Raw genomic sequence first — 144,179 nt, 5'->3', positions numbered from 1 at the left:
TTACGATAATTTGAATTTAAGTTACTTAAAATAACTTGAGTTGCTAATACCAGTACAATATTACAGTACTCAAATTTGTACTTAAGTGACAGTACTCAAAATTATAGTACCTCAATATATAGTACTTTTTTTACTCATTTAGTACTTTTTCACTGTACAGGTACTCAAAAATAGTACTTTTCAACAGTACTCAAAGCGTAAGTATTTTTCAGTGCTCAAAAATAAAGTACATAACGCAGAAATAAAAAACTTACTACTTTTTTTCAGGACTCAAACATTTAGCACTTTTTAACAGTACTCAAAAATTCTGTACATAAATTAACTCAAAAAACAATTACAGTACTCAAAATTTTGTACATGGCAAAGTTATGGTAATTACTGTACTCAAAATACTTAGAATTACAGTACTCAGCTGCTACACAAGCAAATATAACTTAGCACATCTGAAATAGCATATAAGTAATTAAGTTTGCAGTAGATGGGATATATATAAATAGTACTTTTCAAAATATTGGTATACTGAAGTGAAAAATAGTATACTGTAGTGAAAAATAGTAGTATACTGAAGTGAAAAATATAACTAGTATACTGTAGTGAAAATATCAGTACTTGAGTGAAAATATCAGTACTTGAGTGAAAATATCAGTACTTAAGTGACAAGTATCCTGTAGTAAAAAGAGCATACTGTAATAAAAATACTTAATATGGTGTAATAAAAAAATGATAGAACCAGTACACATAAGGGAAATATACTGTAGTGGCAAAAGCATACTCATACCTTAATAGATACACCATTTACCAACATGAGTATACCAGTAGATGAAGCTGTAGATGTAGACTGTAGACCGAAGGCTTGAGACCTAAGACCAAAGCAACCAAGACCACAAACCAGAACTCCAACAGACCAGTATATCTATCTAAAATTTATCTATCTATCTGAGCCAGTCCTATCCCATTTCCCCATAAGCCTATTAACTATACCCACACCCCCCTCCCCCCACCCGACCCCTATCTAAAACCACACACAATGGAGAGAACGGGTTAATTCAGGTAGACGTAGTAGGAAAAGCGATAGATAGACTGACAGAGCGACAGGGTGATGAGATGGAGAGAAAATTTGTATATATAACAGAACACGAAAAGACTTAGGAAAAAAAAAGGAAGGTGGTTGAAGAAAGAAATTAAACACTCCGGCCATAGATTGTCACGCAACCCAATCTCCACACGCCCCTGTTGATTTTATTGCATGATGTGTACACGTGAAGGTGCACACATCCATACAGCGCGTACACATGCACCTACGCGCGTATGTGTGGCTATGACGACATCTTGGATTGAATAAGGTGGAGGCAGGCTCTCACACCTCGCTAATTCAAGCACTTCATAGCATAAAATCAGACTTGAGGGATGGAGAAATGGCCGTTTGACAGGCAGAGGAGGCTTAAGTGGGGCAAGAGGGAACGAGTATACGTACCAGGGGACGAGTCGGACGTTGTGTGTCCTCGGGGCCTCTCTGCGGGAACCAGGGACCCCAACCACCGCGTCAACTACGCCCCGTACTAGCCACCGCTGCATTGGACTGACCCCCTCCTTCTCCTCCTCCGATCAAGTCCGCAGGTCATGCAACTTTCGGGAAGCCAGTCGAGGTCGGCCTTGTCGGGGGGATGCCCAGCCCCGCCCCGAGGATAGACGCAAGGGTGAGAGGCCCCGCACCCACACCCGCCTTGGTGTGCCCGGGGACTACACTGAAAGGCAGAAAAAAAATCATCATCATCATCATCAACATCAAAATATCATCTCCAGTAAAAAATCAAAATCAAAAAATAAATAAAAGAAACTATACTATGCTGAAAAAAAAAATCTCTTTAAAATCAAAATCAAAAATAATTTAAAAAAATATATATACAGTACTACACTGAAAGGAGAAAAAAAAACACCAAAATATCATCTCCAGTTAAAAACACACACACACACACACACACACACCAAAATATCATCTCTAGTATAAAAATAATTAAAAATAAATATCAAATAAAAAAATAATCAACAAAATATCATCTAATAAAAAATGTGAAAAATAAATATATAAAAATAATCAAAATATCATCTCTAGTAAAAAATAAAAAAAAATAAATTAAAAAAATATATATATATATATACATATATATATATATATATATATATATATATATATATATATATTATATATATATATATATATATATATATATATATATATATATAAAAATCATGTCTAGTAAGAAAAAATAATTTTAAAAAATCACGAACCATCATCTCTAGCAAAAAATATATGGTGTATCCGATGCCTAACTTCATGGTATGAACTGTAATAATAACAATCCAGTAAAACCTCGATATAACGGACTTCAATAGACCGGAATTCGCTTTTATTGGATTCGAGGAGCTATCGGACTAAATTCTTATATATCGGAAAAAGTCTGATAAAGCCAAAAGCAGTCTGGACTGCCTGACCACTTCAGCTATGCTCACAAAAGGTAAATAAAAGGCACGTTTATCATTGCACAGTACAGTATTATTTTATATATACCATGTGATTAATGTAATGAATTTATAACAGTATAGTACCACAAAGGTAGTCAAAACAGTTTAAAAACTCTTCATGCAATCCGGACTAATGTCTGATATATCTAAAAAAAGTCCGGATTAGCAGGGTGAAGTCCGGATGTCGCTTTTATCGGAATTTCGCATTTTTCGGAATGGTTTGGGCCCCAATTAGTCCGTTCTAGTGAGGTCTTACTGTAATTATAAAAATAATGTTTCTCCCACACACACCTCCAACTTCATAATACATGTTTTAGTGGGCTGATAAATGAGATACGATTATTGTAACTACAGTATATTATGCTTACGATTATTCACTATATTATGCGTACGATTATTGTCACTATAAATGAGTACAAATATTGTAACTATATTATGTGTATGATTATTGTACTATATTATGCGTACGATTATTGTAACTATAACATGCGTACAATAAATATAACATGCGTACGATTATTTTAATATGCGTGATTATTTTAACTATAAAAATGTGTATGATTATTGTAACTAACATGCATACAATTATTGTAACTATAACATGCATACAATTATTGTAACTATATAATGCGTACGATTATTGTAATTATAACATGCGTACGATTATTGTCAATTTGAGATATGATTATTGTACTCTATAATATACGATACTTTTTTCCACAGCACTTCTTTGTGACTAGCATCATTCTAGTGTTAATTGTTGCAACCACCTCCATCCGTATCTATTGCCAGGCACTTTAATCTTATAAGGGGTGGCCACAAACAAATCGCCTCCATGTCCCCCTGTCCTCTGCCATTTCATTGCCCTGCTCCTAGCTCACACCCCCCTCCGCATATACCCCTCCACTCCATCTCTACATCTCATCCTCGGCCTCCACCTTCCTCACCCCTCGACCTCACTCATACTCTGTCTCATATACCTCTCCACCCCATCCCTACATCTCATCCTCAGTCTCCCCCTCCACGTATAATTCCACTTTCTACCTACCAAAAAAAAAAGCACAGGTTACCTTTGGGAATAGAGTGACAAGTGATTTATGCTCATACAATTGAATTTAGGAGAATTTTGTGATAGATTAAGAGGGTATATGTGAATCTAATTTGCTTTGCCTGTGAGGAAATAAATCTCTCATAGCAGCTTTTAAAAATATGATTATTTTGACCAACAAATATTTAAGTAATTTATTGTTTTCATACAACTGATTTTGTGAGAATTTTGGGTTAGATTATGAGGATATATGTGATTCTAATTTGCTCTGGCTGTGAGGAAATGAATTTGTTTCATATAGCAGCTCTTAAAACAATAGGATTATTTTGACCAACAAATATATAAATTTAAGTGACTTACTGCTCATACAATTGATTTTGGGGGAATTTTGGGTTAGATTACGAGGATATATGTGATTCTAATTTGCTTTGGTTGTAAGGATAATCTCTTTCATACAGCCACTTTTATAAACCATACGATTATTTTGACCAACATTTTTGGTTTAATTTAAGTATTTACTGCTCTCATAATTGATTTTAGGAGAATTTTGGGTTAGATTAAGAGGTGCTATGTGAATCTAATTTGCTTTGGTAGAGGAAAAAATCTTAGACGCTTTAAGATACGATTATTTTGACCAACATTTTTAGGTTTAAGTGATTTATTCCTCTCATACAATTGATTTTAGCGGAATTTTGGGTTAGATTAAGAGTAGCTAGGTGAATCAAACTTGCTTTGGTTGTGAGGAAATCTTTCGTATAGCCGCTTTAAGATACGATTATTTTGACCAGCAAATTTTAAGGTTTAAGTGATTTACTGCTCTCATACAACTGATTTTAGGGGAATTTTAGGTTAGAGGAGCTGATAAGAAATTAATTAGCTTGTGAGGAAATAAATGTCTTTCATAGCTTAAAAAAAAACAAAAAAATCAGACTCATTTTACGACACTTCAACTTACGACAGTCCTCTGGCACTTTCGTCGTAAATTATTCTTGAGTCAAAAGTTAGGTTGTGGTAGGTGGTGGCAACCGTCATCCACTCGATGTAGTGCTGCGTATTTCCTTAGCTTTTATCATTCTTTTTCTGTGCCTGCCCTCTTCCTATTTCTCCTATCTTTCCTATCACTTCTTATTCCTTTTCTTTCCTTTACAGGTGGCTTTACATTGAGTGACAAGCCAAATGGTCTCCCGTAAGCCAAGAAACCATTTACAACACTGGGTGGTAACCATATAACCATACCATACATGCTCCCTACGTGTCAAGTGGTTGGTGGAGGGTTGGTGCCCCTCCCTGTAAAACAACTCAGAGTCAAATGGCCACCCTTTACGGGATTATGGTGTCTGGTAATAGATAGAAAAGTTAGGTTACGTTATCTTCAAGTAAAAGTAAATCACTCATTATATTTCAACTTACAACAGTTCTGGCACTTTCTTCGTAAATTATTCTTAAGTCAAAGGTTAAGTTAGGTTATAGAGTTAGAAAAATTCAACGAATATGCCATACACCTAGTCTAAAAAAAAGTCACCCATTTTATGTTCCTACCCACTGTTCTTTCCGACACTTCTATGGTACTTTCATCATAAATTTTTAAGTCAAAGGTTGGGAGTTAAAAAAAAAAAAAAAAAAGCCTCTCATAATTGTCAAAAAATATACATGAAAAGTGCAGATCTCAAAATCCATCAGAAAAAAATGAAATAAGTGCTAATCTCAAATAAATCTGAAAATTGCATATCAAAATATCCACAAAAATTAAAACATACAACTCTCTAAATATCCAAAAAATAACGAAAAAAATTGTAATAAAAAAACCCAGACATGAAAGTTGCACATCTCAGAATATATATATATATATATATATATATATATATATATATATATAAATTCATGAAAATGGCAAATCTTGAAATCCATTCTAAAAAGGCCTCTCCAGGAAAATGCAATCTCAAAATATCCATAATAAAAATGAAAATACAAATTCTACACATACTATTATCTATGAAAAATCTTTACTTCAAAAAACAATAGGTACAACTGTCAAAAAACTGATTCAAAAAGTTCAAATCCAAAAAAAAACCATGCTGAAAAGGCCTCAAGAAAAATGCAACTTCAAAATATCCAAAAAAAATTGAAAACACAAATTCAAAACATATACTACAGTCTATGAAAAATCCTGACAAAAGTCAGCAGATGGCCAGAAAAAAGAAAAAAAACATGGGCCTTAAGGGTGAATGGCATCCTATCAACTTTTCTTTAGCGACTTACACTGCATTAGGCACCCTCTTTGCGGCATATGCTTTAAACTATGCAAAAATTACTTGTGAAAATGATACAAAATGTCAAAATATGGGTAAAATAAAATGACTACCGACAAGGCGCTACGGACCCTAAGCAAGCAGTCTTTCACAACGCTCGTTTTACATCTTATTCTTAAAAATTATTTATTCACACTAGAGGCGTGAAATATATCCTAAATTAATCTCTAGACTACCATGGTGCTCAATATTCAAAAATAACTGCCGAAGGGGAAGAACATGGGAGAATCTAAGCGAGAATTCGGAGGCACATTTACGCCATATTGGAAATCAAGAAATAAACACTGCATAATTCGCCAAAAATACCTCAAAATAACCCTCCACTTCTTTAATTCTAACCTCATTATCATTAAAAAGTTATATATTAACTTTTTTCATCTGGGTATATAATGAAGCAAGGAAAAACTTGGAAAAACTTACCTTACAAAGCGAGTCACGACGCTTCGCCCCTCCTCGCCTAGAGTAGAGGAGGGACTGAGGTAGCCGGCCCGGCCGGCAGCGTTCCGGCACCAACGATCTGCCAGACGTACGATTAAAATTTGAGAAAAAACGCCATATTCTTTTTATAGACCTTTATTTCTGCTTTCTAATTATCAGTTTAATAATTACTCGTTATTTAACCCCACCAACATCACATATTATCTAAGAATAACGATGATAAACACGAGATTCTAACTGCGAGGCGTAGATTCAAATTTGAGAACGCTATATTCTTCTTTTATGCTACTTTTTCTGCTTTCAAATAATAAGTTATATAATTCTAATAATCAGTTAAATAATTAGTGGTCATTTAATCCCACCACCATGACATATAGCTAACTATAACGATGATAAATGCGAGATTCTAACCGCCAGACGTACGATCAAATTTGAAATACCATCGATATTTTTTCATTTATGCTTTTTCAGCTTCCTTTTCTGCTCTCTAATTATCAGTTATATAATTACTGGTCATTTAATAGCACCAGGATGACGTATAAATAACAATAAACAACAAATGATAACAAATTCCGATCATAAACTAGCTCTTCTCAACCACATTCCACACCGATTCACCATCATTTCCTTAAAAACCCTTTATTTTTTAATAAATACTGCTTTCTCTGCCTTCTGATTATAAAATAAATCGCTATAAATCATTTCCTTGCACCACAGGACACCATAGCTAAGAAATAACGACGATGAATGACTAAAAACGAATTTCTTCCCTGCATCAGCAAACACTCGTAAGCATAATCAGTACCGTAACTGTTTGAAAAAAAAAAATTCTTACGCTTATTTTACGCTAATTATTCTGTCATTTACAGTATTTAAGCGATAAAATTTAATCCTACCAACATTACATAGAGCTAAGAATAACGATGATAAATAATAAAATATGAGAGTATAACTGCCAGACGCACGATCCAAATTTGAAACCATCCATATTTTTTCATTTATGCTTTTTCAGCTTCTCAATCTGTTCTCTAATTATCAGTTACATAATTACTGGTCATTTAAGCACCAGGATGACGAATAAATGACAATAACCAACAAATGATAACAAATTCCGATCATTAACAAGCTCTTCTCAACCACATTCCATACCACTTGACCATCATTTCCTTAAAAACCCTTTATTTTCATTCCATACTACTTTTCCTGCCTTCTATTTATAAAATAAATCGCTATAAATCTTTTACTTGCACCACAGGACACCATAACTAAGAAATAACTACGATAAATGACGATACACGAATTTCTTCCCTTCATTTTCAAACAATCGTAAGCATAGAGTACGGTAATTGTTTGAAAAAATATCTTACGCTTATTTTACGCTCATTATTCTGTCATGTATTTAAGAGATAAATTATTTACTAACACCAAGATAATATAGAAAGAGTAATTGATAAAATGAGGTTTCTATGTAGTAATATCTAACGTTATTTTCTATCTACTTAAATTTAATAATATCTATCTACCTACCTTTCTATCTACCTACCTACCTACCTACTTACTTATCTACCAACCTATCTACCTACCTATCAACCAACCAACCTACCAACCTCTATCCACCTTAATCTACCTACCTACTACCAACCTACCTACCTCTATACATGTCTATCTATCTACCAACATGTATACCTACGTACCCATTTATCAACCAACCTACTTACCAACCTACCTACATACCTATCTACCAACCTACATATATCTACCTCTGATCTATTTATCTACCTACCTACCTACTTACTAACCTACCTACCTACCTACCTACCCACCAAAAAATCCATTACCCTTTTTTAGATATTTTGGAGGGTTGATTTGACTAGTAACCAAGGAGACTCATAGCCACGTGTAGTCAAAATGGAGAGTTGATTTGACTAGTAACCAAGGAGACTCATTCCTTGTAGCTATTATATTTCTCCATAGCACTTCGTGACTAGCATCATCATGGGCACGTGATCAGATTGGAGGAATGATTTGACTAGTAACCAAGGAGACTCATGGCCGTGTATTCAAAATGGAGGGATATTTTGACTAGTAACCAAGGAGACTCATACCACATAATTATATTTTTCCACAGCACTCCCTCGTGACTAGCATCATATCTGGAACACTAGGTGGTTTGGAAGCTTCGTAAAACCTGTTCTGTAGCGATTTATTCTGTGTATTAAAGTGAAATCCTAATAGAAACCAAGGAGACTCATTCCTATCTCAAAACTGATGCTGGTGAGTTATATGAGGCTCCGTAACAAACGTTCTGTAGCGATTTATTCGGCATATTAAAGTAAAAATTGACTAGAAACCAAGGAGATTCATTCCTATCTCAAAACTGATGCTGGTGAGTTGTATGGGGATTCGTAAAACCTTCTCTGTAGCGATTTATTCTGCATATTAAACTGAAAATCGACTAGAAACCAGAGATTCATTCCTATCTCAAAATTGATGCTGGTAAGTTGTATGAGGCTTCGTAACAAATGTTCTGTAGCGATTTATTCAGTATATTAAAGTGAAAAACGACTAGAAACCAAGGAGATTCATTCCTATCTCAAGATTGATGCTGGCGAGTTGTATGGGGAGTCGTAACAATGTTCTGTAGCGACTTATTGTGTATTAAAGTGAAATTCGAATAGAAACCAAGGAGATCCATTCCTATCTCAAGATTGATGCTGGCGAGTTGTATGGGGAGTCGTAAAACCTGTTCTGTAGCGATTTATTCTGCATATTAAACAGAAAATCGACTAGAAACCAAGGAGATTCATTCCTATCTCCAAATTAATGCTGGCGAGTTGTATGAGGGTTCGTAACAAACGTTCTGTAGCGATTCATTCCGCATATTAAAGTGAAAATTGACTAGAAACCAAGGAGATTCATTCCTATCTCAAAACTGATGCTGGCGAGTTGTATGAGGCTTCGTAACAAATGTTCTGTAGCGACTCATCCTATATATTAGTGAAAATTGACTAGAAACCAAGGAGATTCAACATTTAAACACTATATTTAAGAGGCATTATAAAAGACGATACGCAACGCCTCTGCTGTACTGATTAATTCTCGATTTAACTCATTATTCTCTCCCTCTTCCTCCCTCCCTTTCTCTCTAAACCATACAATTAAGTATTTTTTGCACTACACTCACATTCTCTCTCTCTCTCTCTCTACATAAAATAAATGAAAAACTTTTGTCTATAAAAACTGACATTAACACTTTGATAATTGAGTAATGTAAATAAAACGAGTAATTGCAAATTGCTAAGTATAATCATTTTACACGTATAGGTACAAATCTGTTATTAAAGTTTGAGGTTGGCTGTATAGGTATACTCTTCCAAAAAAGTATCTGCTCTTTTGGGTACGATGGTTGTGAAAATGAGCAACTTCCGCAGACACACATGAGTCGGTGTGGTGCCTCAAAACATATACCACCTGTAAGTGAATAATTTTGTCAGTTGTTTTAATAATTAACAAATAATTTCACTTATAATTACAGAATGCCCCATATATCACAATGGTTCATCAAAGTTTCAGAATGATACATGCTGTAAGAATGCAGATACTTTTTTGGGAGTGTACATCAAGTATTTTGTCTGACCTCGAGTATACCTAGTTTTCGTATAGCTGGTGATTGTCATCCATCATAATGTTTTAAAGTTGTTTTATGACCTTTAGTTTGCACAACTCACCCAATGGTCACATTCATAGAATGTAGATAACCAGAATCCTCCTTGTGTGTAGTCTCTTGCATAGTCTATTATGCATACAATACAACCCAGTATACTCTTGTATATCATGATGCATACCTCATTAAGCATGAATAAACTCCGTGTGCATTTATGCATAGTTTTACATATTACCTAAACTATTAATTTGTAATATCCGTTTGTATGTCCTCCTATGCATACTCCATTATGGCTAGCATCTAACTTTGTATACTATTTTGTAACGGTTTGCACTGAGCGTATGATATTTTGTGTCAAGGAAACTGGTTGGCTTGTCACTGAATGTAGTCACTTGTAGTCGGAAAGAAGAGGGAAGAGTGAATGAAAGAATGATCGAGGTTGTGTAAAGTCACCTGTAGGGAGAAGGTAGAGGAAAGAATGAAGGAAAGGAAGGAAAAAGGTAGGAAGGAAGACATGAAAGGGGAGAAACCCGAATGAGTAGCAAACTGATTGAGTAGATGGTGAGCACTGCTATGCAGGAGAACTTTTACTAGATATGTAACAATTATTGTCGAATGTTAGTGAGTTTCATCGGTTATTTATTGGTTTGTAAAGTGTCCTACTTAGTCCAAGGTATATAAGTTACTCCATTAGTGGTTCGATAAGCAGCGTGACATCAGTAACTTGTGTTGATGCCGACACTATTAGCTTGTGAATGTAACATCGCTTACCAACTACCAGTCATTGTGATCCGGAAGTAAATAATCTGTATAGTGTTATCATGTCTCCGTGTCCCGTGGTACTTCGGTGCTCTGTTGTTACTCTCCGGTTCCCCATCTCTTACGTACATGTCCACTCCATCATGCTTAAATACTGTTGTGGGTTTTCTTCCTGTGCTTCACTTGAATAACGTATTAATATGAATCCGCAGACGGTCTATACCTCCAAGTTGCATGGCTATTACGTATGTTTTTATTGTATCCCTTTGTCTATGCTTCCACGTAATTTGCATACACTGGTTTGTTTGGTTACTCTGTAGGCTTCGAATTTACATCCCCCTCTCTTCTATATCTCTAGTCAATCGTTCCATCTCCTGGTGTGGACTAAAGTAAGTTTTTCAGTTAGTCCGTGACTTATCATGTCTCCCCCCCCCCCTGTCCCCGCCACCATACAATGTTAGTGTCTCATTCTTTATCGACCCTCGCCTTGATGTGTGTACTTCAGCTTGTGAGTTTTCTTATCGTCTTTCACTTGATTAACATTCAGTTGAAGTGTCAGACGGTCTATACCTGCAAGTTGCATGCCTGTGTGTGTGGTTCCACGTAACTTGCATACAATGGTTTTTGTTTGTTTACTCTGTGGCCTTGCAATTGACCTCCCCCTATCTTCTATAACTCTAGTGAATCCTTCCATATCCTGGTGCGGAATAAAGTCACACAGTTTTTCAGTTGGTCCGTGACTCTCCATGTGTCCCCCTCCCTGGGCTCGCCTCCATATAATCTTAGTGTCTCATTCTTCATCGATCCTTCCGTTCATGTCTGAACTTTACCTTTTGTTGTTGGTTTTTCTTCCCGTCCTTGACTTGATTAACATAATCATATGAAGTCACACGGTCTATACCTGCAAGTTACATGCCTCTTATGTATGTGTTTACTGTATCCCTCCGTCTGTGCATCCACGTAACTTGCATACACTGGTTTTGTTTGTTAACCCTGTAGAGTTGCAATTTACATCCTCCTCTTGTATACCTGTAGTGAATCCTCTATTGTCCTGCTGTGGAGTAAACTCACTTAGTTTAAAAGTTAGTCCGTGATTCTCCATGTGTTTGTCTTCCCCCTAGGCTCTGCCCCCATACAATGTTAGTTTGTCATTCTTCATCCACCCTCCTCTTTATGTCAACTTCACCATGTGTTGTAGTGGGTTTTCTTCTCGTCCGTCACTTGATTAACCTATTCATATGAAGTGAGACGGTCTATACTTGCAAGTTGCATGCCTGTACTGTGTTTACTGTATCCCTCTGTGTGTCTGCTTCCACGTAACTTGCATACACTTGTTTTTGTTTGGTGAGTCTGTAGCCTTGCAATTTACATAGCTCTCTCTTCTATACCTCTAGTCAATCCTTGCAACTGCTGCTGTGGACAAAATTCAGTTTAAAAGTTAGTCCGTATGTCTCCATGTTTTTGTTCCCTCCTCGCTCTGCCTGCATACATTGTTAGTGTGTCATTCTTCATCCACCCTCCCCTTCATGTCTGTACTTCATCTTGTGTTGTGGTTTTTCGTCCTTCACTTGATTAACATTCATATGAAGTCTAACACGGTCTATACCTTCAAGTTGCATGCCTCTTGTGTAGCTCTGGTTCCACGTAACTTGTACACACAGGTATTTGATTACTCTGTAGTCTTCAAAGTTAAATCCGTTTCTTCTATATCTCTAGTCAATCCTTCCACCTTCTGGTGCGGACTAGTCACATCGTTTTTCAGTTAATCCTTGAGTCCTGTATTTGTGTCCCCTCCTCGCTCCGCCTCCATACAATGTTTGTCTCGTTGTTCATCCACCGTCTCCCTCCTGTCAGTAGGTAACAGTGTGTTGTTGTTGGTTTTATTTTCGTACTTCACTTGATTAACATTCATATGAATTGTCAGACTGTCTATACCTGCAAGTTGCATGGCTGTAATGTATGTCGTTACTGTATCCCTTAGTGTCTCTGCTTCCATAATGTTCCATGTACTTGTTTTTGTTCTGTTACTCTGTAGCCTTCCAATTGACATCGCTCTCTTCTATACCTGCAGTCAATCCTTGCATCTCGTGCTGAAGACATAAGTAAGTTTTCAAGTTAGTCCGTGTGTCTCTATGTTGTGTCCCCTCGTCCTCCCTCCTACATACAATGTTAGTGTCTCATTGTTCATCGATCCTCCCATGCATGGCTGTACTTCACGATGTGTTGTGTTTAGTTTCCGTCCTTCACTTGATTAACATATCCATGTGAAGTGTCAGACGGTGTGTCTCTGCAAGTTGCATGGCTCTTATGTGTTTCCTGTTTTACTGTCTCTGCTTTCTCGTAACTTGCATACACTGGTTTTTGTTAGGTTATTGTGTGGCCTTCCAATTTACATAGCTCTCTCTTCTATACCTCTAGTCATTCGTTGCATCTCCTGCTGTGGACAAGTCATTTTTTAAGTTAGTCGGTATGTCTCCCTGTTTTTCTCTCCTCCATACAATGTTAGTGTCTCATTGTTCATCCATCGTCCCTTTCATGGCTGTAGTTCACCATGTGTTGTTGCGTGTTTAGTTTGCGTCCTTCATTTGATTAGCATATTCGTAAGAAATGTCAGACGGTCTATACCTCGAGGCTGCATGGCTCTTATGTTTTTACTGTATTCCTGTGTGTGTCTGCTTCCTCGTAACTTGCATACACTTGTTTTTGTTTGGTTACTGGTAGGCTTCCAATGTACATTCCCCTCTCTCCTATACGTCTAGTGAATGATTCCATCTCCTGTTGTGGACTAAACTCGCATAGTTTAAAAGTTAGTCCGTGACTCTCCATGTTTTTGTTTCTCCCCCTGGCTCCGCCTCGAGACAATGTTATAGTCTGATTCCCGCCCGTTTGCGGCTTAGGTGTGGCCCACACCTGTGGACAATGGTGCCACGTTTCCCCAACTTGCGATGTGAAACGGAAGCTATCTATGTACAAGGCATCACAAATTCGATAAATTCAGATGAATAAAACTTACACTTGTGTATTTTGATGGATGAATCAACAGTAATCTTATTATGCATAAAATATTTATACAGTAACACAGAAACATGGCATACATATTGTACAGTGTTGCTAAAAGAAATAGCAGTCACTTTTAATGTTTTTTAGCGTAGTTTTAGGGTGGTTAATAATATTACAGTTATGGATATAATAGAATGAGCCTGAAAAAAGAAGAAATATGCCAATATCCAAAGTAAAAGAAATAATTAATATAATTCTTGTGAGTGGCAGCACTGACAGATAGCTTTCCTACAGAGAGAGAGAGAGAGAGAGAGAGAGGCAGGAGAGGGGCATGCATTGAATGCATTGTCGGCATCACTAAATATAACAAAACCAAATTAACAAATGAAAGCACAATTATAAATAACTTATAAAAGAATCAAAAGTACTCAGGGTAGCTCACATTTCCCGCCAGGAGAGAGAGAGAGAGAGAGAGAGAGAGAGAGAGAGAGAGGTCTGTCACTGCCTTCTTTGTATTCATTTGTTCCTTTGTACAGTCACGCGTACTAATTTCTGCTCAGGGTTTACCCCTTCCTTCCCCCCTCTACCCTGGACAGAGGGAAGGGGGGAATCGCGAACAAGTCTACCCCGCCTTCTGCCCCCAGCTCCCCCACCCTCCACCTCCAGCTGCCAGTTACTGATTAGACGCAAATTTTCTCATGTCCTGTAAACATGACTAAACTGTCGTCGCACACGCTTTCAACGGCCAAGATTTGGACTATATTTTTAGAATAAATTATTACCGTATTGAATAAGGAGTTGTAGGGAAGGTTTGGAGCCAGCAGATCCAGTTGTTAGAATGACTATATTTGTAGTCGCCACGCTGTCAGTGCAAAATTTAAGTCGTGTGTGTGTGTGTGTGTGTGTGTGTGTGTGTGTGTGTGTGTGTGTGCAGTTTATAAGCCTAGCTACCCAGCTATGTGAAGTGGAACGGTCACTCTAATAAAAATTACGAATATTGGTCTGGTGTTCTCTATTTGAACTTGGCACATAATGAGAAATACAATCATATATATATAAAAAAAAAAATTAGCTTTCCATACATCTGACCTAAGTGTATGTGATAAATGTTGCCTGCACACGATATACGAAGGAGCGGTGACGGTATAACTGACTGCTGCTCAGGCCTAAGGTGGGGGGAGGGGAGGGGTGAGAGGCGGGGAAGACTTAAGACAAAGAACGAGAGAGAAGGGGGAGAGGGGGAGTGAAGCAAAGAGAAAGTTATATAAATTTAAAAAGAGTGAGTGGGAAATCAAATTCAGAGAGAGAGAAGCACTGGAACCCAGAATTGTGCAGCGGACGACCCTGGATTACAATGATGGTGAACATTTTCAGTTTGAGAATGCAGTTCAATGCGGTAATAATTTATTCTAAAAATATAGTCCAAATCTTGGCCGTTGAAAGCGTGTGCGACGACAGTTTAGTCATGTTTACAGGACATGAGAAAATTTGCGTCTAATCAGTAACTGGCAGCTGGAGGTGGAGGGTGGGGGAGTTGGGGGCAGAAGGCGGGGTAGACTTGTTCGCGATTCCCCCCTTCCCTCTGTCCAGGGTAGAGGGGGGAAGGAAGGGGTAACCCCTGAGCAGAAATTAGTACGCGTGACTGTACATACTGCACACACTGATATACATTGTTCCTATTGATGCACATATATCTATACACGTAATTTCTCTCTCTCTCTCTCTCTCTCTCTCTCTCTTCTAATACTGACCACGTGGTAGGTGAATCCAGCCCCCCCTTCCCCTTCCCTCCCTTCTTAATCCCTCCTGGGTGTCTCAGGTCAAATCCCCCTTCACACTTCCCCTCCCCCCTGGACCACCACCCCAACAAACCCACATCCACACTCCCACCCACACCTACACCCACACCCCACTACGTCGGGGTGTATGAATCAGTAACGTAACAAACCTCTCAGCAGACAGTAACTTTGACACTCCATCTACTATAGTCGGAATCCCGGCCGTTTGCGGGTGAGGTGTGGCCCGCACCTGTGTACAATGGTGCCACGTTTCCCCAACTTGCGATGTGAAACGGAAGCTATTTATGTACAAGGCATCACAAATTCGATAAATTCAGATGAATAAAACTTACACTTGTGTATTTTGATGGATGAATCAACAGTAATCTTATTATGCATAAAATATTTATACAGTAACACAGAAACATGGCATACATATTGTACAGTGTTGCTAAAAGATATTGTAGTCACTTTTAATGGTTTTTAGCGTAGTTTTAGGGTGGGTAATAATATCACAGTTATGGATATAAGATAATGAGCCTGAAAAAAGAAGAAATATGCCAATATCCAAAGTAAAAGAAATAATTCATATAATTCTTGTGAGTGGCAATACTTACACACCCAGGAGAGAGAGAGAGAGAGAGAGAGAGAGAGAGAGAGGTCTGTCATTGCCTTCTTTGTATTCATTTGTTCCTTTGTACATACTGCACACACTGATATACATTGTTCCTATTGATGCACATATATCTATACACGTAAATTCTCTCTCTCTCTCACTCTCTCTCTCTCTCTCTCTCTCTCTCTCTCTCTCTCTCTCTCTTCTAATACTGACCACGTGGTAGGTGAATCCAGCCCCCCCTTCCCCTTCCCTCCCTTCTTAATCCCTCCTGGGTGTCTCAGGTCAAATCCCCCTTCACACTTCCCCTCCCCCCTGGACCACCACCCCAACAAACCCACATCCACACTCCCACCCACACCTACACCCACACCCCACTACGTCGGGGTGTATGAATCAGTAACGTAACAAACCTCTCAGCAGACAGTAACTTTGACACTCCATCTACTACTAAATATAACAAAACCAAATTAACAAATGAAAGCACAATTATAAATAACATATAAAAGAATCAAAAGTACTCAGGGTGGCTCATTTCCCGCCAGGAGAGAGAGAGAGAGAGAGAAAGAGAGAGAGAGATAACGGTATAGAAAACGTGGCAACACTGTACACAGGTGCGGGCCACACCTCACCCGCAAGCGGCCGGGATTCCGACTATACTAAATATAACAAAACCAAATTAACAGATGAAAGCACAATTATAAATAACTTATAAAAGAATCAAAAGTACTCAGGGTGGCTCACATTTCCCGCCAGGAGAGAGAGAGAGAGAGAGAGAGAGAGAGAGAGAGAGAGAGAGAGAGATAACGGTATAGAAAACGTGGCAACACTGTACACAGGTGAGGGCCACACCACAGCCGCAAACGTGCGCGAGTCCTACTATAGTCAGTCTTGATCCACCCTCCCTTTCATGTCTGTACTTCACCGTGTGGTGTTGGTTTTCTTATCGTGCTTCACTTGATTAATATTCATAGGAAGTCTCAGACGGTCTATACCTGGAAGTTGTATGTCTATTATGTGTGTCTCTGGTTCCATGTAACTTGCATCCACTGTTATTTGTTTGGTTACTGTGTAGCGTTTCAAGTTACATTGCCCTCTCTTCTATACCGCTATTGAATCCTTCCATTTTCTGTGTTTACTGTATCCCTCTGTGTGTCTGCTTCCACGTAACTTGCATCCACTGTTATTTGTTTGGTTACTCTTTAGCGTTCCAAGTTATATTGGGCTCTGTTCTATACCTCTATTGAATCCTTCCATTTTCTGGTTTGGACTAAAGTCAGTTTTTCAGTGAGTCCGTGACTCATGTCTGTCCCCTCCTGGGCCTGCTCCATACAATGTTAGTGTCTCATTGTGCATCTACCGTCCTCTTTTTGTCTGTATTTCACCGTAGGTTGTTGTGGGTTTTCTTTTGTCCTTCAATTGATTAACCTATTCATATGAAGTCAGACGGTTTATGCCTGCAAGTTTCATGGCTCTACTGTATGTCTTTACTGTATTCCTGTGTCTCTCTGCTTCCACGTAACTTTCATACACTTGTTTGTTTGGTTACTCTGTAGTCGTGCAATTTACATAGATCTCTCTTGTGTACCTCTAGTAAGTCGCTGCATCTCGTGCTGTGGACTAAAGTCGCATAGCTTAAAAGTAAGCCGGTGACTCATGTTCGTTTATCGCCCTGGCCCCGCTAGCATACAATGTTAGTGTCTGAATCTTCGTCGATCCTCACGTTCATGTGTGTACTTAACCGTGGTAGAGGGTGTGGGGGGGTAGGGGGTTGGGGGTAGGGGGGCAGGGGAAGGGTGGGGGGGTAGGGGGTAGGGGGGTAGGGGGGGGTGGGGGGGAGGGGGTGGGGGGAGGGGGAGGGGGGGGCAGGACAGGTGTGGGGGGTAGAGGGTAGGGGGGTGGGGTGGGAGTAGGGGGGTGGGGGTAGGGGGAACGGGGGGTTTGGGGGTTGGGGGGTTTGGGGGTGGGGGGTAGGGGGTGGGGGGTTTGGGGGTGGGGGGAGTAGGGGGTGGGGGGTTGGGGGTGGGGGTGTAGGGGGGTTGGGGGGTAGGGGGGTTGGGGGTAGGGGGGTGGGGGTGGTGGTAGGAGGGTGGGGGGTTGGAGGGAAGGGGGGTATAGGGTTGGGGGGGTTGGGAGATAGGGAGGGTTGGGGGGTGTGATTGGAAGGGGGTAAGGGGGGTTGGGTTTTTGGGTAGGGGGGGTTTGGGGGTAGGGAGTATGGGGGGTAGGGGGGTAGGGGGGAAAGGGTGGGAAGGGGAGGTTGGGGGGGTTTAGGGGGAGGGTAGCGGGGGTAGGGGGGAAGACGGGTAGGGGAGGTTTTTGGGTTATGGGGGTAGGGGGAGGGGGGAGGAGGGGAGGGGGGAGGGGGGGAGGAGGGGGAGGAGGGGAGGGGGGGAGGGGTAAGGCGGTAGGGGGGGAGGGGGTAAGGCAGTAGGGGGGTAGGGGGTAAGGCGGTAGGGGGGTTGGTGGGTTGTGGGGGTATGGGGGTTGGAGGGCTTGGGGATAGGGGGGGAAGGGGAGGTTGGGGGGGTTTAGGGGGAGGGTAGTGGGGGTAGGGGGAAGACGGGTAGGGGGGGTTTTGGGGTTATAGGGGGTAGGGGGGAGGGGGGAGGGAGTAAGGCGGTAGTAGGGGGGTTTGGGGGTAGGGGGGTAGGGGGAAGAGGTAGGGGGAAAGGGGGGGAAGGGGAGGTTGGGGGGGTTTAGGGGGAGGGTAGCAGGGCTAGGGGGGAAGACGGGTAGGGGGGGTTTTTGGCCATACAGAGTGGTGGAGGCAACTGTAACAATGATTGTCCGGTCCACAACTGCGACAATTTGCTGGTTCAAAAACTGTGTATTGACAGTCCAGTACACAATAGTAAGTCCATATGCACTTTAACCATCACACTGGGGCACAAGGCAGGAAGAAAGGCACAGGATAGAGGTTAACCTGAAGTGGTCATAGAGGCGGAGTCCAAAGTAGATAAAGACTGCATCCCCTGGAAGATATTGGTAAGGATCTTCACCTCCTTGATGGCTTGAAGGGACCCCTGGCATAGCTCGGTGAAGGAGAGTGTCGCCCACCGGATGTACCCCTTGGCGAAATCCTTCTCATCAGGAGTCAAAGGGGCAATGTCCTCGTACTCACACAGATGGCGTAAAACAGAGGAGCTCTGAGTGGCGAAGTCGGCCAAGGTGAGGGGACGAACCGAACTGGAGGGCTCTTGACCCGCCAGGTCCATCCCCACAGATGGAGCAGATGCCACCATATCAGGCACCACTGGAGAAACAAGAGAAATAGGGGTGGCAGAAACAACAGCCACAGGCAACGAAGAGGGAACTGCATCCCCAACTTCCATAAGTACCACATGAAGTGACGATGGGGCAGACCAGCGAGAGATGGAATGTCACGCCAACTAGAGCCTCATGGCCTCACAGGAGTGAAGGCCTGTAGCTTCAGTACCCAAGGGACCAAGGTGGTGGTGGTCGCAGGATGCCCCATAGGAAAAAGAGGGCCTTCCTCCCAGGCCCCTTCCGGATCACAGGCGAGGAGGAAAATGACCAGGGGATGAGTATGACAGGGAACCCATTTGCCTAAAAGATGGCAGGCAGGCGTTGGGCAAGGGCTGCCATACCCCCCCCCACCCCCGAGAAGGCCTTGGCCACCTCCATGCACATGGTAATGATGGTGGAGGCAGAAAAGGAGGCAGGAGAGGTAGACAGAGGCTGACAACAGCGCCGATGATGAGGGAGGGCGTAGGAAGAGCCCCACACCACCTGGTCAGTGGGGCCAGTGACAGAGCCAGCTGCAGGACCCTTGGCTCCTTCCATCAACATAAACTCCACCACCTCGCCAGCCCCAACCGAAGGCACAGGGTGGAAAGGGTTGGGGGCCACGATAGAGGAAAGATGGATAAAAACATCGCTGCCCATGTCCCGGCGAGTCAGAAGGCCAAACCCCTTCTGTATGTTGAACCATCACACCTGGTCCACAACCTGAGCCATACTGCCAGAAGAGGCCACAACAGAGTACAAGCCTGACGTACGAGAGAGACTCAAAAGTCTGGAGTAGATGTCAGGTTAAGGCATGGCTCTAATGCATTGCCTTCCTCCTGTTTCCCAGGTCCCTCACCCCCACCCTGCCGCCTCCTATGGTGCTACCTCCTGAATGTAGTGAACTTGTTTCGATTTCAGAGGTCTATCAATGTCAGGTTCGCAATAGGGAGGATAAGCATCACAATAATTCTCTGTTCACTGATAGTTGTGGGGAAGCTGATAACTATGACTTATATGATGAATTGTTGACTGTTGCATGGTTCATGACTCGAAACTAAACCACTCATGAAATTCGTGTCATTCATAATAACTGCCACTACGTGGAGGGTGCACTGTGTGACAGAAAAAAAAAAACAATCATGACATGCTATTATCAGTATATTTTCTGCTGGAACATTGCTTATATATTATATTGTTATGCTAGGTGTTTAAAAAGGTGAAGAAGGATATTTACCAAAATACTCATCACACATACGGAAAAGACTTGGTTTAGCTCATGATGGCACACACTACCATACAACCCACAGACACATCACATACTGCAAGGTAACTACACTGTACTACCATACAACCAGGGAGCTACACAGACACAGTATACTACAAGATAACTACAGTGCACTACCGTACAACCAGCAGCTACACAGGTATATACAGAATACTACAAGGGAACTACAGTGCAAAAGATCACAGTATTAAAACATAGGTGTAAATGAATTAACCATAAACCCCTTCAACCAGATGGCTGTCTTCTTCATTTTATTTTGGTTAGTGTCATGCTATTTCACTCAACTTGAGAGCCCCCTAGTAACGAAAATTAATGAAGACTGCATCTATTCCTTTAAATTTCAGAAGTATATCCTGAAGCAAATAATACCACCTACATGCAACTACAAATGAATGAAATGTGTCATTGAAAAGAAGGATTTACTACCATGTATATTTATTACATGGTTTTGATACTCTGATAATCATATAAAATTATTGTTTATGTGACAATTAAGGTACCAAATTATGGCATTCCACCCCTTTGAATTATATTCTTTATTATTATTAAAAAAAAAAGGACCCTTTTACCTGTTAATACTTTAATTAACAGTTAACACTTCTGAAACAATGTGTATCTTAGCTTCTTTCTTAATCTAGTACTGTACATATACACAATTTTCTATATCTTGTGCAGAGAGCTAAACAAACTCTTATGAAAATATACAGCAATTATACTGATCTTTATACAAATAGAAAGTGCACAATGAATAAAAGTTTTCACATCAATATTTAATCACTTCAGCCACACTGACACTGATATCTCTCAGGGCTCGTGCAGTGACTATATTTTAGCTAAGCATATCCATCTTGGCCACAAACAAATCGCCTCCAAGTCGCCCTGTCCCCCGCCATTTCACTGCCCTGCTCCCAACTCACACCCCCCCTCTCTCATACACCTCTCCACCCCATCCCTCCATCTCATCCTCGGCCTCCCCCTCCCTCTTCCCCCCTCCACCTCACTCACATACACTCTCTTCGTCAGTCTTTCACCCTCCATCCTCTCCACATGGCCAAACCACCTCAGTGTGTTCCTCATAACGCTTCCTATCACATCCACATCCACACCACAACGCTCCTTTATATCCTCATTCGTCAGCCTGTCTCTCCACGTGACTCCACAGGCTCCTCTTAAATAACTCATTTCCAATGCTCTCACTCTTGACTTGTGTCCTTCCAACAATGTCCAAGCTTCACTTCCGTACGTTAGAGTTGGTATCACAATACTGTCATGTAGTAACTTTTTCACTTCCATGCTCACTTCCCTGTTTCTTATCACTGCTTTCAAAGAACCAGCAACCTTTCTTCCCTGCTGTACCCTTTCAAGCACTTCACCCTCCAAACCTCCATCCTTACTCATCACACTACCCAAGTACTTAAACATACTCACATTTTCCAATTCCTCACCATCCAACCTCGCTGTACATTCACTAACTTCACCTCTCTCAAAGACCATCATTTTACTCTTCCCTACATTCACCTTTAGATTCCGTTTCTTACACACTCTCTCAAACTCATCCACCAAGCCTTGCAGCTCCCCTTCGTCTTCACTCAACAACACAGTATCATCTGCAAACAACAGTACAGGGAGTTTCCAAACACTATCCTCTCTCACCAGGGCCACTCCAACATCTACTACCCTACCTTGTACCTCTTTTATTACCCCATCCATGTACAGATTGAACAACCATGGAGACATGACACATCCCTGTTTCAAACCAACTTTCAAAGAGAAAAATTCACTTAGTTCACCATCCACACGCACTGCAGCCTTCGCACCATCGTACATACTCTTCACAGCATTCAACAACTTCCCATCTACTCCATATATTCTTAACACTTTCCACAATCCTTGTCTATCCACCCTGTCATATGCTTTCTCCAAATCCATGAAAGCCGCATACAACTTCTTTCCCTTCTCTAGAAACTTTTCCACTAAAGATCTAAGAATGAATATCTGATCTACACAACCTCTTCCCTTCCTAAAGCCTCCCTGTTCTTCTCCAAGTAATTTCTCTGTTCTTTCTCTAACTCTGTCTATAAGTATCCTACCATACACTTTTCCTATTATACTAAGAAGACAAATGCCCCTATGATTACCACACACTTCTTTTTCCCCTTTTCCTTTGTACAAGGGAATAATTATACCTGACTTCCAATCCTCCGGGACTCTACCTTCCTCCCAAGCCAATCTGCACATATTCCACATCCATTCTACTATTATCTCTCCCCCATGCTTCAGCATTTCACCACACACTCCATCAATTCCTGGGGCTTTCCCCGATTTAACTTTCTTCATTGCTTCCACAACTTCTATCCTACTGATTTCTTCCTGTCTTCTCACCTCCCTCCTTCTCCCAGCCATTCCCCAGCCACTTATACTCGCATTACTTCCATCCTCTACGTTCAACAAGTTCTTAAAGTGTTCTCTCCATCTGGTCACTTTTTCTCCCTTCTCCACTAGTAATCTACCATTTTTATCTTTCACTCCCCTGCTAACTTCACTTCCACCCTGTCTTACTCTTTTCACTTCTCTCCAGAACATTTTCTTACAGTCCCTCCACTTTACACTCAAATTCCTTCCAAATTCCTCATCCACTGTCTTCTTACTCTCTCTTACTAATCTTTTCACCTCTCTCTTTCTTTCCACATATAACTCTCTCTTCCGCCACCCCAAACGGGATTGAGGCATCTGGCAATAGATAGATAGATAGATAGATATCCATCTTGGCCTCAAGTGGATAAGGAAGTATTCACAGTACTTCAACAGCATCTTAGTACAATCTGGAACATCATAATACTGCCTGGCAGTGATGAGGAAAAACTTAGAAATGTTATCTTAAGAAAGGGGTGTTCAGCAGATAAGTGCACAGCACAATCAAGGATGTTTTTTTATCTTTTAATGCTAAATCATGTAATTCTGTACTTGTACTTGCACATGTTAGTCTGAGTTCCATGTCCTGTGCATTGAAACACAGGCATGATGAGTGGCGAGCAGAGAAGAGGTAAATTACTATACCGGTATTGTGTTTAACAGCATAAAACAAAAGTGAAAAAAGGGCTTACCAAAGGAGAAGCATGAGAGGAGGAAGGTCTGGCAAAATCAGTTAGTGAGTATGTTAGAAAATACCATACTAGAAAAGGAAGCACCAGGCCAGATGAGCATGTATGAAGAAATAATGCCTACTGATGTTCCACTGCTACTTATACAAAAAATCTAATAGTTACTTTCACTTTACAGAGCTACTTATAAAGAAAAAGTCTGTGATATTTTGGAATACACCCCTAAGACAACTACTGTTCTTACAATGACTAGAACTACAATACACACACAACTACAACTATGGACTGCTTCTCAAGAGGACCACACTAGGTTATAAAATACACCTCTAATCAACTTTACGCTTGGCTGCTGATGAAAAGATGCATCTCAAGAGAGCTTGCAGGAGGCGGTAGAACAGCCAGAAGAGCAGCAGCATCACACCCACCACAGTGGCCCATACATCAACATTGTATAATTTGTACCTGGGAATGAATGCATCACACAAGATTATATGCTTAAGATAGAAATAGCATGAAGTATGAGCAATATAAAACTACAATTAGCACAATTATTTGTGGGATATTGCACAGTACTGTACACGTAATAAGCTTGAAGACTGACATAGCCTGTTGCTGTATTTTTTATTGTACAGTACAGAAAGTTCTTGTTATATGTTGCTTTCTTGTTTATAAAGTCATCAGTAACTGACAAAAAAAAAAAAAAAAAAATTAAGGTTCCAGTGATACAAATCTGAAACTGACTATAGAAGTACTGCATTATAACAATAATACATACCACGGCATGTCTAAGGAAGGGCAACGGAGGTGTGTGGCTCCATTATGCCTTAAGACATACTCCACCCAGTATGCTGCCACCTCAGTAGGATGCTGTGGTTGGTCCTTCATCACTGCAGATCGGTGTGCTACCCGTGCTTTTAGCCTGATGATGTTACAAATATCAATCGGTAATATCGTGAGCTTCACATCTTTCTAGTACCTCTTCCTAGGTGATTTACTGTACTTTGCACTCTTCACTTTATTTTTTTCATTTATGTTCTGTTAATACTAGGATATTAATAACATCCAGGGATTATTAAATAACATAACTGCATAAATAACATCCAGGGAATATTAAAGCACTAAAAGCAGAAATAAACTAATAAGGAGGAGACACTATGGAGCTTCTTGAACCAATGAGAATATGGGTCATTTACAACGATAATACTTCAAGGACTAGCTTTTACAATTTCACTCAACAGACACTCACATCAGGTAGTGTGTTAATGGGAGCACAGCATTATCCAGTGCTGTTATACATCAATGAAGTTCCCTTGTTAACATAATCTTTGCAATTAACACCAACCCTAAAAATTATTAAAAACTGTAACTTAAAAAAAATATATATATATATATTACTAAAGACTCAGTCTCTGATGCTGAGAATGGAAGAACACTACTGTACCTACATAGTCTATCTATCTATCTGTCTATTGCCAGATGCCTCAATCCCGTATAGGGTGGCCAAAAACAACTCGCCTCCACGTCACCCTGTCCCTCGTCATTTCACTGCCCTGCTCCCAACTCACACCCCCCTCTCTCATACACCTCTCCACCCCATCCCTCCATCTCATCCTCAGCCTCCCCCTCCCTCTCCCCCTCTCCACCTCACTCACATACACTCTCCTCATCAGTCTCTCATCCCACACAGTCTCAATCCTGTAAATGCTGACACACACACACACACACACACATGCAGGTCGCCGACAGAGACAGAGCTCTCGTGGATCGTGGGGAAATAATCGCCGAATTAACAGTGAAAAGGAGCCCAACCTATTGTGATTATGTGAATGAATACGTTGAGTGGTGGTCCTGTCTGATATTAGTGAAAAAAAGCAGATTTCGGTCAAACAAGAGTACAAAACACAGTGGAAGTGGAAAGTTTAAGTAGGCTGCATTGGCAAAAGGAAGTAGTTCAGTGTTTACATCTGATGGTGGTGAATTTACAGGCTTCTCAGATGAGGATAAGGGTAAATGAGGTACTAAACTGAATCAAACAAGAGTAGCAGGAGTGGTGAAAATGGAGGAAAGGAATGTCCGGGAGTTGAAAAAAGATGTGGACAACAAGTAGAGAGCTGCATTAAAGGACATTAGAACAGGAGAGAGAGATTAAGATACCTCACACCAAGTTGGATAACATCTGCACACGCAGTTCTGAACAAGAAAGGCAAGTTACAGAATTGAAATTGAGTAATGAATCTGCCTCAAATAAAATAAAACAGCTCAAGAGGGAAAATAAGAGGTTGGAAAAGGAAAAGGACAGGATGAAAAGTAAACTAGATAAGCACAAATCAAAATCAAGGATGCATGATGAACATATTAAGGAAATCAAGGAACAACACAAGGGGTGGAAGAAAATTCAAGAGGAAGGAAATATAAATTTGAAAGAGATTACAAAACAACAAAGCAAGGAAAAGGTGGAAAAGGAAGTAGTAGAGAATCTTTAGTCAGGGATGTAGCTGACAAGAAAAAATGTGTGATAATTTCAGGAATAAAAGAAAAATGTATGACAGTAAGATCAGAAAGGGAAAGAGAAGAACTGAGTAAGGCTAAAGAGACAGTATCAATAATTACGGAGGGTAACAACAAAACTCAAGAAAAGACTGAAGAAGTGTTTAGGCTAGGAAAGTACGATGAAGGCGGGGAGAGGCCACTTAAAGTCTCAGGTAATGGTAAATGAAATCATCTACAAAACATGGAAAATTATCAGAAAAGGAGGAGTTCAAGAATGTTTGGATAAGGAGAGATGCAAATGAGGAAGAAGAGCTAAGATAAAGGAGCTAGTAAATGAAGCAAAGGAAAAAAATTAACAGAGAATGGAGGAAGAGAAGACAGTGTTCTACTGGAGAGTTACGGATCAGAAATTAAGGAAGTGGTACCAGAGGAGAGAGGGAGAGAAGAGATAAAGAACAACGAAAAAAGCTGGAAAGTGGCATGTACCACTGTAGATGGTTTAATATTGGCAAGGTTAGAAAACAATGATTTCGTGAGGGTACATGAACCAGATATTATGTGCTTTGTTGAGACCAAGTTAAGAGAGGATATTGATATCCATATGGGAGATGGTAAATACAAACTGTGGAGAAGAGACAGAAAAGAAAAAATGGGAGGAGTGATGACAGTAGTGAAGAACATCATCAATGTGGAAAACATACAACTGGGAGAGGGTAAGGCTGAAGTGATAAATATGAAACTAGAAAATGGAGAGAATGGCCAGAGACATCGCAGTGGTATATGAGGCGTCTAGCAGCAGAGTGACATATGCACCAGGGGGTTACTTTCGAGTAATTAACGCTTAAATTTAAAGAATGTGTACATAAAAGGTATAAAGAAAAAACTAATGTTGTTTTATATCAATGTAATGCTCTCAAAAAATGCAATTTAATGATTCTATTATTTAGAAAAAATAACAAACAAAAACCAAACACACAAATGCACACACCCCCACTGGGGGTCATACACAAAATATTAACATCATCATCATCCAATCCTATGTCGCCCCACAGAGGAGCGTAGGAACCCGGGGCTAGGCAAGTTGGTCCTGACATTTAAGATAAGAGTGACCAGCCTCACTCATCCCTGAGTGGCATTACATGAGCAATCAACCCCAACCACCCCTTGGATATATGGTAAACCTTCCCCGGCTCAATCCGATTGGAGCGCAATAATTACCCACTACACCACCAGGTGCCAAAATTTGGTTATATGGTTACCACCCAGTGTAGTAAATGGTTTCCTGGTGTACAGGAAACAATTTGACTTGTCACTCAATGTAGAGTCACCCACAGGCAGAAGGAAGAGGAAAGAATGTAGGAAAGAAAGACAGACATGGGTTATAATTATGTGATCCAAATAAACATAAAATTTAATAAATTTTGAAAGTTTTATATTAATAATGCAATTTCTTGATTTTTGATTAATTTTTATAGTGTAAACTTTTAATTAAAAGCACTAAAAGCACTCAAAATGGGCAGAGGACAGTGCAGACCATCAACCTTGTGCAAGGTTTAGGGGGACATTGGTGGGGGACTGGCTAAGGCTGGGGGCCAGTACTGAGATGCGGCCTCCCAATGACTAGCCACTCGTGGCCCGTACGTCCTTCTACCATGTGGGAACAGAACTCCTCTATGGGTTTTCAAGGCCTGAAACACGCGACGCTTACCCATCCGCCAGCCAGCCATAAGGGTCCTTTTTGTATGTAGCTTTATACAGAGAGGATCTAGAAGGCTCCACCTACATATTGGCAGGAATAACTCACCATCGGCCATTTTTGGCTCATATGTCACTCTGCCGCTAGACGCCTCATATGTTCCCCCTAAGACAAGGGCATGGAATGACGATGAATACCAGGAGATGTTGTCAGACATGGTTAGTTATCTACAGAAAGTGACTGAGGAAAGCCATAACATAATTCTGACGGGTGATTTTAATTGTAAAGAGGTGAACTGGGAGGAATGGGACTCAGGAGGCAGTGAATATTCATGGGGCACTACAGTATGACCTCTACAACTAGTCATAATACATGTGCAAGCCTTGCCGAGTTAGCCTATTTGCTGAGTGGTAGGGATGAACTTTCAGTTCCCCCCCAGCACACACACACAAAAAAAGGAAAAAATTGAAAAAAAATGGAAAAAATTAAAATTTTTACAATAACCAGTAAAAGCTGCCTTATTATGATTCCTGCAGTTGTAGGATGTATTCCAGGCATGAAGGGGGACTTTTGGTAGTTTTTGGAGGTGTTAGGGGGGCTCATGATCACTTTTGGGAACACCTTTTCTGTACTGTACTTGACATTGTACACTATGTAAAGCACAATTAACACTATAAAGGCCATTAATGTAATGTATTTATCACTTGTACTATACTGGGGAACTAAACACTAAACACTTAAACATTACTGTACAGCACTTATTCACTAAACACTTAACCACTACTGTACATAACTTATTCACTACTGAACTTATCACTTAACCCCTTAATCGCGGGGCGTCACTTTCGTGACGCTTGGGAGCAAGGGATCATACCGCAGGGCGTCGCTTTTGTGATTCTGTGTTATTTTGAATTCACCCGGGCTTCCAAGTGGGGGCTTGTATCATCTATCAGTACTGCCAATGTCCAACACTAGTCAGCACTCCTAATCTCATCTGTACTCCCATCCACTGTTGACAATTTAGCCATTTCTCCCCGTTCTTGACTCCCCTCCCTACCCCCCCTCCATTACCCTATCCTCTCGCCTGCCCGGCCGTGCTAAGCTAAGTAAATCTTCCCTGGAATTTTTCACTGATTTCATCCATTGAAATAAGCCCTATGCCCTATTCTTATACCAAATAATATATACAAGAAAGAAATAAGGTAAGTGAGAGTGCCATACACCTGGAATTGGCTAATTATCACCTGACAACACCTCACGTGCACTCGTTCACTAATTATCGCTGTTTTTTTCCCCTTGAAATATGCCGTATAATCTATTTTCATAATAAATATACATATAAGGAGGGAAGAGAGAAGCCTAAGTGATATTTACATTCACCTGGAACTACCTAATTTATAATGTCAACAAGTGGGTTGGTGGAGGGTTAGTGCCCCTCCCCATAAAACAAATAACTCAAGAGTCAAATGGCCACCCCTTATGGGATTATGGTGTCTGGCAACGGACAGATGGACGGACGGATTGTCTAGATTTCCTGCCAATCATTTCAGTGCTATACATAGCTGTTTCAAGAGCTAACGTTAGTAGTACTGAATATCCCCTAAGTAGGCCTCCACCCGGCCCTCCCTTATCAGTTCACTCTCATCTTCCGAAGTGGAGGTACGTCTATTTCCTCTTACTGACTTCAGGGACTTTTTCACCCCCATGCAAAGGGCCCTGTGACCTTCACCCCCTACTAAACCTCGTGTGGAAAGAGGTAAAGGGCTGACAATTGATAAAAGAGTGACTACGATCTTTCTATTGAGTAAAACAGTGCAAGTGGAATTGTAAATAATGTGTAAACAGCAAGTGAAAGTAATGAATGTAAATATACGTGAACAATGGAAAATAGTTTTATAAGTTACTTCAAGTGACAGTGCATAACACAGTGTAAATAAAATAGAAATGTAAATAACGTAAATAAAATAGAGAACGAAAATAGAAATGTAAATGAGTAGTATTATAAGAATACGAGTATATACCCTAGGAGTAATGAAAGTGAAAGTTTCACTCTAGCATGTCTGAATACTATGAGTTATGAGAGTGAAGATGAAAGTGACATTCACTCTCAATGCTAGTATACAGGACGAGAAAGTGAATGCTACGTATTTTACTGAAAGAAATTGAATCCCTACAGTGACAATAAACTAATACTACTGAAGGAAACTTATGGATAAAGACTGTAGATATATATAAGTGTTATATAGTAATAGAAATATAAAGTGTGAGAAGTTTTATGAACAATAAATGACAGAGTACCAAGAGCGAACTAGCGCAAGTGCGACGGTCAGACGCGCTCATAATTTTCATTGCTTTCACAGTGGTTTTTTTTTTGGAGTATGGATCCCAAACTACTTGAAAATCATAGAGTAGTGTTTATAGTGTCAATATCTGGCTGTGGTAATCATATTACGGGTTGTCAGGAAGTGTAAAGTGGAGACTTCGTTACCCAACTTCAGAGGTCTCCACAAGTCCTACGGTAACTGACGAAGGCTCAACAAACATTCCAGGAGAAAGCTGAAGGTATGTGCCATAAGCATATGTAATTTTAATATTCTAGGACTAATAACTGATTTTTGGCAAATATTTTTTGAGGGTCTGTCGGAGCCCGAATAACCCCACAGCACACGCAAAACATCGGTAAACATGCCCGCGGTGTAGGGGTTAATGACTGTCACTGTCAATCTGAAAAATGTGTTCAGGTAAGTCTGAGGACACAGTGCTGATTAAGCTGCAGGAGGACTCTCTGCTCGTGGATGGCTGAGGCTCCCTGGGTGGAACCCTTAGCTTAAAAAAGTCAGAGATCTTTTTCTGCTTCAATTCAGCATGTTGCCTCCTCATAACAACTACTCTGGCATTTGTGAGGGCTTGATAAAACATATCAAACCCATTGTACTGCACCATTCCCTCCAGACACTTGTCCAGGTGGAAGCAGATCTCAGAGAGTTTCTTTAAAATATTTTGGAGCTTTCCCGAGTTGTAGAGGTTTCCGACTTGAAAGATGACGAATTGTGGAGGTTTTACTGTATACCGTTAAATATAGCAATGAATAATGTAATGGCCCAATGGGTCAACGAAGAGACAAGATTCAGAGGTGATGACAAACCAGCAAGGCTAGATTTACTGCAAACCAAAGAACCTGATGTAATTGAATCCTTGAAATATCTGTGTCCTATAGGAAAAAGTGATCACGTGGTCATTGAGTTCTAGACAATAAAAGGGAATGTGGTGCAAAGAGATGAGCTTTATAGGCAGGGAAGATACAACTTTGGGAATTTTTTGAAAATGCGGATTGGAGAAAATTATGAGAAATGAGAGATACAGAGGAAGTGGGATATCTTTCTAGACCTCTATAACTCAGGAGTGGAAAAACATGTCCCAAGAGTAAGTGGGAAAGAAAACAGGAAGAAGGATTGGTTTAAGCGAAGGTGTATGATAGCAAAAAAAGAGAGGGACATGGGATGGAACAACTGGAGAAAGAGAGGTAATAACAGAACAAAGGAGGAACATAGAAGAACTAGAAATGAATATACAAGAATATGTAGAGAGGAAGAAAGGAACTTTGAAAAAGGTATAATTGACAAATGTAAGGAAGAACCCAAATTGTTTTACAGATTTGTTAATGGCAAATTGAAACAAAAGGAAGGAATCACCAAACTGAAAGTAGAAGGAGAGGTCTATAAAGACGCAGCAATGCAAGATGAAATAAAGAACAAATGTTTCCAATCGGTTTTCACTAAAGAAAGGGATTTTGTGGAGGGGGAGGGAGTGACCAGAAATATAGTGATAAAAGACATAAAAGTGGAAGTGTAGGAAGTGCATAAATTACTGGAAACTCAAGATGTAAGGAAAGCCCCAGGACCGGATGGAATCTCTACTTGGATACCGTACTGAAGGAATGTAGAGAACAACTGGCGGATAAGATTCACAGTTTAACTGTGTGTTCTCTGGAAGAAGGGAAAGTGCCTTGGGAATGGAAGAGGGCCAATGTGGTATGAACTTACAAGGGAGAAAACAAGGAAGAACCCCTTATAGAGCAGTGTCCCTGACCAGTGTAGTTGCAAAATTGTGTGAGGGAATTCTGGAGGGGATGGAGATGAACATTTTGGCTGAAAGTCAGTTTGGATTCAGAAGTGGAAGGTCATGTGTTTCCAACTTGTTGAGCTTTGACTCAAGAGTGATTGAAGTGCTACAGAACAGAGACAGCTGGGGGGACTGTGTGTACTTAGATTTGGAGAAAGCCTTTGACAAGGTACCCCACAAGTGACTAATATGGAAATTGGAGCACATAGGAGGATTGAAGGGAAACCTCCTGGCGTGGATGAGAGACTTCTTGAAAGACAGACAAATGAGGACAGTAATAAAGGACAAGATGTCTGGATGGAGGGAGGTAACAAGTGGAGTCCCACAGGGCTCGGTGTTAGCGTCAGTAATGTTCCTGATTTACGTAAACGATATGGCAGATGGAATGAACATTTATGCAAGTCTGTTTGCTGATGATGCACAGATCTTGAGGAGAGTAGAAGTCAAGGAAGACTGCAAAATGCTACGATTTGAACTGGATAGGATTCATGATTGGAGCCAGATGTGGGAAATGAAATTCAACGCAAAAAAATGTAAAATATTGGAAATGGGAAACAGTACCAAGAGGCCATCAATGAATTATATGATGGGTAATGAACCAATCGCAAAAGCGGGAGAAGGGAAAGATTTGGAAGTGCTGGTCTAGCATACTTTGTCATTGGAAAAACACATTAACAAGATAGTTAGAGAGACATACAATCTCTTGACTAACATAAGAGTGGCATTCCATTACATGGATGAGATGATGAAAAAATTGATAGTGGCCATGATCTGGCCCAGGTTGGAATATGCAGCAGTGTTGTGGTCCCTACACAAAAAGAAAGATATAAACAAGATCGAGAGAATACAAAGAACAGCAACCAAGATGGTCCCTAGCCTGGCAGATCTGTTGTACGGAGAGAGGCTCAAAAAGATGAATCTGCCTTCCCAAGAGAAAAGGAGAGAGAGGGACGACATGATTGCGGTCTTCAGGGCCATGATGGGAGTAGATAAAGTTGACAGAAAAGATCTGTTTGTATGGGATGGGAGAGTAACAAGAGGACATGGAATAAAACTGAAAAAAGCCATGTTGCTTGATGGATATAAAGAAATATAGCTTTCCATACAGATGCATAGACCTGTGGCATAGCCTGGACAAAGAGATCGTCCAGTCTAAAAAATTAAACAAGTTCAAAGCAAAATCTGACTTATTGAGAAAAAGAAACGGGACCCCATGAGCATAGCTCATTTCCTGTATATCGCAACTTGGTAAATACACGCACACACACACACACACACAGGGAGTCATCAGAGGTAGACGTGCGACATCGGCGCTCCGTACCGAAACAACACGGTCAGTGGCATTACCTAAATTAGTATCTTTGAATGAGTCAAGCTCTGTACCAGGTTAGACTAAATGATTTTTCATTATTAAAAGGAAAAAAAAATAATAAGTTTAAACAAGACTGGTTCAAACAGAACAAAGAACCACGAGGAAAAAAAAATGCGCTGAGTCAGCTGGGTTTGTTTAGACTACAGCAACAAGGGGAAAGTGTACATACTCTGTAAGTACATACTCTGTTCATTTAGTATTACAAAATGGATACATACTTCAGTAAAACAAATTTGGAAAAGAAAAGGGATAAAAGTAAAAAGCAAAATGATGATTTCTACCAAGAACTGGTTGAAGTGGAGACTCACAATAGACTGGTTGAACGTGTACACAAACTAGAAATGGCTTTCAAAAATGAAATTGATGAAAGAAAGAAGCAAATGCACTTGCAAAAGGAAGAGATAGAAAAACTAGGAAGGGAGGCCAATAAGAAAGACACAACCATCAGTGAACTAACAGTGCAACTGAGTACGCTTAGGAAGAAAGTGAGTGAAATGGCAAGTACAGTAGTCAATCACGAGAGTGTTATGGAAGAGTTCAAAAATGACACAGAGACAATTAGGCAAGCAAGCAGTCTTATGGACCAGAACAGTGATATTGAGGAGAAGATAACACGGGTGAATGAAGCTGTGCAAAGCTACAAAAATGATATAGAAACCACGTATGCTGAAATGGTGGAAGTAAAGAAAGACTTAGAAACAAGGGTGGAGGAAAAAAGCATTAAAAAGGAAGTGAAAAGAATAATCCAAAACAATCCAAAGTTAGTCAGAGATTCAGTAGAGATAAACAAATCAATAGTAATCACTGGTATTGAAGAGGAAGAAGTTAAAAACAAGATCACAAGAGACAAAAAGGAGATGGCAAATGTAATGAGCTTACTGAAAGAAGTATCAGAGGAAATCTGTAGTAAAGACATAGAGGAACACAAAAGGTTAGGGAAATACGAGAAAAGCAAGACAAGACCTCTAAAGGTGACTTTCCAGAGTGTAAACACTGTGGAAGAGATACTAAAAAATGCAAAGAATCTTATGGAAACAGAGGAGTTCAAAAATGTATGGATAAAAAGATGCCTAACACAAGAGGAACTGGAATTACTGAAAGAGAAAAGGGAGGAAGCAAAAATAAAAAATGAGGGAAGATCAGAAGAGAAGAAGAAGAAATTTTTTTACAAAGTAATAGGATTGCAGGTACGAAAGTGGTACACAAACAGGATGGAAGAAAACGGAGGAAGTTAGTAGAACCATGTCATGACAAGTATATAAACAAGATGATAAAGTTGATGTACTCAAATGTGGATGGAATGGTATCTAAATTACTAGAGATGAATGATTATGTCAGAGAAAATGAACCACAAATAATATGCCTTACTGAAACAAAATTAACAACAAGGATATCCAATGACATACTAAACTTAGAGGAATACAATGTATGGAGAAGAGACAGAAATTTAAAAAAAGGAGGAGGAATTATAATATTAACTAAGAAAAATCTAAAAGTCAAGGAAATAAAACTAGATATACCATCACAAGTAGAACTGATTGCAGTAGAGACTGACACATCTGAAGGTAAAGTAATTGTAGATAATTTGTACATACCACCCAGATCAAACACATGGGAAAGAGACGAATATGAGGACCTGGCAGAGAGTACAATTCAGAGTATAAGATCATTGCTACATAAAATGGAAGAGAAATCGGAAAAAAATTATACTAACTGGGGACTTCAATGCAAATATAAATTGGAATACTCTAGATATAAATAGCCAAGAAAGCTGTTGGAACCAAAAGCTCCTGGATCTCGTACAAGAGTTTTTCTTAACGCAACATGTGAGGGAAACCACCAGAAAAAGAGGACTTGATGTACCTTCAGTGCTAGATCTAATATTTACTAGGCAAGAAAATGATACTGACAGTTTAATATATCACCCTCCACTCGGCAAAAGCGATCATGCAGTACTAAATTATAACTTCAGGATAGCATATGACATAGTAAACAGCAATGACAGTTACAAAAAGAGCCTAAACTATAAAAAGGGAAATTATCAAGACCTAAAGAAGAATTTCTTAGAAGTTGATTGGGAAAATGAGCTTAGAGGACAAGATTTAAATGCTGTATATAAAAAATTTTGTGAATTTTATGAAATAGGAGTCCAGAAGTACATCCCACAGCACAAAGAAGCAGATAAGAAAATACAGAAATGGTTCAATACAGAATGTAAAAAATTAAAAGAAAGAAGAGATTTGTTGTGGAATAGATACAGAAGACAAAATAGTGAAAGGGCGTATAATAATTACAAACAGGCAAGAAACGACTATACAAGAATAAGGAGGGAAGCTCAAAAACAGTTTGAGGAGGATATAATAAATAAAAAGTAGTGATCAACCAAAGCTGTTTTACAGCTATATCAGAAGCAAAACCAAAGTAAAAGATATAATACAATCCATTACGGACGAGGGAATCACTTATACACAAGAGAAAGATATTTGTGAAGCACTAAATAAAAATTTCCAATTAGTTTTTACAGAAGAAAAAAATTTTGAGAGGGACTATGTGGAACACGCATCTCCACACATACTACCAGATATACAAATAGCAGAAAAAGTAATACAGGAGGAGTTAAGTAGATTAGACAGAGGAAAAGCAAGTGGTCCTGATGAAATTTCATGTTGGGTATTACGAGAATGTGCAAAGGAGTTAAGTAAACCATTATTTTTAATTTTCAAGAAATCCTTGAGTCAAGGTAAACTACCTGATATTTGGAAAAAAGCAAATATTGTCCCCTTATTCAAGAAAGGAAATAGACAAAATCCACTCAACTACCGACCAGTATCACTGACCAGTGTTGTAAGCAAGGTATTAGAAAAACTTATAAGAAAAGCTTGGGTAAATCATCTAAAAGAACACAGTATGATATCAGAAAGACAGTTTGGTTTCAGAAAAGGAAAATCATGCGTTACTAATCTGTTGAGCTGCTATGACAGAGTAACAAACACAATACAGGAAAGGGAAGGATGGGTGGACAGTATCTATTTAGATTTCAAGAAAGCTTTTGACACAGTACCACACCAAAGACTTTTATGGAAACTGTACCATCAAGGAGGAATTCGAGGCAAACTGTTTTGTTGGATGCAAGACTTTCTCATAAAAAGAGAAATGAGGACAGTACTAAGAGGAAACTACTGATCATGGAAAGAAGTGACTAGTGGAGTACCACAGGGTTCAGTGCTGGCACCAATCATGTTTTTAGTGTATATAAATGATATAAACAGGAACACTGGAAATGAGAGCTATCTGAATATGTTTGCAGATGATGCAAAAATACAAAGGAGAATTACTAACACAGACTCTTGTAAAGAGCTACAAGAAGAATTAAATAAACTTCATGAATGGAGTAGTACATGGCAAATGGAATTCAATGTGGACAAGTGTCATGTAATCAAGTTTGGTAAAAGTGGAAAAAGACCTGATTGGGATTATAAGTTAGGAAATAAAACCCTATACACATCAGAAAGAGAGAAAGACCTAGGTGTGATTATCAATAACAGACTATCTCCGGCTGACCACATCAGCGAGAAGGTACGGAACATGTATACACTGCTTGCAAATATGAGAATAGCATTCACATACATAAATGAAGACATGCTAAGAAGGATAATAACATCATTTATTAGACCAACCCTGGAATATGCATCAGTAGTCTGGAGTCCTCATCTCAAAAAGCATATAGACAAGATCGAAAAAGTTCAAAGGGCCGCTACAAGATGGATACCAAGCTTAAGGGACCTAAGCTACGAAGAAAGACTAAATAAACTGAATCTACCAACACTACAGGAGAGAAGGAAAAGAGTTGACATGATAATGCTATATAAGTGCATATCAGGAAAGGAGAAAATAGACATAAATGATTACTTAACCTATGGGGAAGCATCAGCAAGAGGACACTGCAAAAAACTGCATAAGAAGAGAGGTGATAAAGACGTAAGGAAATTCAGTTTCCCAAACAGAGCAATTGATCAATGGAATGCGCTACCGAATGAAATAGTGTGTGCCAAAACAATTCACAAATTTAAGGATATGTACGATAAATATGGTTTAAGTCACGGGACAGTACGAGCTTGACTCATTCCTGTAAAGATACAATTAGGTAAGAACAATTAGGTAAGGTAAGAACACAATGACAAGGATGGGATATTTATCCTCTCTGTAATGGCTTAAAGATAAACCTAAGGCCTGTGTTTCAAACACCTTCACTGTTCATACCACCATAAAGAAAAGGGAATGAAACTACTGCCACTTTCTCCTTAGACTTATGTCTTGAAAGATACAATGGAATGCTGCTCTAAATCTCACTGCACCACATGGCATGGGAAAAAGGATGATGATGATGATGATGATGATGATGACAGTGTTAACTCATTACAGTACTGTACTGAAAAACTTACTCTTGGTTTGTCATTAAATAATGGATTTTCTCTTTTAGTGTGTCTGGAGTGAGGTCATCCCAAAGCAGCACACTACCCCAGCCGTCAGCCTCCACCTCCACCATGTTGCTCTCCTGGTCTGTACAGACAGGCATTCCCAGGACAGGCACCCCATGATACATGGACTCAAGGGTGCTGAGCAGTCCCCCGTGGGTGATGAACAGTCGCAATCGTGGGTCACCTGAGGGAATGGTCACTAAGCCTAGCTTGTAAACTGGAATATAATTCAAAAATTTCCACACATAATACAAATACTTTTCCAGGAAAGATATGGCAACAGCTATAGACCAGCTCACTACAGAAGCATTAATTAGAACAAAAAACCTAAAGTTCCCACCAAGAATATCCTGCTGAGGGAGCCACTTGCCCAGGCGGACATTGGGGGGAAGGTCGTCCATGGTGTCCTTGTCCCACTTCCACAGTACTCTCTGCTTCAGTGATCCAAACACCTTCACCAAAGTCTTGCGATGCCTATGCAAAGTTCAATACAAAAATGGTCATTTCTTTGCCCAACAAACAGCTTCCAAATATATCAATTGTGCTGCAAGTATGTGGAGCTGCAGTTTTCTGGCATTCACTTTCCATGAGTATTGAAATAAGAATGTACTATTACATCACCTTCAGTACAATAATGTTTTGGGTATTTTACTCTACATTCTGTCAGACGATTTTGCTCAGCTCAGAAGAATCCTCTTTAACCAGGGGAACTAGAAAGGATCTATATGTAGTTTGTACTGCCACTCCTTGTTTTTAAGACCCTCTACACAAGATGCCTGTACAGTTTATATCATATATCTCACTCACTCCTCTGGCATGCTAGATGGTGTCACTGCTGAGCCAATACTGAAGAAAATAAAGCCATCACTGCCAGCACCCTTCACCCAATCATCAAGATCCTGAAAAGAAAGGATAGCCTGTTGTTCTATCAATAGGTTAGGAAACCGTACTGTTGTCTACAAATATGTGGTACAGAGATGACTGCATGCTTTTAGAACATTTAATGCCATTAACTCTTTAACTGCTAACCTCACTGATCAATGATCTTGGTTTATCAGCTGGCAACTACTATCCCCATCAATCAATGACTGATATCTTGCATTTCACAGGGGACATGGAGGTAATTTTTTGCTTAACTTAAGGGTTCGGTACAATGGTAGTCACTTAGCTTTTTCAACCAAGTGATGTTCATTTTTTTCCATCTTTGCTACCCTCAGATGATAACACTGTGCAGTACTCAGATTACAGATAAATATCTTGTTGTTAATGAATTAATGAAGGAAATATCTAACCCCTGCAACATAAGAAGTCTCCTCCAAGCCGAACAAAATTATCTCTGCTGAATGAAAAGTTTTTCCATGCTGAATAAGACTGTCTGGGTGTTGAAAGAATATAATACAAAGTACAAAAATTTTCCACACAACTATAATCCGTTCATTTTTACTAGGCAGAGATTTTTGTCATGTTGTGTACATCATTGCTGTGAAGTGATTTAAAAGTTCCAAGCTATGATAGCCCAGCCCAGGGATATTATGCCTGCCACATATACTGCTACCATAATATACCTATGAATTTAATTTCCACTTATCCCCAAATTTACAGTACAGTAGAAACTGTATGTAAACATCCATTACTTACATAAGAACACCCTCTATCAGCATAAAAATTTTCTTTCCATCTTTAATTGGCCCAGACCTTCATTTTTTTGCAGCTTCTTTCATAAAGCTCAATGGCAGAAAAGACAATATCATGGTTCTACATCATTCCCAAAGCACTTCTTCATGACCAGCATTGTACAATTACTCTTAATATTAACCACTTATTGTAACTAAGCACTCAAGATAAAGAGATGTCAATTTCAGGCCAAGCTTATAAGAAAAAAAAGTGTATAAATTAATGTTCCTAACCTTGGGGAGAGGCTGTGCAGGACCACAATGGATGCCCCCTAAATGGATTACAGATGGGACATGTGGCCGTGGCGGAAAATCAACAGTTTTCACACTGCAAAGAATAATGAATGGTTAAGGCTAGGCTATATGGTCATAGCAGGAAATCAACAGTTTCTACACTGCATGGAAAAGTGAACGGCTAAGCCTTACCCAGGAAGTTATGAATGATATAAGCAGTGACAAAGGAAGGGACAGCGAAAGAGCTTGGGTGTTTAATTTCTAACATCTCACTGAAGACAGTTTGGGATACGTTATTGTCATAGTGTCCCTGCATAAACTCTGTGGCTATAATTCATCCACCTTAACTTCGTGGTGACATTTGTCTTCTTGCACAATAGTTTATTTCATGTAGTTTAAGGGCAGAATAAGATGCCTCAACATCCTTTCCATAACCCTTTCTTGTGACTTGCAACATACTTTCACCTCTTGTTACAGGTCAGAATTCTAGATGAAGAGAAGGTAATTTTAGGCAAATGTAAAGTTAACCAACTGTACAACCAGAAATACAGAAGGAACAGTGCCCCAGTGAACGTACTGCACCATACCTGTTGATCAATTCGAGACTGGTATTGTAGCGGAGTACGGACAGACTGGGCATGTCTTCAGGGCACAAACCTCGACGGCGACACTCATTTTCCATACTGCAACACCAAGATGACTACAATAATGGTTTCCTTCCTTGTACTATACCCATACAGTATCAACAATTTTTTATTCTTACATAGCTTACAACAGTGACTCGCCTTATTTGCAGTTTGTACTAATAGGTGCTGGAGAGAGAGACTTTTATGGGGTGGCACCAATATACAGTGGCTGGTTGGCTATGCCACCTGGCTCTCACCTACTTCTCTATCCCTTGAGGAGGATGGTGGAGTGTCACAGAAGGGCAACTTCAGCCTGCAGACCACCAGGTTCATGTTACAGAAGCTGGGGCTGCATTTTTTTTTTTTTTTAATGCAAGAAAGAAGGTACCAAAGGCCAGGGGCATGCACACCGTTCCTTCCAAGGAAAAAAACAAAAATAATACAAAAAAGAGCCCAATTCAAGATCCGTTCATTTCGACATGCCTGGGCACACTGCAATTGAAAGACTGGAGATCATAGGAAGTAGGAAATACAGACAGAGGGAGACAGTTCCAGAGTTGACCTGTTGCATGAATGAAGGACTGGGAGTAACAGTTAACTCTTGCATTTGAGAGTTGGAGGGATGCAAGCAGACAGTTCAGAGGAGCAGTGACCATTGAAGTAGCGACAGAAAAGAGATGAAGATGCAACAGTGCGGCGAAGAGACGGAGGTTGGAGGGAGCCAGTAAGAGAAGGAGAGCTGATGGGACGAAAGGCCTTTGACTTCACCCTACAAAGAGCTCTATGTGGGGAGCCTCCCCACCCATGAGAGTTGTTCTCTAAATGGGGGTGAATAAAACCTGTGTATAAAGGCAACAATTGTGCAGGGGTAAAGAAGGTACGGAGTCGGTTTAGCACACCTAATCTCTTGGAAACAGATTTTACAAGAGATGCAATATGATCTTTCCAAGATAAGTCCCAAGTGAATGAAACCCCAAGCATGTTCAAAGATGATGCAGGATTGAGCTGGATATTATTAAACATTAGTGGGTACTCCTGTGGAAGACTGTGTCGGGTTGATGCATTAAAAACAAGATTATTTTTACCCCAGTCAGAGATACAAGCCAAGTCAGACATTAGGTTACCCATAGCCTCATCCCTTGTCTGTTCAAGCAACTGCTTAGATGGACGTTGAGGGAACCGAATGGAAAGGTGAAAGGTGGAATCATCAGTGTACGAGTGGATAGGGTTATATGTACAGCTTAGAAGGTATAGAAGGAAGAGCATCGGTGATAGGACAGAGCCCTGGGGAACACCACTGCTGATAGATCTAGGAGAAGAACAATGACCATCTACAACAGCGGGTATAGAACTACCAGAAAGGAAGCTAGAGATGAAGGCACAGATAGAAGGATAGAAACCATAAGAGGGCAGTTTGGAAATTAAAGATTTATGCCAGACTCAATCAAAAGCCTTTGAGATGTCAAGGCGATGGTAAAGCTTTCGCCAAAGTCCCGAAAGTAGGATGACCAGGAGTCTGAATGGTAGGTGAGAAGATCGCCAGTGAAGCATCCCTGATGGAACCCATACTGACGATCAGAAAGAAGGTTGTGATAGGAGAGATGCTTTAAATTTTTCTGTTAAGAATTTACTTAAAAACTTTTGAGACAGGATGTTAAAGCAATTGGACGATAGTTAGAGGGTTGGGAATGGTCACCCTTCTTTGGGACTGGCTGAATGAGAGCAAACTTCCAGCAAGAAGGAAAGGTACAAGTTGAAAGATAAGGGCGAAAGAGTTTACCTAGGCAGGGTGTAAGCACAGATGCACAGTTCTTGAGGACAACAGGAGGGACTCCATCAGGCCCATATGCCTTGTTAGTATTAAGGCCTGTGATTGCAGAAAATACATCAGCTGAAGAAATTTTAATGTCGATGGAGGAGCAGCACCGGAATCGTCTAAGGTGGAATTGGAGGAGAAAGTCTGAGTGAAGAGATCTGCTTTATCAGTGGAAGAAATAGCTACAGAGCCATCAGAATAGAAAAGAGGAGGGAAGGACGATGAGGTAAAGTTGTTAGAAAGGTTTTTGGCAAGGTGCCAGAAGGAGCGGGAAGAATTCGAGTTGGAGAGCTAGGAGCATTTAGTACGACTGAAATTATTTTTAGCAAAGCGAAGAACAGACTTAGCACGATTCTGGGCAGAAACATAAGCAAGATGTGATTCAGGGGTGGGTTGGTTCTGGTACCTTGTATACAGTAGGCCCTCCCCTTGTTGCGGACAGCATTAGAACAAGCGTGATTAAACCAAGGCTTTCTTGCATTAGTCAAAGGATATGAGAAGGGAATGCATGCTTCCATGCCCAAGAGAATAACCTCCATAATGTGCAATGCACACTACTTTTGTCCCACCAATATTTCATCCTTACACAAAACCAACTCCCTTAACTCTTCAGTCTGAAGATGCAATTATAACTTTATTATTGTTACCAATTGATCATTTTATTTAGCTTTCGTGAGGACCTTACATGGAGGACTGGGATTATTGGAATATTTTTACAATGTAGATGATGATGATGTTTCACTTGAAGAGATATCCCATAAACTACATACCTGTAAGGTGAGAGCAAAAATACAACAAAAAGTCACTATCAGCTGAAATGGTTATATGCTTTAGATATGATATTCAACTACGGTCAGATTTTTTTTTTTTTTTTTCCCAGATATTTTTGACAAAAAACAGTACTTTACAGCACAAAATATTGGTCTTGTCAAATGTTTTTCATAGATACAAATGCGCCCTGATCCACTTGCACAGAAAATGTAATTAGCAATTTCATTTGAACAATTTCCTTTTTTTTTTTTTTTTTTTTTTTTTTTTGCTACATTTAGAGTGTCTACCTAGGTCTGCCATCCCCATGGACCAGTGTATCTATAGGGTTAAGCATTATTAATTTTCTTTGGTTGCACATCACCAACTTGATAACACTTTCTTCTTCAATTCCTACAAGAATTTCATCATATTTCAGGACTACATTCTAATTGCAAACAACATACATTTCACTAAAACAATAAGACAACAACATGCAGCACTGTATTGTAAATTTTCTTATATGAGGCTAAGGTACGAAACATGTTGAGTATCATTAAATACTTAACATCCAAAGTTCAACACAATACATGACAGCAGATTAACCTTAATAATGACAAATAAAATTATTACCTACCTCAAGCTAACATAGTACAGTGCTCAGTAACAATTCCAAACAAGACGTCTCAGAATTTTAATTTGGCTCTCTGTTATTTTAATTTTATTTTTCTTGGAGGGAACAACTTTGCAGGTCTATGGATTGTGGTTCCTTCTTCCTTGCATAAAAAAAAAAAAAAAAAAAAAAAAGACTGACAGTCTATTGTGTAATGGTCACTGGGCCCATTACACTAAAATAACCTTAATAAATGGAACAAAACTATTACATACCTTGGGACGACATGGTACTCAAATACAATCTCGGACAAGACATCTGCAAGGGTACTGACGGCCCTTTGTGTATAGGTCATCGGATGCATGAAATTAAAGAATCGGGAAACAACATAGGAAGGGAAGTTTATATTTCCTATGAGAGCAGAAAAGGGAGCCATCCGTACAACTGGGTTAACATATATGAAGGGCAGCTGTGGAAGAAACAAACATATGTATAAGAAAGCATTAAAACAAAGTAAGGTACACAAATCATATAAAACAAACAAGCATAAGTATCAGCAGTACATGTAGAAGAATCAAAAGATGAAACCTAGTAAAATTTGTTCATTCAAAAAGATAGTCAAACATACACACCAAAATCTGACTCTGTTGGTGGATTACATGGAAACATTGCATTTGAGATGACTGAAATTCAAAGGCATGTAAACGAAACAGACTAAGAAAACCTGTTCCAGAGTTATATAGATAAGAGCATGAACACTAGGGTGGGATTCTCAAACATATTTATGATCAATTCATTGTCATAACTGTCGTTTGACTTTTGCAGGTAGGATAAGAAGTATGCACAATATAACCACGTGCTTTGTTCTTTCTGTGAGAGATTAAATCAATTACCAAAGAAAAAAAAAATGTCACCTTGGCTTTCTATGAAGAGCATGGAAAGGAAAGTCTGTACTTATTAAAAAAAAAAAAAAAAAAAAATCACTTACAGTGCTGGAGGGAAATATGTAACCTTGACTCTGTACAGAGACCAAGGAAAGGAAAGTGCATAATCTTTTTGTGTGCCTAGTACTTCCTGTAAAAATACGTCTTAAATTACATCAGGGAATGATCATAATTACGTTTGAAACTCCCACCACCTGTTCGCTTCATTTCATTTATCAAGGCTTCAGCATACATGCATGTGTTGGCCTTTGTCACCTAATGGCAACTTTCCACAGTTCTTGATCTCTAGGATGCTCTCTATTTAGTCCCCTTAACCTTGAGGACATATTGTATGGCCTCATGTTAGGTTTTTTGGACTGCCTCTTGCAACCCTAACTTCAATATTCACACCCCACACCTCCCACATCCAGTTTATACCCTCCATTCTCTCCACATGCCCAAACCAACCAAAAAGAATATACAGTAAAACCTCTACAACTTGGCAAATACATGTACAAGCCTTGCCGAGTTAGCCTATTTGCCAATTTGTAGGGTGAACTTTCAGTTTCCCCCCAGAAAAAAAAAAAAAAAAAGTTTTACAATAAACAGTAAAAGCTGCCTTACCATGATTCCATGCACTTGTAGGGTGTATTCCAGGCATGGAGGAGGACTTTTGGTAGTTTTTGGAGGTGTTAGTGGGGCTCAAGATCAGTTTTGGGCAAACCTTTACTGTACTGTACTTGTCACTGTACACTATGTAAAGCACAATTAACACTATAAAGGCCATTACTGTAATGTATTTATCATTTGTACTATACTAGAGAACTAAACACTAAACACTTAACATTACTGTACAACTCGGCATCTTACCAAGTTGGGGGGATTTTTGCTGACTCTCTTCCTCTCACGTGCGCATTTTGGGGAATTTTTGAATTTTGATTTTTTAAATGAATATTTTGGAGCCTTCCCGAATTGTAGAGGTTTCCGACTTGAAGGCTGCCAAATTGTAGAGGTTTTACTGTACTGTACACAGTGGTTCATTCACTCCACATGGCCACTTTTTGTGTATTTACCTACTTGTGATATACAGGAAATGAGCTACGCTCGTGGGGTACTGTCTCTGTTTCTCAGTAAGTCAATTTAGCTTTAAACTCATTTAAGTTTTTAGACTGGACGATCTCTTTGTCCAGGCTATTCCACAGGTCTATACATCTATAAGGAAAACTATATTTCTTGATATCCTTCAAGCAGCTTGGCTTCTTCAGTTTCATCCCGTGTCCTCTTGTTACTCTCTTATCCCATAAAAACAGATCTTCTTTGTCAATTTTATCTACTCCCATCATGGTCCTGAACACTGCAATCATGTCGCCTCTCTTTCTCCTTTCTTCTAAGGAAGGCAAATCTAGCTTTTCCAGCCTCTCTCTGTACGACAGATCTGACAGACTGGGGACCATCTTGGTTGCTGTTCTTTGTATTCTCTCAATCTTGTTTATATCTTTCTTTCTGTGTGGGGACCACACTACTGCTGCATATTCTAACCTGGGGCAAATCATGGCCACTAACAATTTTTTCATCATCTCCTTATCCATATAATGAAAAGCCACTCTCATATTAGTCAGGAGTTTATACATCTCTCCAACTGTCTTGTTAATGTGTTTTTCAGGTGACAAACTGTCCTGGACCAGCACACCCAAATTTTTCTCTTCTCTCGCTTTTGTGATTAGTTCATTACCCATCAAATAATTCAATGATGGCCTCTTGATACTTTTACCCATTTCCAATATTTTACACTTCTTTGCATTGAATTTCATTTCCCACATCCGGCTCCATTCGTGATCTTATCCAGATCCTCCTGCAGCATTTTGCAATCCTCCTCAACCTCTACCTTCCTCATGATCTTTGCATCATCAGCAAACAGACTTTCATAACTGTTCACTCCATCTACCATATCATTTACGTAAATCAGGAACATTACTGGCACCAACACTGAGCCCTGTGGGACTCCACTTGTTTCTTCCCTCCATCCAGACATCTCCTTTATTACTGTCCTCATTTGTCTGTCTCTCAAAAAGTCTCTCATCCATTCCAGGATGTTCCCCTTCAGTCCTCCTATATGCTCTGGTTTCCACATTAGTCTCTAATGGGGTACCTTGTCAATGGCCTTCTCCAAATCTAAATACTCACAATCCACCCAACCTTCTCTTTCCTGTAGCACGTCAATCACTCTTGAGTAAAAACTCAACAAGTTGGAATCACATGACCTTCAACTTCTAAATCCAAACTGACAATCAGCCAAAATATTCATCTCTTCCAGATATTTTATCCATCTGTCTTTCAGAATTCTCTCGGACAATTTTGCGACCACGCTGGTTAGGGACACTGGTCTATAATTCAGGGGTTCTTCCCTGTTTCCTCCCTTATAAACTGGTACCACATTTGCCATCTTCCATTCTTGAGGCACTTTCCCCTCTTCCAGAGAACACACAATTAAACTGTGAATCTTATCTGCCAGTTGTTCTCTACATTCCTTCAGTACCCAATTAGAGATTCCATCTGGTCCTGGGTCTTTCCTTATATCATGAGTTTCCAGTAATTCATACATTTCCTGTACTTCCACTTTTATATCTTTCATCACTACATTTCTAATCACTCCCGCCCCTTCCACAAACTCCTTTTCATTAGTGAAAACTGACTGGAAACGTTTGTTCATTATTTTTGCTTGCATTGCCGCATCCTTATAGACCTCTCCTTCTACTTTCAGTTTGGTGATTCCTTCCTTTTGTTTCAGTTTGCCATTAACAAATCTATAAAACAGTTTGAGTTCATCCTTACAGTAGTCTATTATACCTTTTTCAAAATTCCTTTCTTCTTCTCTGCGTATTCTTGTGTATTCATTTCTAGTTCTTTTATATACTTCCTTTGTTCTGTTGTTACCTCTCTTTCTCCAATTGTTCCACGCCGTGTCTCTCTCTTTTTTTGCTATCATACACCTTCTATTAAACCACTAATTTTTCCAGTTTCCTTTCCCCTTTACTCTTGGCACAAATTTTTCCACTCCCGAATTATAGAGGTCTAGAAAAATATCCCACTTCCTCTGTATCTCTCTTGTTTCTCTGAATTTTCTCCAATCGGCATTTTCAATTTTTTTTTTCAATCCTGTAAAGTTTGTTTTCCCAAAGTTGTACCTTCCCTGCCTATAAAGCTCGTCTCTTGGCTCCATGTTCCATGTTATCATCTGGAACTCAGTGACCACATGATCACTTTTTCCAACAGGACACAGATATTTTAAGGATTCTATTACATTGGGTTCTTTGGTAAACAGTAAGTCTAGTCTTGCTGGTGTGTCCTCACCTCGGAACCGTGTCTCTTCTTTGACCCATTGCGTCATCACATTGTTCATTGCTATATTTAATAATATAATGCCCCACGAATCCTCGCTGCCTCCTGAGTCCCATTCCTCCCAGTTCACCTCTTTACAATTGACGTCACCCATTAAAATTATATTGTTGCTTTTCTCAATCATTTTCTGTAAATAATTTGCCATGTCTGACAGCATTTCCTGGTATTCATCATCACTCCATGCTCTTGTCTTAGGGGGAACATACACTACTGCCATGTCTCCCTTGTTATTCTCTCCAGTTTCTAATTTCATATTTATCACTTTGGCCCTGCCTTCTCCCATTTCCACGGTATCTACATTTATGTTGTTCTTCACTGCTATCATCACTCCTCCTCCTGTTTTTTCTTTTCTGGCTCTTCTCCACAGTTTGTATTTACCATCTCCCATATGAACATCAATATCTTCTCTTAACTTGGTCTCTACAAAGCACATAACGACAGGTTCATGTATCCTCAAAAAATCGTTGATTTCTAGCCTTGCCAATATTAAACCATCAACATTAGTATATGCCATCTTCCAATTATTGACGTTTTCTATAACCTCTTTTCTCCTTCTCTCCGCCGGTACCACTTCCTTAACTTCTGATCCATGACTCTCCAATAAAACACTGTCTTCTCTTCCTCCGTTCTCTGTTCGTTTTTTACCTTTGCTTCCTTTACTAACTCGTTTATTTTAGCTCTTTCTTCCTCATTTGCATCTGTCCTTATCCAAACATTTTTAAACCCTTCCTTGTCCGATAATTTCCATGTTCTACTGACAATTTCGTTAACTGTTGCTTGGGACTTAAACTTTACCTTCAATGGCCTTGCCCCTCCTTCCTCGTACTTTCCTAACCTAAACACCTCTTCAATCTCTTCTTGAGCTTCGTTGTTTTCCTCCATGACTATTGATATTATTTCTTTAACTTTACTTAGTTCTTCTCTTCCTCTTTCTGATCTTATTGTCATACGTTTTTCTTTAAGTCCTGAAATTATTATACATTTTTTCTTATCTGCTACATCTCTAACTAAAGATCCTCTACTTCTCAACACCCTAACCACTTCCCTCTCCACTTTTTCCTTGCTTTGTTGTTCTATAATCTCTCTCAAATTTACATTTCCCTCTTCCTGAACTTTCTTTCACCCCTTATGTTGCTCCTTGATTTCTTTAATATGCTCGTCCTGTATTCTTGATTTGGATTGGTGCAACACAACAGTAAAAAAATTGGTCGCAACATTCAATCCTATATCCTATCAGTGGGTCTCTCACAGTGCGTGGAAGGAATACATTATTTTATATGCAGTAATTCCTCATATGTATCATACTTTCACTTACCACATTTTTTCATTATACACCTGTTAATCAACACAGAAAAACTTTTGAATGAAAATATTATTGTTCATTATTAAGAGATCATGATGTGCAATGAAGGGTCCAGGTTGATACAACACACTGGCTTCATCCCAATATGTCATTCATCTCTTTGTTTAATATATTATCCAGAAACATCTAATCACAACATCAAGTACATTCTGAAACTTATTGGCAATCATGGATATGGCTTTTTAGTAAATGAGAACATAAAGATTTGTGCTGGAGCATAACCCAATCTTTAATCATTTTTCACTTAAAATATCTAAGCAGACTATGGTGTTATCGCACTGGTGCCCATGGTTCTTTACAAGTGATGGAATCATGTACTCTAATAAAGTAGGGAACCCCAGGATATAGAACTATGACCTCAGCAACTCTTAGGAGACAGGTGGAAGATGTTACACTTAATACCTTTCAGCAAAATCACCCACACAGAAACCCCGGGGACTGATATGTTAAGCGAGGAATTACTGTAGAGTAAGGAACAAAGTCCCAACAATAAATTAAAAAAAACAACAACAAAAACAGAGAAATTACCTTCTTTTGGTGAACAACTGACAGAAAACAGCTGGAGAGAAATCCAGACATCATTATGAGATCAAACTCTTCTTTTAGAAGATTTTGCACTTCTTGCTTTTCTAAGGCATCAGAACATATTTTTGGCGCCTGCTGCATGAGAGAGAGTGGGCCCATCAATTTTCCCTCAAAGAAGTTAGGGACAATCTTGGATATACCCGTGTCCGGGAGCACAACCTCTCGCACATTCTGATGCACTTTTGATGGTTTGTAAGGAGAAACCATTGTGACCTGCAAAATAATACTTATTAACAATATTATTCATTGTACACTATGTGTACAGTATTTAATAATTTTTTTAAAATGTCTGAATGTCTATACAGATTTGTATACCCTCTTCACAACAATAATCCACCCTATATTATCTATCTATGGGCAGATGTCTTCATCCCATTGAGGATGGCCACAAACTGCCTCCATGTTACCCTGACCTCTGCAACTAGGCCACCCTCCTCCCAACTCACACCCCCCTTTCTTATATACTGTATATATTTCCCCTCCATCTCTCCACCTCATCCCTGATATTGTACAATACATACTGTGTATATATTTTAGTTCTTGATCTTCTCATATTTATCATCCACCCTAGGATGGACCACTTGATGAAGAGCTTTGAAACTCATTCCATTAACCCCTTCACCATAAGAGGTCTTTCTAGAGCTGAATACAGCTGTCTGGAAGTTACAAAAATTGAAATACAGTATCATAAACAACATCAGAGGTTTGAAGAATACCACATTAACCAATAAAGTAACTACAATATAGTAAGTGTATGAAATATGTATTAAACTAAAGTATACAGGCATTAATCAGGCCATGTTTTGTGAACAATGTTACAGTTACTGTCATTACTGTTTAGGTAAGGGAAAATGTACTGAGGGCAGGATATGGGGCAGTCTGCAAAGAGTGGTAGTATGAGGAACCAGTGAGTATGTATGTATAGTACTTGTATGTATGTATGTATGTATGTATGTATATACAGTACAGTATGTATGTATGTACTGTGTGTAAGTATGTACTGCGTGTATGTATGAATTAGACAGGGGACGGTGATTTAAGGGGCAAATATAAGAAAAGTTGTGTATGATGTGGTAGTATATTAAGGGACACAGTTTGGGGGCAGTGTAAAGAAGGTCAGCATGTAATGGGGTCTATAAAAGCCTGCATTGCTTAGAGGCAAAGTGGGGATCCTCTCTTTGGCTCAGTGGTAATGTGTGCACGTTTAGAGCATGAGGGCATGAGATTGAATCTCAGTCAGACCAGTGATTAATTTGTCATGTTTCATTTCGGTTACTACAAGTATAAGAGTGGTGGGGTCAGTGTGACATGGCAGTCCAATCCAAGTCACCTGATGGCCACGGTCTGCCAGCGGGTTAATAATGCCCATGTAGAAATTCTTGTGGCTCTTTGATGATATGGGACTGAGGAAGAGGATGCGACCCGCCTGGACAGATGACACACACGCCACCACAGCTGCCACCAGCAACCACACCCGCATCTGTACACGAGAAAGTGCAGTTCAGGGGTGTAATGGCATACTGTTGTTCTTTAATAAATGCACTTAAATTCACCATCCTACTTTCAGCTTGAGATGAACGTATTTTGCATGTGCACGGCATAGGTATATGATTAGTCTTATCATACCAAATAAAAAGGAATTGTGAGTGACTGCCAATTAATTATCAGGGTATATCACTAAACGATAAACTTTCTAATTGGAGTGCTACTGAAACAGTACATATATACTGTATAAAAATAATCTATAGGCTCCAAGAAAAAAGTTTGGTGGTGATTTTATAAGGAAAAGGCTACAATAGGCATTTCCAAGTAACCACGAGATTCACAGCAGAGGAAGAGAAGAGGAAAGGGAAGATTTAACACATTAGTGGTATGACCTACTTGAGGAGGAAATGTGTCCCACTCTCATTTTTCTAGGCTGGAGAATTTTGTTCTATAAAACACAGCAAGTCTTCGCTATGGCTCGTGTTTTCTATGTTCTTTTTTGTTATTCAGCTCACAGCAAACTAATGAAAAAAATTGCCTGCCTAAGTTCCATTTCTAACTCCTAAGCTGATCTGCAAATTCCCCTAAATACATTAAAAAAAAAAAGGAGACTGAAAAATATACCCTGCTTCTAATGAAAACTGGCTATTATTCATAAAGACATTCAGGTGACTACTACATTTCTCACACAATGTTACTTTTAACTCCCAACAAAAAACTACAGTATTTGCAACTTACATACGAAACTGACATTTCTTAATATAAACTGCTTGTAATTAACTACAGTAATTACTCATACTTCCAGCAATAATATGTTCCCATTGTCTTTCTAACTTGGCTTCAATTAGAGATGCCCTGGGGTAGAAAAATCCCTCCTAAATGAGTGAATGTGTTTGGTAACATTAAGAATAAAGTAAAAATGCCTATATGCTGATGAAGATAAGAAAGGCATCATCTAACCGAAGCAGTTCAAAAGATCCCTCCTAAACTTTGTAATATTGAGAGAGAGAGAGAGGCAGCGAGAGAGAGACTTTACTCACATTGGCAACTACAGAGATGTGCCACTAAGATGGAGGTAAGTTGCTAAGTAAACAGGAGGGTAATAAGTTCAAGCAGGCTGAAAGTACAAAGATTATGCCCTTATCACATATTCCTACGACTTCTCTCCTCCCCGCCCCCCATCTTCTCTCTCTGTTGGGATGGGGAATACACACCCACCCACATACAATGGAGAGAGAGAAAGAGAGAGAGAGAGATACTTTACTCACGATGCCAAGCAGAGGTGAGCCAGTAAGATGGAGGCAAGTGTAAAGTGAAGGGGAGGGTAATCAGTTGAAGCAGGCTGTAAGTACAAAGATTATGCCCTTATCACATATTGCTGTGACTTCTCTCCCCATCCCCCTTATCTTTCTCTCTGTTGGGATGGGGAATACACACCCACCCAACACACTCATCCACATACAACAGAGAGAGAGAGAGAGAGAAAGAGACCTATTCAGTAATCCTGGGATGGAGTCTATGATGATAAAATGTAGTGTTGGAGTAATTGTCATAAGCACTCTATTATGGTAATCCTCAATCGATGGAGGGTACTGTGATTCTCTTTCTCTCGCCCACCCCTCTCTCTCTCTCTCTTCCTCTCTCTGCTGAATGGCTATGGGTCCACTGCAATGTATCACAGCTTCAATTTCTAAGTAACCTGGTCACTTTTGGATCTGCTACTTCACATCTATGGAATATGTCAAGTCAATTCTAAGTCTGCTACTTCTGCCCACTAGCTTGGTGATAATGTTTCCCATACAGTACTGTACTTTGTGCCAGCTAAACTGTTTACTGGTTCACACCTTCTCCGACCTAGATAATTTTCTGCTTGCCAATAAAATGCTGATCTGTATAACAATATGATAAGAATCATTCACACATTTCACAATTACCTTCCCCCCCAACACAGATACAGCCTGAGGATGTCACAACTCGGTAACTAACCCATCTTTGGCTTGGTATGGGCTTAGTACAGTACTGGGTCATTCTATTAACTTTGAAAGTTCTCGGTCCCCTTTCCCACACATAAGGGCTTTTGGACACTAAGTCACCTTTGCTTTGAAGCTCCACACTCCTTTCTACCCAAAGAAACATGCACACACACACACACACACACACACACACACACACACACACACACACACACACTCATGTACAACCAAGAGCCTATTTATTCCAAGGTACGAAAATTACTATCTTGCTGTCTCCAATGCTGAGTTGTAACAATTAATGGATAAAATACAATGCAAGACTATAAAAATGCTATGGGAAGGATGCTGAACTTTGGTAGTGTGCTGTCTTTCTCTGCCACTGAACTACATGAAGTAAGTTGCAAAAGGATGAAAATCTGGGACATGTTAAGACAAAAAAAGAGCTACAGTCCCCCCCCCCTCCCATCACCATTCATCACACTCTGAGGATATTGTTTTTTATTAACCACACCACCTTTGGGTATGTAACTTTACATATGTATGTCCACATTAGAGCCTAGTCTGTTTGTTTTGAGGATCTAGGTCCACCTCCCCTCCCCTTACGTCACTCGTCACAGCTTGTAGATGATCCCCCCCCCCCCCCGTCTATACCCTCTAGACTCCTGTGGTTTGCCTGATTGATTTTCATTCATTCCGTTTATAATGCCTCCAACATGTTTGCATGCGTCAGCCTCAATCACCTAATGGTGGCTCTCCATGCTGCTCAATCTCTGGCAGCCTCCCTATTCAGTCCCTAATCCGTGAGATCACACTCAATGACCTTGTACCAGGTCCTTTTCGGTCTACCTCTTACAGTCCTACCCCTAACGTTAACACTTCTCAGTCTCTTTACCCAACTGTCATCCCCATCCCCTCCACATGCCCAAACCATCTGAATCTACCCATCCTCATTACAACACAATTATGCTCCAATCCCAATGATCTGCATTTGTTAACCCCTTCAATCCAAGGACATTAATCTACTTAATTTTTAATGCTACCATTTACTTCACACCTCTGGTGAGAAATAAGGTTCTAAGTGTGAGGATGACAACAAAAATAATAATGATGTTTGAAGATGCAACAGTGCTGTGTCTGCATGATGAATGAGCGAAGCAGTTTATCAGTAATGTAGCATGAGAGGTATTGTAATAATCACCATATCATGGAAAGTATTCAAGCATAAGTAGTATGGAATGTACTCAAGTACAAGTATTATGAAAAGTACTATGTACAGATACTTTCGAATACTGTATACTCATGTACTTAAGACAAAAATTCATGGACACAAGTATCTTTGGTATTTTCTGGCTCTACATGTCAGCTTCACTTTATTCCCCTGCCTTTCTAGGGGTCATATTCTTGTCAATATAGGAGAATATCTAATATCACATCTATACTTTTTTTTTCATCAAGGTACATCAATCTCTTGTTTGTTACAGAATCTGTGGACATCAGAAAGGCATAAATAACATGCAAGAGAACAGTAAAATGTAGTATGTCAAATAAACTGCTAAGGAGATAGAGTCAATGAATCTAATCATCTGATGTGAAATGAGCTCTATATCTGAGATGTGTGTCTCAGTCTGCTTTATTCCGTAAGAATAATACTTGCAAATGAGAGAAATTCATGATAAAATGAATAACAAAAATAAATAAACAAATAAAAGCTAAATACTATTACTTATACTTCTATCTATCTATCTATCTATAGCCAGATGCCATAATCCCTTAAGGGATGTACATTGACATTCAGTTAGCTGTTATCCGGGGAGAGAGACTCTCCCTCTGCTAGCCGCTTGTTGACACGTTGGGAACATGTATGGGCTGACTACTGTATATGGTTACCTCTCAGCATTGTAAATGGTTTCCTGGCTTTTATGAAACCATTAGGCTTGTCAGTCAATGTAAAGCTACCTGAAAGGGAAAAAAGTTATAAAAAGTGAGAGGAAAGATGGGAGAAATAGAACAAGAAAGGGCAGACACAAAGAAGGAATGATAAAGGTGAAGACAGAAACAGGGAGGACTACATCAAGTAAGTGGATAATGGTCACTACCACCTACCATCATCTACTACTACTATTACTACAGTACTAATACAGTAATAATAATTCCATCCATCCATCATCCAATCCTATGTTGCCCCATAAGGAGCGTAGCAACCCGGGGCTAGGCAAGATGGTCATGACATTTAAGATGAGAGTGACCAGCCTCACTCATTCCTGAGTGGGCATGAACAATAAACTCCAACCACCCCTTGGATATAAACCTACACAGGCTCAATCCAACTGGAGCACCTTAATTACCCACTAACCCACCAGGTGCCATAATCTGGTTATATGGTCACCACCCAGCATAATAAATGGTTTCCTGGTGTACAGGAAATTTGGCTTGTCACTCAGTGCACAGTCACCCATAGGCTGAAGGAAGAGGAAAGAATGCAGGACTGAAAGACAGAAGAGAGAGTGTAAAGTCACCTGTAGGCAGAAGAAAAAGGAATGAATGAAGGAAAGAAAGACAGAAGTGGATAATATTAGTAATAAATTTTTTAAAATACATTCTTTAAATATGTACCTCTACATTAAAAAGGATGCAGTATTTGTCACATATATTACAGTACAGTAATTTCTCAAATAACGCGAGGGTTAGGTTCCTGGAGAGGTCGTGTTAGTTAAAAACGCGTTATTTAAACATAATTTTCCCATTAGAAACAATGGTAATATTGGGGGTTACGTTCCTGGACTCTGGGAAAGTATACCAATTTGAGGAGTTATGCTACTCTAAACTTAAAAGCGACAATATTAATTTGAAAGAAAATCCACGTAAAAAACAAAAAAACAGTATTTTGGGGGAAAAATAAACAACATTTGGGCCCTAGTTGGGCCGAAGCTTTGTTTAGGCCCTATTCACACTATAGGGATGGTCACGCTCCAGTCAAGCTCCACTCTCGCTTCACTGACGGTCCTGGTGCATTCACACGTCCACTCCGCTCCCCCTTCGCTCACAGTCCCGTCATCCCCTCTCCCTCAACAGTAGAAGTGCCACCACCATTCATCATAATCATCATTATCCTCATCCTCATCCCATCCCACTCTTCTCTCCCTTTCATTCCCCTCTCTTCCGCTTCTCCTTTTACCTCATCCTATCACCCCTTTTCCCCACCCTCTCTTCCCTTCCCTCCATTTCTTCCCTCCTTTGTTTCCTCTTAGTTTAAAATTATATATCTTCCCTCCCCTCCCCTCCCCTTCTTCCCTTCCCCTCCCCTCCCCTCACCGTCCCTTCTTCCCTTCCCCCTCCCCTCTCCTTCTTCCCTTGCCCCTCCCCTTCCATCCCCTCCTCTTATGTATAGCTTCTCCTCTTATGTATGCTTTTCTAATGTATAGCTGTATTCATTTTCCTTTAATTTGTAATAAATGATAAAAATAATATTTTCTAAATCAGTTAACTACCTTTTTCATAATGCCAATGCAGTGCTTTCTTTTGGTGATCCATCTTTTCAAGAGACTCAGAGCAGCGGTACCCAACCATACGAGGGCTGAATCAAGACTGATGTGGAGCGAGACCGTGGGAGCTGGGAGGTGTTCACACTGTCGGTTCGCTCCGCTCATGGTCCACTCTCGCTCCGGTCAAAATATCTTTTGAATGGATCGTGAGCGGAGCGTTCCTTGACCGTTACTGCCAGTGTGAATGCTTCCGAGGCCGAGGATGAGATGGAGGGATGGGGTGGAGAGGTATATGAGAGAGGGGGGTGTGAGCTGGGAGCAGGGGAGTGAAATGGCGGGGGACAGGGCGACTTGGAGGCGATTTGTTTGTGGCCATCCCAAACGGGATTGAAGCGTCTGGCAATAGATAGATAGATAGAATAGATATTTGACCGGACCATGAGTGGAGCGAGAGCGGAGCGCGACCATCCCTATAGCGTGAATTGGACTACTTCTCCCCAAATACAGTTTTCAGTTTTTACGTGGATTTTCTTTCAATTCTGCTTCATTCACGGCATTGTGAAAGTTCCTCAACATTATTAATGCATTAGTAGGTCATAAAAACACTACAGTAAAAGCAACATTTTCATTACAGTAAGTAGGTCACAAACAATAACAACAAAGCATCACTTCATCTATGCATCACTCGTCATCCGCTGCTGTCCCTCCCCACCCCGCTCTCCCATCACCCGCCGCTTCCCACCCTAAATTCGTTGTCCCTCCTTGCTCTGCTGTCCTTCCTCTTCCTCTTCCTCTGACTCCCTTGCTACTGGTGATGAAGATAACTCCCTTAAGTTTTTTGTCTTCTTCATAAAGAACTGCTCTATCTTGGTCTGAGTGGTTTTCTTCTTTCTGTTCTGCAGCATCAAGTTGTAATAACTTAGATCTGCCATCACTTTCCTGGTCAAATTTTGTCCGAAAATGAGCCAAATTGCTCAGAACAGGGCCAAACTTCATTTTCAAATATTATAGTTCGAATAAAACAAGTTTAAGCAACAGGCAAATAAAAAATTGTATTTATGCATAAACTTCCACACACGGTCTATCAGCTCGGGACTGCCCAAGGCGTGCACGGCTAATTTGAAACCATCACAGATGTGTAAAGTCATGTTAAATCAAGAAACCCTTGTTAATTAAACACATCTCCTTAAATATTTGCTTGTGTTAAAACGAAAAAGCGTTTTTTAAACTACCGTTAGTTGAGAGGTTACTGTATTTATACGTCCATTCAATATCACATAAAAGAAATCAACCTTGCTTGGTTCCAGTTACTGTATTTCAGATTTTTTGTAACAATATTATGCTGTACTGTAGTTATGTGGTAAACTTTGAAGGGGAAATTAAAAATGATTATAGGATTATGAGCAACTGAAGTATAGTACTATATGCTAAAATGATGTAGATGAAAATTTATAAAATACTCATCACATCTAATGAAAAGACTTGGTTTCTCTCTTAATGGCACATGCTACCATACAACCAGTACACATATCATACATATACAGCAAGGTAACTACACGGTACTACCATACAACCAGGGACAGGGGATACTACAAGATAAGTACAGTGCACTACCGTACAACCAGCAGCTACACAGGTATATATAGAATACTACAATGTAACTACAGTGCAAAAGATCACAGTATTAAAACACAGTTGTAAATGAATTAACCATAAACCCCTTCAACCAGATGGCTGTCTTCTTCATTTTATTTTGGCTAGTGTCATGCTATTTCATTCAACCTGAAAGCCCCCCAGTAATGAAAATTAATGAAGACTGCATCTATTCCTTTAAATTTCAGAAGTATATCCTGGGGTGAATAAAACCACATGCATGCAACTACAAATGAATGAAAAATATCACTGAAATGAAGGGTGTACTACCAAGCACATTTATTACATGGTTTTGATACTCTAATAATCATATAAAATTATTGTTTGTGACAATTATGGTACTAAATTATGGCATTCCACTCCTTTGGATTGTATTCTTTATTGTTAAAAAAAAAAAGGACCTTTGTATTTGTTAATACCTTAATCAAGTTAACGTTTCTGAAACAATGTGTATCTTAGCTTCTTTCTTAATCTAGTACTGTATATATAAACAATTTTGTACATCTTGTGCAGAGAGCTAAACAAAATCTTATGAAAATATACAGCAATTATACTGATCTTTATACAAATAGAAAGTGCACAATGAATAAAAGTTTTCACACCAATATTTAATCACATCAGCCACACTGACACTGATATCTCTCAGGGCTCGTGCAGTGACTATATTTTAGCTAAGCATATCCATCTTGGCCTCAAGTGGATAAGGAAGTATTTACAGTACTTCAACAGCATCTTAGTACAATCTGGAACATCATAATACTGCCTGGCAGTGATGAGGAAAAACTTAGAAATGTTATCTTAAGAAAGGGGTGTTCAGCAGATAAGTGTACAGCACAATCAAGGATGTTTTTTTATCTCTTAATGCTAAATCATGTAATTCTGTACTTGTACTTGCACATGTTAGTCTGAGTTCCATGTCCTGTGCATTGAAACACAGGCATGATGAGTGGCGAGCAGAGAAGAGGTAAATTACTATACCGGTATTGTTTAACAGAATAAAACAAAAGTGAAAAAAGGGCTTACCAAAGGAGAAGCATGAGAGGAGGAAAGTCTGGCAAAATCAGTTAGTGGGTAGGTTAGAAAATACTGTCCTAGAAAAGGGAGCATCAGACAAGATGAGTATATGTGATTTGGAGAGCTATAAGGTCCCTGTTGCATTCTCCCCTTTCTGTCATTCATTTTTACCAAAGCTTGAAGTCCAACATAAAATAAAGAAATAATGCCTACTGATGTTCCACTGCTACATTTACCATAAAGCTAATAGTTACTCTCACTTTACAGAGCTATTTACAGTATGAAGAAAAAGTCTGTGATATTTTGGAATACACCCCTATGACAACAACTGTTCTTAGAATGACTACAGCTATAATACACACACAACTACAAATATTGACTGCTTCTCAAGAGGACCACACTAGGTTATAATATACACCTCTAATCAACTTTACGCTTGGCTGCTGATGAAAAGATGCATCTCAAGAGAGCTTGCAGGAGGCGGTAGAACAGCCAGAAGAGCAGCAGCATCACACCCACCACAGTAGCCCATACATCAACATTGTATAATTTGTACCTGGGAATGAATGCATCACACAAGATTATATGCTTAAGATAGAAATAGCATGAAGTATGAGCAATATAAAACTACAATTAGCACAATTATTTGTGGGATATTGCACAGTACTGTACACGTAATAAGCTTGAAGACTGACATAGCCTGTTGCTGTATTTTTTATTGTACAGCACAGAAAGTTCTTGTTATATGTTGCTTTCTTGTTTATAAAGTCATCAGTAACTGACAAAAAAAAAAAAAATTAAGGTTCCAGTGATACAAATCTGAAACTGACTATAGAAGTACTGCATTATAACAATAATACATACCACGGCATGTCTAAGGAAGGGCAACGGAGGTGTGTGGCTCCATTATGCCTTAAGACATACTCCACCCAGTATGCAGCCACCTCAGTAGGATGCTGTGGTTGGTCCTTCATCACTGCAGATCGGTGTGCTACCTGCGCTTTTAGCCTGATGACATCACAAATATCAATCGGTAATACAGTATTGTAAGCTTCACATCTTTCCAGTACCTCTTCCTAGGCGATTTATTTTGCATACTACACTTTATTTTTTTTCAATTATAATCTGTTACTACTAGGACATAAATAACATCCAGGGATTATTAAATAACATACCTGCATAAATAATATTCATGGATTATTAAAGAACTATGTGCAGAAACAGACTGATAAGGAAGAGACACTAAGGAGCCTCTTGAACCAATGAGAATATGGGTTATTTACAAAGATAATACATCAAGGACTAGCTTTAACAATTTCACTCAGCAGACACTCATATCAGGTAGTGTGTTAATGGGAGCACAGCATTATCCAGTGCTGTTATACATCAATGAAGTTCCCATGTTGACATAATCTTTGCAATTAACACCAACTCTAACAATTATTAAAAACTGTAACTTAAAAAAAAAAAAAGTATTACTAAAGACTCAGTCTCTGATGCTAAGAATGGAAGAACACTACCATTCCTACATAGTCTTCCTACATAGTCTCTATATGCTGTAATGCTGAAACACACACACACACACACACACACACAATGAGATGTTGTCAGATATGGCTGGCTACTTGCAAAAAATAATTGAGAAAAGCAATAATATAATTTTGGTGGGTGACTTTAATTGTAAAGAGGTGAACTGGGAGGAATGGTACTCGGGAGGCGGTGAGGATTCGTGGGGTACTATGTTATTAAATATAATAATGAATAATGTGATGACGCAGTGGGTCAAAGAAGAGACACGGTTTCGAGGTGAGGACACACCAGCAAGGTTAGATTTACTGTTCACCAAAGAATCCGATGTAATAGAATCATTGGAATATCTTTGTCCTTGGGGAAAAAGTGATCACGTGGTCATTGAGTTCCAGATGTTAATAGGAAACGTCGAGCCAAGAGACGAGCTTCATAGACAGGGAAGATACAACTTTGGCAAAGCAAATTTTACAGGATTGAGAAACTTTTTTGAAAATGCGGATTGGAGAAAATTCAGAGAAACAAGAGAGATACAGAGGAAGTGGGATATCTTTCTAGACCTCTATAATTTGGGAGTGGAAAAATTTGTACCAAGAGTAAGAGGGAAAGAAAACAGGAAAAAGGAGTGGTTTAATAGAAGGTGTATGATAGCCAAAAAAGAGAGAGATAAGGCGTGGAACAATTGGAGAAAGAGAGGTAACGACAGAACAAAGGAAGAATATAAAAGAACAAGAAATGAATACACAAGAATACGTAGGGAAGAAGAAAGGAATTTTGAAAAAGGTATAATTGACAAATGCAAGGATGAACCCAAACTGTTTTATAGATTTGTTAATGGCAAACTGAAACAAAAGGAAGGAATCACCAAGCTGAAAGTAGATGGAGAGGTCTTTAAGGATGCGGCAATGCAAGCAAAAATAATGAACAAACGTTTCCAGTCAGTTTTCACTAAAGAAAAGGAGCTTGTGGAAGGGGAGGGAGTGATTAGAAATGTTCCGGTGATGAAAGATATAAAAGTGGAGGTGCAGGAAGTGTATAAATTATTGGAAACTCAAGATGTAAGGAAAGCCCCAGGACCTGATGGAATTTCTAATTGGGTACTGAAGGAATGCAGAGAACAACTGGTGGATAAAATTCACAGCTTAATTGTATGCTCACTGGAAGAGGGGAAAGTGCCAAAAGAATGGAAGAGGGCAAATGTGGTACCAATTTACAAGGGAGGAAACAGGGAAGAACCCCTGAATTATAGACCAGTGTCTCTAACCAGCATGGTCGCAAAATTGTGTGAGAGAATCCTGAAAGACAGATGGATAAAATATCTGGAAGAGATGAATATTTTGGCTGAATGTCAGTTTGGATTCAGAAGTGGAAGGTCATGTGTTTCAAACTTGTTGAGCTTTTACTCAAGAGCGATTGATGTGGTACAGGAGAGAGATGGTTGGGTGGATTGTGTGTACTTATTAGAGAAGGCCTTTGACAAGGTACCTCATAAGAGACTAATGTGGAAACTAGAATATATAGGAGGACTAAAGGGGAAACTTCTGGAATGGATGAGAGACTTTTTGAGAGACAGACAAATGAGGACAGTAATAAAGGAAAAGATGTCTGGATGGAGGGAAGTAACAAGTGGAGTCCCTCAAGGCTCAGTGTTGGCGCCAGTAATGTTCCTGATTTACGTAAATGATATGGTAGATGGAGTGAACAGTTATGCGAGTCTGTTTGCTGATGATGTAAAGATCTTGAGGAAGATAGAGGTTGAGGAGGATTGTAAAATACTGCAGGAGGATTTGGATAGGCTACACAATTGGAGCCGGACGTGGGAAATGAAATTTAATGTAAAGAAATGTAAAATATTGGAAATGGGTAAAAGTACCAGGAGACCATCACTGAATTATTTTTTGGGTAATGAATTAATCACAAAAAGGAGAGAAGAGAAAGATTTGGGAGTGCTGGTCCAAGATAGTTTGTCACCAGAAAAGCACATTAACAAGATAGTTGGAGAGACTTATAAGCTCTTGACTAACATAAGAGTAGCATTTCATTATATGGATGAGGAAATGATGAAAAAATTGATAGTGGCCATGATCCGCCCCAGGTTAGAATATGCAGCGGTAGTGTGGTCCCCACACAAAAAGAAAGATATAAACAAGATTGAGAGAATACAAAGAACAGCAACCAAGATGGTCCCCAGTCTGACAGACCTGTCATACAGAGAGAGGCTGGAAAAACTGGATTTGCCTTTGTTAGAGGAAAGGAGAAAGAGGGAGACATGATTGCGGTGTTCAGGACCATGGTGGGAGTAGATAAAATTGACAAAGAAGATCTGTTTGTATGGGATAAGAGAGCAGCAAGAGGACATGGAATGAAATTGAAAAAGTCAAGCTGCTTGAAGGATATCAAGAAATATAGCTTTCCTTACAGAAATATAGACTTATGGAATAGCCTGGACAAAGAGATCGTCCAGTCTAAAAACTTAAACGAGTTTAAAGTTAAATTTGACTTATTGAGAAACAGCGACGGAAACCCACGAGCATAGTACATTCCGTGTATATCACAATTAGGTATATTCTTAAATATTTGGAACGACTTAGACAAAGAGGTGGTGCATGAGAAAAACATTCATGTGTGTAAAGGTAGACTTGATAAATGTGGATATGGAGACAGGACAACATGAGCATTGCTCAATTCCTGTATACTACAAATAGGTAAATACACACACACACACACACACACACACACACACACACACACACACACACACACCACTTGCTGGCTCAGTGGTAACGTTCTCGCCTGCAATTTGGTAGACAGAAGTTCACGCCTCACTCGGGTTTCACTGCTGAAGCGGGTGATTACTGTCCCCTTCGAGCAAGGGGATGGGTGTGTGCATGTGTGAAAGGTCATAGCCTTGCCCTTAGATCAGACTATATGGGCTCTCAGCTCTCTTCTGGGAGGGTAAAAGCTGACAATCACGCCATCATGTGATACTCTTGACAGACCCTGTGACTGACCTGGTCGAATTATACACACACACACACACACACACACACACAGATAAGAAATTTGAAGCGTGAAAATATTGAATTGAGGAGAAAACTAGAAGAGAGTACTAATAAAACGGAGGTGAGCAGTGTATTGGAAGTGCATAAGGCAAAGTGGGCACACGTAGAAGAAGAACAGAAAGAAGTGGTCAGCTTAAGAGAAATCATCCAGGAAGAAAGAGAAATGAACAAGGTAAAATTGGAAGAAAATGTAGTGAAAATACTGAAGAAAAAAGAGAAAATAGTGAGAGAAATTGTAGAAAGGAACAGATGCATGGTAATCTTTGAAAACAGGGAGGAGGAAAAAAAGGATAGATCCGTGAGACTCGAGAAAGACACGAACCTGGTAAGAGTAGAAGATATACTCAAAGTGACCTGGAAATTAAGCAAAGAGGCAGGGATGGAAAATGTTATAATAAGAAAAGATCTGAATGAAGAAAAAAGAGAAGTTTTAAAATCACTGAAGGAAGAAGTAAAGGAAAAAAATGATAAGAGGACAGAGGAAGAATGTAATACTTTTTTTTGGAGAGTAATGGACATGAAGGTAAGGAAGTGGTATTTAAGGATATAGAAGTGAAGGAAACTAAGGGAGATGGCTGTGAAAGATCAGAAGCTGAGGAAGTGGTACCGACAGAGAGTAGGAGAGAAGAGGGTATAAAAAACATCAAAAATAATTTGAAGGTGATATATACTAATGCTGATGGTTTAATATCGGCAAGGCTCGAAATTAACGATTTCTTGAGAGAACATGAACCTGATGTCATGTGCTTTGTAGAGACTAAATTAAGAGAAGATATTGATGTTCATTTGGGAGATGGTAAATACAAACTGTGGAGGAAAGACAGAAAAGAAAAAACGGGAGGAGGAGTGATGATAGCAGTGAAGAACAACATAAATGAAGATACCGTGGAAATGGGAGAAGGCAGGGCTGAAGTGATATATATGAAATTAGAAACTGGAGAGAATATTAAGAGAGATATGGAGGTAGTGTATGTTCCCCCTAAGACGAGAGCATGGAAGGATGACGAATACCAGGAGATATTGTCAGATACGGTTAGCTATTTACAAAAAATAACTGAGAAAAGTAATAATATAATTTTGGTGGGTGACTTTAACTGCAAAGAGGTGAACTGGGAGGAATGGTACTTGGGAGGCAGCGAGGATTCGTGGGGCATTTTATTATTCAATACAGTATAGCAATGAACAATGTGATGACTCAATGGGTCAAAGAAGAGACACGGTTTCGAGGCGAGGACACACCAGCAAGATTAGATTTACTGTTTATCAAAGAACCCGATGTAATAGAATCCTTAAAATATCTGTGTCCTGTTGGAAAAAGTGATCATGTGGTCACTGAGTTCCAGATGATAACATGGAACATCGAGCCAAGAGACGAGCTTCATAGACAGGGAAGATACAACTTTGGGAAAGCAAATTTTACAGGACTGAGAAACTTTTTTGAAAATGCGGATTGGAGAAAATTCAGAGAAACAAGAGAGATACAGAGGAAGTGGGATATCTTTCTAGACCTCTATAATTTGGGGGTGGAAAAATTTGTACCAAGAGTAAGAGGAAAAGTCTATCTATCTATCTATCTATAGCCCGACGCCCTAATCCCGCAAAGGGTGGCCGCAGACAAAACGCCTCAAGTCACTCTGTCACCCACCATTTGACTCCCCTCCCCCCAACTCACCCCCCCCTCCCTCATATACCTCTCAACTCCATCCCTCCACCTCATCCTCGGTCTACCCCTCCCTCTCCCTCCCTCCACCTCACCCACATACACCCTCTTAGTCAGTCTTTCACTCTCCATCCTCTCCACATGTCCAAACCACCTCAGTGTATTTCTCCTAATCTTTTCAACCACATCCACATCTACCCCACAACGTTCCTTCACTTCTTCATTCGTCAACCTGTCCCTCCATGTCACTCCACATGCTCCTCTCAAGTAACTCATTTCCACTGCTCTCACTCTTGACTTGTTCCCCTCTTGCAAGGTCCACGCCTCGCTTCCATACGTCAGGGTAGGGATCACAATACCATCATGCAGAGACTTCTTAACTTCCATACTCACTTCCCTATTTCTCATTACTGCTTTCAGCATGCCTACAACCTTCCTTCCCTGCTGTACCCTTTCACGCACTTCATCCCCCAAAGTTCCATCCTTACTCATCACACTACCCAAGTACTTGAATGCACTCACATTCTCCATATCCTCACCATCCAACCTCACTGCACACTCTGTGACTTCATTCCTCTCAAACACCATAACTTTACTTTTGTTTACATTAACTTTCAGCTTCCTCCTCCTACACACTGTCCCAAATTCATTCACCAAACCTTGCAACTCCCATTCATCTTCACTCAACAATACTGTATCATCAGCAAACAGCAACACCGGAAGCTTCCAAATCTCACCCTCATTCGTTAGGGCCACCCCCACATCCACTGCCCTACCTTGTACCTCCTTTACGACCCCATCCATATATATATTAAACAGCCATGGAGACATTACACACCCCTGTTTCAGTCCCACATTGAGATCAAAGAACTCACTCAGCTCACCAACCACTCGCACCGTAGCCCTAGCTCCCTCGTACATACTCTTCACAGCACTCAACAATTTCCCCTCCACTCCATATATTCTTAATACCTTCCACATACCTTTCCTATCTATTCTGTCATAAGCTTTCTCCAAGTCCATGAAGGCAGCGTACACTTTCCTTCCCTTCTCTAGATACTTCTCCACTAAACATCTTAGAACAAATATCTGATCTACACACCCTTTTCCCTTCCTAAATCCCCCTTGTTCTTCTCCAACTAGCTCCTCTGTCATATGCCTAACCCTATCAATGAGTATTCTACCATATATTTTACCAGTCACACTAAGAAGGCAAATACCCCTATGGTTACCACATACTTCTCTCTCCCCTTTTCCTTTGTACAGAGGAACAATTATACCTGATTTCCAGTCCTCTGGAACCCTTCCCTCTTCCCAAGCCAATCTACACAACTTCCATATCCACTCCACAACAATCTCACCCCCATACCTAAGCATTTCACCACATACTCCATCAATTCCTGGGGCCTTTCCCAGCTTAATCTTCTTCATCGCTTCCACTACTTCCGACCTACTGATCTCTTCCTCCCTCCTCTCATCTCTTCTTCTCCCAGCCATTCCCCAACCACTTATACTCACACTGCTCTCACTCTCTACATTCAACAAATCCTCAAAGTGCTCCTTCCATCTCCTCAATTTCTCTCTCTTCTCTACCAACAATCTATTATTCCTATCTTTCACTCCCCCTACTATTTCCCCTTTCACACATCCTTACTTTCTTTACCTCCTTCCAAAACAATTTCTTACTCTCCTCCATTTCACACTCAGATTCCTCCCAAACTCTTCATCCACTTTCTTCTTACTCTCCTTCACCAGTCTCTTAACCTCCCTTCTCCTGCTCACATATACCTCTCTCTTCTCTCTCTCATCTTCTCCCCTACCTCTACTCGCCAACCATTCACCATATGCCTTATTCTTTTGTTCCACAGCTCGTTTCACCTCATCATTCCACCATGCTGTCCCTTGCACACCCTTGCATCTCCTCCTCACTCCACAAACCACCTCACACGCTGCGCTTATCTCTTCCGTGAATATCTTACATACGTCTTCCACCCCTTCCATCTGCTCTAGCTCATACCTTCCCAATCTTTCTTCCACTATGCTCTTATACTCTGTCCCTCTTCTCACTATCTTGCAATTTCTCCACTCTTCTCACAGGAGCTGTTTCCTCCTGTCTTCCCCTTCGCCTCCTCAACCACTTTCTTTGCAGCTCTACCTTGGCCATCACTAAGTGATGGTCCGAGACTCCATTCCCCCACCCTCTCCACACCCTTGCATCCAACACTTGTCTTCTCATTCGCTCATCCACACACACGTAGTCTATCATTGCCTTTCGTTCAACAAGTTCACCATCCATCCTCCTCATTACTCTCCATGTATACCGGTGGATCATCTTATGACGAAAGTAGGTGTTGGCTATTGCCAACCCCTTACCAGCACAGATGTCCACCAAAGCACTACCATTCCCATCTACTTCTGCTGGCACACCCCACTGACCAACCACTCCATCCACTCGTACATTCCCGACTTTGCCATTCATGTCTCCAATCAACAGCACTCTCTCGCTCCTCTCAAACTTGTCCATACATGCTTCTACTCTCGCCCAAAACTCATCTTTCACTCTTGCCACTCGATCCTCTGTTGGAGCATACACACATACAATCGCCCATGCTTGTATACCTACTTTCATCCTCACCCATACAATCCTTGCACCCACTGTTCCATACTCTCTTATATTCTCCTTCCACTTCTTGCTTATCATCAGAAAAAGGAGTGGTTTAATAGAAGGTGTATGATAGCAAAAAAAGAGCGAGATAAGGTGTGGAACAATTGAAGAGAGGTAACAACAGAACAAAGGAAGAATATAAAAGAATTAGAAATGAATACACAAGAATATGCAGAGAAAAAGAAAGGAATTTTGAAAAAGGTATAATAGACTATTGTAAGGATGAACCCAAACTGTTTTATAGATTTGTTAATGGCAAACTGAAACAAAAGGAAGGAATCACCAAACTGAAAGTAAAAGGATAGGTCTATAAAGATGCAGCAATGCAAGCAAAAATAATGAACAAACGTTTCCAGTCAGTTTTCACTAATGAAAAAGAGTTTGTGGAAGAGGAGGGAGTGATTAGAAATGTACCGGTGCTAAAAGATATAAAAGTGGAGGTACAGGAAGTGTATAAATTACTGGAAACTCAAGATGTAAGGAAAGCCCCAGGACCAGATGGAATCTCTAATTGGGTACTGAAGGAATGCAGAAAACTGGCAGATAAGATTCACGGTTTAACTGTGTGTTCTCTGGAAGAGGGGAAAGTGCCACAAGAATGGAAAAGGGCAAATGTGGTACCAATTTATAAGGGAGGAAACAGGGAAGAACCCCTGAATTATAGACCAGTGTCTCTAACCAGCATGGTTGCAAAATTGTGCGAGAGAATCCTGAAAGACAGATGGATAAAATATCTAGAAGAGATGAATATTTTGGCTGAATGTCAGTTTGGATTCAGAAGTGGAAGGTCATGTGTTTCTAACTTGTTGAGCTTTTACTCTAGAGCAATTGACGTGGTACAGGAGAGAGATGGTTGGGTGGATTGTGTGTACTTAGACTTAGAGCAGGCCTTTGACAAGGTACCTCATAAGAGACTAATGTGGAAACTTGAATATATAGGAGGACTGAAGGGGAAACTTCTGGAATGGATGAGAGACTTTTTGAGAAAGACAAATGAGGACAGTAATAAAGGATAGGATATCTGGATGGAGGGAAGTAACAAATGGAGTCCCTCAAGGCTCGGTGTTGGCGCCAGTAATGTTCCTGATTTAAGTAAATAATATGGTAGATGGAGTGAACAGTTATGCAAGTCTGTTTGCTGATGATGTAAAGATCTTGAGGAAGGTAGAGGTTGAGGAGGATTGTAAAATGCTGCAGGAGGATCTGGATAGGATACACGATTGGAGCCGGACGTGGGAAATAAAATTTAATGTAAAGAAATGTAAAACATTGGAAATGGGTAAAAGTACCAGGAGGACATCACTGAATTATTTGTTGGGTAATGAATTAATCACAAAAAGGAGAGAAGAGAAAGATTTGGGAGTGCTGGTCCAAGATAGTTTGTCACCAGAAAAGCACATTAACAAGATAGTTGGAGAGACTTCTAAACTCTTGACTAACATAAGAGTAGCATTCCATTATATGGATGAGGAGATGATGAAAAAATTGATAGTGGTCATGATCCGCCCCAGGTTAGAATATGCAGCGGTAGTGTGGTCCCCACACAAAAAGAAAGATATTAACAAGATTGAGAGAATACAAAGAACAGCAACCAAGATGGTCCCCAGTCTGGCAGACCTGTCATACAGAGAGAGGCTGGAAAAGCTGGATTTGCCTTTCTTTGAGGAAAGGAGAAAGAGGGGAGACATGATTGCAGTGTTCAGGACCATGGTGGGAGTAGATAAAATTGACAAAGAAGATCTGTTTGTATGGGATAAGAAAGCAACAAGAGGGCACAGAATGAAATTGAAAAAGTCAAGCTGCTTGAAGGATATCAAGAAATATAGCTTTCCTTACAGAAGTACAGTACAGACTTATGGAATAGCCTGGACAAAGAGATCGTCCAGTCTAGAAACTTAAACGAGTTTAAAGCTAAATTTGACTTATTAAGAAACAGCAACGGAAACCCACGAGCATAGTACATCCTGTGTATATCACAATTAGGTATATTAGGTAAATACATAAATATTTGTAACGACTTAAACGAAGAGGTGGTGCATGAGAAAAACATTCATGTGTGTAAAGGCAGACGTGATAAATGTGGATTTGGAGACAGGACAACACGAGCATTGCTCAATTTCTGTATACTACAAATAGGTGAATGTACAGCGAGGTTGGATGGTGAGGAATTGGAAAATGTGAGTACGTTTAAGTACTTGGGTAGTGTGATGAGTAAGGATGGAGGTTTGGAGGGTGAAGTGCTTGAAAGGGTACAGCAGGGAAGAAAGGTTGCTGGTTCTTTGAAAGCAGTGATAAGAAACAGGGAAGTGAGCATGGAAGTGAAAAAGTTACTACATGACAGTATTGTGATACCAACTCTAACGTACGGAAGTGAAGCTTGGACGTTGTTGGAAGGACACAAGTCAAGAGTGAGAGCAGTGGAAATGAGTTATTTAAGAGAAGCCTGTGGAGTTACATGGAGAGATAGGCTGACGAATGAGGATATAAAGGAACGTTGTGGTGTTGATGTGGATGTGATAAGGAGCGTTATGAGGAACACACGGAGGTGGTTTTGCCATGTGGAGAGGATGGAGGGTGAAAGACTGACGAAGAGAGTGTATGTGAGTGAGGTGGAGGGGGGAAGAGGGAGGAGGAGGCCGAGGATGAGATGGAGGGATGGGGTGGAGAGGTATATGAGAGAGGGGGGTGTGAGTTGGGAGCAGGGCAGTGAAATGGCGGGGGACAGGGTGACTTGGAGGCGATTTGTTTGTGGCCACCCCAAACGGGATTGAGGCGTCTGGCAATAGATAGATAGATAGAAATACACACACACACAGAGGTCGCCAACAGAGACGGAGCTCTTCCTGGATCATGCAGAAATAATCGCTAAATCAGTGGCGAAAAAGAGACCAGCCTATTGTGATTATGTAAATGAGTGCATGAGTGGTGGTCCCATTGGTCAACAGTAAAAAAAAAAAAAAGAAAAAAAAACAAAAAAACAAAAAAAAAGGGGGGGGGGGCAGGTTTTGGTCAAAGAGTACAAGATATAGTAGAAACTGAAAGATTCCATATGGTTGCACAATGGCGGAGGACAACAGAGCTTTGTTTACATATGGTGAAAAAGAATTTGAGGGCTTCTCCGAAGATGATGATGGAAATGGAAGTACTATATTGAACCAAACAAGAGTAGCTGGAGGAGAGAAAACACTGGAGAGGAATGTCCAGGAATTAAAAAAGGTATGGATAGTAATTAGAGAGTTACAGGAACGAACCCAAGAGCAGGAGACAGAGATCAAAGTTCCACAAAGTAAACTGGAAAAAGTTTGCAAAAACAGTGTAGAGCAAGAAAGAGAAGTCACAGAACTGAAAGTGAGTAATGAATTTGCATCAAATGAAATAAAACAGCTCAAGAGGGAGAATAGGAGGTTGGAAGAAGAAAGAGACAGGATGAAAAGTAAACTAGATGAGTATGACTCTAAGTCAAGGATGCAAGATGAGCACATTAAGGAAATCAAGGAACAACATAAGGGATGGAAGAAAATTCAGGAGGAAGGAAATGTAAATTTGAAAGAGATTATAAAACAACAAAGTAAGGAAAAGGTGGAGAAGGAAGTGGTTAGGGTACTAAGAAGTAGAGAAGCATTAGTCAGGGATGTAGCAGATAAGAAAAAATGTGTAATAATTTCAGGAGTAAAAGAAAAACGTATGATAGTAAGATCAGAAAGAGAAAATGAAGAACTGAGTAAGGTTAAAGAAATAATATACGTAGTTATGGAGGGTAACAATGAAGCTTAAGAAGAGATTGAAGAAGTGTTTTGGTTAGGAATGTATGAGGAAGGAGGGGCGAGGACATTGAAGGTACAGTTTAAGTCCCAGGTAATGGTAAATGAAATCATCAGTAGAACTTGGAAATTATCAGACAAAGAGGGGTTCAAAAATGTTTGGATAAGGAGAGATGCAAATGAGGAAGAAAGAGCTAAAATAAACGAGTTAGTAAAGGAAGCAAAGGCAAAAAATGAACAGAGAATGGAGTAAGAGAAGACAGTGTTTTATTGGAGAGTTATGGATCACAAATTGGGGAAGTGGTACCAACGGTGAGAAGGAGAGAAGAGGGTATAAAAAACAACAAACAAAATTTGAAAGTGCCATATACTAATGCTGATGGTTTAATATCGGCTAGGTTGGAAATCAATGACTTCTTGAGGGTTCATGAACCTGATGTTATGTGCTTTGTAGAGACTAAGTTAAGAGAGGATGTTGATGTCCATATGGGAGATGGTAAATACAATCTGTGGAGAAGAGACAGAAAAGAAAAAATGGGAGGAGGAGTAATGACAGCAGTGAAGAACAACATAAATGTAGATACTGTGGAAATGGGAGAGGGTAGGGCTGAAGTGATAAATATGAAACTAGAAATTGGAGAGAATGGTGGGAGAGATATGGCAGTAGTATATGCTCCCCCAAAGACAAAAGCATGGAATGATGATGAATACCAAGAAATTTTGTCAGACATGGCTAATTATTTACAGAAAGTGATTGACAAATGCAACAGTATAATTTTAATGGGGGACTTTAATTGTAAAGAGGTGAACTGGGAGGAATGGGGCTCGGGAGGCGGTGAAGATTCGTGGGGAACTATAATGTAAAATATAACAATAAACAATGTGAGGACGCAGTGGATCAAAGAAGAGACAAGATTCTGAGATAAGGATACACCAGCAAGATTAGATTTACTGCCAACTAAACAACCCGATGTAATAGAATCTTTGAAATATCTTTGTCTGATAGGAAAAAGTGATCATGTGGTCACTGAGTTCCAGATGATAACAGGGAATGCGGTACCAAGAGACGGGTTTTATAGGCAGGGAAGATACAACTTTGGGAAAGCAAACTTTACAGGATTGAGAAAATTCTTTGAAAATAAGGATTGGGGAAAATTCAGAGAAACATGAGAGATACAGAGGACGTGGGAAATCTTTCTAGACCTTTATAATTCGGGAGTGGAAAAATATGTGCCAAGAGTAAGGAAAAAGGAGTGGTTTAATAGAAGGTGGCTGTGTGTGACAGAAATAAATGGAGAGAAATTGTGAATGAATAAGTGATGACGCAGCCCTGAGGGGATATTCTCCCGCATTTGGTCTGATCAGCTAGTCAGGTCAGGTGCGGGTAAGGGGATGGGTCTGTTATGATGTGGCAGGGGTAAACCAGTTCTGCTGTCGGGCCCTGCTGCGGATGTCACTGATTGCATTGCGCAGTTGACCCTTGTGCGGTGTGATGCGGTGAGGATCTGTCCGTTCTCCCCTTTGGGGCTAAGATGCGAATGAATGTGTTTGAATGGATGGGTAAATGGAGAGTGAGTCGTCCTGTCTCGGCTACCTCCCTTTCCTTGGGGGAAGCAGCCTAGGTATATAGATAGATAGATAGATAGATAGATGTATGATAGCAAAAAATAAAAAATAAAAAATAAAAAAGGGAGATGGCGTGGAACAACTGGAGGAAGAGGAGTAATAACAGAACAAAAGAAGAATATAAAAGAACTAGAAATGAATATACAAGAATACACAGAGAGGAAGAAAGGAACTTTGAAAAAGGAATAATAGACAAATGTAAGGATGAACCCAAACTGTTTTATAAATTTGTCAATGGCAAATTGAAACAAAAGGAAGGAATAACCAAACTGAAAGTAGATGGAGAGGTCTATAAAGATGCGGCAATGGAAGCTGAAATAATGAACAAATGTTTCCAGCCAGTTTTTACTAATGAAAGTGAGTTTGTGGAAGGGGAGGGAGTGATTAGAAATGGAGTGATGAAAGATATAAAAGTGGAAGTACAGGAAATGTATAAATTACTGGAAACTCAAGATGTAAGGAAAGCTCCAGGACCAGATGGAATCTCTAATTGGGTACTGAAGGAATGCAGAAAACTGGCAGATAAGATTCACAGTTTAACTGTGTGTTCTCTGGAAGAGGGGAAAGTGCCACAAGAATGGAAAAGGGCAAATGTGGTACCAATTTATAAGGGAGGAAACAGGGAAGAACCCCTGAATTATAGACCAGTGTCCCTAACCAGCATGGTTGCAAAATTGTTCGAGAGAATCCTGAAAGATAGATGGATAAAATATCTGGAAGAAATGAATATTTTGGCTGAAAGTCAGTTTGGATTCAGAAGTGGAAGGTCATGTGTTTCCAACTTGTTGAGCTTTTACTCAAGAGCAATTGATGTACTACAGGAGAGAGAAGTTTGGGTAGATTGTGTGTACAGTATATAGATTTGGAGAAGGCCTTTGACAAGGTACTTCATAAGAGACTATTGTGGAAACTAGAGCACATAGGAGGACTGAAGGGAAACCTCCTGGAATGGATGAGAGACTTTCTGAGAGACAGACAAATAAGGACAGTAATAAAGAATAGGATGTCTGGATGGAGAGAAGTAACAAGTTGAGTCCCACAGGGCTCTGTGTTGGCACCAATAATGTTCCTGATTTATGTTAATGATATGGCAGAGGGAGTGAACAGTTATGCAAGTCTGTTTGCTGATGATGCAAAGATCCTGAGGAAGGTAGAGGCAGAGGAAGCCTGTAAAATGCTGCAGGAGGATCTGGATAGGATACATGATTGGAGCCAGAAGTGAGAAATGAAATTCAATGCAGAGAAATGTAAAATATTGGACATGGGTGAAAGTACCAAGAGGCTATCACTGAATTATTTGATGGGTAATGAACCTATCACAAAAGCAGGAGAAGAGAAAGATCTGGGAGTACTGGTCCAGGATAGTTTGTCACCTGAAAAACAGATTAACAAGACAGTTAGAGCGACGTATAAACTTTTGACTAACATAACAGTAGCATTTCATTAAATGGATGAGATGATGAAAAAATTGATAGTGGCCATGATCTGCCTCAGGTTAGAATATGCAGCAGTACTGTGGTCCCCACACAAAAAGAATGATATACACAAGATTGAGAGAATGCAAAAAACAGCAACTAAGATGGTCCCCAGTCTGGCAGATGTCATACAGAGATAGGCTGGAAAAGCTGGATTTGCCTTCCTTAGAGGAAAGGATAGAGAGGGGTGACATGATTGGAGTGTTCAGGACCATGATGGGAGTAGATCAAATTGACAGAGAAGATCTGTTTTTATGGGATAAGAGAGTAACAAGAGGACACGGAATGAAACTGAAGAAGCCAAGCTGCTTGAAGGATATCAAGAAATATAGTTTTCCTTATAGATATAGAGACCTGTGGAATAACCTGAACAAAGAGATCGTCCAGTCTAAAAACTAAAACGAGTTGAAAGCAAAATTTGACTTACTGAGAAACAGAGACGGAACCCCAAGAGCGTAGCTCATTTCCTGTATATCACAACTAGGTAAATACAACTATGTAAATACACACACACACAGAATGTCAAGGATGTGATACTTATCCTCTCTGTAATGGCTTAACGATTAATCTAAGGCCTGTGTTTCAAACACCTTCACTGTTCATATCACCATCAAGAAAAGGGAATGAAACTAGGGTGTCTTTCTCCTTAGACTTATGTCTTGAAAGATATAATAGAGTGCTGCTCTAAATCTCACTGCACCACATGACATGGGAAGAAGAAGAAGGAGGAGGAGGAGGAGGACTGTGTTAACCCATTACAGTGCAGTTCACAGAAACTTACTCTTTGTTTGTCATTACATATTGGATTTTCTCTTTCAGTGTGTCTGGAGTAAGGTCATCCCAAAGCAGCATACTACCCCAGCCGTCAGCCTCCACCTCCATCATGTTGGTCTCCTGGTCTGTACAGACAGGCATTCCCAGGACAGGCACCCCATGATACATGGACTCAAGGGTGCTGAGCAGTCCCCCGTGGGTAATAAACAGTCGCAATCGAGGGTCACCTGAGAGAATGGTCACTAAGCCTAGCTTGTCAACTAGAAAATAATCTAAAATTTTCCACAGCTAATACAAACACTTTTCCAAGAAAGATATGGCAACAGCTATAACACAGCTTGCTACAGAAGCTTTTATTAGAATAAAAAACCTAAAGTTCCCACCAAGAATATCCTGCTGAGGGAGCCACTTGCCCAGCCGGACATTGGGGGGAAGGTCGTCCATGGTGTCCTTGTCCCACTTCCACAGGACTCTCTGCTTCAGTGATCCAAACACCTTCACCAATGTCCTGCGATGCCTATGCAAAGTTCAATACAAAAATGGTCATTTCTTTGCCCGACAAACAGCTTTGCAATATAACAGATGTACTGCAACTATGTGGTGCTGTATTATTCTGGCATTCAGTTTCTGTGAGTATTAAACTGTACACCAGAAAACCATTTATTACGCTGGGTGGTAACCATACAACCAAATTTTGGCGCCTGGTGGTTTAGTGGGTAATTATTGTGCTCCAATCGGATTGAGCTGGTGAAGGTTTATATCCAAGGGGTGGTAGGGGTTTATTGCTCACGTAATGCCACTCAGGAATGAGTGAGGCTGGTCACTCTTATCTTAAATGTCAGGACCAACTGCCTAGCCCTGGGCTCCTACGCTCCTCATGGGGCAACGTAGGATTGGATGATGGATGGATGGATGGATTAAACTGAAAAAGTACTATTACATCCCCTTCAAGACAATAATGTCTTGGGTATTTTACTATAGATTCTGCCAGACGATTTTACTCAGATCAGAAGAAACCTCTTTCACTAAAAGGACTAGAAAGAATCTCTATGTAGTTTGTACTGCCACTCTTTGTTATTAAGACCCTCTACACAGTATGCCTCTACAGTTTATATCATGGGCCGCGTCCACATATGTACTCGAACATGTTGCCAACACAGCTGGCAGCATGTTTGGGAACATGTTTGCATCAGTATTTGGACAGATGTGTGCAAACATGTTTCAGTGCAGCTTCGAACACTGGCAGCAGATGTGATGGGATAAGTGTGTCCATACGAGGCAGCAGAGACTTCATCATGCTGCTGCCAACATGATCTGGACGCTGCTGTTCCCAACATGTTTGCAGCATGTTCGTTACTGTGTTGCTTACATGTTGCCAACACTTGTTTGAGCACATGTGTGGACACGCCCATATATCTCACTTACTCCTCTTGAATGCCAGATGGTGTCACTGCTGAACCCAGACTGAAGAAAATAAAGCCATCACTGCCAGCACCCTTCACCCAATCATCAAGATCCTGAAAGGAAAGGATAGGCCTGTTATTCTATCAATAGATTAGGGAACTGAACCATGGGCGACCAATATGTGGTACAAAGATGACTGCATGCTTTTAGAATGGTTTTAACCCTTTAACTGCTAACCTCACTGATCAATCTCTCTATCTATCTATCTACTGCCAGATGCCTTAATCCCACAAGGGGTGGCCACAAACAAATCGCCTCCAAGTTGCCCTGTCCCCTGCCATTTCACTGCCCTCCTCCCAGCTACACCCCCCTCTCTCATATACAATACATATCCACTCCATCCCTCCATCTCATTCTTTTTTTTGCGTGTGTGTCCGACTCTGGGCATAGGCTTCACAGCCTGCTCTCAAGGCTCCTACACACCATACACCTCTCTACATGGCACCACTTCGGCACTAACACCCACTGTCCATAATGAATACATGCTAGGGCTGTCTCATACAGGACTGGTGTATTGGTATTAGCGGGGGTACTTTTATGACATGTCAGCGAGTCATCTGGTAGATCAGGAAAGTCTCCTTTTATGAAATTCAAATCCTTAAACTGTTCCCTGCCCCAGCCGGGATTTGAACCTGGGTCCATCAGGACTGCAGGCCGTCTCTCTACCGATTCAGCCACCGCCTCCCCCTCCCTCTCCCCCCCCTCCACCTCACTCATATACACTCTCCTCATTAGTCTCTCACTCTCCATCCTCTCCACATGGCCAAACCACCTCAATGTGTTTCTCCTAACGCTTCATATCACATTCACATCATCATTGATCAATGATGTTGGTTTATCAGCAGGCAACTATTATCCTCATCAATCAATGAATGATGTTTTGCATTTCACAGGGGACATGCAGGTAATTTTTTGCTTAACTTAAGGGTTCGGTACATTGGTAGTCACTTCACTATTTCAACCAAGTGATGTTAATTTTTTTTCCATCCTTGCTACCCTCGGATGATTACACTGTACTGTACTAACTTTACTAGGAAACATCTTGTTGATAATGAGTTTGGTAGGTGGGGGTGCTCACCATCCACTTACTTCATATAGTGCTGCTCTCAGGTGTCTGCCCTTTCCTCTCCTCCATCCTACTTTCCTTCCATCCTCTTCTGTCTTTCTTTCCTTCATTCTTTCCCCATCCTTCTGCCAACGAGTGACTTTACACTACCTCATCTGCCTTTCCTTCCTTCACTCTTTCCTTTTCCTTCTGCCTGTGGGTGACTCTACACTAAGAGACAAGCCAAATGGTTTCCAGTACACCAGGAAACCATTTACTACACTGGGTGGTAACCATATAACCAAATTATAGGGCTTGGTGGTTTAGTGGGTAATTAAAGTGTTCCAATCGGATTGAGCTGGTGAAGGTTTATATCCAAGGGGTGGTTGGAGTTTATTGCTCATGTAATGCCACTCAGGGAGAAGTGAGCCTGGTCACTCTCATCTTGGATGTTAGGACCAATCTGCTTAGCCCCGGGCTCCTACGCTCCTCATTAGGCAACGTGGGATTGGATGATGGATGGATGGATAATGAGTTAATGAAGGAAATATCTAACCCCTGCAACATAAGAAGTGTCTCCCAAGCTGAACAAAATTACCTCTGCAGAATGAAAATTTTTTCCATGCTGAATAAGACTGACTTGGAATAGCAAGAATATAATTCAGAGTACAAAAATTTTCCATACAACTATACTCCATTCATATTCACTAAGCAGAGATTAGTGATGTGATTTGAAAGTTCTGAGCCATGGTAGCCCAGCCCTGGGACAGTATGCCCCACCAAGGATACTGCTACCATAACATACCTATGAATTAAACTTGCAAATATTCCCATTTTTACAGTTCAGTAGAAGCTGTATGTAAACATCCCTTACTTAAATAACAACACCCTCTATCAGCATAATAATATTCTTTTCATCTTTAATTGGCCCAGAACTTCATTTTTTTGCAGCTTCTTTCATAAAGATCAATGGCAGAAAAGACAATACCATGGCTCTATACCATTCCCAAAGTACTTCTTCATTACCAGCATTGTATAGGTATATACTCTTAACATTAACCACTTGTTGTAACTAAGCACTCAAGAGGAAGAGAGGGCAATTTCAGGCCAAGCTTGGGGGGAAAAAAAAAAAAAAAAAAAAAAAAAAGTGTATAAACTAAATGCTCTTTACCTTAGGAAGAGGCTGTGCAGGAACACAATGGATGCCCCCTAAATGGATTTCAGTTGGGAGATGTGGTCGTGGTGGCAAACCAATAGTTTTCACACTGCAAAGAATAAAGAATGGTTATGTCTAGGACATATGGTCATAGCAAGAAATCAACAGTTTCTACACTGCATGGAAAAGTGAACGGTTAAACCTTACCCAGGAAGATATGAATGATATGAACACTGGCAAAGGAAGGCACAGTGAAAACGCTTAGGTATTTAATATCTAACATCTCACTGATGACAGTTTGGGATACATTTTTGTCATGATGTCAGGGGATATAATTCATCCACCTTAACTTGGTGGTGACATATGTCTTCTTGTGCAACACTTTACATTATATAGTTTAACGTACTTTATATGGTAGGTGGGGGCGCTCACCATCCACTCACTCGATGTAGTACTGCTGTCGGGTGTCTGCCCTTTCCTCTCCTCCATCCTTCTTTCCTTCCATCCTCTTCTGTCTTTCCTTCATTCTTTTCTTGTCTTTCTGCCTATGGGTGACTTTACACTCCCTCTTCTGTCTTTCTTTCCTTCATTCTTTCCTCTTCCTTCTCCCTGTGGGTGACTCTACACTAAGTGACATGCCAAATGGTGTCCTGAACACCAGGAAACTATTTACTACGCTGGATGGTAACCATATAACCAAATTTTGGCGCCTGGTGGTTTAGTGGGTAATTATTGCGCTCCAGTCGGATTGAGCCAGTGAAGGTTTATATCCAAGGAGCGGTTGGGGTTTATTCCTCATGTAATACCACTCAGGGATAAGTGAGGCTGGTCACTCTCAACTTAAAAGTCAGGACCAACTGCCTAGCCCCGGACTCCTACGCTCCTCATGGGGCAATGTAGGATTGGATGATGGATGGATGGATGGATGGCAGAATAAGATGCCTCTACATCCTTTTCATAAACCTTTCTTGTGACTTGCAATATACTTTCACCTCATGTTACAGGTCAGAATTCTAGAAGAGATGGCAGTTTTAGGTAAATGTAAAGGGAACCAACTGCATAATCAGAAAAACAAAAGGAACAGCGTCCCTATGAACTGTGCTGCACCATACCTGTTAATGAATTCGAGACTGGTATTGTAGCGGAGGACGGACAGACTGGGCATGTCTTCCGGACACAGACCTCGACGGCGACACTCGTTCTCAATACTGCAACACCAAGATGACTACAACAGTGACTTCCTCCCTTGTACTATACCATACAGTATCAACAATTTTTTATTCTTACATAGCTTACAACAGTGACTCTCCTCATATGCAGTTTGTACTAATGGGTGCTGGAAAGAGATACTTTTATGACGTGGCACCAATATACTTTGCAGAAGCTGGTCAGTTACACTGCCTGGTTATATTAACATCTCTCAACTACAGTACTTCTCTATCCCCTGAAGAGGATGGTGGAGTGTCACAGAAATGCAACTTTGCCAGCAGTCCATCAGGTTCATGTTACAGAAGTTGGGGATACAGTTACTACTTTTGTCCCAGTAATTTTTCATCGTCTCACAAAACCAGCTCCCTTAACTCTTCAGTCTGAAGATGCAATTTTAACTTTAATACTGTTACCAACTGATAATTTTATTAGGTGGACTAGGATTACTGGAATATTTTTTCACTGTAGATGATGATGATGTTTCACTTAAAGAGATTTCCCATAAACTATATACCTATAAGGTGAGAGCAAAAATAAGACAAAAAGTCACTATCAGCTGAACTGGTTAAACCTTTAGATATGATAAACTATGGTCAGAATTTTTTTTTTCATATACTGTATTTTTTATGAAAAACAGTATTTTACAGCACAAAATATTGGTCTTATCAACTGTTTTTCACAGATACAGACACCCACTGATCCATTTGCACAGAAAAGGTAATTCACAATTTCATTTGAACAATTTCATTTTTCTTTGGCTATATTTAGACAGTCTCTACATAGGTCTGCCATCCCCATGGACCAGTGTATCTAAAGGGTTAAGCATTATTAACTCTCCTCGCTTGCACATCACCAACTTGCTAACACTTTCTTCTCCAATTCCTACAAGACTTTCATCACACCTCAGGACCACATTCAAATTGCAAACAACATACATTTCACTAAAACAATATGGCAACAACATGCAGCACTATACCATACATTTTGTTACATAAGGCTAAGGTACCAAACATGTTATGTATCACTAAATACTTAACAGCCAATGTTCAACACAGTACATAACAGAAGAGTACCCTTACTAAAGAGAAAAAAGCTATTGCCTACCTTAAGCTAATGTAGTACAGTACTCAGTAACAATTCCAAACAAGACCTCTCAGAATTTGAATTTGGCTCTCTGTTATTTTATTTTTTTCTTGGAGGGAACAACTTTGCAGGTCTATGGCTTGTGGTTACTTCTTCCTTGCATTTAAAAAAAAAAAAAAAAAAAAAAAAAAAAAAAAGTCAGAGCCTATTCTGTAATGGTCACTGGATGCATTACACTAAAATAACCTTAATAAATGGAATAAAACTATTACATACCTTGGGACGACATGGTACTCAAATACAATCCCAGACAAGACATTTGCAAGGGTACTGAGAGCCCTTTGTGTAAATGTCATTGGATGGTTAAAAGTTAACCATTTGTAAGCAACATAGGAAGGGAAGTCTATCTTTCCTACGAGATCAGAAAAAGGGGCCATCCGTTCAATTGGAAGAACCTTTATGAAGGGCAGCTGTGGAAGAAACAAACATATACGTATGAAAGCACTGGAAGGAGGTAATGTACACAAATCATATAAAACAGATGAGCATAAGAATCAGCAGTACCTGGAAAGGACTCAAAGGATGAAAGTTAGTAAAATTTGTTCACTTAAAATGAAAGTCAAACATACACACTTAAATCACACTCTGCTAGTGGAGTACATGGAAACACTGCATTAGAGATGACTGAAATTCAGAGACATGTAGAGGAAACAGACTAAGAAACACCTGTTCCAGGGCTGTATAGTTAAGAGTACGAACCTTGGGTTGGGATTCTCAAACACATTTATTATCAGTTCAGTGTCATAACTGTCGTTTGCTATTTGCAGGTAGGATAAGAAGTATGCACAACATAACCTCGTGCTTTGTTCTTTCTGTGAGAGATGAAATCAATTACCAAAAAAAAAAATGTCACCTTGACTTTCTATGTACAGCGTGGAGAGGAAAGTCTCTACTTCTTATTTAAAAAAAAAAAGAAATCAGTTACAGTGCTGGAGGGAAATATGTAACCCTGACTTTGTACAGAGACCAAGGAAAGGAAAGTGCATAACCTTTTTGTGTGCCTGGTTCATTCATTCATTCATTCATTGCCAGACGCCATGTATCCCAAATGGGGTGACCAAGGGCTTAGAGTTAATTGTTTTACAGGGAGGGGCACTAATCCTCCACCAACCCCACTCACGTAGGGATGAGCCTGGTACTTCCTGTAAAAATACATCTTAAGTTACATCAGGGAATGATCATAATTACGTTTGAAAATCCCACCACCTGTTTGCTTCATTTCATTTATCAAAGCTTCAACATACATCCATGTGATGGCCTTTGTCACTTAATGGCAACTTTCCACACTTCTTGATCTCTAGGATGCTCTCTATTCAATATCCTTAACCCTGAGGTCACATTGTATGGCCTCATGCCAGGTTTTTTGGTCTGCCTCTTGCAACTCTACCTTCAATATTCAGACCCCTCACCCTCCACATCCAGCTGACACCCTCCATTCTCTCCACATGCCAAAACCATCTCAATCTACCCCTCCTCATCACAATAAACTGGAAAGAATATACAGTACTGTACAGGGTGGTTCTTTCACTCCACATGGCTGTTTTTGCCTGCTGAGGGAATGGTGTTATCATTGTCTTTCCTCCATCTTTTATTTATTTCCTACTCCTTTTGCCATACTCACACCCACACTAAATGACTAAGCCATTCCAGCAACACACAAGATCTCACAAAGTAAGTGCATGGTGGAGCACTATTTATGAACAACCCTGTGGATTAGAACAAATGGAAATATACATGCTATGTGCCCACTGTAAATGGGAACGGATTTTGGCAGAGAAATTTAGAGTGAAACAAAGTCAAGTGCAATGACTACAGTGAAGAGAGACATGCAACACAACAGTAAAAGATAGGCCACAACATTCAAAAAATCTTATATCTTATCAGTGAGTCTCTCATACTGCGTCGATGAACTACATTTATACATGATAAGTCCTCATACATCGTACTTTAACTTAACACATTTTTCATTATACAGTACATACAAGTAATCAACACAGAAAAACTTTTGAATGAACATATTATTGTTCAATATTAAGAGACCATGATGTGCAATGAAGGGTCCAGGTTGATACAGCACATTGGCTTCATCCCAATATGTTATTCATCTCTTTGTTTAATATATTATCCAGACACATCTAATCACAACACCAAGTACATTCTGAAACTTATTTGCAGTCACAAATTTGACTTTATATTATCTGAAAACATAACAATTTGTACTGGAGCATAACCCTATCTTTAATTAACTTTTATTTAATATATCTATGCAGACTATGGTGTTACCACAAGATGGAATCAATTATTTTTAAAGGTAACGAAGTGGGAAACCCCAGGATACGTAACTATGGCCTCAGCAACTCTGAGGTGACAGGTGGAAGATGTTACACTAAATAGCTTAAGAGCAAAATCCCCTGGGAACTGATACGTTAAGCGAGGAATCACTGTAGTGTAAGGAGCAAAGTCCCAACAATAAATATGTACAATAAAAAGGAAGGAAAAAAAAGAAAAGAAAAAAAGAATTACACAGAAATTACCTTCTTTTGGTGAACAACTGACAGAAAACAGTCAGAGAAAAATGTAGACATCATTATGAGATCAAACTCTTCTTTTAGGAGATTTTGCATTTCTTGCTTTTCTAAGGCATCAGAACATATTTCAGGTGCATGCTTCATGAGAGTGAGTAGGCCCGTCAATCTCCCCCCAAAGTAGCTAGGAACAAACTTGGTGATTTCCATGTCCGGCAGCACAACCTCTCGCACATTCTGACGCACTTTTGATGGTTTGTAAGGGGAAACCACTGTGACCTGCAAAATAATACTAACAATACCATTCATTATAGACTATAAATGTCTGAATGTCTAAACAGATTTGTATACCCTCTTCACAACAATAATCTATCATCTGTCTATAGCCAGATCCCTTCATCCCATTACGGATGGCCACAAACTGCCTCCATGTTACCCTGACCTCTGCCACTAGGCCACTCTCCTTCCAACTCATACCCCCCTTTTATATATATATATATATATATATATATATATATATATATATATATATATATATATATATATATATATATATATCTCCATTTCATCCTTGGTGCTGTATAATACATAGTATGTATATATTTTAGTTCTTGATCTTCTCAGATTTATCATTCACCCTAGGAAGGACCACTTGACTGAAAGGCTTTGAAACTCCCTCCATTAACCCCTTCACCATTAGAGATCTTTCTGGAGCTGAATACACCTGTCTGGAGGTTACAAAAATTGAAATACAGTACTGTAAAGAGCCTCAGTTAAATGAGGTTTGAAGAACACTACATTAGCCACTGAAGTAACTACAATCTAGTAACTATATGAATTATGTATTTACCTACAGTATATAAACCTTAATCAGGACATGTTTTGCAAATGATGTTCCAGTTACTGTTATTACTGTTTATGTATGGGGGAGGGTACTGAGGGCAGGAAATGGGGGCAGTCTGTAGAGCGGCTGTATGAGGGGCCAGTGAGTATGCATGTACAGAACTGTACTTGTAAATATGTATATATTACATGTATATATGTATGTATGTATGAATGTATGAGTATGTATGAATTATAGAGAGAACGGTGATTTAAGGGGCAAATATATGCAAAGTTGTATGTGATATGTGTTAGTGTATTAAGGGAGTTAGTTCTGGAGCTGCATAGGGGACAATGTGCAAAGAGAGTCAGTAAGTAACAAGGTCTGTAAAAGCCCACGTTGCTCAGAGGCAAAGCTGGGATCCTCTCCGTGGTTCAGTAGTAATATGCGTGTGTATGGAGCGCGAGGGTCTGAGATCGAATCTCGGTCAGACCAGTGATTAACCCTTTCAATACTTAGGGTAGCAGTGCAAAAGTCACCCGCTCATTACTGGACGACAGAGGCCAACAAAATCACCCCATGATGGAAAGAAAAAACATCGCGAATTAGCGCATAATTTATATTCGCCAAACGTTTTTATCAACACCATAAGCAAGTACAACTATTCAAGATTACGAGAATAAAAAATCAGGCAGACACAAGCATCAATAAAGGCAGGGGAAAAAATAATTTAGCAATAACTTTGGCTGTGCGAAACACTGCTCCCATACTGCAGCACAATCATAAGACAATTTCCTTTTGCGGTACGTAAAACTGAGCTGAATTGTCCTGCAGTAAATGTTTACCTGGTATATACCAAAATGTAGCTAATGAAATTACCTAAAACTCTTTCTTAGTAACAATTCCATAAAACATATATTTCTATGAGGAAACAAGACGGAAAAAAAAAAAAAAGTAAACTAATGCATAATTTGTATTCGCTGCACATTTTTATCAACACCATAAGCAAGTACAACTATTAGGGAATACGTGAATACAAAATCAGGCAGAAAGAGGCATAAATAAAGGCAGGGGAAAAAATAATTTAGCAAAACACCGCTACCGCACTGAAGCGTGATCATAAGATAATTTCCTTTTGCGGTACATAAAACTGACCCGAATTGTCCTACAGTAAATGTTCATATACCAAAATGTAGCTAATGAAATTTCCTGAAACTCTTTCTCAGTAAAAATTATCATAAAGCATATATTTCTATGAAAAAACATGAATGCAAGATAAAACAGTGTAAATTAGTGCATACATTCGCCAAATGTTTTTATCAACACCATAAGGAAGAACAACTACTCAAGATTATGAGCAAAAAAAATAATGGAGATAGAAGCAAAACTAAGGTTGTGAGGATAAAATTTTTACGAAGTACTGCCAGTTCAGAAACAAGGGGGGGTTCTCACAGCACCCGGCCTAAGCCGAGCCAGCCCACATCCTGAGTAGTTGCCCGGGGTTGGATGCAGCCTGCATCGTCCAGTAACGAAAGGGTTAATTTGTTAAGTTTCATATCAGTTATTACATTGGTCGGCAGTGGTGTGTGATATGAGGCAAGGCTTGGAAGGCAATGATGTTGTTGGGTAGCTGACAGTGTCCTAGTCCTTACATCCCGGGGATGAGCTGTTCAGTGTAGTCCGCAGTGTCCCCAGTGGTGGCCTCCGATGCTACGCTATCGTGTTCAAAACTCACCAAATTAATCACCAATGGGACAAAAGAATGATTTAATGGGACCTATAAAAGCCCGCGTTGCTTAGAGGCAAAGTGGGGATCCTCTTTTTGGCTCAGTGGTAACGTGCGCTCGTTTGGAAAGTAAGGGCCCGAGACTGAATCTCGATCAGACCAGCAATTAATTTGTTAAGTTTCATTTCAGTTATATAAGTACAAGAGTGGTGGGGTCAGTGCGAGATGTGGCAGTCCACTCTAAGTCACCTGATGGCCGTGGTCTGCCAGCGAGTTAAGGACACCCATATAGAAATTCTTGTGGCTCTTTGTTGATATGGGGCCGAGGAAGAGGATGCGACTCGCCTGCACAGATGACACACACGCCACCACAGCTGCCACCAGCAACCACACCCGCATCTGTAGACATGAAAGTGCAGTTCGAGGGTGTAAAGACATACTGTTATTGTTTAGTAAACACACTTAAATTTACCATCCTACTTTCAGCTTGAGATGAATGTATTTGGCATATGATTAGTCTGATCATATCAAATAAAAAGGAATTGTGAGTGACTGCCAGTTATCAGTGTACATCACTAAACAATAAACTTTCTAACTGGATTGCTACTGAAATTCTACATATAAAAAAATCTACAGTCTACAAGAAAAAATTTTGGTGGTGATTTAATACTGGAAATGCTACAATATGCATTTCCAAGTATTCACAGGTTAACAATATTCATAGCAGAGGGAGAGGACAGGAAAGGGAAGATTTGACACATTAGGGGTATGACCTAGTGGAAGAGGAAGTGTGTCCCACTTTCACTTTCCTAGGGTGGAGAATTTTTTTTATATAAAGCACAGCGAGTCTTCGTTATGGCTCACCTTCTCTACGCTCTTTCTTGTTATTTAGCTCACAGCAAACTAAGGAAAAAAAATTGCCTGCCTAAGGTCCATTTCTGCCTCCTATGCTGATTTACCAGTTCCTCAAAAAACATATATATATATAAAAATGAGACTGAAAAATATACCCCGCTCCTAATGAAAACTGGCTATTATTCAGAGAGACATTCAGGTGACTGCTACATTTCTCACACGATGTTACTTTAAATGCCCAACAAAAAACTACCGTATAGTATTAGCAACTTACATACGAAACTGACATTTCTTAATGTAAATTGCTTAATAATTACTCATACATTTTAGCAATACAGTAATAAATTCTAATTGTCTTTCTAATTTGATTTCAATTAGAGAAGCATTGGAGCAGAAAAATCTCTCCTAAATGAGTGAATGTGTTTGGTGAGAGAGAGAGAGAGGAGACTTTACTCACGTTGGCAACTACAGAGATGGGCCACTAAGATGGAAGTAAGTTGCTAAGTGAACTGGAGGGTAATCAGTTCAAGCAGGCTGAAAGTACAAAGATCATGCCCTTATCACATATTGCTAAGACTTCTCTCTTCCACCCCCCTCCCTCTTCTAACTCTGTTGGGATGGGGAATACACACCCACCCAGAGAGAGAGAGAGAGAGAGAGAGACCTAATCAATAACCCTAGGATGGAGTCTATGATGATAAAATGTACAGTGTTGGAGTAAGTGTCAGAAGCATTCCATTATGGTATTCCTCAATTGATGAAGGGTACTGTGATTTTCTCTCTCTCCCCCCCTTCTCTCCCTCTCTCTCTCTCTCTGCTGAATGACTATGGGTCCACTGCAATATATCACAACTTCAATCTCTCAGTAACCTGGTCACCTTTGGATCTGCTACTTCACATCTATGGAATATGTCAAGTCAATACTAAGTCTGCTACTTCTGCCCACGAGCTTGTTGATAAAGTTTCCCATACAGTACTGTACCTTGTGCCAGCTAAACTGTTTATTGGTTCACACCTTCTCTGACCTAGATAATTTTCTGCTTGCCAATAAAATGCTGATCTGTATAACAGTATGATAAGAATCATTCACACATTTCACAATTACCTTCCCCCCCAACACAGATACAGCCTGAGGATGTCACAACTCGGTAACTAACCCATCTTTGGCTTGGTATGGGCTTAGTACAGTACTGGGTCATTCTATTAACTTTGAAAGTTCTCGGTCCCCTTTCCCACACATGAGGACTTTTGGACACTAAGTCACCTCTGCTTTGAAGCTCCACACTCCTTTCTACCCACAGAAACATGCACACACACACACACACACACACACACACACACACACACACACACACACACACACACACACACACACACACACACACTCATGTACAACCAAGAGCCTATTTATTCCAAGGTACGAAAATTACTATCTTGTGTCTCCAATGCTGAGTTGTAACAATTAATGGATAAAATACAATGCAAGACTATAAAAATGCTATGGGAAGGATGCTGAACTTTGGTAGTGTGCTGTCTTTCTCTGCCACTGAACTACATGAAGTAAGTTGCAAAAGGATGAAAATCTGGGACATGTTAAGACAAAAAAAGAGCTACAGTCCCCCCCCCCCTCTCATCACCATTCATCACAGACTGAGGATATTGTTTTTTATTAACCACACCACCTTTGGGTATGTAACTTTACATATGTATGTCCACATTAGAGCCTAGTCTGTTTGTTTTGAGGATCTGGGTCCCCCTCCCCTCCCCTTACACCACTCGTCACAGCTTGTAGATGATCCCCCCCTGTCCTCTATACTCTAGACTCCTGTGGTTTGCCTGATTGATTTTCATTCGTTTCATTTATAATGCCTCCAACATGTTTGAATGCGTCAGCCTCAATCACCTAATGGTGGCTCTCCATGCTGCTCAATCTCTGGCAGCCTCCCTACTCAGTACCTAATTCCTGAGGTCATACTCAATGACCTTGTACCAGGTCCTTTTCGGTCTACCTCTCACAACCCTACCCCTAACTTTAACACTTCTCAGTCTCTGTACCCAACTGTCATCCCCATCCTCTCTACATGCCCAAACTATCTCAATCTACCTCTCCTCATTACAAAACCATTGCACTCCAGTCCCACTGATCTGTATGGTATTTGTCAATCCCTTCAATCCAAGGACATTAATCTATTTAATTTTTAATGCTACCATTTACTTCACACCTCTGGTGAGAAATAAGGTTCTAATTGTGAGGATGACAACAAAAATAATAATGATGTTTGAAGATGCAACAGTGCTGTGTCTGCACAATGAATGAGCGAAGCAGTTTATCAGTAATGTAGCATGGGAGGTATTGTCATAATCACCATATCATGGAAAGTATTCAAGCATAAGTAATATGGAATGTACTCATGTACAAATATTATGGAATGTACTTAAGTACAAATACTTTACAATACTGTATACTCATGTACTGAAGCCCACAGTTCATGGACATAAGTATCTCTGACATTTTCTGGTTCTACGTGTCAGTTTCACTTTATTCCTCTGCCCTTCTAGGGGTCATATTCTTGTCCACAAAGAAGAATATCTAGTATCACAACAATACTTTTTTTATTTCATCAAGGTAAATTAATCTCTTGTTTGTTACTTACAGAATCAATGTGGACATCAAAGAGGCATATATAAAATGCACGAGAACAGTAAAATATAGTATGTAAACTAAACTGTCAAAGAAATAGAGCCAATGAATCTCATTAATTGATGCAAAATAGCTCTGTGCCTGAGATGTATGTCTTGGTCTGCTTAATTCACTCAGAATAATGGTTGCAAATGAGAAATTCATGATAAATAAAAATATAAGTAAACAAATAAAAACTAAATACTACTACTAATACTACTATCTATCTACCTATCTATAGCCAGATGCCATAATCCTTTAAGGGGTGGCCGTTTGTCATTGAGATAGCTGTTTTATGGGGAGAGGGACGACCTCTCCACTAACCCACTTGCTGACACGTTGGGAACATGTATGGGCTGTTTATATGGTTACCTCTCAGCATTGTAAATGGTTTCCAGGCTTACATGAAACCATTAGGCTTGTCACTCAATGTAAAGCTACCTGAAAAGGAAAGAAGAAAAATAAAAAGTGACAGGAAAGATGGGAGAAATAGGAAGAGAGGGCAGACACAGAAAAGGAATGATAAAGGTGAAGAAAGAAACAGGAAACACTACATCAAGTAAGTGGATAATGGTCACCATCATCTATTACTACTAATACAGTACTTCCATCCATTCATCATCTAATCCTACGTTGCCCCATAAGGAGCATTGCAAACCCGGGGCTAAGCAAGTCGGTCCTGATATTTAAGATAAGAGTGGCCAGCCTCACTCATCCCTGAGTGGCATTATGCACTGGTAATAAATCACACATAACAACCGCCAACACATACATTCCCTCCCAATCGTCCTCCACAATACCACACAATTACTCTTCACAAATACACCACAACACTAACATACCCAACATCATCCTGGGTGGTGATTTCAGTGCCAAGGTGTCAGCCTGGCATGTCAACAACTCTGACACAGACAGAGAGCTGGTACTTCAATCCCAGACAGATAATCTTTTCATACTTGGTAATCTCCATCAACATACCCATATCCTACACCAAGCCCTCTTCCTCCCATCATCCCCAGACATCACCTTTTGCTCCCCAAACCTCGCCCCCACAACATCCTGGTGGGTGGTCAAAACCCTTGGATCTGATCAACTCCCAATCATCATCACTACCAAAACCAAAATCACCCCAGCTGGCCACAGACACATATATACTAATTATAAGACAGCCAACTGGGAGGCCTTCACAACTGAAACAGAATAACATTTGAAACATTAAACAGTACACCCATCACAAACATCAACATTGCTGTGCACACTGTCAATACAATTATACAAAACGTAGACAAAAGACACATCCCTAGAGGCAACAGAAAGAGAGACAACCCCAACTTCACACCAGAAATTCAAGGCCTTATCAGTCAACGGGACACACTACGACACTCTCCAACATCCCAAACACAAGACACTGTACAACAAATACAAGAACCCAACACTCAAATAAACAATAAAATATCAGAACAGCAAACACTAAGCTGGAATAACTATCTCCAAACACTTGACCACAAAACAAACACCAGCAAACTTTACAAAACACTAAACAGCATCACACTTTCCAACAGCAACACTACACAATCACATGCTGCCATCACAACAACAGACACCATACCTTCAAACAAACAGCAAGCAAACACTCTCATCAATCATTTTTCACATGTCAGCCATCTAAACCCCCATCATGACAACAGACGTGTCATCCGACGTAAGAGACCCAGACCTCGCACCTTTCACATGCAACCAGAAGAAGCACATCATTAGCAACCTTAAGCACTCATCTGCCTGTGGACCAGACAACGTAAGCAACATTCACCTTAAACACCTTGGACCACAAGGCATACAAGCACTCACCAACATATCAAACTACAGCTACTCACACAGCATAATACCCAACATCTGGAAGCATGGCATTATCATCACTATCCCCAAACCCAACAAAGATCCCATGTTACCTTCCTCACACCGCCCCATCACACTTCTCTGCACCCCCTCCAAAGTCACTGAACATCTGGTACTACTACTAGTTATACATCATACCCCCCTAGCCCCATCACAACATGGTTTTAAGACACTACACTCCACAAACACTCTTCTGACAGACTTTACATGGAGAGTTTTTGATGGCATGAATTCAACTAGGCCACCACACAGAACACTCCTAGTCATGCCAGACATTGGCAAAGCTTTTGATGCCATCCCCTACAACACCCTCACAAACAAAATATTCAACACTAAACTGCACAATAACACAAAAAGATGGTTGGCAAACTCCTTAGCAGGCAGATGTGCACATGTAACATTTGCCGGTCAGTCTTCGAACATCAAAAACTTCACAAATGACATCCCCCAAAGATCTGTTTTGTCCCCTACACTCTTTAACCTATACATGCACGACATACCCATACCCCACACACCACAGATAAACATAGCTTCCTATGTAGACAACATAACACTTACATGTACATACCAAAATGCATACACAGCTGCACAGATCCTCCAACCATACCTCAACACATTACACAAATGATTCACCACAAACAGGCTCAAAATAGCCTCAGCCAAATCTACAGTGACCCTTCTCACAAACTGGACAGCAGAACACAGTCACATTCCACACTTCACCATAAACAACACTCCCCTACCACACACACACACACACACACACACACACACACACAAAATCCTTGGGGTAACATACAATACATCAATGTCACTTAAACAACACATTACAAACATTAAAAATAAAATAACATCAAGACTCAATGCCTTAAGGTCACTTGCCTATACAACATTTGGACACAACAAAGAAACCACCACCACAGTATACAAACAATATATACGTTCAGTGATGAATTATGCTGCTTGGGCTCTTAACCTCACTAAAACACACTACAACACTCTAAAGACCATACAGCACAAGGCCCTAAAAATAATCACAGGCTGCACAGCTACTACACCCACAAACCACCTACATCAAGAAACCAAAGTCCTCAAAGTCAAGGACCATCTAGACCTGAAAGGCACCCAAATTCTTACTGTTGCCTCCACAAACCCACAACATCCACTACACTACATGGCAGCACATCCACACACACCAAGGAACATCAAAACAACATCCAGCACACGACATCATACACAAATACTGTCATCTCTCCCCTCCTCGCCCGCCTCAGACCAGCTTGCAGAAGCATATCCATATTCAAATCACTTGCCGCTCCATTCAGTCACTTAAAGACAACACACAGCTGCATGCACAGCCTCCTGATATCAAATGTTCTGAATCCTATCTCGCTCGTGAGGGCAGGGTCCGCCTGTCCAGGCTGAGATGTGGGCATCATCCAGCCCTCTTAAGTTACCAGAAGAGGCTGGATGAGTCCGTCCCTGATGCTTGTCCAGGATGTAACACAGCACCTCATACTATTACGCACATTATGGAAGACTGCATCGTACACAGTCACCTACACCAACAACACAACAGGCACTCCTTGAGAGCTCTGTGGGAAAGCCCGGTCTTGGCCGTGGCCTTCCTTAGGGACTCGGGGCTGTTTGGCCAGACTTCCTAAGGAACAACTACTACTACTACTACTATTACCCTTTGGATATAAACCTACACAGGCTCAGTCTGACCAGAGCACCTTAATTACCCAATAAACCACCAGGTGCCATAATTTTGTTATATGTAGTAAATGGTTTCCTGGTGTACAGGAAACCATTTGGTTTATCACTCAGTGTAGAGTCACCCATAGGCAGAAGGAAGAGGAAAGAATGAAGGAATGAAAGACAGAAGAGGGAGTGTAAGGTCACCTGTGGGCAGAAGAAAGAGGAAAGAATGAAGGAAAGAAAGACAGAAGAGGATAATAAGCAATAATAATTTTTTTTAAATACATTCTTTAAACATTCACCTCTACATCAATGAAGGGGCAGTATTTGTTGCATATATTACAGTATTTTATGTCCATTTAAGATTATATAAAAGAAATCACACTTGCTTGGTTCCAGGTACTGTATTTCAGATTGTTTGTAACAATATTATGCTGTAATTATGACACAAATTTTTTTTGGGGAAACTAAAAATTATTCTGAGACTAAGAACAATTGAATTATAGCACTGTATGCTAGAAGGATGTAGATGGAAATTTATAAAAATACTCAACACATCTAATGAAAAGACTTGGTTTACCTCTTAATGGCACATGCTACCATACAACCAGTAGACACACCACATACTGCAAGGTAACTACATCGTACTACCATACAACCAGGGAACTACACAGACACAGTATACTACAAGATAACTACAGTGCACTACCATACAACCAGCAGCTACTCAGGTACAGAATGCTACAAGGTAACTACAGTGCAAAAGATCACAGTATTAAAACAGATGCAGATGAATTAACCATAAACACCATCAATCAGAGAGCTGTCTTTTTCATCTTGTTTTAGCTGACGTAGGTTTACTTCAACTTATGAGCCCCCTTGTAGTGAGAGTTAATGAAGACTACACATATTTCTTTAAATTTATATCCTGGGGTGAATAAAATCACCTGCATGTAACTACAAAGGAATAAAAAATATCTTTGAGATGAAGGGCTTACAACCATGTATAGCTTAATACATGGTTTTGATATTCTGATTATCATATTAAATTATTGCTGTGTGACAATTAAGATACTAAATTGTGGCATTCCCCTCCTTAGGATAACACACGGAAAAAAAAAAAAAGTTCCTTTTACTTGTTAATATGTACTTTCATCTATCCATCCATCATCCAATCCTATGTTGCCCCCAGAGGAGCACAGGAACCCGGGGCTAGGCAAGTTGGTCCTGACATTTAAGATGAGTCAAGTCAATATTTCTGAAACAGTGCATCCTAGCTTTTTAATTTAGTATATTCCATACATATAAACAGGATTGTACATCCTGTGCATGAGCTAAACAAAATCTTATGAATATATACAGCAATTACACTGATCTTCATAAAAATAGAAAGTGCATCTTGAATAAAAGTGGTGGCTCAATCGGTAGAGAGGTGGCCTGCGGTCCTACTGGACCCAGGTTCAAATCCCCGCTGGGACAGGGAACAGTTTAAGGATTTGAATTTCATGTAAAACAGACCTTACCGATCTACCAGATGACCCGTCGACATGTCATAAAAATACCCCCACTGATACCAATACACCAGTCCTGTATCAAACAACCCTAGCATGTATTCAATATGGGGAGAAGGTGTTAGCGCTGAAGTGGTGACATGTAGAGGTGTATGATACGTGGGAGGACTACTGGGCCTTGGGAGCAGGCTGTGAAGCCTATGCCCAGAGTCAAGCACATAAATATATATATACTGTATATATATATATATATATATGTATAATCATTTCAGCCACACTGACACTTATATATCTTAGGGCTACTGTCAGTTGACAATATTTAAGTTCAGGAGCTCCATCTTGGCCTCAACGGGTTAAGGAACATACAATATATACAGTACACTACTTCAACAGTATCTTAATACAATCTGGAATATCATAATACTACTGACAGCGATGAGGACAAACTCAAAAATGTTACTTTAAGAAAGGAGTATTCTGCAGGAAAGTACAAAAACCAAGAATGTTTTTTATCTCTTAATGCTAAATCATGTCATTGTGTACTTATACCTGCACACGTCTGTCAAAGCTTCATGTCCTGTGTGCTGAAACACAGGCATGATAAGTGGTGAGCAGAGCAGAGGGAAAGTACTGTATTGTATACAACAAAACAAAACACAAATCAAAGGAAGGTTTACCGAAGGAGATGTATGAATAAAAAGTCTGGTAAAATCAGTTAGTGGGTACATTAGAAAACACAGTACAGTACTAGAAAAGGAAGTATCTTGATAGCTAAGAAGTTCCTGTTTTATTTTGCCCCTTCTCCCATTCATTTTAGCTAAAGCCTGTGGTCCAAAATATATTAAAAAAAAATATCCTGTTCAAGTTCCACTGCTACTTATACAATAAATTTGCTAGTTTCTCTCATTTTAGAGTGTTAATTATATAGAAAAAGTCTGATATTTTGGAATACATCTCTAAGACAACTACTGTACTTACAATGACTACAGCTACAATACAGACAACTACAACTGTATCTCAAGAGGGGCACACTGGTCTGCTAGATTATAAAATACACCTCTAATCAACTTTGTGCTTGGCTCCTGATGAAAAGATGCATCTCAAGAGAGCTCGCACGAGGCGGTAGAACAGCCAGAAGAACAGCAGCATCACGCCCACCACAGTGACCCATACATCAACATTGTATAACTTGTACCTAGGAATGAATGCATCACACAAGATTATATGGATACGATAAAAAACAGCATGAAGTAAAGGCAACATAAAACTACAACTAGCATTATTATAGGGAAGGAATTGGGCAGTACTACCTAGTATACAAGTACAGTGCTAAGCTTGAAGACTGACATGTCCTGCTGCTGTATCATTTACTGTACAGTACAGAAAGTTCTTGTTACTGTACATGTTGCTTATTATTTTTTTTTTTAACCCACAGTAATTGACAGAAAAAAAAAATTAAAGTTAGACTCATACCTACAAACTTCAAATTCATTATAAAAAGCACTGTATTATCATGATAATACATACCACGGCATGTCTAAGGAAGGGCAACGGAGGTGTGTGGCTCCATTATGCCTTAAGACATACTCCACCCAGTACACAGCCACCTCAGTAGGATGCTGTGGTTGGTCCTTCATCACTGCAGATCGGTGTGCTACCCGTGCTTTTAGCCTGGTAACGTAACAAATATTGCCTGGTAATATTGTGAACGTCAAATCTTTCTAGTGCCGTACCTCTTCCTAGGTGATTTATTTTGCATACTACACTTTATTTTTTTTCTTTTATGTTCTGTTACTACTAGTAGAGAAGGGAGAAAAAGTGAGCAGATGTAAAGAACACTTTAAGGAGTTGCTGAACACAAAGAATGTAAGTAATGTGGGTATAAGTGGCTGGGCAATGGTTGAGAGAATGAGTGATATGAGAAGAGAGGAAGAAATCAGTAGGATGGAAGTTGTGGAAGCAATGAAGAAAGTCAAAATGGTGAAAGCCCCAGGAATTGATGGAGTGTGTGGTGAAATGCTGAAGCATAGGGGAGAGTGATAGTAGTAGAATGGATGTGGAAGATGTGCTGATTGGCCTGGGAGGAAGGTAGTCACGGAGGATTGGAAGTCAGGTATAATTATTCCCCTGTACTAAGGAAAAGGAGAAAAAGAAGTGTGTGGTAATCACAGGGGCACTTGTGTTCTTAGTGTAACAGGAAAAGTATATATATATTTGGATACTTATTGACAGAGTTAGGGAAATAACAGGGGAATTAGTTGGAGAAGAAGAGGGAGGTTTTAGGATTTAGGAAGGGAAGAGGTTGTGTAGATCAGATATTCATTCTTTGGTCTTTAGTGGAAAAGTTTCTAGAGAAAGGAAAGAGGTTGTACGTGACCTTCATGGATTTGGAGAAAGCATATGACAGGGTGGATGGACATGGAATGTGGAAAGTATTAAGAATATATGGAGTAAATGAGACGTTGTTGAATGTCGTGAAGAGTATGTATGAGGGTGCTAAGGCTGCAGTGCATGTGTATAATGAGCTGAGTGTATTTTTCTATTTGAAGGTTGGATTGAAACAGGGATGTGTCATGTCTCCATGGCTGTTCAATCTGTATATGGATGGGGTTATAAAAGAGATACAAGGTAGGTCAGTGGATGCTGGAGCAGCCCTCATGAGAGAGAGCAGTGTTTGGAAATTCCCTGCACTGTTGTTTGCAGATGATACTGTGTTGATAAGTGAAGATGAACGGGAGCTGCAAAGCTTGGTGAATGAGTCTGAGAGTGTGTGTAAGGAACAGAATCCAAAGTTGAATGTGGGGAAGAGTAAAGTTATGGCCTTCGAGTGAAATGAAGTCTGTGAATGTACAGTGAGGCTGGATGAGGAGGAAATGGAAAATGTGAGTGCATTTAACTACTTAGGTAGTGTGATGAGTAAGGATGGAAGTTTAGAGGGTGAAGTGCTTAAAATGGTACAACAAGGAAGAAAGGTTGCTGATTCTTTGAAAGCAGTGATAAGAAACTGGGATGTGAGCATGGAAGTAAAAAAGTCGCTGCATGACAGTATTGTGATACCAACTATAACGTATGGAACTGAAGCTTGGACCTTGTTGGAGGGACACAAGTCAAGAGTGAGAGCAGTGGAAATGAGTTGTTTGCGAGAAGCATGTACAGTAAAGGCACATGGAGTGACAGACTGACAAATGAGGAAGTGAAGGAGCGTTGTCGTGTGGATGTGATAGAAAACGTTAGGAGAAATACACTGAGGTGGTTCGGCCATGTGGAGAGGATAGAGAGCAAAAGACTGACAGGAGAGATTATGTGAGTGAGGTGGAGGGGGGGGTGAGGGTGGGGGAGGCCAAGGATGAGACTGAGAGATGGAGTGGAGAGGTATAAGAGAGAAGGGGGTGTAAGCTAGGAGCAGGGCAGCAAAATGACTGGGGACAGAGCAACATGGAGGCGATATGTTTGTGGCCACTCCTTATGGGATTAAGGCATCTGGTAATAGATATATAGAGAGATACTACTAGGACAACTGCATAAATAATATCCAGGGATTATTAAAGCACTATATGCAGAAATAAACTGAATATGAATACAAGCCAGTTAAAAAGGTGGGCACCAGTCCATTACTCTTTTACTCCATTACTAACGAAGTTACATTTTTGAGTAACGGAGTAATGGACTCGTTACTTTTTTTTTTACTGTAACAGACCGAGTAACTTCCATTATTTTCCTAGTCCGTTACCTTGTTACTTTTTGCTACGTTACTCCGTTACATTTTGCTTCGCTTACTTCATTTGTATCAACACACGCTATTGGCCACTTGAATAACCAACAGCGAATAGTGTGCACCAATAAAATGAAGCTGAAAGAAGCCATGCCTCAATGCACATGTACGGTCAAGGCCCGGCTGGAGGATATCTGGAAGAAGGATGGCAAGCTGACGGACATGGCCTTCTACAAGGAGCCAGCCCTGATGTGTGTCTTTGCCAGATACAACACAGCCACCCCTTCCAGTGCCCCTGTGGAGTGCCTCTTCTCCACTGACAAGGACATCCTTAGAGCCAAGAGTGCCACCATCTCTGATGCTACTTTAGAGTGTCTCATGTTCCTAAGGGTAAATAATATAAAGTATCTTATTGACTGGTAGGCGGCATCACTGGCGTGGTAGTAGTTGTGGTAGTCTGGTAGATGTATCAAGTAGGTGGTATTGGTAGTGTGGTGTGGTGGTAACTGTAACTGTGGTAGTTGTGTTGGTAGTGGTGGACCGTGGAGGGTGGCAGACTAGTAGTATCATGGCAGTGGTGCCTGGTGGTTTTGGTAGATGGTATTTGTGTAGATGCCTGGTGTGGTAGTAGTAGTTATGGTGGTAGTGGTAGTTGTGGTAGCTGCTAGCTGGTAGTGGTAGTGGACTAGTGGTAGTACTAGTAACTACTAACCAGTATTGGTGCTAGCTGCCAAGCTGGTCAGTGGTAGTGGTGGTAGCCTAGTAGGTGGTGTCACTGGTGTGGTGTCATGGTGTACTGGTAGTGGTGGTAGGTAGTGAGTGCCTGAGTGGTGACTAACTGACTGGTGTCGTGGTGTGATGGTGGTCGTATTGATAATTGTAGTGGTGGTGGTGGTACTTGTAGTTGTGGTACTATGTCCTGGTGATTCTGGTGAGTGGCTCTGGTGATTCTGAGTGAGTGGTTCTGGTGTCATGGTGTGGAAGTATCGGTAACTTGAAACTTTGTTGAAGTGGCGATGTTGGTACAGGTAGTAGCCGGTACTCTAGTGGTATGTTGGCAGTGATATTGGCATTGGTGGTGTGATATGATATCACTGATACGGTGGCTAACTAGTAACTAATAAAGTCTAATTGTGGTAAGGGTAAGGGCAGGTATGGTAAAAATATAGCTAAAATATAATAGCATTAAATAATTAAAACTTAAAAAAAGATTAAAAGAGAATATTTAGTATAAATGTTTTTTAAATGTTTTTGTACTTGTATTAACTACTTTGTGCAATCATGCAAGTCACAATAAATGTAATGGATATATTTAAGTTTTAATTACAGGGCAACTGCCAGCAAGCCGAGGACATAGAAGACATAGGACAAGGTCATTCCACCACTGGGCTACCAGCAGCCACCATCCACTAGTGCCAGTAGCAGTACTACCAGATTAACCAACCCCATCCCGACGTTTTTGGACCTTTTTTTTTTTTTGGCCCAAACATCTGCTTTTGGTGAGAAACATCGAAAATTCATAGAGAAATCGCTCACCTGAGGTTTAAAATACGTGATTTAGGTACGTGCACTTCCTTACCTGACTGGGTTTTCTAAAAGGCTGGCAGCAAAGAAAACGAGTTCTATGGGAGGGTAACTATTTTATCCACTCATAAACGGTATTTATTTATTTACTTGGTACGAATTTATACGTAGTACAAGAGTATATTGGTTTTCAAACAGCAATATAGGCATTATATGCATTGTTTCACTCACTAACTCATCATCATTCATGACCTTTTTTTTCCCAAATTACCTGATCATCATTTCTGACTGATTCTTCCTCAAATGCTGTGTAAACTTTGTCATCCACATTGTCATCGATTGGGGAATCACTCTGGCCCTGAATGTCTTTATTGACCAGGTCACTGGTAACACGTGAATTGCCGAGACAATGGCGTGCAGGGGGGGGGAGAGATTATGCGGTGTAAGGCATTGTTCCTGCTTGGCATCTTGCAGAGGAATAGAGGAAGGTGTCCCGTGTATACATGCCAAAAATCACTCGCGAAAATTGAAAATTGTGCAAATTAGGGACCTTGCAATGTTGCCGCATTAATTCACATCGCCGGGACGGCACGGGTTAAATACAGTGTGACTGTCAGACTCAGAGCAGTGAGCACAATGTCTAGTGATGGTTTTAATATCCGTCTTTAACCTTTTTTGTATTTCTTACTGTTATATAATGAAATTAATGTTTTTTTTTTTTTTAATACAAGTAATGGAGTAGAGGAGTAATGGTAACTTCCATTTCTGTTGTAAAGAAGTAACAGTGTAACTGATAATGAAGTTACTTTTCTAAGCAATGGCGTAGTGGATAACGAAGTTACTTTCTAGAGTAACGATGCCCACCACTGGCCAGTTACAACGATAATACTTCAAGGCCAAACTTTAACAATTTCACTCAGCAGACACTCATATCAGGTAGTGTGTTAATGGGATCACAGCTTTATCCAGTGCTGTTATACATCAATGAAGTTCCCCTGTTGACATAATCTTTGCAATAAACATCAACATAAACACCAACTCTATAGATTATTAACTACTGTAACTTAAAAAAAAAAGTATTATGTTAGTCTCAGTCTCTGATGTTGAGAATGGCAGAACACTATGGTACCTACATATTCACTATACGCTGTAAATGCTGACACACACACACTCACACACACACACACACACACACAGAATGACAAGGATGGGATATTTTTCCTCTCTGTAACAGCTTAATGATAACCTAAGACCTGTGTTTCAAATAACTTCAATGTTCATACCACCACCATGAAAAGGGAATGAAACTACGGCCCCCTTCTCCATAGACTTATGTCTTGAAATTACAGTACCCTCGCGTCCAGCACGGTAATATTGTCATGCATGGGTCACGTGTTGGACCAAAAACGTGTTGGACTAACAATAGAGCTTATGGGGAAAAATGAATTATGTCAGCAACCCTCGGAAAAGTCACCCTAAATACCTACCATATACCTATACATATATTGGTACTATTGTAATTATAATAAATGGTACTGTGCTATGAATGATAACTAACCTTTTAGGATAGTGTTGGTGGGCTTGCTGGGAATGGAAGGTGGTATCCAAGGCTGTAGTTAGTCCTACTGGGACCCCGGAGGATGGCTGCTGGCGTCACTAGCGGGTAATGGCTGTTGCTCCTCCTCAACCTCCCTCATAAATCCTTCGAAATCAAACCTCCCTCATAAATCCTTTGAAATCACACTCAGAATCACTATCTTCGTCCATTAATCCTCGGCAAAGTGCATGCTTCTCACACTGTTGCCAGAGCCCCGTCTCGTGACTGTGGAAAGTGATTGCTGTCGCTGACTCGGTAGAGAATAAGGAGAAGCAACTTTGTTTATAAACTGGTACGCACGCCGATGAGAAGGGTTTCAAACGATTGATATTTATTCTAAAATATTAATATGTATTCAGTGTCAGGCTAAATGTTCAATGCTGTAGTACGATACATTCTCTGTCGAGTCGCCTGGGTTTTGGTCACACTGTTTTCCCCATCGTATGCTCGGCAGGAATCCACCCAGATGAATTCCAAATGCCCGTGGTATTGTCGGCAATTTTACCACGTTACCGTTCCAATTTACCATTGTATCCTCGGCAAACCTGGTATGAAGTGCCGTGTGATAGCCTTCGGCTGCCAGGATCTCATCTTAAGTTTTTTATTATGATCACGTTGGCATCATTCATGTCGTAGGCCTTGGCAATGTCAACTTTCCTCTCCTCTTTCTTCTTCCTCTCAATGCTTTCTAGCTTGGTGGCCTGAGGGAGGTGCCAACGCTTCCTGGGGTTCTCAGAAGGCTTCCTAGGCATCGTGAGCAGGGTAAAATGCAGTAACTAGGGCAGAAAATGCAGCAAGAAAAAAGCACCTTCCAATGCAATTATGTGACTGAGTGGCTCTGTGGCAGGAGAAATGTAAACAAAACATCATGTGACACCAGAAGCGTTTTTAATTGGGCGGCATCACGATCACGTCACGATAGTGAGCGGGGAAGGCTACCTGATCAGAAGTTTTTCATTGGCTATCATCATCATGGGAATGTCCAGTATGGCCGTGATCGTGCTAGAGTGAATTCTGTGGATTTGGCCCACTTCTCGGAGCTCTGTGCGTGTTATGCTAACACACTCATGTTGCAGTAATTAAATCGTATTAAATAATACTAATTAATTGCTCACCGTGCTGGACTCGAATTGTGCTGGACTAACGCGTGCTGGACGCAAGGGTACTGTATAACAGTGCATTGCCCAAAATCTCACAGCACCACAAGGAATGGGAAAAAGGATGACGATGACGACGATGCTAATGCTGATGCTGCTGATGATGATGACAGTGTTAACTCATTACAGTGCAGTTCTGAGAAACTTACTCTTGGTTTGTCATTACAAATTGGAGTTTCTCTTTTAGTGTGTCTGGAGAGAGGTCATCCCAAAGCAGCACACTACCCCAGCCATCAGCCTCCACCTCCACCATGTTGGTCTCCTGGTCCGCAAAGACAGGCATTCCCAGGACAGGCACTCCGTGATACATGGACTCAAGGGTGCTGAGCAGTCCCCCGTGGGTGATGAACAGTCGCAATCGTGGGTCACCTGAGAGAATGGTCACTAAGCCTAGCTTGTAAACTGGAAAATAATTCAAAAATTTCCACACCTAATACAAATACTTTTCCAGGAAAGATATGGCAACAGGTATAGACCAGCTCACTACAGAAGAATTAATTAGAACAAAAAACCTAAAGTTCCCACCAAGAATATCCTGCTGAGGGAGCCACTTGCCCAGGCGGACATTGGGGGGAAGGTCGTCCATGGTGTCCTTGTCCCACTTCCACAGGACTCTCTGCTTCAGTGATCCAAACACCTTCACTAATGTCTGGCGATGCCTGTGCAAAAGACGGTCATTTCTTTGCCTAACAAAAATCTTAGCAATATATCAGATGTGCTGCAACTATGTGGTGCTGTAATTTTCTGAAATTCAGTTTTCATGAGTATTAAACAGAAAACAATAATGTCTTGGGTATTTTACTCTAGATTCTGCCAGATGATTTTACTTGACTAAGATGAACTAAATGAACTAGAAAGGATCATTCGTTTGTATTGCCACTCTTTGCTCTTAAAACCCTCTACACAATATGCCTCTACAGTTTATATATCTCACTCACTCCTCTGGCATGCTAGATGGTGTCACTGCTGAGCCCAGACTGAAGAAAATAAAGCCATCACTGCCAGCACCCTTCACCCAATCATCAAGATCCTGAAAAGAAAGGATAGCCTCTTGTTCTATCAGTACGTGGGGAAAATGAACTGTTGTCTACAAATATGTGGTACAGAGGTGACTGCAAGCTATTAGAACATTTAATGCCATTAACCCTTTAACTGCTAACCTCATTGATCAATGATCTTGATTCATCAGCAGATAACTACTATCCTCATCGATCAATGACTGATTTCTTGCGTTTCACAGGGGACATGCAAGTAATTTTTTGCTTAGGGTGCGGTACATAGGCACTTACAGTCAAGATGCCTATGGCGCATGCTTCTATGGCACAGTTTTCTATGACACAGCAAGGTGCCAGAACAAAAAAAAAAACGAACCACACACATAAAGTACCTATGGCGCGGGGGCGTGGCAAGGTCTGAAACGTGCCTCTTGCCTTGGAACCCCGAACCCTACCCCTTCCACTTCAGTACTATCGTCGTTGGGGTTAGGTACGTTCAGTATTTTATGCCCTTAAAGCCCTTTATTATTTATTGTTTAGTGTTTAGTTCGTGTGTAAATCATGCATTGACTGATTGCTTGATTGTATGCGTCTGTAAAGTGGGGGAAAATGGGGAAAAGTGGGGTGAAAAGGGAGACTTTGGGAGAAAGTCCAGAACCAAATTCCATTTTTCCCATAAGTTTAGTTATTTGTATAGCACAGTTTTCCATGGCGAGGGCTTGTTCCAAAACCAATTAGCCATGCCTTAGGCAACTTGACTGTACCTGATCTTAAACCACAGCGTCCCCTCAACGTATGGGTATGTCAACTTTTTTTCATGCTGAGACCCAATGACGTACTGGTACGTTTTGCAATTGCTAGGTCCGTCATGTGCAGATATTTCAAGTTTCGCGTGTGATTTTTGGTAGGCATACGTAGGACATCTTCCTCTACCTGCCGCCAGGTGGGGACACTCCCCGACCCCACGTGACCCCCGCACACCATTGTCTCGTTCACTCACCTGCTAGCAGTGACCCACTCAAGACATGGAGCGCCGCAGTCTCTCTGACGACGAAATTCAAGCCACCCTTGATGCTTTCACAGGTGACAGTGTTTCCCCAGTCGATAACATGTGAAGGACGAAGATTACGTGGCACCAGAAGAAGAAACGAGCTGCAGTGATGAGGAGGTACTGTCACCATGGAAGGTGCAGTACGTCACATACCGCAGGGCTAGGGAAGGCCAGCCTAGACCCCAATCATGTGCACGCACCTCTCTCCAGCCCCTAGATGAAGGGTCTAACAAGGACAAGGACAAAAACAAGGACAGAGCAGTAAGTCGGGGTGTTCCCTTGCGGTTGGGGAGGGAGAGGATTTTGTTGCAGGGTGCTAAAGGGGCGGCGAAAACGAGAAGGGAAGGTGTGAGTGGTGGGGCAGGCACCTGAAAGGGCAAGTGGTGGTGGTGTTGGGGAGCCAGCTCCCGGGTGAACACGTGGTGCACCTGGGGAGCAGGCAGGTGGGGAGCAGCCGCTCCCCAGCACCATTTTCACCCTGCAAACTTCCCGCGCTTCCTCCCCACAGCCCCACGATGAGGGGAAAGGAACAAAAGGGAAGGGAGAGAAAAGGGAGAGGGGAGAGAAGCGTGAGTGGGGAAGGGTGCTGCTCTCCACCTCCCCAACCTCCCCACCACCCTCTCCTCCCCACCCTGACAAAGGCGACGATAGGGATGAGGCTGGGTGTGTTGGTGTGTCATAGGACTGGGAAGATGGAAGTGATTTCACTCCCATCATTCACCAGTTCACAGAGGAGTGGGGGTCTGGCTGTACCGCACCTGGCCTCCATGCAGGCTCCACCAGGGTGGATTTCTTCCACCAATACTTCAGTGAGGAGTTTGTGGAGCAGATACTGGACCAAACCAACACGTTTGCTTGCAGCCAGTGCCGTCGAAGCGAGCATGAAGGAACAACCAGCTGGCACTCCCAGCGATATGGCTACCCAGTCACGATAGGTGAGATGTTAATATTTTTTGCCCTAGTTCTCTTCATGGGTATTGTGAGGAAACGACAAATTACAGCACTCTGCTCTACGAATCCAATGATAGACACGTCTTTCTTTAGGAAAGTAATGGGTCAGAATAGATTTAAGTAAATTCTGAGCTGCCTCCACTTTTACGATACCGAAAACCCTGCAAATGCTAATAACACTGACAAAATGAGAAGAATAAGGATGGTTTTTGATCACCTGCAGGAAAAGTTCCGCTCATCCTTCTATCCTTACAGAGACCTTGTCATAGATGAGAGTCTCGTGTTGTGGAAAGGCAATATTTTTCAGCAGTACATACCCAGCAAGAGACACCATTTTTGGTTCAAGATTTTTATGTGTGACTGTAAAACTGGTTATGCGCAAGACATAGTCTTGAACACCAGTGCACAGACGGACATAACAGAAGATCGAAGTATTAGACTCTCAGGGACCATGGTGAAGACCATGATAGAGGAGTACCTTCATCGTGGTCAAGTCTTGTACCTAGACAACTGGCACACTAGCCCCCTTCTCGCTCGGTGCCTCCACCTTGACAACACCAGAGTCTGTGGCTAAAAACACCAGCATGTGGTCAAAGTTGAGAGGAAACTTGACAAGAATTTTTTTTCTTTTAAGCAAATAACATTCTCGCCACTGTATGGAACCACAACAGGGAAGTTTTCCTCCTTTCAATGGTACACCGCCCCCTGATGCACTGCACAGACTCCGTGGATTACCGCAGCAAGAGGAGGCACCACGTCTAGAAACCAGAGTCAGTTACTGACTACAATGTCAACATGAGGCAGGCTGACAAGTCTGACTCCATGATTTCCAGTGTGGAGTGTGCCAGGACCATGTTGAAGTGGTACAAAAAGCTTTTTTTCCACCTGCTAGACATCACAGTCCTCAAAGCCCACTACCTCCACGCCTTGACTACGGGTACCTCACAGACCTTTGAGGGGTTTGTGAGGTAGATGTACCGTGAACTAATCTCAAAATATGCAGAGAAAAGGCCACATCACCGTCCCCGCCCCGCCACTGCCGGACAGATTCCCCTATGCCTCACAGGACGCCACTTCCCCAGCATCATCCCTCCTCAACTGAACCGCCCTAGACCCCAGTGCCGCTGTCACATATGCAGTCACTTGAAAGCAAGACCAACCACTCAGAGAACAGACACTAGGAAAGAGTGTGTTGACCGCAATGTAGGATTGTGCGTGAAGCCCTGTTTCCGGGAATACCACAACTTTGTACACTTCTGATACTGTGTGTGCTTGCGATATATGACGCTCACTATACAGTCATCCCTTAACATTCGCGGGGATTAGGTAACAGAGACACCCGCAAATGTTAAAAATCTGTGGATATCTGCTGCCCCCTTTAAAAACACCTCTGGACCCCCCATTTCCTCCTATAACTAAAGAAAAACCCTATGTGCATGTTTACAATATTATTTAATACAAGAACACTAAACAACTACTTTATTTAATACAAGAGCACTAAAAGTTAAAAATAATGAATAGTGTACTCCTGCATGGTCTCTTCTGACTACTGTGCTCATCCCAGCTCCCTCCAAAAGGAAGAGTGTTACAGTGCATTTCATTCACTGGATAATGTCATTACTGTACTAAAATAGCCATGAACTGTGCCTGGGATAATGTTACAGTGTCAGTAGAGTTCAATGAGATTTTTTTTTTTTTCTGTAGCCATCCGTGGATATTTAAAACCGTGTATGTTAAAACCGAGGATGTTAAGGGATGATTGTAGTAGTAAGGCCTGTAAATATATGTGATAATTGTTATATAAAGTGTAAATTTGTATAATGTTTGTGGGAAAGTATTATGTAAGTTGAAAAATAGACTGTAAGTTGAAACAACAATCACAGTGAGTCACTGGTGCAAGAAACTGGTGATTTTTATGTGTTTGGTAAGTGAAACAACAATTATATCGCCTATATTTGTGTATAAAAACCAATATATTCTTGTACTACATATAAATTCGTACCAAATGAACAAATACCTACCTATTTTGAGTGGTTTGCAATAGTTACTCCTACCATAGAAAACATGAGAGCTTCACCTGCGTCTCCAGAGAAGATGGTACCAGGTGTGGGGAGGGTCACCTGTACAGCGCACTTCTAGGCTCAGGTGAGCACTTTTTTTGTGATATGCCGTTGTTTCTCATAAAAAGCGGAGGTTGGAAAAAAAAAAAAAAAGGATGGGGAGGAGGGTCATTGGCAAAAAGTCAGTTGGGACGTGACGGGTTAACCTTGTGATGTTCATTTTTTCAATCGTTGCTACCCTTGGATGATTACACTGTACTCAGAGTACAGAGAAATATCTTGTTGTTAATGAAGGAAATATCTAACCCCTGCAACATAAGAAGTCTCTCCCAAGCTGAACAAAATTACCTCGGCAGAATGAAAAGTTTTTCCACGATGAACAGGGCTGCCTGGGAGTAGCATGAATATAATACAAAGTACAATAATTATCCACATACTCCATTTGTTTTTACTAGGTGGAGATTTTTGTAATGTTGTGTACATCATTGCTGTAAAGCGATTTAAAAGTTTTGAGCTATGGTGGCCCAGCCCTGGGATATTATGCCCTGCCATGGATACTGCTACCATAATATACCTATGAATTTAACTTGCACATATCCCCAAATATACAGTACAGTAGAAACTGTATGTATATATCCCTTACTTAAATAACACCACCATCTATCAGCATGATAATATTCTTTTCACCTTTAACTGACCCAGAACTTCATTTTTTTGCAGCTTCTTTCATAAAGCTCAATGGCAGAAAAGGCAATTCTAAGGCTCTACATCATTCCCAAACCACTTCTTCATGACCAGCATTGTATAGGTACTCTTAACATTAACCACTTGCTGTAACTAACCACTCAAAATGAAAAGATTGCAATTTCAGGCCAAACTTAAAAACAAACAAAACAAGTGTATAAACTACATGCTCTTTACCTTAGGAAGAGGCTGTGCAGAACCACAATGGATGCCCCCTAAATGGATTACAGATGGGACATATGGCCGTGGCGGCATATCAACAGTTTTCACACTGCAAAGAATAATGAATGGTTAAGGCTAGGCTATATGGTCATAGCAAGAAATCAACAGTTTCTACAATACAAGGAAAAGTGAACAGTTCAGCCTTACCCAGGAAGTTATGAATGATATGAGCAGTGACAAAGGAAGGGACTGCAAAAAAGCTTAGGTGTTTAATTTCTAACATCTCACTGGTGACAGTTTGGGATATGTTATTGTCATGGTGTCCCTGCATAAACTCTGTGGCTATAATTCATCCACCTTGACTTAGTGGTGACATTTGTCTTCTTGCACAATAGTTTATTTCATGTAGTTTAAGGGCAGAATAAGATGCCTCAACATCCTTTCCATAACCTTTTCTTGTGACTTGCAACATACTTTCACCTCTTGTTACAGGTCAGAATTCTAGATGAAGAGAAGGCAATTTTAGGCAAATGTAAAGTGAACCAACTGTACAACCAGAAATACGGAAGCAACAGTGCCCCAGTGAACGTACTGCACCATACCTGTTGATCAACGCGAGACTGGTATTGTAGCGGAGGACGGACAGACTGGGCATGTCTTCAGGGCACAAACCTCGACGGCGACACTCATTCTCCATACTGCAACACCAAGATGACTACAATAATGGTTTCCTCCCTTATACTATACCATACAGTACAGTATCAACAATTTTTTATTCTTACACAGCTTGCAACAATGACTCTCCTCAAATGCAGTTTATACTAATGGTGTATGTAGGTGAGGTGGAGGGAGGGAGAGGGAGGGAAAGACTGAGGATGAGCTGGAGGGATGGAGTTGAGAGGTATATGAGGGAGGGAGGAGTGAGTTGGGGGGAGGGTAGTCAGATGGTGGGTGACAGAGCAACTTGAAGACGTTTTGTCTGCAGACACCCTTTGCGGGATTAGGGCGTTGGGCAATAGATAGATGGATAGATGCTGGAGAGAGATACTTTTATGGGATGGCACCAATATACAGTAGCTGGTCAGCTATGCTGCCTGGTTATACAAATGTCTTTCAACTACAATATGTCTCTATACCCTGAAGAGGATGGTGGAGTGTTATAGAAGGGCAACTTCGCCAGCAGTCCACCAGGTTCATGTTACAGAAGTTGGGGCTACAGTTACTACTTCTGCCCGATAGTTTTTCATCCTTATAAAAAACCAACTCCCTTAACTCTTCAGTCTGAAGATACAATTTTAATTTTATTATTGTTACCAACTGATCATTTTAGTTAGCTTTGGGGAGGACCTTACATGGTGGACCAGGATTATTGGAATTTTTTTCAATGTGTTTCACTTGAAGAGATTTCCCATGAAGTACATACCTGTAAGTTGACAGCAAGAATAAAACAAAAAGTCACCATCAGATGACGTGGTTAAACATTATTAACTCTCCTCTCTCCCACATTACCAACTTACTAACACCCTCTTCTTCTGTTCTTACAAGACATTCATCATACCTCTGGACCACATTCAAATTCCAAACAACATAAATTTCTGTACAACAGTATGGCAACAACATGCAGCACTGTAATATAAAGTTTTGTTACACAAAGCTAAGGTACCAAACATGTTATGCATCATTAAACTGTAAAACAATATGACAACAACATGCAGCATTGTACTATAAATTTTGTTACACATGGCTAAGGTACCAAACATGTTACCTATCACTAAATACTAAACAGCCAAAGTTCAACACAATACGAGGTGCTACCCGTAAGTTCCAGTAATTTGAATATTGTTGGAAAATAGGTTACCTTACCTCCTAGTCCTCACTGTCACCTTCAAAGTAGTCCCCTTGGGCATGTATACAGTGGTCCCAGCGTTTTTTCCACAAGTCCATGCGTCCCTGGAAGGCTTCAGGCGTGATGGTCTTGAGCACATCCTGCGATTCTGTCTGGATCTCCTCAATCAAGTCAAATTGATGCCCTTTCAGTTGTAATTTCAGCTTGAGAAACAGGAAAAGTCGCAGTGGGCAAGGCCAGGCAAACAGGGTGGGTGGGGAATGACTTCCGTGTTAGTGGAAGCCAGGAACTGCCGGACAACAACTGATGCGTGGATAGGGGCATTTTCATGATGCAGGACTCAAGTCCATGTTCTTTCACTGTTCTGGAAGTTTGCAGCAGATGTTCTCCCTCAGACGCTGCGAAACTTCACAGTAAAACTTTCCACTGACAGACTGACCCAGTGGGATGAATTCCTTGTGAACAATTCCTTGGATATTGAAGATAACGATCAACATCGACCTGACATTGCTGTGAACTTGACGTGTTTTTTTCACCCTTCCTTGAACCGCTTGTACCAGAAAAATGTTCTGCTTTGGGACATGGCATTGTCACCAAAGGCTTGCTGAAACAACCGGTGTTTCTGCAGCCATCTTGTTGATCTTGAAGCTGAACTTGATACAGGTTCTTTGTTCTGTGAGGTCCACCATTGCAAAACCGCCAAACCACCTACACACCACATGACAATAGTAAGCGTAGCTCAACAACACGTCCACTCACAGACATGGCTGGGGCCACACTGATGCACAAGGGGTGCTGGTGACTCCTCCTAGTGGCAAAAGGCAAAACTGCAAAAGGTTAGCTCCCTCTGTTCAAATTACTGAAACTTTTGGGTAGCACCTCGTACATGACAGCAGAGTACCCTTACTAAAAAGAAAAAAAGCCATTACCTACCTCAAGCCAACACAGTACAGTACTCAGTAACAATTCCAAACAAGACCTCTCAGAATTTGAATTTGGCTCTCTGTTATTATATTTTTATTTCTTCTCAGAGGGAACAATCCTGTGGGTCTCTGGCTTTCGGTTTCTTCTTCCTTGCATTAAAAGAATAAAAAAAAAAAAATAATGTACAGGCAGCCTATCCTGAAATGGCCACTGGACACATTACACTAATCTTAATACTTTAAATGGAATAAGACTATTTCATACCTTGGGATGACATGGTACTCAGTTACAACCGCAGATAAAACGTCTGAGAGGGTACTGAGAGCCCGTTGTGTAAAGGTCATCGGATGCTTGAAAGTAAACAACTTGGAAGCAATATAGGAGGGGAAGTTTGTATTTCCTAAGAGATCACCGAAGGGAGCCATCAATCCAGCTGGAATAACATATATATAGGGGAGCTGTGGAAGAAACAAACATATACATAAGAAAGCATTAAAACAAAGTACTGTACAAGAATCATATAAAACAGATGAGCATAATAAAATACAGGAATCATATAAACAGACAAGCATAATAAAATGGTGTACAAGAATCATACAAAATAGACAAGCATAATAAAAAATCAGCAGTAGATGGAAAACAAAAGAGTCAAAGGATGACTGCTGGTAAAATTTGCACATTCACAAGAAAGTCAAACATACACATCAACATCACACTGTTGGTGGAGTAGATGGAACCACTGCATCTGAGATGACTGAAATTCAAAGGCATGTAGACGAAACAAAGTGACAAAACCTGTTTCAGCGTTGCATAATTAAGAGTAAAAATACTGGGATGGGATGTTCAAACACATTTATGATCAAAGCATTGCCATGACTGTGGTTTGCTTTCTGCAGGTTGGATAAGAAGTACGCATAATATAACCATGCATTTTTTCTTTCTTTGAGTGTAAAAATCAATTAACAAAGAAAAAACAATGTCATCTCAACTTTGTATGAAGAGCAGTGAAAAGAAAGTCTCTAGCTTTTGTTTCTTCTTCTTCTTCTTCTTCTCCTTTCAGCTCTCCCCTTAGGGGTCGCCACAGCGGATCACCTGTCTCCATCTTACTCTGTCTTCTGCATCTTCTTCTCTTACACCTACCACCCGCATGTCCTCCTTCACTACATCCATAAACCTTCTCTTTGGCCTTCCTCTCTTTCTTCTGCCTGGTAACTCCATTTCCGGCATCCTCCTCCCAACATACTCCTTATCTCTCCTCTGTACATGTCCAAACCATCTCAATCTCGCCTCTCTAGCTTTGTCCCTAAACTGACTTACGTGCGCTGTACCTCTAATATATTCATTTCTAATTTTGTCCAACCTCGTCACTCCTAGTGAAAAATGCAACATCTTCAATTCAGCTACCTCCAACTGTGCCTCCTGTCTTTCTGTCAGTGGTACTGTTTCCATTCCGTACAACATGGCTGGCCTCACTACAGTCTTATATACTTTCCCTTTCATTTCTGCAGAGACACTTCTGTCACAGATCACTCCTGTCACCTTTCTCCTCTCACTCCATCCCGCCTGCACTCTCTTTTTTACCTCTCTACCACGCTCTCCATTACTTTGTACAGTTGACCCCAAGTATTTGAATTCATCTTCCTTTGTCACCTCTACACCTTGCAGCCTCATGGTTCCCCTGTCATCTCTCTCATTTACACACAGTACTGGTGGGACAAAGATAACTTTGATTCCGTACAAAGACCAAGGAAAGGAAAGTGCAAAATCTTTTTGTGTGCATAGTTCTTCCTGTAAAAATACATCTAAGTTACATCAGGGAATTATCAAAATTATGTATGAATATCCAATCACCTGTTCACTTCATTTCATTTATAAAGGCTCCGACATACTGTACATGCATCTGTTGGCCTAGGTCACCTAATGGCAACTTTCCACACTGCTTGATCTCTAGCAGTCTCTCTATTCAATCCTTTAACTCTGTACAAGGCCATGTCTCTGGGGATGGTGTTATCATTGTCTTTCTTCCCTCCATCCATCCATCATCCAATCCTGTGATGTCCCATGAGAAGCATGGGAGCCAGAGGCTAGGCAAGTTGGTACTGACATTCAAGATCAGAAAGATCAGCCTTGCTCATTCCTAAGTGGCATTACATAAGCAATAAACCCCAACCATCCTTGGATATAAACCTACACAGGCTCAATCCGATTGGAGCACCTTAATTACCCACTAAATCACCAGGCGCTGTAGTTTGGTAATACGGTTACCACCCAGTGTTAGTACATGGTTTCCTGATGTACAGGAAACCATTTGGCTTGTCATTCAATGTAGAGTCATCCATAGGCAGAATGAAGGAGAAAGAATGAAGGAAAAAAAGACAGAAAAGGGAATGTAAAGTCACTCACAGGCAGAAGGAAGAAGAATGAGGGAAAGACAGAAGAGGAAGGAAGGAAGAGAGGGAAGGGCAGACACTCAAAGCAGCACTACATCGAGTAAGTGGATGGTGAGCACCCCCATTTTCTTCTCATCCATCCATCCATCATCCAATCCTACGTTGCCCCATGAGGGGCTTAGGAGCCCACGGCTAGGCAAGTTGGTCCTGACATTTAAGATGACAGCAACCAGCCTAACTCATCCCTGATTGGCATCACGTGAGCAATAAACCCCAACCACCCCCTGGATATAAACCTTCACCGGATCAATCCAATCGGAGTGACTTAATTACCCACTAAACCACCTGGCGCCAAAATTTGGTTATATGGTTACCACCCTGCGTAGTAAATGGTTTCCTGGTGCACAGGAAACCATTTGGCTTGTCACTCCTTGTAGAGTCACTCATAAGCAGGGGAAGCAGGAAAGAATGAAGGAAAGAAAGACAGAGGAGGAAGTGTAAAGTCACCTGTTGGTAGAAGGACGAGGAAAGAATGAAGGAGAGAAAGAAGAGGAAGCGTAAAGTCACCCGTTGGTAGAAGGACGAGGAAAGAATGAAGGAAAGAAAGACAGGAGAGGATGGAAGGAAAGAAGGATGGAGGAGAGGAAAGGGCAGACACCCGAGGGCAGCATTACATCGAGTGTGTGGATGGTGGGCGCCCCCACCTACCACATTTTCTTCCCTCTTCTATTTATTTCCTTCTCCCATTGACGTATTCATGCCCACACTAACAGACTGAGCAGTCCCAGCAACCCATAAGATCCCACCAAGTAAGTGCATGGCAGAGCACTATTTATGAACAACCCTGTACATTAGAACGAATGGAAATACATGTGCTGTGTGTCCACCGTAAATGGGAAGGGATTCAGGCAGAGGTATTTTAGGAGAAACCATGTCAAGTGCAATGACCAGAGTGAAGAGGGACTGGTGCAACATAGCAGTAAAAAATTGGTCACAACATTTAAACAATCTTATATCCTACCAGCGGCTCTCTCACAATGCATGGATGGACTACATTTATATACAGTAATTCCTCACATGTATCACACTTTCCTTAGCACATTTTTTATTATACATCAGCTAATCAATATAGAAAAAACTTTTGTAGGAATATATTATTGTTCATTACTAAGAGATCATGATGAGCAATGAAGGGTCCGGGATGATGCAACACACTGGCTTTATCCCAATATGTTATTTGTCTCTTTGTGTGACATATTACCCAGACGCATCTAATCCCAACATCAAGTACACTGGCGGAAAGTTCCAGCCATGGAGACATCACACAACCCTGTTTCAGTCCCACATTGAGATCAAAGAACTCACTCAGCTCACCATCCACTCGCACCGTAGCCCTAGCTCCTTCGTACATACTCTTCACAGCACTCAACAATTTCCCCTCCACTCCATATATTCTTAATACCTTCCACATACCTTGCCTATCTATTCTGTCATAAGTTTTCTCCAAGTCCATGAAGGCAGCATACACTTTCTTTCCCTTCTCTAGATACTTCTCCACTAAATATCTTAGAACAAATATCTGATCTACACACCCTTTTCCCTTCCCAAATCCTCCTTGTTCTTCTCCAACTAGCTCCTCTGTCATATGCCTAACCGTATCAATGGGTATTCTACCATATATTTTACCAGTCACACTAAGAAGGCAAATACCCCTATGGTTACCACATACTTCTCTCTCCCTTTTTCCTTTGTATAAAGGAACAATTATACCTGATTTCCAGTCCTCTGGAACCCTTCCCTCTTCCCAAGCCAATCTACACAACTTCCATATCCACTCCACAACAATCTCACCCCCATACCTCAGCATTTCACCACACACTCCATCAATTCCTGGGGCCTTTCCCAACTTGATCTTCTTCACTGCTTCCACTACTTCCATCCTACTGATCTCTTCCTCCCTCCTCTCATCTCTTCTTCTCCCAGCCATTCCCCAACCACTTATACTTGCACTGCTGTCACTCTCTACATTCAACAAATCCTCAAAGTGCTCCTTCCATCTCCTCAATTTCCCAACAATAAAAAGGTACAAAAAAAGAATTACAGAGAAGTTACCTTCATTTGGTGAACAACTGACAGAAAACAGTCAGAGAGAAATGCAGACAGAATAATGAGATCAAACTCTTCTTTTAGAAGATTTTGCATTTCTTGTTTTTCTAAGGCATCAGAACATTTTGTAGGCGCCTCCCGTATGAGGGTGAGTGGGCCCGTCAATTTCCCCCCAAACAAGTTGGGAATAAACTTGGAGATATCCATGTCTGGCAGCACAACCTCTCGCACGTTCTGACGCACCTTTGATGGTTTGTATGCGGAAACCATCGTGACCTGGAAAATAGTACTAACTAACAATATCATTCATTACACATTATGTGTACAGAGTTTATTTTTTTTAATGTCAGAATGTCTATATAGATTTGAATTACCTCGTCACAAAAATCATCAATAATCATCCATCTACAGTCAGTTGTCTTCATCCCATTGGGGATGGCCATAAACTGCCTCCATGTTACCCTGACCTCTGCCACAAAGTTGACCTCCTTCCAACTCACACACCACTCTTATACATATCTCCACCCCATATCTTCATCTCAACATTGGTGCTGTGTAATATATATATATATATATATATATATATACCTGTATGAGGCACCCAGGACCTGAGGGGCGTTACCCACAAGACCCTTGTTTTGAGTAGTTAATCATTAAAGTTAAGGTTTAATTACATACATCATTTCAATAATCATGGCATTATATTATATATCAAAGGAAATGTTTCGTCGACATGTTTTGTCATATGTTTTTGTGTGTGTGTGTTTTTTTTACACCCCCAAAATAAATTTATACATAAAATGTTTGTGCATGAAATTAATGTTACTTTGTAATATATATATATATTGGTATTGGTAACATGTTAAAGTTTTACTATCCTAGGCCCAATAGTTTTTTTTATATGAATTTTTAAATGGTGTTTTTTGGTGTGTATTTTTTCAAAGACTTGACACAAACTTACAAAGGACATTATGCCAGTAGTTCTTGAATTTTGACTGGATGTCGTCCCAACCCACAGCATCAAGACATCGTGCAGAACACTTGCAAGGCTCACCCACTGCCTGGGCATTCAAGTGTTTACTTGTGTGGCTGAAGTAAACTTCACCACTATCTCTCTTCCTCTTCACTTCCCTCTTCTTCCAAGTCTCTGGCTGTCTTGCTCTCTACCTGGTAAACTTCCTGGCCTCACCATCACTTGCTGAATCACTATCACCCATGACTGTCTATTTAATTCACGAAAAAATGGAGAAATAGAGGATTATAATCCACGCACATCTCTGCCATGCCATACACCACCAAGCGTAGCACTGAGTGAGGAGGTAGTCAGCTGTTCACGGGAAGTGACGCCTGATTCGCTGAGACCGGGTGTGTGGCTGCCAGGCGTTCGCTCATTGGCTGATGCCTACACCCCTATGGCCCTGTGCCTTCAAGTACCTCTTTATAAACCCATGCACAAAAACATCCTACTTTCGACCCTCGTCCATGACACGTAGGGGTTCTTTTTCCGTGAAATGTTTGTTGTACGATAATTTTGAACCTCTGAGCTAATTTTTCCCACTTTTAACTCCGAAAGTTGGGAAGTGTGGGTTACGCCCCTATGGTCCTGGGTGCCTCATATATATATATATACAGTAATCACTCTAATATCCGGATGCCCAATATCCAAACATCCCCACTAACCGGACATAATCATCCCGGGATCCAATATTCCCAAAATGGTTCGAAACCCCCCCCCCCAAAAAAAAAAGAAATTTTCCCGCCCCTAATTTGAACTTGCCGCACGCGGCGCGGGAGAGCATTGTTGTGGCGTGTCATTCCTCCGACGTCTGATAGAGCGCCGCTGCATCCTCCCCACTTTCCGCCTGTCTCTCGCTGCGAGTGCACACTTGTCGTTATGGCTGCCCCCGTGATCGCTTTTGTGGTGGTGCCTTTCCTGCTGCAGGCACTCCTGCTGCTCTCGGGCCTCCTCTTAGTGTGTGTGATGATGGCCCCACCACCTGAGAAAAGGAAGAGAGTGGTGCTGACTCTGGAGAAGAAACAGGAGATATTGGAGAAAGTAGATGCAGGGTGGTCTTCTTCCCGCATTCTCCGCGAGTTTAACCTGGCCCGGTCTACTTTGTTCGATATTAAGAGATCCCGAGACAAACTCATGCAGTACATGGCTGACTTCTCGTCGAGAAGCAAACACAATGTGGAGAGGAAGGTGATGTTTACCCCCAAGTTTGCAGAAATTGACCGATCCACGTTGATTTGGTATCGACAACAACGTGCTGCTGGTGTGATGGTATGTGGAACGGACTGCGACAGGGAGATGGGGCCCTTGGGACTCATGGAGGAAGTGCATGCTTTCAAGCAGTGCATTATCAATCGTCAGAATCGTCGGTCATTGCGTCAATCAACCATTGACAGTTTTTTCAGGCCCGTGATCCCTGCTGTGCCCAGCCCTGGCTCCACTCCGTTGCCTCCCAAAGACAGGCCCTCATGCTTTGAGCCACAGCCCAGCACATCAGACACGATGGAGTCACCACTCGACGTGAGTTTGCGGCTGTCTTCAGAGTTGTCTGCAGTGGTTACGCCATCACCACGACCCAGCGATGCACCCCTAGGTCACCTGCCAGTGATACTCTCGGACTCTGACAGTGAATAAACAGCAAGAACTTCTCCACTAGACCACATGGGAAATTAGAGTGTTGTGCGGTGAAAAAAACTGTGTTGTGTTAAGGATTTACAGATGTGAGAGAAAAGACTCAATTGAAACAAAATTTAACGTAAATAGACTTGTTTGTTTAGGCTTTGGAAAATTATTAGAAGAATGGGAAAAGTTAAAGTGCAACACTTAGTAAGTTACAATGGAGCATTAGTTAGACAAGAGTGCACACTGTGAAGAGAACGGACTTCTGTGTGCGATTGACTAAGTTCAGTACAAGACTTCAGGAACAGTGTACTGGAAGTGCTTCAGGAAATCCTTCTTACTGTCAGAGTCCGAGAGGAGGCGGTTATTCATCGAGGTGGCCATGGACTTGCTGTAAGTAGGCAGAATGTTTCATACTGTACTTTTTTCCATACTATACTTACCTCATTTCACTCTTTAATGTCCTTTATTGGTGTGAATAGGGTGTTAGGAGCTATGCATGTGCAGTAGGAAGGTGTTTTTCTGAGTTAGGCTAGGTTAGGGTCCATAAGTACCAGTCCAGGAGCCAGTCACCAGAATGTTTATTGTTGTATGAACCTACTTCTAAACCCTCATTTTATGTTTCTTTTGCATTTATTTCAGTCATTTATGTGCCTTATTGGTGTGATTTAAGTCTTAAATAGGTGCTATGCATGTCCAGAGGGAGTTGTATAGGTGTTTCTCTAAGTTAGGGTCCATAAGTACAAGTCCATAAGCTGGGGCCCAATATCCGGACAGGACCACTATCCGGACCTGCCTATGGCTCTATTACGTCGGATATTGGAGTGATTACTGTATATATATATATATATATATATATATATACACACACACACAGTATATTAGTTCTTGATCTCAAAATTTGTCATTCACCCTAGGAAGGACCACTTGACTTAAGAGCTTTGAAATTTCCTCCATTAACTCTTTCACCATACGAGGTCTTACTGGAGCTGAATACAGATGTCTGGGGTTGTAAAATTAAAATGAAAAGCATCAGTTAAATGAGGTTAAAAGAACTACAAAGTTACTACAATACGGTAGCTACAAAGTTACTACAATACAGTAGCTACAAAGTTACTACAATATGGTAGCTACATGAATTATATATTCAACAATATACACAATAGCCAGGCCATGTTTTGTGGATGATGTTACAGCTACTGATATATGTTTGGGGGAGTGTATGAAGGGCAGGAAATGGGGGCAGTCTGTCAAGAGAGGTAATATGAAGGGACAGTTGGTGAAGAGATGTAACATGAGGTTACAGTTAGTATTTTTTTTTTTTTAATGTGTCTGACTCTGGACATAGGCTTCAAGCCTGCTCCCAAGGCCCAGTAGTCCTCCTGCATGCCATACCTCTACATGTCACCACTTTGGGGCTAATACCCACCGTCCATATTGAATACATGCTAGGGCTGTCTCATACAGGACTGGTGTATGTACAATATGTATGTATGTATGTAGGTTAGTACAGGGTACTGTACTTCAAAAAAATGTTAACAACATGTGGGACTAATATTTTTAGTGAAACAGAATTAAGAGTGCCAGTACAGCAGATCCTGATAACAAATGCATGTTCTTAGCTTAAAAGTCAGTCTCCACTTGTTCTTTACTCCAAAGACAAGTCTTGTTTTTGTTTCAGTGAGTTACAAAAAAAAAAAAAAGTCAGATACTGAAGTATTTTCCATGGGATAATGTTTTTTTGAAGCACCCTGTATTAGACAGGGGGCAGTGTGCTGAAGGGGCAAATATAAGGGAAGTTGTGCATGATGTGATAGTGTATTAAGAGAGGCAGTATTAGGGCAGTGTGTAAAAAGGGTCAGTATAAGGAGTGGTGGGGTCAGTGTGTGATATGGCAGTCCAATCCAAGTTACCTGATGGCCACGGTCTGCCAGCGGGTTAATGATGCCCATGTAGAAATTCTTGTGGCTCTTTGATGATATGGGATTAAGGAAAAGGATGCGATCTGCCTGCACAGATGACACACACACCACCACAGCCGCCACCAGCAACCACACCCGCATCTGTACATGAGAAAGTGCAGTTCAGGAGTGTACAAGCAAACTGTTATTAAATAAAAGCACTTAAAATCACCACCATACTTTCAATTTGAGATATACATATTGTGTATATGCATGGCAATGGTATATGATTAGTCTCATCATATCAAATAAAAAGGAATTGTGCAGATCACTGAAAGGAAAACTTTTGAACTGGCATGCAACTGAACTATTAGCTATATATATACGGTATAAAAAATGCATGGCTACAAGAAAAAAAAAATTATGGCAAATTAATAGGAAAATTGCTACAGTATGCATTTCCACATATCCAAGTGATAATAGGATTCATAGCAGAAGGAGAGGGAAGGAAGGGGATGATATGACACATTAGTTGTATGACCAAGTGCAGGAGGAAGTGTGTCCCACTCTCACTCTCCTTAGCTGGGGAATTCAGGGTTACAAAGCAGAGCAAGTCTTCGTTATAGTTCATCTTTTCTATGTTCTTTCTTTTTATTAAGCCCACAGTATATATATATATATATATATATATATATATATATATATATATATATACAGTAAAAGTCCAATTCTTCGGCATCCAATTCCCCGGCAAATCTGACATTTCGGCAGGTTTGAGAAATAGTCCCATTTACGAAAATCTCTGATCGTTCGGCAGATTTTCCGATTTTTTTCGTCAGTCTTGAAATTCTCCAAGAGGCTCGCCAGCTAGCTACCCGCCTTTACCCACCTTAGTGAGTGAGATAGTGGAAGTGATGGAACGAGTCTACCACTGCCATGAAGCTCAGAGGCTAGCTCTTTCTCCCATAGCATAAAAGAAAGGACAATCATGTAGTGAGTCTAGCATGGGCAAGAGAAAGCTACATCCTCTGCTGCTCCATCCTCTCCATCACCAACAGCAGTCTCTGAAACTCAAGCTCTACTGCCGCAGCAACAGGGAGAAGAGTCCTTAGAGCCTGTTGCAGGACCCTCTACTGCTGGGGACTTCTTCCAGCAGTAGCAGACTCCAATCAGCCCCTTCTTTTGTACATATGTAAATAAGGAACCTACTATAAGTTTAGGTAAGTGCATGTGAACCTGTAGGCCTACTGTACCATTACATTTATATACAGTATGTTCACTAATTTCTTTATTTTTCATATTCATGTATAGTGCTGTATTCATTACAGTATTGTACAGTATCAAACAGTATACAGTACTCTCTCCAAACACATTTGTAATGATATGAGTAGTGATGATAGTGTTCACCGAAACATATAAGGTACTGAGTGGGTAGGGTTTTTGATAATTCGGCAATTTTGATTTTTCGGCACTTGCCTGGTCCCATAGATGCCGAAAAATCGGACTTCTACTGTATATTTATTTATACAGGGTATATACATATAAACTGCCCGTCTAAGTTCCTTTAGCCCACAGTAAAAAAAAAAATAAAAATAAAAAATGCCAGTCAGAGTTGCATTTCTACCTCCTAAGCTGATTTGCCTGTTTGCTTAAATACAAGGAAAAAATAAGACTAAAATATATACAGTATTTTGCTGCTAATGAGAACTGCCTAGCTGTACTCACATTCTGGGGATTATTAGATTTTTCACACAACATTCATTTTAAATCCAAAAAAAAAAAAACTGGTAACAATTTACTGATGAAACTGTCATTTCTTAATACAAATTGCTTGTAATAAACCACAAGAATGACTCATAATTTCCAGCAATGAAAAGTTTCACTCGTCTTTCTAACTTGACTTAAATTTGAGATGCTTTGCAGTGAAAATGTTTCTCCTAAATGTGTAAATCTGTTTGGTAATATTATGAATCAAGTGAAAATGCCTAAATACTGAAGGAATTAAGGCATCATCTATCAAGCAATTCGAAAAATCTCCCCTAAACTTCGTAATACTGGAGAGAGAGAGAGAGAGAGACTGAAGATGACAGAAATACTTTATTCACGGTGGCAGCTACAAAGGTCAATCAATACAGGGGAGGTAAGTGTACAGTGAAGGGGAGGGTAATCAGCTGAAGTAGGCTGACAGTAAACAGATTATGCCCTTATCACACATTGTTACAACTTTCTCTCTCTCTCTCTCTGTGTGGCAGGGGATACACACCCACACACACTCATATGTTTGAGAGAGAGAGAAAGAGAGAGAGAGAGACTAATCCTACATCTGCGCATCAACTTTCAGAGAGAAAGAGAGAGAGAGAGAGAGAGAGAGAGAGAGACTAATCCTATGTCTGTGCATCAACTTTCAGAGAGAGAAAGAGAGAGAGAGACTAATTTAAAATGTGCATCAACTTTATGGCCGGTGGGATGTGAGCGATGTACTCATCAAAAAGTATTATTCCAGGTGGTACAGAAGACACCATAGCACCCTTTCCTGGGTGAATTATCTATCCTTCCACAGCTTATTACTTTTTCCAAAGTTGTTACATCTCTTCCAGAGATGCCCACCCCCACGGGAAACCTGGGGAGGGGTGTAGCAACACCCACCCCAGGAAGGACCTACAGCCCCACACCCACCCCAGCAGAAGACCATGGGGGGGCGTGTAGAGAGAGCGCCGGACCCGAGCAAGAGGGGCCTAGGTGTCTCATGGCCCTGTGCCCCTCTTCCCCTCAACACAGCCACCAGCAGGAAAGCAGTTCCGGCCAACTACATCTCAGCCGGGCCAGCCCTCACCAGGATCAGGGTAGTCCCAAGCAGCACCGCAGTGACGGCCACTGTACACACCGGGGAAGGGATGGCCACTGTACACACCGGGGAAGGGACGGCCACTGTACACACCGGGGAAGGGACGGCCACTGTACACACCGGGGAAGGGACGGCCACTGTACACACCGGGGAAGGGATGGCCACTGTACGCCCTTCAGTTGTTACCCCCTGCAGCCCCCCAGTGACGGCCACTGTACGCACCGGGCAGGATGTGATGGCCACTGTACATACGTCAGCTACAGCCACCCCTGGAACCAGCCTCACAGTAACGGCCACTGTATGCAACGGGCAGGACATGACAGCCACTGTACGCACACTGGATGGGAAACGCAAAGGCAGAACCGCAGTGACGGCTACTGCACGCACCAGGAAAGGGGCGGTCACTGTACGCCCTTTGTCTGCCTCCTCCTTAGGGAACAGCCCTGCGGTGACAGCCACTGTAAGCACCAGGCAGGAAGTGACGGCCATTGTACGCACTTTGGCTGTTGTCTCTAGGGCTCGTGGAACTGCAGTGATGACCACTGTATGCACCAGGGAAGGGACGGCCACTGTACGCCCTTCATCCACAGCCCCTGAGACTACCCCTTTGGAGGAAGTCCCCGGCTCAGCCCACTACCCATCCAGAGGCCGAGTGGGACATTTCTCTCTCTCTCACAGGTGCAGTCCCCCAGAGGAGTTGCAGATCGAGGAGTGGTGGCAAGGACCTATCCCGAGCCCAGGGATCCATGTCCTACAGGCTGCCCCTGGATGACGCCACGAGGAAGGGACGCTACAGGCAGCTCCTGACGGCGGTCCAACCCTGTGGAGACCGCAGCCCTCAGACACTCAGGGGCACCCTTGGGACCTGGGGCTGGGCCTCCCGAACCCTGTCCGCAGACAACCCTCCACCAGGAGCAGGCAAAGGCAGGCACGCCTGTTGGCCATGTCCAGCCCCAGTCCAGAGGGCCACCTCTCAGGAAGGGGCCTCCCTGCACACTGACCAACAGCCCCATCCAGACGACATCACCCCTGGCAGTAGTTCCATGCCCCTTTCTGGAGGGCACTCCTGACGAGCTACCTCCCACGCCCGGGTGCCACCTGTAATCATCCCTGTCCCCAGCAGCCCAGGCCAAGCCTGACAGTGTCTGTTATGCTACGTGTTTTTAAGCCAACTTCTCGTCCTAGAAACACCAGCTATAAAGCCAGGGTCCTCTTTTGAGACCGGAGCTAGAACACATAACGAGAAGAGCAGGACATAAAAACTCTGGACAACAACCTTACACGTGTATTATCTCAAATACAACCTTCAGTATGAAATATAAATGTGAGTTATACACAATATACTATACAATATCAAATGTACTAGGCAGACTAGAGGGCTCCAACTGGTTTGTGTGGTGTTAGTATCATGCAGGATACTGTGTAGTCATAAGGACACTGAACGGACACCGATGGTAGATTTCACACAATTTGTTACTTGGGCTCAAGTACACAATCTGAATATAGGTGTCTCGCCATATACTATGCAGTGGTAGGGGCACTAGTTAGACACAGTACACTATATGAATATAGAGACACACAGTACACTAAGCAGTCACTAGAGCACTAGTTCGGCACCGTACAGTATACAACACAAGCACTATTGTCACAATATAAATTGGGCAGTCACGGTTACACTGGGCAGGTTGGAGGGCTCCAGCTAGGCTGCAGGAGCCAGGTGTCCCCCAGGTGTTGGCCAAGTGTTGGAGGGGTCCCGTCTAGTGCCCCTTCTCTTAAGAGCCACGGACAATCCTCAAAGAAGACGTCATCTGCTGCAGGCTGCAGTAAGGGGTGGTGAAAGGCCGTCTGCTTGTGGGGCCTGGCTGGGTAGTCTGGTCCTCGGGGCCCGGGCCAAACAGCACGAGTAGGTGCGCTTGTCTGTGCCCATCCTGGGGAGGAGGTTGCCGTCATCTAGGGCTAGGGAGGTCGCGGCCCGGGGTTACAGGGACGCCATGGGGAGTCCGGCGTCTGCGGTCTCCCTCCTGTCGGGCCACCGTCAGGATCGAGCTGTGGCAGCGCTTCCAGCGGAAGTCCGTCAGCTGGTCGTCTCCCATGGGCACCGGCTGGATGGCACACATTCCCGCCGTGGACAACATGGGGCCTTGCCACACTTCTTCCAGGCAGGAAGGCTCCTCCTGGGGATTGCCTCTGTGAAGAGAAGCGGAGGAACGTCCTGCTCGGCTACAGGAGCGGTGAGCTGAGCAAGGGTCGTCCTCCGCCAGGGAAGTCTCAGGGGGTGAGAGACTTTGGTGGTGGTGTCTCTCCCTGGCGTGGTTAGAAGCCGTCGCTGAGCTCCCGTTTTCAGGGAGTAGACTGTAGCACCAGTCAAGCAAGGCAGTACTCCCACAGTGGATGGAAAGCTGATGACAGGGAGAGCTGGAGCTCCTGTTTCATCAGCCCTCAGGACTAGTTCCTGACCATCCCCCTTTGCTGAAATTTTTCAGTGTCTCAGCAACAAAGACAGTAGGCCAGCATGCTTTCCAATACACGCTTCTCTAAGTATTAACACCAAACTACATGCACAGTACAAACTACACATCTTTTTCAAAATTCAAAAACAAATCATGGCTTCACAATACATAACCTCGGAGTCCCCGGGGGGGGGGGGGGACCATAAATGCCCCCACCTTCCGCCCCTCTCCCAGTGACGGATCGAGCTGGCTGGAACTACCATCTGACTCACTTCTTCATTTCTGCAACATTCGCAGCCTTTCCACTAACTTCTGCTCTGTTGAGCACCACCTCCCCTCCTCTAAGCCTCACCTTTTCCTAACTGAGACTCAGCTGTCTGAGGCAACTGACAGCAAACCCTTTACTGTATCCTCCTACTTTCTCCATAGTCATTTTAAAGCCAAAGGTGGCTGTTGTGTATACATACACAATGACTTATCTTGCTCTCGTGTTCCTGAACTCGATTCTTCTGAATTCTCTACACTCTGGCTTCGGCTTTCCTGTCATTCTCAGACTAAATATGTCAACGCTGTTTACTTATCCCCTAATTCTACTGACTATCAAAAATTCTTCGACTATCTTACTTATACAATGGAACACATTCTATCCATTTCTCCTTTCTCTGATATCTTCATTCTAGGAGATTTCAATGTTCACCACCACCTTTGGCTCTTCTCTCCTTTCACTGATCCACCTGGTGAACAAGCCTACATCTTTTCTATCCTTAATGACCTGAAGTAGCTTGTACGGCACCCTACTCGTATCCCTGACTGCCTTGGACAGAGCTCCAACATATTTGACCTTTTCCTAACAACTAATCCTTCTGCTTACACTGTTAATCTTTTCTCTCCGTTGGGCTCCTCCGATCACAACCTTATTACCTTAACCTGTCCTATTGCTCCAGTACAGCCTGTGGACCCTCCAAAGAAACGTCATCTGTGGCACTTTGGAGCTGCAGATTGGGAGGCCCTCAGGCAGTACTTCTTTGATTTTCCCTGGAATGATTATTGCTTCCATGGCTGGTAGCCATCTGAGTGTGCCTTGCCCATTACGGAGGTTATTCTCTTGGGCATGGAAGCATACATTCCTTTCTCATACCCACTGACTAATGCAAGAAAGCCTTTGTTTAATTACATCTGTTCTAATGCTGTCTGCAACAAGGAGAGGGCCTATAAAACGTACCGGAGCCAACCCACCCCTGAATCATATCTTTTTTACGTTTCTGCCTGGAATCGTGCTAAGTCTGTTCTTCGCTCTGCTAAAAAAAATTTCATCCGTACTAAATGCTCTCAACTCTCCAACTTGAATTCTTCCCACTCCTTCCGGCACCTTGCCAAAAACCTTTCTAACAACTTTACCTCATCATCCTTCCCTCCTCTTTTCTATTCTGATGGTTCTGTAGCTGTTTCTTCTACTGATAAAGCAGATCTCTTTGCTCAGACTTTCTCCTCCAATTCCACTGAAATACAGCATAGTGTCCCTGGGAATGACCGATCACCTCCACCAGGGATTCAGCATAATGCCCCCGGAAACTCCCCGACACCCCCACAAGGAACCCATGGAGGAGCAGTAGCAGCACACTGAGACTCAGTGCGACAACGGCACAAGCCAGCCCAGGCCTTAGGCCCCTATGACTCGGAGCCACCCCACCATCGCCATAACAGGAATCCTGCACTACCTTCTGGGCGAGGTTCCACCAAACCATCTCGGGGTGGAGCTGTCTGTCCAGCTCCGACCAGCGCCCCTAAGGAGTTGGCTTGTAGCCACTCCTGCCTTCTTCAGGAGTCTGCCAGTAGCCTCTCCGAAGGTGTCTTCCCTCTTGGGACGGACGGTAGCTGCCCACCCCTCACTAAGGACTTGGCCAGTAGCCGACCTGAGAGTAATAAGGAGACGGGCTGTAGTCGCTCCCACCTTTGTCAGAAGGTGTCCTTCCTGAGATGGCCTGTAGTCGCTCCCACCTTCGTCAGAAGGTGTCATTCCTGAGATGGCCTGTAGTCGCTCCCACCTTCGTCAGAAGGTGTCCTTCCTGAGATGGCCTGTAGTCGCTCCCACCTTCGTCAGAAGGTGTCCTTCCTGAGATGGCCTGTAGTCGCTCCCACCTTCGTCAGAAGGTGTTCTTCCTGAGATGGCCTGTAGTCGCTCCCACCTTCGTCAGAAGGTGTCCTTCCTGAGATGGCCTGTAGTCGCTCCCACCTTTGTCAGAAGGTGTCCTTCCTGAGATGGCCTGTAGTCGCTCCACACCCTCTCCTGGAGGGGTCAGCCTGTAGCCTCTCCCACCTTCGTCAGACGGCTGGTAGCCGCTCTAAAGGCGTTGCCCTTGAGTCGGCCTGTAGCCGCTCCACACCCCTCCAGCAGGAGATGGCCTGTAGCCGCTCCCACCTTCTTCAGACGGCCGGTAGCCACTCCGAAGGTGTTGCCCCTGAGTCGGCCTGTAGCCGCTCCTCATACCAACTGAAAGAGATGGCCTGTAGTCGCTCCCGCCTTCATCAGACAGCCAGTAGCTGCTCCGAAGGTGTTGCCCTTGAGTCAGCCTGTAGCAGCTCCCGCCTTTGTCAGACGGCCAGTAGCCACTCCGAAGGTGTCCTGAGGTGCGCTGGTAACTATTCCCCCTCTCAGGCCACGGCCAGTAGCCGGGCCTTGGCGCCTTATGGTCGCGCCCCTGGGAAGCCAAGGCCAGTAGCTGGGCCCCGTGGCCGGAAGCAGTCGAGAGCAGCCCCGCCGCCCCAGCATGAGACGAGTATCCTGACCCCCAGCGCAGTGGACGTAGGAAAGTACTGGAGAGGCCCTATCGCTTTCTCCAACCTCTGCTCCATACGCCTGGCCCCGGAAAAGACCCACCTGATGGACCCTGACGCAGACTGGCGCCGCAGCCCCTCCCTGACGGCGCCGCCTGGCTCTGGGGGCCGCAGCCCTCGGGAACTCCAGACCCTCCCCAGAACGCCCAGGCAGGACCTCCCTACACCCCGACGGTGGAGGACCTCTACCTCCGGCCGAGACCTGCCCAAGAGGTTCAGGGAATTGTTCAGCCCCAGTCCTGAGGGCCATACTCCTATTCCTAGCCTGGAATGCACAAGCCCCTTTGCCACCTGCAGCCCCGGACGAGAGAAGACGCCCCTGCGTGTCGTCCCGTGCCCTCTTGGCACGACCTCCCCTGGCGGTGCCCCTGTCCCGGCAGAACTGTCACTGGTGTGTCTCCCTGCCGCACCCGCCGTCCAGTGACTTATGAGACGGTGATTGCGCCCTTAGTGTAGTGTAACACTGACGAGGCGATAAAGTGCATTCATAGTACCAGACCAAGTGTTTATGTGAAACTGGACTAATGGTTTAATATACGACAGGGCAGAATAGTGAATAACCCATGCAGAATCCAAGTGATAGTGATTAAGACCCATGTGTGACACCCCTCGTATTATAATAAGAAAAACCCCCACACTGCGGAGTTTGTATCAATAAATAATCAAAAGTCCCTTGCTCCCAGAAAATAATAAGCTGAATGCGCTATCAATAATCTCCGCCTCATACTACCATAAAAACAGTGCCTCATGCCCTCCCCTAGTGAGCTTCATTGCTAACTCCTCCACGTGCACAGAGACCTTGGACTGTACTAATCCTGAACACTCTGCCTCGAGTGTTATTTCAAGTGCATACTACCATAGTATCCTGCGAGATACTGATTATCTAGATATAAGAATAATAGGAGTTTGTATCTGACCAAATACTGTGTTGTAACATCTGCTGTTGTCCCTTGCCTGACTGTGTAATACACGTGTAAAGGTTATTGGCGGGAGTTTTTGTGTCCTGCCTCTCTCTTATTTGTGCTAAGCCCCGGTCTCGAAAGAGAACTCCGCTACATGTTAGGTGCTCTGGGAGCGAGAAGTCGAGCCTTAAACACCTAGCATTACATCCACCTCAGACGATTCCGGTGCTGTTCCTCCATCACATTCCCCCTCTGACTTCCTCATGGCTGACATTAAAATATCTTCAGCTGATGTATTTGCTGCCATCACAGGCCTCAATACTAACAAGGCATATGGACCTGATGGAGTCCCTCCAGTTGTGCTCAAGAATTGTGCTTACACCCTGCCTAGGTAAACTCTTTCACCCTTGTCTTTCAACTTGTACCTTTCCTTCTTGCTGGAAGTTCGCTCTCATTCAGCCAGTCCCAAAGAAGGGTGACCATTCCTAACCCTCTAACTATCGTCCAATTACTTTAACATCCTGTAGCTATCTCAAAAGTTTTCGTGTCAATTCTTAACAGAAAAATCCTGGAGGGGGTGTCGCTAAGTCCCGGTGATGCTCAGGATGCTCAGTTGCCACAGTCAACATTTCAGTGTCCCTATCAACCTGTACATGTATGTCATTGCTGTATACTGTAAAGGATTGTAATTAAGGCAATATTTGTGTAAGGTTGGTCTGCCGAGTTTTTATGCCCTGTTCCTCTTGTAGTGTATTCTAGTTCCAGTCACGAAAGAGAACCCTGCTCAGTAGCTAGTGTTCTTAGGACGAGAAGTCGACCAAAAAACACCTAGCATAACACTTCCTTAGCGATTTCTTTTAATTTATACCTAATTATTCATCCGGAGGCTTCGTAGCTCTTTTTCTTAGCGATTTTTAATTATTCTTCCTTAGTAACATCTTTTCTTCAGTGATTTACTTGGCCTTCTACATTTAATCTTACTTGATTATTATATATCTTTCGGTTATCACTATAGCCTGTATCAATGACACGTCAGATGATATGAAGTCGTGGGCAAAATAAGTCGCCGATAAAAGGGTCCTACGAAACCTCCAGAGCCACTCACACGGCCTTCATCCCCTCGCCAAACTGTACCTACATAACGTAACGTCTGTTAAATTCTCTCGTCAAAGTCATCAAGGGAATTATCAACCCTCTAATGAAGTGGACAGCTCTAGTATTGTATCATAATTAACACCAGACCATTATAACAGCTGAGTCAATCACCGGTCTTAAAATGTTAACTGTGTACATTAACTAAAATGCGAGACTTACAAAGCAGTGCCCCCGAAATGGAAACAGAAGAATACCATAGTGCCCCCGACAACGGGGCAAGCAAGATACAGCCCAGTATGCCCGGGAACGTGCCGACACCCCCACATGGACCCCACAGGGTAGCCGGCACAAGTCGGAACAACCCCCGGCAACAACGGCATACGTCAGCCCGGGCCGTGCGCCCCTATGTCACGTAGCCACCACGCCGTCGCCATCGTAGGAGAAGGACACTACCTTCACGGAGTGGGATTGTTGAACCAGCTAGGGGTGGAGTTGTTCTAGATACTCCAGACGGCGCCCCTCCTCGTGAGACGGCCTATTGTCGCTCCGAAAGTGTCCCGGTAGAGACGACCTATTGTCGCTCCCTCTCTCGTGAGACGGCCTATTGTCGCTCCCCTCCTCGTGAGACGGCCTATTGTCGCTCCCCTCCTCGTGAGACGGCCTATTGTCGCTCCCCTCCTCGTGAGACGGCCTATTGTCGCTCCCCTCCTCGTGAGACGGCCTATTGTCGCTCCCCTCCTCGTGAGACGGCCTATTGTCGCTCCCCTCCTCGTGAGACGGCCTATTGTCGCTCCCCTCCTCGTGAGACGGCCTATTGTCGCTCCCCTCCTCGTGAGATGGCATATTGTCGCTCCCCTCCTCGTGAGACGGCCTATTGTCGCTCCCTTCCTCGTGAGACGGCCTATTGTCGCTCCCCTCCTCGTGAGACGGCCTATTGTCGCTCCCCTCCTCGTGAGACGGCCTATTGTCGCTCCCCTCCTCGTGAGACGGCCTATTGTCGCTCCCCTCATCGTGAGACGGCATACTGTCGCTCCGAAAGTGTCCCGGTAGAGACGGCCTATTGTCGCTCCCGCCCTCGTGAGACGGCCTATTGTCGCTCCCCTCCTCGTGAGACGGCCTATTGTCGCTCCCCTCCTCGTGAGACGGCCTATTGTCGCTCCCCTCCTCGTGAGACGGCCTATTGTCGCTCCCCTCCTCGTGAGACGGCCTATTGTCGCTCCCCTCCTCGTGAGACGGCATATTGTCGCTCCGAAAGTGTCCTGGTAGAGACGGCCTATTGTCGCTCCCGCCCTCGTGAGACGGCCTATTGTCGCTCCCCTCCTCGTGAGACGGCATATTGTCGCTCCGAAAGAGCCCCGGTAGAGACGGCCTATTGTCGCTCCCGCCCTCGTGAGATGGCATATTGTCGCTCCCCTCCTCGTGAGACGGCCTATTGTCGCTCCCTTCCTCGTGAGACGGCCTATTGTCGCTCCCCTCCTCGTGAGACGGCCTATTGTCGCTCCCCTCATCGTGAGACGGCATACTGTCGCTCCGAAAGTGTCGTGGTAGAGACGACCTATTGTCGCTCCCTCCCTCGTGAGACGACCTATTGTCGCTCCCTCTCTCGTGAGACGGCCTATTGTCGCTCCCCTCCTCGTGAGACGGCCTATTGTCGCTCCCCTCCTCGTGAGACGGCCTATTGTCGCTCCCCCCCTCGTGAGACGACCTATCGTCGCTCCCCTCCTCGTGAGACGGCCTATTGTCGCTCCCCTCCTCGTGAGACGGCATATTGTCGCTCCGAAAGTGTCCTGGTAGAGACGGCCTATTGTCGCTCCCGCCCTCGTGAGACGGCCTATTGTCGCTCCCCTCCTCGTGAGACGGCATATTGTCGCTCCGAAAGAGCCCCGGTAGAGACGGCCTATTGTCGCTCCCGCCCTCGTGAGACAGCATATTGTCGCTCCGAAAGTGTCCCGGTAGAGACAGCCTATTGTCGCTTCCCTCCTCGTGAGACGGCCTATTGTCGCTCCAAAGGTGCCCCGGTAGAGACGGCCTCATGTCGCTCCCGCCCTCGTGAGACGGCCTATTGTCGCTCCGAAAGTGTCCTGGTAGAGACGGCCTATTGTCGCTCCCCTCCTCGTGAGACGGCCTATTGTTGCTCCAAAGGTGCCCTGGTAGAGACGGCCTATTGTCGCTCCCGTCCTCGTGAGACGCCCCACTGTCGCTCCGAAGGTGCCCTGGTAGAGACGGCCTATTGTTGCTCCGAAGGTGCCCTGGTAGAGACGGCCTATTGTTGCTCCGAAGGTGCCCTGGTAGAGACGCCCCACTGTCGCTCCGAAGGTGCCTTGGTAGAGACGGCCTATTGTTGCTCCGAAGGTGCCCTGGTAGAGACGGCCTATTGTCGCTCCCGTCCTCGTGAGACGCCCCACTGTCACTCCGAAGGTGCACGGAAGGAGGCAAGGAGCGAGACGTCACCCCGGCAGGAGACAAGAGCCCAGGCCTCCCGTAACAGAGTGGCCCAGACAGGCCTCACAGCCTCCCCTGGCCTCCGCTCCCTACGCCTGGCTCTGGAACAGACGCACCTGACGGGCCCCAGCGTAAGCCGATGCCGCAGCCCTCCCCTGTCGGCGCCCCTAGACGCTGGAGACCGCAGTCTGCAGTCTCTCCCGATCCTCCCCAGGACACCCGGGCGCGATCTCCATACGCCCCCACGACGACGTAAGGCTCCCACCTCCGGCCGAGACTTACAGTACATCAGAGGTTCCTGGAGCTATTCGGCCCCAGTCCCGAGGGCCATACCCCTGAGCCCAACCCGGAAGCCACGGGTAGCCCAGGACGCGAGAGGACGCCCCTACGAGTTGTCCTATGCCCTCTTGGCACGCCACCCCTTGGCGGTGCCCCTAGCCCGGCAGGATTGCCGACGGCGTGTTCCCGCCCCTGCCCCCCACGATGAATACGTGTGATGCTGCCCAGAAACAGTGCAAGTGATTTAGGTTAAGTGTGACTTTGCCTAGTGTAGTATCGTGCAATGACTTAATATAGTGAATATCGGGGCAAGTAAGATCAGTGAGAGAAAAAAAAAGGACGAATGTGCGAACCAAGATCTGATGAACTATATTTAGGAGTGACGTCCCTTATATACAATTAGTAAGACTGTGCCGCCTGGAAATTCCTCCACAGGAATACACCCCTACTGCTGTGAGCTCTAAAGAAGTAATACCCGGTACGAGAAAGTGTTAGTGATATTCCCTCACTCTCGCTACCCGTAAATCCTGTACGACATTCCCTCGTCCCAGTATCTAGTGTAAGTGTAAACCAAGAATAGAATCAATTACCAAAGTCCCTTTGCTATTGGAAAACGTGTAATCCTCATTGTTAATCCTTGCCTCTCTCCAGTATTACCATAACTCCCTCCTAGCCGTCACAAGTCACTCCCCGCACCCCACCCCCCTTTTCTCCCCCCTTTGCGAGACACACCCCGCGCCTCACGCGCGCGCCTATATTCACTGTACCCTGAATACACTAGGTTTGATTGGTTGGCATTAATATCAGATAAGCAAGTATCCTGTGAGATACACATGTCCTAGATAAGGGTTTTATATTGCTATATATTATGTTGTAATATCTGCTGAATGAAGAGAAAACCTGTATTTTTTTCACAGGAAAAATCATCAGAGAAATTACCAATATGCCGGGAATCGAACCCGGGACTCTCAGGTGAGAGCCAGGCAGCATACCACTACACCACGACCAGGTAAAAGTTCACTCACGTTGTCACAATCTTGTAACCAACGTCCCTCCGCCCCCACTGTGGGCATCAAGAGGATGAGTTAACCCCCTGGCACTCGGGCAAGTAGATGCTTTTAATCTATCCCAAACACTTACGGCAAGTCAGAATGAAGAGAGAACCTGTATTTTTTGATTTGTCCTGTGTCTGATTGTGGTAATACACGTGTAAAGGTTATTGCCTAAGTTTTTGTGTCCTGCCTCTCTTTATTGCACTAAGCACCGGTCTCGAGTGAGGACCTCGCTCCACGTTAGGTGTTTTAGGAACGAGAAGTCGAGCCTATTTACACCTAGCATTACATTAACCCTATCATGGGATTCGTGGCTGGGCTGCTATGCCGTCAGACCAAGGGCATTTCATCAACGCCTGACGATTTAAACTCAACTAAGATATGCTCAAGTAGGCCATCAATGTTGCTAATGTGACGCTGTAAAACCTAATAATTTTAAACAATAGAATTTACCTATGGAGTCTGCAAAAGAATGATACCTTAAAAATTACAGTCTGCACAGATTTACTTATAGAACGAGAACTTACTGTGACAAAGTGTAAATTCGATTCGCAAACTGCTGTTTAGGCCTACACTCTCCCGCTGCCCAGCTCTCACTCTGCACGCCGCACCGCTGCCGCCACCACCACACGTTACCTACAAACAAGACAATACCCTCCGTCACTGTGACTCAGCGTAAAAACCAATTAGTCATCCCTCGACACACACACACACACACACACACACACACACACACACACACACACGCACACTACTTCAAGGCCAGTTAATTTCATCACAGAAAACTTTCCAGGTATAACTATGCCAAAAACTTCTATTAATTCCCGCTCAAAATCAAATTCCATATAACACCGGCCACTAAACTTAGCAAACGCTCTTCAGATTAATCAGTTTTACAATTTCTTCACGCAATCGGATTATGTGATGTTTTATTTAATTATTGTCAAGAGTGTTTACCTTATACGAAGCCTTAAAAAGAAAACGGGGATCCACAGAAAAGTGAACTCCGTACTCCAGGAGCCTACTGCACCTTCGTTCATGAGTTTGCCTTGGAGATTACGTAACACTATCTCGGCGATTTATTTTACCTATCATCATTATTATCCAAACTTACTTTTCCACTGAAGGACAGGGTGAAGTTGAGTCGAGAGAGAGAGAGAGAGAGAGAGAGAGAGAATCGTGGTGAAGGGGTTACTGATGTCGAGTTACGAGATGAAAAGGATTATCAGTTACAACAACAACAACAAAAAACTGAAAGCACTCACAGAGCGCATACCTCCGCCAACGGCAGTCATTAGAAAGGACCTGGATCTGGATCCACCCCAAAAGTTAATCAATTCATTACTGGCCCATGACCCGCCTTTCCACAAAATTTCATTGAAACTTACTGAAAACTTTTCGAGATATTGTGCGGGATACTCCGGATCCGGATCTGCCCTAAAATATAATCATTTCTTCCTTGGCCCATGGCCCACCCTTCCACAAAATTTCATCAAAATCCGTTCATAATGTTTTCAGTAAAGTTGCTAACAGACAGATAAACAGACAAACAAACCAACGCCGGCAAAAACCTCCTTGGCGGAGGTTAATAAATCAATGTGTTATCAGGATCCCTACTGCCAAAGGCTCTTAACCCCTTCACACCGGTGATGTCTGTGAGAATGTCCGTTTGTAATGATCTCTGTGGTTACACGTCAGTACTTTTTAATGTATTTCTCCCCCCCCCTTCTCTCTCTCTCTCTCTCTCTCTCTCCACATAATATACTCGTGTGTGTGCATATATATATATATATATATATATATATATATATATATATATATATATATATATATACTGTATATATAGATAGATAGATAGATAGATATAGATACACACACACACACACACACACACACAAACATATGATAACTATATTAGCGTTAAAAAGAAAACGAAGAAGCACGAGAGAGAGAGAGAGAGAGAGAGAGAGAGAGAGAGAGAGAGAGAGAGAGAGAGAGAGTCAAGTAGATTAAGAGGGTTATCTGCCTTACCTTTGGCCTCGTTATCTTCACTGTTATCGTGTCTCACTGTCACCTTCATTACACAACATCTGACCACAAGTCTTAAACTGTAGCTATCTTACGTAATTATTGTGATAGATGGAGAACAGGTAGACAGACAGATTTAAAAGTACAAATAGATAAATTGAGAGAGACAGATGGAGACAAATAGATTCACAGACAGACAGATGGACAGAGACATACAGACACAGACACAGAAAAGTGCGAACAGACAGACATAAATGTGTGTGTGTGTGTGTGTGTGTGTGTGTGTGTGTGTGTGTGTGTAGTTCAGACGAAAGTGGAAAAAAAAATTGATGAACACTTGATAGGATGGTTGTAACTGAGGCATAGGTGGGCTTGTTTTTATCTTATGGCTGGATGGGTCTGACTGGTAGATAAGGTGGGTCTGACTGGTAGATAAGGTGGGTCTGACTGGTAGATAAGGTGGGTCTGACTGGTAGATAAGGTGGGTCTGACTGGTAGATAAGGTGGGTCTGACTGGTAGATAGGGTGGGTCTGACTGGTAGATAGGGTGGGTCTGACTGGTAGATAAGGTGGGTCTGACTGGTAGATAGGGTGGGTCTGACTGGTAGATAGGGTGGGTCTGACTGGTAGATAAGGTGGGTCTGACTGGTAGATAGGGTGGGTCTGACTGGTAGATAAGGTGGGTCTGACTGGTAGATAAGGTGGGTCTGACTGGTAGATAGGGTGGGTCTGACTGGTAGATAGGGTGGGTCTGACTGGTAGATAGGGTGGGTCTGATTGGTAGATAGGGTGGGTTTGACTGGTAGATAGGATGGGTCTGACTGGTAGATAGGGTGGGTCTGAATGGTAGATAAGGTGGGTCTGACTGGTAGATAGGGTGGGTCTGAATGATAGATAGGGTGGGTGTGAATGGTAGATAGGGTGAATGGTAGATATGGTAGGTCTGAATGGTAGATAGGGTGGGTGTGATTGGTAGATAGGGTGGGTCTGACTGGTAGACAGAGTGGGTCTGACTGATAGATAGGGTGAATGGCAGATAGGGTGGGTCTGACTGGTAGATAGGGTGGGTCTGACTGATAGATAGGGTGAATGGCAGATAGGGTGGGTCTGACTGGTAGATAGGGTGGGTTTGACTGGTAGATAGGGTGGGTCTGACTGGTAGATAGGGTGGGTCTGACTGGTAGATAGGGTGGGTCTGACTGGTAGATAGGGTGGGTCTGACTGGTAGATAGGGTGGGTCTGAATGGTAGATAGGGTGGGTCTGAATGGTAGATAGGGTGGGTCTGAATGGTGGATAGGGTGGGTCTGAATGGTAGATAGGGTGGGTCTGAATGGTAGATAGGGTGGGTCTGAATCGTAGATATGGGTCTAACTGGTAAATATGGCAGACCTAAATGATAATGGAGGTAGACTTGAACGGAAGGGGTGGAGATAAGAATATCCCACTCCAAGCACTTACAGATAACATTGATAAATGCCAAGCAAAGGCTACTGGTCTGGAGTGGTCTTGCAGTGCTGTCAGGGTGATGGTGGGGTGGATGGGGGTGGTGTGACAGTGGGGTGGTGTGGGGTGGCAGTGAGGTGAGGCGGGATGCAGGCCTCACTATCAACACAGTATGATAGGCAAGCAAGTGCAAGATATACGCATTCCCCTCGAGACAAGGCCAAAAAGCGTGCAATTCTCTCCAGGAGTTCGGATCGTCTCAAGCACAAGAATTACACGGTCCCCTCAAGAAGTACACAATCCTCTCAAGAAGTACATAATCCTCTCAAGAAGTACACAATCCTCTCAAGAAGAACACAGTCCTTTCAAGAAGTACATAATCCTCTCAAGAAGTACACAATCCTCTCAAGAAGTAAACAGTCCTTTCAAGAAGTACACAATCCTCTCAAGAAGTAAACAGTCCTTTCAAGAAGTACACAATCCTCTCAAGAAGTACACAATCCTTTCAAGAAGTACATAATCCTCTCAAGAAGTACACAATCCTCTCAAGAAGTACACAATCCTTTCAAGAAGTACATAATCCTCTCAAGAAGTACATAATCATCTCAAGTGCAAGTACTCTTACCTCTTCTACATCAAAGTAAGCACAGGAAGTTTCAGTCTCTCTCTCTCTCTCTCTCACGGTCGGGACAAGTCTATTCACGCTAATGCCAGACGATTTTATTCAGCTGAGTGAGTCACAGTAATTTCTGAGTAGTAAAAGGCTCCTAGCACATCTTCCTAACCGACTTATTTTTTCCGTAGGAAAAAATTTCTCTTACTTGTTCATGATGCAAAATGCTGAGATTTCCTTCAGATGAGAGAGAGAGAGAGAGAGAGAGAGAGAGAGAGAGAGAGAGAGAAGGGGTGTGATAGATAGATAGAAAGACTGATAGATAAACAGACAGATAAACAGATAGGCAGGTAAACTGACAGATAGATACATGCAGATAGATAGATAGACATATATATATATATATATATATAGAGAGAGAGAGAGAGAGAGAGAGAGAGAGAGAGAGAGAGAGAGAGAGAGAGAGAGAGAGAGAGAATATCTGTCATTATTATCGTATCATCTATACATGCCTCCCAAAACCATCTCAAGCCTTTTATACGATCTAAACCCTTCAAACATCCCTTCAAAGCATTCTAATCCCACGTCAAGTGCTCCTCAGAGATAAGCAAAGGGATCAAACACTTCACCCGCCGTACCGATGACTGGTTAATGGCGACAAGAACCATTAAAAACCAACGACAGAGAACGGTACAGAAATTAAGACGAGATAAAGCTGTAATTTGTTTATTTTTTGCTACTATACTGACGCCCTCGCCCCCTCCCCCTTCTCTCTCTCTCTCTAAGTGATTTTATTTATTAATTTATTTATTTACTTGTTAACTACTATACTAATGCCCTCTCTCTCTCTCTCTCTCTCTCTCTCTCTCTCTCTCCAGATGATTTTATTGATTTATTTATATGTTAACTACTATACTAACGCCCTCGCCCCCCCTCCCCCCCCTCTCTCTCTCTATCAATAAAGGAAAGGAACAAGGAAGAAGGACATCTGGTACAGTATATCAAATCGCCAAATGGAAACCAGAATTCAATAGAGCAGCTCATACTAATCCCGATAAAGCAGTAGGATTAATCGTAATAAAAGAGATAAGATAAATCCCAACCCAGATAAGGATTACAGGGAATTCAGGGAGATTACTATTTAACGCTCTGGAGACAAGTGACGACAATTTAGTGATTTATTTTCTGAGATGGCTGGTTAATATCCTTTTGTATTTATATTTACGAAGAGTGAGGTGATACAGGAAGGATTTATGTAACACAGAATAGGAGAGCAAGGTGCAATAAGCAAAATAAATCGCTTAGGAAAATGTGATAGGGAGAATACGGACCCGGGACTTCATAACTTGTCCCTTACAGATGCGGGTGTGGTGGGCGGTGGTGTGGTGGGTGGTGGCGGTGGTGTGGGTGAATTCTGTCCATGCCGGCCGGATCCTCTTCCTTTGTCCCATATCCACCAAGAGTCACACCATCTTCTACACCGGCATCGTCAACGCCCTGGCAGACCACGGCAACCAGGTAACTAAGCCCGACGCAATACCACACGTCTTCATATCTTATAAAGTGAGAGGTGTGAATGTCGGGGTTAATGAGACCTAGACAGTAAAGGAAGACGATATTCGTAGGTTCAAACGCACACAAGCGACAATGATTAGATGGATGTGTAGTGCGTCCCTGAATGCGAGGCCTCGGGAGGAAGCTAGGTTTACTACGACTGAAGAGCTGAGAAGAAGGATGGGACTGGGGTGTATTGGTGTTGTGATGAGGATGGAGGACGACAATTGGGTGCGGAAGGTGAGAAGGGTTGCGAGAGGCAGACCGAAAAAACTTATGACGAGGTCACAGAGTTTGACCTCAAGGATAAGGGACTGAGCAGGGAGGCTGCCAGGGATCAAGCAGCGTGGACAGCCGCCATTAGGTGACCAAGGTTGAAGCATGCAAGCATGTTGGAGCATTTATAAACGATACGAACGAACGATGATGACGATGATGATAACTGGTTGCGATAATGCTGCTGCTGCTGCTGATGATAATAATGATTATAATAGTGATGCTATTCTGGTCCCACAGGTAACCATGGTAACTCCTTTCCAACCAAGCAAGGCGAGAGAGAACGTGCGCTACATCCTCCTTCCCGATATGGACGCCGCCAACTTTATGAAGGCCGATAAGCTCTTCGAAGATAAAAACGCTGGTCCTGTAGCTTTCGCCGTGGAGGCGCCACGAGTCTGTCCAGACGCCCTTGCCAAAGACGAGGTGCAGGGTCTACTGGAGGAGGAGTTTGACCTGATTATAATGAGTGCTCTTGCGGCCGAGTGCTTTCTGTCTCTCGTGCATCAGATGAAGGTGTGTTGATGCATGAAGATAAGTCACTGTTAGACATAAAATAGTGCACAGGTTATAGAAATGACAATGATTAGATGGATGTGCGGTGCGTCATTGTACACGAGGCCTGGGTGAGCTATGTTTACGATTCAGATGAGGGGAAGGCTGGGACTGGGGTGTATCGGTGTTGTAATGAAGATGGATAGATTGAAATGGTTTGGGAATGTGGAGAGGATGGGGATGACAACTGGGTGTGGAAAGTGAGAAGTGTTAACGTCTGGGAAAGGGATGCGAGAGGCAGACCGAAAAAGACCTGGGACGAGACCACAGTGTGACATCAGGGTTAAGGCGACTAAATACAGACCGCCAGAGATTAAGCAAAGTGGAAAGCGGCCAACAGGTGACCAAGGCCGATGCATGTCGGAGCTTTTATGAACGATACGATAAAATAGTGTTAGACATTATACATTTGTTGTTAATAAGGGAGTTGGATCTGATAATGCTGTCGGCACTAACGGTTGAGTGTTTGTTATCATTTGTATATCATGTGATGGTAAGCTGATGAATAACGATAACACTACACACACACCACAAAGCCAGCCGGGAGACAGGACGTGTGTGCTGGGTAATCCCCAAGTCCTGTCCTCCCCCCCCTACTATTTTTAACCAGCCCATACCCCACTGACCGGGCTAATGTATGGCCCGGCCTGCACTGTATGTGCAGGAAATCTGTGAACGAACGAACGAACGATAACGCTGGGCTAGACTTAAAAGTGTTACAATTGTGAAATTACATATATATTCGTGGTCTGTAAAGGTGTCTGGCTGCTAATCCTGTCTTGGGGTGAGAGAGAGAGAGAGAGAGAGAGAGAGAGAGGAAGGTACTTTCTATGACTCTTGTATCACACGAAATTAAGTTGATGGATGAAGGTAAAGTGGTGTTACAGATGACGTATTTCTTACTTATATGTCTTACTTTATAATACCGTTTATTTATTTATTCATTCACCCATCTCTCCATCCATCCACCTATCTATCTACCTATCTGTCCATTCCTCTATCTATCCATCTATCTATCCCCACAGCTCCCTTACATCTTCGTGACTCAGAACTCCAACCTACCCTTCCATTTACCTATCTACCCACCCATCTATCTATCTATCTATCCCCACCAGCTGCCGTTCATCTTCGTGTCCCAGAACTCCATGATGGCTCTCTACATGGTTCAGGTGGGCAATCCGACCTATCCCTCCATCGCCGTGACCAGGGCCTTCAGCTTCCGGCTCCCTATGTCCTTCGTGGAGAGGGCCATCAACACAGCCACTCAGATCTTTACACATGCCGCATTCCAATACTACGTGCTGCCTCGGTGTGTGTGTGTGTGTGTGTGTGTGTGTGTGTGTGTGTGTGTGTGTGTGTGTGTGTGTGTGTGTGTGTGTGTGTGTGTGTGTGTGTGTGTGTGTGTTTATTTTAACCTTACCTTATTCTATGGAGGGGCGTATTTAACCTCACCTATTAACACGCGCTGCCAAACTATGCTATTATTATTCTTTTTTTTTTGTTACCTAATATTACCTAACAACCAAACCAAAACAAAGCCAATTAATTCCACTGTATCTTATTCTATCTCACGTGACCTCACCTCACCTAACCTATCCCAACTAACTAACCTAACCAGATACGACCCAAGCTAAATTAACACATGACCTGATCTCACCCAACCCAACCTACTCTAATGTGATCCAACCTAACCAGATCTGACCTAACCTAACCAGATGACCTAATTTAACCTGACCTGACCTTAAAACTGTATCCTGTATTTTTTACCTATGCATTATTTATTCATTTCATTCATCATCCAATCCTATGTTGCCCCATGAGACGCGTAGGAGCCCGGGGCTAGGCAATTGGTCCTGACATTTAAGATGAGAGTGACCAGCCTCACTTATCCCTGAGTGGCATTACGTGAGCAATAAACACCAACCACTCCTTGAATATAAATCTATCTATGTATTATTTAGCTGTACCTAACACTGTACCCTGTATTATCCTATGTACCTTTTATCGTACTGTATTTCCCTCTGTATTTCTGTATCAATACAGAGAGTGGGTCTACTGTGTTTCCCTTTGTATTTCTGTATCAATACTGAGAGTGAGTCTACTGTATTTCCCCCTGTAGTCTACTGTATTTCCCTTTGTATTTCCGTATTAATATCGAGTAAGTCTACTGCATTTCCCGTTGTAGTCTACTGTATTTCCCTTTGCATTTCTCTATTAGTATCGACAGTGAGTGTCGGAGGAGGGGACTGTGCCCAG

At 41.8% G+C, this 144,179-nt stretch overlaps 4 protein-coding genes across 4 annotated transcripts in view; 1 reads left to right on the top strand and 3 right to left on the bottom strand.

Annotated features, from left to right (window-relative positions):
* Positions 1-24,099: 24,099 nt before the first annotated feature.
* LOC145404356 (UDP-glycosyltransferase UGT5-like) lies at positions 24,100-51,390 on the bottom strand. Its single transcript, XM_080275877.1, has 10 exons — positions 51,241-51,390; positions 49,854-50,123; positions 43,916-44,109; positions 40,426-40,521; positions 39,839-39,932; positions 38,739-38,830; positions 38,272-38,405; positions 37,896-38,115; positions 24,549-24,692; positions 24,100-24,235 (listed from the first exon to the last, which is right to left on the bottom strand). The coding sequence occupies exons 1-10, from the start codon at positions 51,388-51,390 to the stop codon at positions 24,100-24,102; spliced, it is 1,530 nt and encodes a 509-aa protein (XP_080132003.1).
* An 8,547-nt stretch (positions 51,391-59,937) lies between these two features.
* On the bottom strand, positions 59,938-87,557 carry LOC145404449 (UDP-glycosyltransferase UGT5-like). The gene is made up of 10 exons (XM_080275966.1): positions 87,408-87,557; positions 84,619-84,888; positions 82,301-82,494; positions 80,845-80,940; positions 79,748-79,841; positions 77,493-77,584; positions 76,451-76,584; positions 76,075-76,294; positions 60,382-60,525; positions 59,938-60,073 (listed from the first exon to the last, which is right to left on the bottom strand). The coding sequence occupies exons 1-10, from the start codon at positions 87,555-87,557 to the stop codon at positions 59,938-59,940; spliced, it is 1,530 nt and encodes a 509-aa protein (XP_080132092.1).
* Positions 87,558-96,825: 9,268 nt separating this feature from the next.
* Positions 96,826-121,715, bottom strand: LOC145404355 (UDP-glycosyltransferase UGT5-like). Its single transcript, XM_080275876.1, has 10 exons — positions 121,566-121,715; positions 117,027-117,296; positions 112,789-112,982; positions 110,357-110,452; positions 109,770-109,863; positions 104,730-104,821; positions 104,317-104,450; positions 103,941-104,160; positions 97,329-97,472; positions 96,826-96,996 (listed from the first exon to the last, which is right to left on the bottom strand). The coding sequence occupies exons 1-10, from the start codon at positions 121,713-121,715 to the stop codon at positions 96,861-96,863; spliced, it is 1,530 nt and encodes a 509-aa protein (XP_080132002.1). The 3' UTR covers positions 96,826-96,860.
* A 19,182-nt stretch (positions 121,716-140,897) lies between these two features.
* Positions 140,898-144,179, top strand: part of LOC145404448 (UDP-glycosyltransferase UGT5-like) — a 9,435-nt gene continuing 6,153 nt past the window's right edge. The window contains exons 1-4 of the mRNA XM_080275965.1: positions 140,898-141,056; positions 141,609-141,884; positions 143,093-143,232; positions 144,142-144,179. The exon at positions 144,142-144,179 is cut by the window's right edge and continues 58 nt beyond it. Of these exons, the coding sequence (XP_080132091.1) occupies positions 140,898-141,056; positions 141,609-141,884; positions 143,093-143,232; positions 144,142-144,179 (613 nt within the window). The remainder of the gene's footprint in view (positions 141,057-141,608; positions 141,885-143,092; positions 143,233-144,141) is intronic.

The sequence above is a fragment of the Coenobita brevimanus genome, chromosome 63 (genome assembly GCF_032717465.1).
Source record: "Coenobita brevimanus isolate Jiangsu-jjx chromosome 63, ASM3271746v2, whole genome shotgun sequence".
Lineage (NCBI taxonomy): Eukaryota > Metazoa > Arthropoda > Malacostraca > Decapoda > Coenobitidae > Coenobita > Coenobita brevimanus.
This window is presented reverse-complemented; position numbering and strand designations above follow the sequence as displayed.

What these genes read in the sequence shown, in the direction of transcription:
- LOC145404356 (XM_080275877.1), bottom strand. Translation starts at nt 51,390, where the DNA reads ATGCGGGTGTGGTTGCTGGTGGCAGCTGTGGTGGCGTGTGTGTCATCT. An exon ending in CTGCACAGCCTCTCCCCAAG is followed by an intron (nt 38,831 to 39,838) that starts GTTAGGAACATT and finishes CTTTCTTTTCAG; the next exon opens with GATCTTGATGATTGGGTGAA. An exon ending in CCCTCAGCAGGATATTCTTG is followed by an intron (nt 38,116 to 38,271) that starts GTGGGAACTTTA and finishes CCATTCCCTCAG; the next exon opens with GTGACCCACGATTGCGACTG.
- LOC145404449 (XM_080275966.1), bottom strand. Translation starts at nt 87,557, where the DNA reads ATGCGGGTGTGGTTGCTGGTGGCAGCTGTGGTGGCGTGTGTGTCATCT. An exon ending in CAGTTGTTCACCAAAAGAAG is followed by an intron (nt 82,495 to 84,618) that starts GTAATTTCTGTG and finishes TTTCTTCCACAG; the next exon opens with CTGCCCTTCATAAAGGTTCT. An exon ending in TATGTAATGACAAACAAAGA is followed by an intron (nt 60,526 to 76,074) that starts GTAAGTTTCTGT and finishes TGATGTCATCAG; the next exon opens with GCTAAAAGCGCAGGTAGCAC.
- LOC145404355 (XM_080275876.1), bottom strand. Translation starts at nt 121,715, where the DNA reads ATGCGGGTGTGGTTGCTGGTGGCGGCTGTGGTGGTGTGTGTGTCATCT. An exon ending in CAGTTGTTCACCAAATGAAG is followed by an intron (nt 112,983 to 117,026) that starts GTAACTTCTCTG and finishes TTTCTTCCACAG; the next exon opens with CTCCCCTATATATATGTTAT. An exon ending in CCATCTAGCATGCCAGAGGA is followed by an intron (nt 104,451 to 104,729) that starts GTGAGTGAGATA and finishes TCTTTTGCACAG; the next exon opens with GCATCGCCAGACATTAGTGA.